The 124,923-nt window shown below is 43.2% G+C and overlaps 3 protein-coding genes and 1 pseudogene across 7 annotated transcripts in view; 2 read left to right on the top strand and 2 right to left on the bottom strand.

The window, feature by feature from the left end:
- Positions 1-18,445: 18,445 nt before the first annotated feature.
- On the top strand, positions 18,446-20,221 carry LOC139070174 (uncharacterized; annotated as a pseudogene).
- Positions 20,222-32,667: 12,446 nt separating this feature from the next.
- si:ch211-165g14.1 (transcription factor 20) lies at positions 32,668-46,433 on the top strand. Of its 2 annotated transcripts, XM_015941738.3 has the most exons (7): positions 32,668-33,045; positions 37,198-38,852; positions 38,952-39,074; positions 39,469-39,562; positions 42,189-42,238; positions 42,961-43,029; positions 45,582-46,433. In XM_015941738.3, exons 2-6 carry the CDS (start codon positions 37,200-37,202, stop codon positions 43,000-43,002), a joined length of 1,962 nt encoding a protein of 653 aa, XP_015797224.3. In that variant the 5' UTR covers positions 32,668-33,045; positions 37,198-37,199; the 3' UTR covers positions 43,003-43,029; positions 45,582-46,433. The 2 variants fall into 2 exon arrangements, with proteins under 2 accessions (XP_015797224.3, XP_015797223.3); XM_015941737.3 differs by having other exon boundaries at positions 37,198-39,074.
- An 11,843-nt stretch (positions 46,434-58,276) lies between these two features.
- On the bottom strand, positions 58,277-78,418 carry unm_sa1261 (un-named sa1261). The gene is made up of 4 exons (XM_015941740.3): positions 78,220-78,418; positions 67,329-67,561; positions 63,254-63,456; positions 58,277-61,648 (listed from the first exon to the last, which is right to left on the bottom strand). Exons 2-4 carry the CDS (start codon positions 67,492-67,494, stop codon positions 60,839-60,841), a joined length of 1,179 nt encoding a protein of 392 aa, XP_015797226.3. The 5' UTR covers positions 67,495-67,561; positions 78,220-78,418; the 3' UTR covers positions 58,277-60,838.
- Positions 78,419-107,025: 28,607 nt separating this feature from the next.
- The window catches only part of radil2a (Ras association and DIL domains 2a), a 57,242-nt gene continuing 39,344 nt past the window's right edge, over positions 107,026-124,923 (bottom strand). For 3 of the 4 annotated variants that reach the window (XM_015974354.3, XM_070551523.1, XM_070551522.1), the window contains 8 exons: positions 124,634-124,853; positions 123,981-124,153; positions 119,723-119,867; positions 118,877-119,058; positions 118,446-118,773; positions 109,046-109,152; positions 108,831-108,970; positions 107,026-108,220 (listed from right to left, as the gene is read on the bottom strand). In XM_015974354.3, coding sequence (XP_015829840.1) covers positions 108,118-108,220; positions 108,831-108,970; positions 109,046-109,152; positions 118,446-118,773; positions 118,877-119,058; positions 119,723-119,867; positions 123,981-124,153; positions 124,634-124,853 — 1,398 coding nt within the window. In that variant the 3' untranslated portion in view covers positions 107,026-108,117. Of the gene's footprint in view, positions 108,221-108,830; positions 108,971-109,045; positions 109,153-118,445; positions 118,774-118,851; positions 119,059-119,722; positions 119,868-123,980; positions 124,154-124,633; positions 124,854-124,923 lie in introns of those variants that run through there. The other variant, XM_070551525.1, reaches the window with a different exon arrangement.

Consider the following 124,923-nt stretch of genomic DNA (forward strand, 5'->3'; position numbering starts at 1 on the left):
TCTCCAGCTAACTTTATGTATGGTTTTGGTTTGTGGGATGACGCTTGAATACCTGAACATGCAGAAAGGCCTCAGATGGGATTAGAACCTGCAGCCTTACTGCTGTGAGGCAGCAGTGCTACCAACTTTGCCACAATGCTGCTCTTTAAATTTGGATTTTCGTGTAAATGAGCCTTTCTCCGTGAAGAAGAAAATCTATGACCACCTCCATTTATTCACTAGCTGTGAATAAATAAAACTTTCATTGTTGGATGTTTCTACTAAACATGCTGTTTTTATAGAGATTAATGAATGAACCCCCTGATGCCGACGGGTTGGGAGTGTGGCCCTGGGACCATTTGCTGCCCTCGGAGTTGTGTGGCCCCCAGTCGAGTCTACAGTGGACTTTCCCCTCTGCAACTGTGTTGATGTAAATAAACTATTTTTAACTTTTATGTTCATATTTTCATATTTTTGTGTTGTGGTGGCATTGTGGCTGGCCACCAGAACTGTACTCACCCAGGTCAGAATATTAATGTGCTTTGTACAGGTGCCGGTCATAAAATTAGAGTTTATTTATTTTAGTAAATCCATTCAAAAAATTAAATTGGTGTATTAAATTCATTTGTTACACACAGACTGATAGATTTCAAATGTTTTTATTTTATTTTGATTGTTATAACTGCGTAATGGAAAATAGTAGAGTAATGTGGGCTAAATAAATTGCTTTAAAAGCTGTTTATTTCTATTCTCATTACTTGTGACCGATAGCTGTAATACTCTATTATTATAGAACATCACCTTGCTTGGTCTTAGGATGATTAATTAGAAAGTTCTAGGATTCTTTTAATTATTAAGGGATCGTTCACACTTCGTTTATGATTCCAGAACCAGTCGGTGTTTGCAAACAAATAAGAATTTATTTTACAAACAATTAAAACTTTGACAAATGGTTTAAACTATCATCCTGTGAGTGGATGGAGCTAAAAGATGGGTGTCTGAAAACTGTGTGTGAATATGAGATGATGAATCGGATTCTCCGTATCTTCAGAGAGGTGCGTTCTGGATATAAAAGAATTTGGTTTGCATCTAAACTATTAAGTTGCTATTATCAGAACCACATGCAGACGCGTAGTCGTTGTGTCTACCTCACCCATTTGGAGATCCCGATTGGATCCGAGATGTCCAGGAGCTGACGACCCCACTGCACCTGGTTCGTAGAGAAACCTCAATGCGTCCAAATCAGTCCTCAGATGCCTCCGGGTCAACGCTAGATGAATGGAACCAAGCGTCTTAAAATCAACTCTGAAGGAGTTTGAGTCAGCTTTGTTCTGCAGGAAGACTATCTTGTTGTTCGCAGGTGCAAAAAGCTTTAAGTTTTTAACAGCGTGTCAAAATCTTTCTGAGCTAGAGATCTGCTAAGAGATGGCCAGTCTCCAGCTTGCTCTCATGGCTGACGAGAAAGCAGAACGGCTGATTTATACACCCGCTGTTATCTATTACCAACTTACCAAGAATCTCAGAAACACACGCTCTGAGATGCAGAGTCTCTGAGTCTAGGGACAAGGCTAGTTATGTGTCATGCGTTCTTAATTTGAACCTGACTTTTGTCTGGTGTGTGAGCAAATGGTGATGACCATCCAGTAAACATACTAAACCATTACTGAATACAGATTCCTGAACATTTCATTGCTTATAATAACAAAAGTTCATAATGACTATTTTGAATTATAAGATCTTCTTTTCTTTTGGAGAATAAAAATATTTATCTAAAACAGTTCTCTTGTGAAGGGCCTTGGGGAAAGGAATGCTACTGTTCATCTTTATTGTCTGATGAAGCTGTGCTCAGCTGATGAAGTCATCTGATTAAAATGCTGAGTTGTACAGACTCCTGACACAAGAGAAGATACAGCAAACATGTAGTAGCCAGGGTTACTTGCTCTGGCTGCATTTGACCTGTGGGATCTTTAAAATCAGTCCATTTCGTGACGTTACAACTGACAACTATTGAAAATACCGAATTCAGTATCTCAGAAAATTAGAATCTTGTGAAAAGCTTCAATATTGATGACCCCCTGCTACCACACTCTAATCCGCTTATTAACACAAAACACCTGCAAAAGCCTTTAAATGGTTTCTCAGTCTAGTTCTGTAGGCCATGGGGAGGACCATTGACACCTTGCACAAGGAGGGCAAGACACAAGGTCATTGCTAAAAAGGCTGGCTGTTCAGAGCTCTGTCAAAGCACATTAAAAGGAAAGGACAGACTAAAATGTGTACAAGCAGTCGAGATGACTGCATGCTGGAGAGGATCGTGAAACAACCCATTCAAAAATTTGGAGGAGATTCACAAAGAGTGGACTGCAGCTGGAGTCAGTGCTCATGAACAGACATGTGCAAGACATGGGTTTCAGCTGTCGCGTTACTTGTGTCAAGACACTCTTGAAACAAGAGGCAGCGTCAGTAGACCAGAGTGTGGAGGAAGAGAGGAGAGGCACAGAATCCACGTTGCTTGAGGTCCAGTGTAAAGTTTCCACAGTCAATGATGGTTTAGGGTGGTCCATTGTGTTGGTCCATTGTGTTTTCTGAGGTCCAAGTTCAAAGCAACCGTCTTTTAGATTACTTCATGTTGCCTGCTGCTGACCAAGGACTTGGCACCTGCCCACTGTGCCAAAGCTACCAGTACCTGGTTTAAGGACCATGGTATCCCTGTTCTTGATTGGCCAGCAAACTCGCCTGACCTCAGCCCCACAGCAAATCTATGGGGTATTGTGAAGAAGATAAAATACACCAGACCCAACAATTCAGAAGAGCTGGAGGCCACTATCAGAGCAGCATGGGCTCTCATAACACCTGAGCAATACCACAGACTGAACGACTCATGCCACGCCGCATTGCTGCAATAATCCAGAACAAATGAGCCCCAACTAAATACTGAGAGCTGTACATTCTCATACTTTTCATGTTCAAACTTTTCAGTTGACTAGACAAGACTTGACAAGATTCCTTTTTTTGAATTGATCTTATTTTATATTCTAATATTCTAAGAAACCGAATTTGGGGTTTTCGTTAGTTGTCAGTTATAATCATCCACATTAAAATAAATAAACTTTTGAAATATATCAGTTTGTATGTAATGAATGAATCTAATATACAAGTGTCACGTTTTGAATGGAATGACTGAAATTAATCAACTTTGTCATGATATTCAAATTTGGTACCACGTGTGTGTGTGTGTGTGTGTGTGTGTGTGAGTGTGTGTGTGTGTGTTTGTTTGTAAAAAAGCACTTAGTCAGCCTCCAATTGTGCAAGTTTTCCCACTCAAAAAAATGAGAGGCCTGTAATTGACATCATAGCTAAACTTCTACTTAAGAGACAAAATGAGTTAAAAAATCCAGAAAAAAAGTATTAATTTGCAAATTATGGTGGAAAATAAGTATTTAATTAATAACGAAAGTCCATCTCAGTACTTTGTTATAGACTCATTGATGGCAAAGAGAGAAGTCGACAGTTTTCTGTAAGTCTTCACAAAGTTTTCACACACTTCTGGTATTTTTGCCCATTCCTGCATGCAGATTTCTATCAGTGATGTTTTGGGGCTGTTGCTAGGCAACACAAACTTTCAACTCCCTCCAAAGATTGGCTATGGGGTTGAGATCTGGAGACTGGCTAGGTCACTACAGGACCCTGAAATGCTTTTTACAAAGCCACTTGTAGGAGCCATTATTGTTTTGGTTTAGATTATCTTATGGTCTAAGTTTATTTTGATAATGTTTTATGTACATTTCAGTTTATTGCACTATGGTTTGTATTTCCTTTAACCACTGGTGGCACTGCGGAGCCTATAAAGGTGTTGAGGTGGCAGTGCATTGGCGTTTTTGGGTGACGGGAGGTCACACGGTTTTTACCGCTTCGTTTGGTATCATATGCCACATCTAATTTGCCGTTATGATTTTCATCATTTACATAAACCTTGATAAGAAATAGCCATTCTGGACCCTGCATAACTGTGATCATCAACATATTCAATAAATGGGACAATAAACCCAAACCCGCTTTCTGCCGGGACAATATTGTTGAAGCGAGTCATTGCCTCCACCCGCACCCGAGGGTGACTAAAAGTGGGACTTGATAGTCACTACATCCAGTAAAAACCTGGACCTGTCTGAAATTGGAGGAAGTCGCATCATCTGGAGCTCATCAGAGAACGTTTGACTGGTGTCAAGCCAGCCTCCAGTTTGTTTTCTGTTCCCCGTCTATTCAAATTATTATGGGAATGGATGTGGAAACCGGATTTCAAAATAAAATTCAACTTCAAGTGAATTATCAGATATTTTAAGAACACAATAACAAATAATGTAGGCTTGTTCACTATTAGCGCCCTGTCAATATCAAGGCCATCTTATTTTGGATTTCAAAGTAAAAGCCCTGTGAATTTTCATTTTTGAACTACTCTTTCAATGACCTCAGAATGCTCTTAAACATCAGAATGACTTGATATTGATGTGGTATCACTGTGGAGTTGTATACTGTTGATCTAAAGTGGAATTACCCTGTGGAAACAGCAATTCTCCATTTTAGAGCATTTTGAAATCATAGAAAATTAGGTCAATTGTGGACAATTTGTAAAGGCCTTTATTTTGGAAGGCAACATCAGAATGACTTGATATTGATATGGCATCACTGTGGGGTTGTATACTGTTGATCTAAAGTGGAATAACCCTGTGGGAAAAGCAAGTTGCTATTTTAGAGCATTTTGAAATCACTGAAAGTTTGGTCGTATATGGGCAATTTAAAAAGGCCTTTATTTTGGAAGGCAACATCAGACTGAGTTGAAAATTCACAGGGCTTTTACTTTGAAATCCAAAATAAGATGGCCTTGATATTGACAGGCCGCTAATAGTGAATAAGCCTAAATTATATGTCATTATGTTCTTAAAATATCTGTTAATTCACTCGAAGTTTAGTTTTATTTTGAAATCCGGTTTCCACATCCCTTCCCGTAATACTTTGAATAGACGGGGAACCGACACTAAACTGGAGTCTGGCTTGACTGCAAGTCTCCAACTGGAGTCTGGCTTGACACCAGTACAGTTTGGCAGGTGCCACGCCTGCGGCGCTGTTTACCTGGAGGTTGGATTGAGACGCCATCACGCATCGATCCTTTGTTGTGACTCCACATCAAAGCAATCCAAAAGGTTTGAGGCACAAGCAAAACATTCAAAACATCTCCAGTGAGTGCAGTCTTCCTTTTGGGTTAAAGACGCTGGAGTGGAGTTTTGATGCGCTGCGGCCTGACAAGAGCTGATTGCCTGCATAAGAACTGTGTAACGAAATAGAGTGATGTAACTATCTAGAGTTGTATTTTAATACACTGTAAGTAGATCACTTACAGTGGAGGTCACTGTAAATCAGAGACATCGCTGTGTCGCATTATTAGACACAGGAGCGGACATCTCGCTCATCAGCGGAGCTCTTTACAGCAGCATGTGCGAACAAAGGGGGGAGAACATCTCAACCCCCACACTCTTTTCAGGCCCAGAGGATTTTGACGATTTCTATGGCGCTCCGTCGTCCGCGGCTGCGACGACTGAGGTCAACATCTCGATAGGAGGCATATCCTTTAAACACCTCGTGTACATCAGCGAGGAGATGAGGATGCCCATGCTCATAGGGTTGGACTGTCTCCAACGCCTTGACGCTAGAATCAGCTGTGCGTCCGGACAACTGTTTGCACGTGTGAGGAAGCCGAAGCCATACAAACTGTGGCCTCACACAGGCGGACGCCTTTCTGTGGCAAGTCTTTCGGGGGGGGACGCGATTTCGACCTCACCACCACTCTCGAAGCCACCGGGTAGACCCCCGGAACTTCTGTCACAGATTGAGAAGGTAATAGACCAAGCAGATGCTCTCACAAACGAGGTCGAGCGAGACAAGCTACGACAACTTTTGCTAAAGTACCAGGATTTTCTTTCACTTGACTCCTTGGACTGTGGTCTGACCACTATCCATGAAGTCCGGATTCCTACCAGGCCAGATGCACCGCCGTCCTTTTTGCGGCAATACAAGATTCCCCTGGCTTCCATAGAACCGGTCCAGGAAATCATTGACAGCCTCTTGGCTAACGGGGTCATTCGACCCTGCAACAGCACCTACTCGGCTCCGTTGTGGCCGGTACTGAAGCCTAACGGTAAGTGGCGACTTACCATTGACTACCGGCAACTCAACAAACAGGTCCCCTTGTCTAGGTGGCCTATGGCACGCCTGGAGCAGGAGCTTCCAAAAGTGAAAGATGCTAAGTACTTTTCCACCCTTGACATTGCGTCTGGATTTTGGACAATTCCCGTCCACGAATCGGACCAACACAAACTTGCTTTCTCCTTTGCCAACCGGCAGTACACCTTCACCCGGTGTCCTTTTGGTTATTCCAACTCGCCAGCTGAGTTCAACATCTTCTTGAACAAGGCCTGCCCCGATGCTCGAGAGCGTGGGACACTCATCTATGTCGACGACATTCTTATTCGTCGGCGCACGTTGGATGACCACCTGGCCGAGCTGGACCATGTCATGGGTCAGCTCGCGGCGGCGGGTGCGAAGATCTCTCTCGCCAAGGGACAGTGGTGCAGGTCGCAAGTTCAGTATGTTGGCCTCCTTGTGGGACCACAGGGAGTGCTGCCTCAGCTTGGCAGGATTCAGGGTGTTGCCACCATCACACCTCCGACGAACGTCTCCGAACTTTGCAGCTTCTTGGGGGTCTGCAACTACTCGCGTCAGTTCGTGGAACATTACGCTGAGTTGGCACGACCTCTGACTAATCTGTTGAAGAAGGATGTGGCGTTCGAGTGGGCGGAGCAGCACCAGCTGGCCATGGATGACCTGAAGGCCGCGATGTGCTCGGCTCCGTGCTTGGCGCTCCCCGACTGTGACAAGGAGTTCCACCTTGAGGTTGGTTTCTCAGCTCACTGTTTGAGTGCTGGTCTCTAGCAGATTCATGACTGCGACAGGCGTGTCGTAGCCTATGCTAGTAAGCTCTTGACTGGACCTGAGTTGAAATACTCGGACTGTGAAAAGGCTTTGCTTTCCACCATGTGGGCAGTTAAGTACTTTGCGAACTACATTGGCGGACAGAAAATCATCATTGAGACACAGCACCAGCCTGTGACCTTCCTTAACAGTCAGCGCATCAGAGATGGTGTGGTGACCAATTCGCGGATCGCGTCATGGCTGCTGGCTCTTCAAAGCTTCGACATCGAGGTGTGCTATGCCCAGAACCGATGTAGCCCTCTTGGCATGGGTTTGGCTGCGTGCCAACACTGCTCGGACGACGCCATCGCGTCAGTCCCGCCAGCCAGGCCCCCTCAGACTCTTCTAAACCACCACTACTACGACCAGAACCTGGGAACTCACCTGCTTGCAGCATTCTCGTTCGCACAGGCATCTCTGGAAAAGTCGGCTGAAGGCAGAAAAACTTATTACGATAAGAAAGCCTCACATTCCGAACTCGAGGTGGGTGATGGGGCCTGGTACTACATTTTAGCTCCCAAAACGGGTGGCGTTAAGGGGAAGCTGGCTAAGAAACTTTTGCCCAAATGGTCGGGTCCATACCTGATTACAGATAAGATATCTCCGGTCATGTATCAGATCAAGATCGCCGACAAAAACAAGGCGCCCGTCTACAAATGGGTACACAGGGACCATATCAAACTGCACAAGGGTCCCACAGATTTGGCCGATACCGACAACAACAATCCACCAACTTCAAAAGGGGGATGATAAATACGTCCCGTTGGTTCCACAGATTTCTATCTCTGATAACACAAATTTGTTTGTTTGTGAGTGTGCATGGTTGTCTTTCATGTTATACATCACGTGCAGACTTAAGGTGTGTTGAGACGGACGTGCTGTGGGCTCCTGGAGTCAGGTAAACGGCCAGGTAACAGTGAGTGGGTTAGGCCACATAGTACTGTTGTCCAAATTTTTTATTTTTTTTAATCTTTACTAATCACAATTCCTTAGTGGTACATTAACATGAACATGATTACTAACCACTGATTTACATTTTAGTACTGATTTACATTTCTGTTTTTTTATAGTACCTTTGACCAGTTGATTTTAACAGTGAATATTATGTTTGTGATTATCAATTCTTTGATTTCTCCTACGGGGCTATAACCAATTTTGCCCCTGTCCTGACAGCGTGTGTTTACAGTGAGGATTCACTGATACCAGTTAGGGTTTCTTTCATTTTTCTGCTTCTCGCATCATCCTTTTTGCACCTAACACAGACAGGGCTGCATCCATTTCTTCACTTCATGGGTAATTACACATAGAACTAACACATAGTACAAAAGGCACTCATAGAGTTAGGTTTTTATTATTTTTTTATTTCTTTGATGACATGAAATGCACTTTTGTCGTGTCTACATTGAAGTGCCTACACTGTGCTCTCTCTCCTCTGCTGAGATTGTGAGGATCCTGCTTCCTGGGGGTGGATCCGTGACTCGTCATCTGCATCGACTACTCCTGAGGGTGCTCCGGCTCGTTGGCCTTGGACGACTGTGGTTCCGGCATGGCTGCTGGGACACCTCATTTGTTGGGATTACTGTCAACTGCTCTTCCCTTTTTGTGGATTACGATAAGTACTCTTTCGAAGTTCAATTTTTATTTGGAATATTACACTACCTGCGGATACAACAATCGATTTTTAATTTGAATACTACCCTGTTCGTGGATACGTACAAGATTTGCTCCTGCTTTGCTTTATTGCCCGTGAGGATATAAAGTTGCTGTTGCTTCGTTTATGGCTTCCATGGGGAATAATTAATAACCTGCTGACTTGTGTTCTTCCTGAGGAGTATGCAAGACTGTTCTTCGGCGTGGGGTTCGTACCTCACCACAGATGGCTGTTCCCTTGGGATCGCATCCTGTTCTGTTGTCAAGATTCTTCATAACTTGGGTTTGTTCAACAACCAAGTGGTCTCTTGAAGGACCACATTGACCTTGAAAAGGGGGGATATGTAAGGTTATGAAGTTCATTATTTTCAGCTCCACACAGCTGCCCCTGTACACAGTAACACCCGTGTAGAAGACGCCACGGTCGGGTGTTCCTCAGACTGTTTACATTCCAGGAAAAGAGTCCGAAGGAGAAGAAGAACGCTTTTCAATAATCAAAGTACTTAATTTGTGATTAAAGCTATTCGAAACAGATGTTGATCAATAATAATCAAGTGAATGATCTGTGGAATAAAGATGTCATGATTTATGTGTTTAATGAAAACAGGACTACTGCACAGACAGACTGACCCTCATCTCCATAGAAACGCATGACACATTGTTCCAACCAATCAGAGCTTTCGGCTGCCGCAGGAGAATCTGGCTTGTTGACTTAAAGTGTCCAATCCGCTTTACTAAAACTTATCAACAATTCAGAGATATAAAACAAGGCAACGCCATTTTAAGCTCAGTTCCATTTTGACTTCAGTTCTATTCACCGTCATCCCAAAGAGAAGCACAGCCTGGCCAGATGTGTTTTCTTCTTCAAACTAAGAACTGTGAAGTTGGAGATTTTCGTCGTTTGACAACCAGACGAATGACAGATGACCACCTGGCCAGCTCGGCCAGGTGGTCATCCAACGTGCGCCGACGAATAAGAATGTCGTCGACATAGATGAGTGTCCCACGCTCTCGAGCATCGGGGCAGGCCTTGTTCAAGAAGATGTTGAACTCAGCTGGCGAGTTGGAATAACCAAAAGGACACCGGGTGAAGGTGTACTGCCGGTTGGCAAAGGAGAAAGCAAGTTTGTGTTGGTCCGATTCGTGGACGGGAATCGTCCAAAATCCAGACGCAATGTCAAGGGTGGAAAAGTACTTAGCATCTTTCACTTTTGGAAGCTCCTGCTCCAGGCGTGCCATAGGCCACCTAGACAAGGGGACCTGTTTGTTGAGTTGCCGGTAGTCAATGGTAAGTCGCCACTTACCGTTAGGCTTCAGTACCGGACACAACGGAGCCGAGTAGGTGCTGTTGCAGGGTCGAATGTCCCCGTTAGCCAAGAGGCTGTCAATGATTTCCTGGACCGGTTCTATGGAAGCCAGGGGAATCTTGTGCCGCACAAAGGACGGCAGTGCATCTGGCCTGGTAGGAATCCGGACTTCATGGATAGTGGTCAGACCACAGTCCAAGGAGTCAAGTGAAAGAAAATCCTGGTACTTTAGCAAAAGTTGTCGTAGCTTGTCTCGCTCGACCTCGTTTGTGAGAGCATCTGCTTGGTCTATTACCTTCTCAATCTGTGACAGAAGTTCCGGGGGTCTACCCGGTGGCTTCGAGAGTGGTGGTGAGGTCGAAATCGCGTCCCCCCCCCGAAAGACTTGCCACAGAAAGGCGTCCGCCTGTGTGAGGCCACGGTTTGTATGGCTTCGGCTTCCTCACACGTGCAAACAGTTGTCCGGATGCACAGCTGATTCTAGCGTCAAGGCGTTGGAGACAGTCCAACCCTATGAGCATGGGCATCCTCATCTCCTCGCTGATGTACACGAGGTGTTTAAAGGATATGCCTCCTATCGAGAAGTTGACCTCAGTCGTCGCAGCCGCGGACGACGGAGCGCCATAGAAATCGTCAAAATCCTCTGGGCCTGAAATGAGTGTGGGGGTTGAGATGTCCTCCCCCCTTTGTTCGCACATGCTGCTGTAAAGAGCTCCGCTGATGAGCGAGATGTCCGCTCCTGTGTCTAATAATGCGACACAGCGATGTCTCTGATTTACAGTGACCTCCACTGCGGGCCTATTAGATCCCTTTCTCACGACCAGAGGTGCAAGCAAATTTTTTTTCAGTTACGGCGGAAGCAGTAGTGGTACTGGTGTCGTCATCTGTGGGTTCATCGCCTAACATCGCCACGGATGGAACGACCGGCGAGGTGTTGTCGCTTTCCTTTGAGGTGTTGTTGTTTTCCTGTGAGTCAGAACCTGTGAAAACATCAGCCTGCAGCACTTCAGTCTCATTTTGCGGCTTCTCAGGCAAACACGGAGCTGCTGCCCGTGTCGCCTGAAAATCACGCATAAACTGTTTGACGTCCTCGCCGTCTTTCTGAAGAGCGCAGATCATGTTCATCATGTTCCTCATCTCAGTCATCATTGGTAGGAAAGCGCGTTGCATCGCCGCCTGAAGTTGTGATGGAAATTGCATTGTTTCCTCTGAGCTCATCTTCCAAAGTAGTAATGTTCTTTAATTTACTAATTTCACCAGAAACAACCTTACCTGTAGACTTATCAAAGAATTAGTTACAGGGAAGCTTGGCTGTTGAATTAATATTTTGGGCAAAATTGTTCAATAATGCCAAAAATAACATCCTCTTTTGACCTTCCCAAGATGGCGGGTCGAGCTACGTGTCGGGTTACCTAAGATGGCGGACCGCCGCGCATGCGTCGTCCGACAACCGGCTTTGATCCCCGTAGCAATTGCACGATTCTAAACACAGGAGCGTTTATTAGAACCGCCGCTAACGTTATCCAAAAGTACACTGTACCGGAAGGTTTATTGGGTTTAAGGACGCAGAATCGCTGCGTCGGAACGGCTTGAAAGCTTCGCGGGACGCGTTCCCGAGCCTCTCACCGAGAGTGGCTAGTTAGCTCTTTGGCTAGTGCTAGCGAACGCCCTGGAGCGACCAGGGTCTTAAAATTGACCGATTAACCAACGGGCATCTCGCTCCGTGGTTAAAAGGGTGTTAACAGCGTACGCAATCTGGATGCAGTATCGCTCTACGGTACATAACCCGACTTACAGCGGTTACCTAACAAGATAAGCAACGGCAGTTGCTAACGAGAATTCCGGTAAGGACAGACGCTGATCAGACGTCTATTGGACGGAAATAAATTTCCGACGGAGTCTTCTGTCTCCGATTACACAAATGGATGCACACAGTGTCACAAACACCGCGACAAACAATAAACAGACGGTTCCAACGTATTAAAACAGGAGAAATGTTTACCCTCAGATGTAGGCCCAAAATGGCCGTTAGCACACGTCAGCACTCAAGGTGTTTTGATGAAACAGCGCCTCCTGTCGGAGGGTGATGAATGTGCACCCCCCTTTCTGAGAAGCTGAATGAGGAAAATGCTCGCCTTTTCCTCTCCGAACTCACACACTAGACAAAAATCCCAAACTATGTCTCAAAATCGGCACAAAGTGTAATAAACTGTGCAGATATCATGCTAGGCTCGCCAATTGTAACGAAATAGATTGATGTAACTATCTAGAGTTGTATTTTAATACACTGTAAGTAGATCACTTGTTATAATCAGAAGATGGGCTGTTTTTATCATCAGGGAGTTTAATTAAACACTCTGTATTGACTTTGAGACAAGAAAAGAGAGAGAGTTGGAATCGTTTAAGAATCTTTAATTTCTTAATTATAAATTCTTAACAATCTACCAGGACTAACTCTGTGATGGATGAAAATGGATTTGGATGTTGTGTTGGTGCGTGTGTGTGTGTGTGTGTGTGGTTGGTTCAGACTCCTTAGGCTGACGTCATTGAATCTGGTCGTCTTTGTTATGACTAGATATCACGAGGCTTATAAAGTGATGACATGAGCTGCTATTTTGCCGTGTACGTACCCAGTGGGGGGCCTCCCAGGTAGATCAGGAAATGCCAGGTCCAAGAACCTCGGATGTGTACTGGAGCTGTTCGAAGCAGCGGTCGCAGCACGTCAAAGCCCGTCTGAAGGGTTGACCCCGGTACCAATCGGCAGCGCCAGCAGGTGCTCTTATTTTGAAAGGATGTCGTCTGGTTGTTAAACGACGAAAATCTCCAACTTCACAGTTCTTAGTTTAAAGAAGAAAACACATCTGGCCAGGCTGTGCTTCTCTTTGGGATGACGGTGAATAGAACTGAAGTCAAAATGGAACTGAGCTTAAAATGGCGTTGCCTTGTTTTATATCTCTGAATTGTTGATAAGTTTTAGTAAAGCGGATTGGACACTTTAAGTCAACAAGCCAGATTCTCCTGCGGCAGCCGAAAGCTCTGATTGGTTGGAACAATGTGTCATGCGTTTCTATGGAGATGAGGGTCAGTCTGTCTGTGCAGTAGTCCTGTTTTCATTAAACACATAAATCATGACATCTTTATTCCACAGTTCATTCACTTGATTATTATTGATCAACATCTGTTTCGAATAGCTTTAATCACAAATTAAGTACTTTGATTATTGAAAAGCGTTCTTCTTCTCCTTCGGACTCTTCTCCTGGAATGTAAACAGTCTGAGGAACACCCGACCTTGGCGTCTTCTACACGGGTGTTACTGTGTACAGGCGCAGCTGTGTGGAGCTGAAAATAATGAACTTCATAACCTTACAACTGCTAAGGATATTGATGGCTTCGACTCATTAAACTGTTCATTCATGTGCTGACGTCTGGAAAACACAAACGTGACTGTGTCAATACTCGTGCTTTGTGGCAAATTAAAGCGCAGCAGTGCGTAAAATAGTGCGAGGAAGAGCGCCACTATCATCCGTGTTTGCTGAATGGTGTTTTATGAATGAAATGGATTTGGATAATGATGAAACCAAATCTAGAGACAATGGAAATGAAAAAAGACAAAGGAAGTTTTCTGTTAAAGGTTTGGCTTTTGAGATCGAAAAACTGCAAAAGGAGAGGTCTTATCTATTTAAACAAGCCAGTAAAATAAAAGCAAAAATAAAAGACCTTTGTTCATCATCTGCCAATTGTATTGCCATTAAACAACATCTTAAAGGGTTCAGTGCATTATGTAAAAATGCATCTTCACTTCATGACACTTTATTAAAGGAGTTTTCTTTACCCGAAGATGAACAACAGAGACAAAATGCATGGTTTAAAGATAAAAGTGCTGCAAATGAAGCGTTCGTGAATGAAGTGTGCAGTTGGTTAAAAGAAAACGAAGTTTTGAATGAAAATGAAAATGCTGATGATGAGCCCGACGCGAAGGTTGGGGTGAAAGATGATGAACATTTTGACTGTGTTAAACCTGAAGATAGTGCGTCAAATGTATCCAAACAGTCGCGCAAAAGCAGCCGTGCGTCCGGATCAAGCACTTCATCCGCTTGTAAATTGGTCGTGGCAGAGAAAGCAGCATTGATTGAGAAAGCTGTTGCTCTGAAGAGGAGACACGAGCTGGAAGAGCAAGAGGAAAAACACAGACTGGAAGCGGAGAAATTAAGAAAGCAAAAGGAACAAATGGAGTTGGAAGCACAAATAGCTGCTGCATCAATAAAACTCTGTTTTGGAAGGAAGTGATGTGGGAAGACGATCCTGCTCAAATGGCATGAACTCTTATGTGAGCAAAGGACTCAGAACAAAAGCAAGCCGAGTTTAATCCTCAAGCAAAGGAATTTGTGCCAAAAGGCGCCGTCTTTCAGCTGAGCTCAACAGCGCCCCTAGTGTCTGAACCAGATGCTCGACCTAAAACTGTCTCACTCAAGTCAAGTGCACAGACTCAAAGCAAGCAACAAAAGTTAAAGATGTCCATTCAAAGTGAATCACTACAACCACAATCTTCCCAAAACCAGCAGCAGAACCCTGTGCAAAGTTTTCACCTGTGAACAACAATGCAATTTGTGCTATTATGCAAAAGCAAAATGAAATCACAGCAATGCGTGTTCAGCAGCACCAATTATCAGCTACGTTGCCCCAGCGAGAAATTCCAATTTTGATGGTAATCCACTACAATGTATTTCATTTCTTAGAGCCTTTGAACATTGTGTGGAGGGAAAAACCAGCAGCTATCAGGAGTGTTTGTACTTTCTCGAACAATACACCAGGGGACAGCCAAGAGAGCTTGTGAGGAGCTGCATGCATATGCCATCACAGCAAGGTTACCAAAAGGCAAAAGGTCTTCTAATGGAGCACTTTGGCAATGAACATAAAATAGCAACAGCATACATGGACAAAGTCATTGGTTGGCCAGCAATTAAAACTGAAGAAATTCAAGCTTTGCAAGACTTTGCTTTGTTTTTAAGAGGATGCTGTAATGCTATGTCTGACATACATTATATGGAAGAACCTAATCTACCATCCTACATGAGGCAAGTGATCCTGAAATGGCCCTACAAGCTACATGAAAAATGGAGAACCGCAGCCTGTGAACTACAGGAACGGCGAGGTTTCAGGGCAACATTTACTGACATGGTCACCTTCCTTGAGCATCAAGTAAAAATATTGTCTCATCCTTTATTTGGAGACATTTCTGAAACAAGACCAAGTCTTGCAGCAAAGGAAGTACAGAGAAACAAAGGCTCAATAAAGACCAACATCAAAGGAAGCACCTTTGTTACTGCTATAGCACCCAGTGACTGCGCTATATCTTCTCCATCTGTGCTACCAAAGCCACAAGTGCAGCCAGTAGCTACCAGAAGTCCAGCTCCAGAAGCCTGTCCATATTGTGATCAATCTCATTCCTTATTGAAATGTCCAAAGCTAACCAGGATTCCTCAAAATGATAACATTGAATTTCTGAAAGGAAAAGGAATATGTTTTGGATGTTATAAGGTTGGCCACATGACTAAGGAATGTAAAAATCGCCTCACTTGTGATAAATGCAACCGGAAGCATCCTACAATCCTACATTCTGACAAAGAACAAGCTAAAGCCCAAGAAACACCTGTCAGCAGTGCCCTCGTGTCTCATAAAGCTGATGTTTGTACTGATGGAGGAGAGGACTGTACTCTTTCAATTGTTCCCGTCAAAATAAAATCTAAGAAAGGAGATCAAGTGTTTCAAACTTATGCCTTCTTGGATCCTGGAAGCACGGCAACTTTCATTACCAACAAATTAAAGAAGAAACTAAACGTGCAAGGCCCAAAGATTAACATCTTGCTGCGTACTATGGGCCAAGAAAGGTTGGTGAGCAGCTGTTGTGCCACTGAACTGGAAATTTCGGGGCTACAAAGTAACAGCTTTGTAGAACTTCCTGAAGTTTACACACAAGAAGCCATTCCAGTCTCTCGGAACAACATTCCTCTTCAGAGAGATGTTGAAAAATGGGACTATCTCAGCACCATCAGGAATCCGGAACTGGATGCTGATGTCGAGCTTTTGATTGGAATCAATGCATCAAACCTCATGGAGCCATGGGAGATAATCAACAGTCAAGGCAACGGACCATATGCTGTCAGAACCCCACTTGGATGGGTCATTAATGGTCCCCTACGAAGCAGTGTAACTACCCAGAAGGGTTGTACAACTGTTTACGCAAACAGGATTTCTGTTGCCAAACTGGAGGAGCTGTTGATATCTCAATACAATCAAGACTTAGATGAAAAAACACTGGAAGAAAAACATGAAATGTCTATCGAGGACAAGAAATTTATGGAAATAATGGAAAATTCAGCTTGTATGCTGGATGGACATTATTGTTTGGACTTGCCCTTCAAAAAGGACGACATTATCATGCCCAACAACCAGTGTGTAGAGCCCTGCACTGAAGCCCTAGGCCCTCAGGTCGGCCCGGCCCGGCCCTACAGCCTTCGGGCCGGGCTTCGGGCCAATGACTGTGTAATTACCTCGGACACGGGCCGGGCAGGGCGCCTTTGTTTTTAATCGAATTCATAAAAAAAATTGAAACACTAAATCACTCAAAAGATTCCCATCTGAACATCTGAGCTGGACACTGCTCAGCGCAGCTCGCTGTCACCGCGTACATAAGGTCCACAGCGAGCTGAAGATGTGGAGAGGGGCTTGGAGCACGTTGCAGAACCAGAGCGCATGCAAGAAGATTCCTCCCACTGAAGCGAGTGTTTTCCAAACCCTGTCTCTCAGAGAGACTTGTCACTTAGAAAATGTTCCCTGATTATGAAACTTTGGCTGAATAGTGCTTGTTCCTGTCTCCAATGTGGCGACGCATCCAGGAGCCGTCTGAGGAGAAGCCCAGAATCTCACATCTTCTTCAGCTCAGAAAGCGCCTATGATTACGCACAAGCGTGACGCGTCAACCCGGTCTCACAGTAAGACCGGGTTGGAACTGTTCAGGTTTACGCAGACAATCTTTACATTTAGAATTGACTTACAGATATAAAATTAATGCAGTAAAATATAAAGCATTTTATTTAAATATCCATTCATTATTTTACAAGCACAGAGAGCCGCATCAGATGGATGGAAGAGCCGCATGTGGCTCCAGAGCCACGGGTTGCCGACCCCTGACTGAAACGCAGCAGTAGAGCCCTGCGCGGGACTGTTTTCTTCATCCCGCTCCTGCCCGCTCCCGCTGAATTTCTGACAATTACCGCCCGCAACCGCAACGTGTGTGTTACACTCCCGCCCGCAACCGCAAAACTCGGAGAAATTATTACCTCACAATAAAAGAGATGTATTGAGTTTGCATCCTCAATATGTCATTTTATAGGCTATACCAGGGGTCGGCAACCCGCGGCTCTTCCATCCATCTGATGCGGCTCTCTGTGCTTGTAAAATAATGAATGGATATTTAAATGAAATGCTTTATATTTTACTGAATAAATTTTATATCTGTATGCTAATTCTAAATGTAAAGATTGACTGCATAAACCTGAACAGGCCCAACCCAGTCTTACTGTGAGACCGGGTTGACGGGTCGCGCTTGTGCGTAATCATAGGCGCTTTCTGAGCTGAAGATGTGAGATTCTGGGATTCTCCTCAGACGGCTCCTGGATGTGTTGCCTCATTGGAGACAGGAACAAGCACTATTCAGCCAAAGTTTCATAATCAAGAACATTTTCTAAGTGACAAGTCTCTCTGAGAGACTCGCTTCAGTGGGAGGAACCTTCCCGCATGCGCTCTGGTTCTGCAACGCGCTCCAAGCCAATCTCCACATCTTCAGCTCGCTGTGCACCTTACGTACGCGCTGACAGCGAGCTGCGCTGAGCAGTGTCCAGCTCAGATGTTCAGCTCAGATGTTCAGATGGGAATCTTTTAGCTACATCTGCAATGTGCATAACGAACAAAATGTCAGTTCGTCTGCATGCATCGGGGTAATTCTTTCTATTCTTTCTCCGTCAAAATAAACGGTTAAATACGGGAAATGTCCGGTCAACACAACACAAGCCCTGCTTTTAACTGTTTTGTTTTCTTGTGAAAATTGTTGCAAAGAGATATAATTTAACTTGATTAACACCAGAGCCAGGCGCACTGCGCCGTCATCTCCGTGACGGTAAATGAGGGAAAAACAAATTGATCGGATCCTGCATGTCTTTTAACACATTGGTCAGGATTCACGCACTTTGTTTTCATTTAGTTGGTTAAAAAAAAGTCAGGCTCGGGTCGGGCCAGAGAATCCTGAAAACCTTTTCGGACCGGGTCGGGCTGGGGCTCCACTCCCTCGGGCCGGGCCGAACACGGGCTCAGATTTTAGGCCCGTGCAGGGCTCTACCGGTGTGTTATGGCACAACACCTTCAGACCCTCAAAAGAAAGTTTGAGAGGAACAAAGTCTACAAAAAGGAATATACAACATTCATGATGGATCTTATCGACAAAGGCTATGCAGAAAAGGTACCTCTTGACCAGATGGAACCCAAAGAAGGAAAAGTCTGGTATCTTCCACACCACGGTGTCTATCACCCAAGGAAAAAAACTTTGAGAGTGGTTTTTGACTGTGGAGGAAGCTACAAAGGCTCTTCATTGAATGGCCAGCTTCTACAGGGGCCGGACCTTACCAACTCTCTCTTCGGTGTTCTAACCAGATTCAGGCAAGAAAACATTGCTCTGATGACAGATGTCCAGGCCATGTTCCATCAAGTAATAGTGTCAGAAAAGCATCTGGACTTTCTACGCTTTCTGTGGTGGCCATTAGGAGACACGTCTGTCAGCCCAATGGAATACCGGATGACAGTTCACCTCTTCGGAGCTGTATCATCGCCAAGTTGTGCCAATTATGCTCTGAGGCAAACTGCTACGGACAACATTGGATTTCATAAAGAAGTGACTGACACTGTCTATAATAACTTTTATGTGGATGATTGTCTAAAATCTGTTGCCATGGAAGAAACTGCAGTAAAGCTGGCAGAAGATCTTACTAAATTGTGTTCTAAAGGAGGATTTAAGCTTTCAAAGTGGATAAGCACAAGTCGTGCTGTGCTATCGTCCATTCCTGAACAGAAACGTTCCAATTCAACAAGACAACTACATCTGGAATGGGATAGTCTGCCTGTAGAAAAGGCTCTTGGCCTAAGCTGGTGTGCAGAGTGACACTTTTATCTTTCAACTAGTGATGGAAGAAAGACCTCACACCAGACGTGGCATTCTCTCAATGGTCAGTTCCATCTATGATCCACTGGGTTTCCTGGCACCATTCACTTTGTTACCAAAGTTATTGCTGCAGGAGATGTGCAGGAGAAAAATGACTTGGGATGAGCCTGTCTCCCAGACAATGTCACAGCAATGGACTTCATGGCTTCAAGATCTGCAAAAAATAGAGTTTAATGTGAGTCGCTGTATTAAACCAAAAAACTTTGAAGAACCACTACAAGCTCAACTGCATCATTTTGCGGATGCCAGTGAACATGGTTATGGTACAGTGTCTTACCTACGACTGCAGGATGAGAAAGGAAATGTGCATCTGGCCTTTATGCTGGGCAAGGCTAGAGTTGCTCCATTAAAACAACAATTCCCCGCCTTGAACTTACCGCTGCTGTGCTTGCTGTGAAAGTTGACAGAATGTTAAGAAAGGAACTGTTACTTGACTTAACATACTCATACTTCTGGACGGACAGTCAGACGCTGCTGAAATACATACACAATGAGAACAAACGATTTTACACCTTCGTTGCAAATGGGGTGGCTGCAATAAGGGAAGCTACAGATGTATGGCAGTGGAGATACGTTGCTTCTCAGCTTAATCCAGCCGATGAAGCATCCAGAGGACTTACCGCACATGACTTCATGGCCTGTCAAAGGTGGATCACAGGTCCAGCCTTTCTTCAGAAGCCAGAAAAGGACTGGCCAGAGGTTTTTAACCCAAAGCTTGTTTCTTTAGAGGATCCAGAAGTCAAAGGTGAAGTCATAGTGAATGTTTTCAGCTTACAGGCCAATGATCCTACTTCAAGGTTCGTTCATTATTTTTCAAGTTGGAGAAAGCTGAAAACTTCAGTCGCTTTGTTTCTCAAGCTAAAGGCTGGATCTTAGTCAAAAAAGGAAAGAATTTGAGGCTTCACTCCCTGCTGCCGATGTATCGACTTTCACTGAGAAAGCACAAGAAAACATGAACAGAGCCAGAGAAGGTGTTCGCACACCAACATAGTCAGTGAACGATCTCTTCAAAGCTGAAAGTGCAATCATCTGGTACTGTCAATCAAAAGGGATTCAAAGAAGAAATCAGCACCTTGGACAGTGGTGCTTCTGTTGTATACCCCAGGAGCAGAAACATCCTGCTATTCTCACCAAAGACCAACATGTTTCCAAGCTTATTTTGCAGCATATACACCAGCAGCTTGGGCATGCAGGAAGAAACCACATGCTATCAGCTCTTAAAAAAGATACTGGATTACTAGTGCCAACTCAGCTTGCAGGAAGATCATCTCTGAATGTGTTATTTGTAAATGACAAAGAGCACAGCCCTCTTGGCAGAAAATGTCTTATATGCCAGAAGGACGCATCAGTCCAGATTTGCCACCATTCACTAACGTAGGTGAGGATTATTTTGGGCCCATAGAGGTGAAAAGAGGACGTGCCATGGTCAAAAGATATGGAGTAATCTTTACCTGCATGGCAAGCCGGGCTATACATCTGGAGGTGGCACACTCACTAACGACTGATTCTTGCATCAATGCCATAAGACCTTTTATATGTCGAAAAGGTCCAGTGCGCCAAATGAGATCTGACAATGGCACAAATTTTATTGCTGCAGAACGTGAACTGAGAGAGGCGTTGGCATCAGTGGAACAGAACAAGATTCATCAATTTCTGCTTTCGACAGAGATTGACTGGACATTTAATCCACCTGCTGCATCCCATCATGGAGGAGTTTGGGAGCGTCTTATTAGAATGGTTCGAAAAGTATTATTTTCTGTCCTTCAACAGCAGTCACTGGACGATGAAAATCTACAAACCTTCTCGTGTGAAGTGGAAGCCATTCTAAATGATCGCCCCATAATTACAGTCTCTGATGAGGCAAATGATCTGGAAGCTCTTACGCCAAATCACATTCTGCTGCTCAAAGGGAACCCTATTCTAGCTCCTGGTGTATTTGAAGAGAGAGACTGCTGCATCAGAAAACGCTGGAAGCAGGTTCAGTATCTGGCAGACTTGTTTTGGAAAAGGTGGACAAGAGAGTACTTACCTTTGCTACAAGCAGGGGTGTCGGACTGGGGGGGGGAAGGGTACCGTTTACCCAGGGCCCACTGCAGGGAGGGGCCCTGAGACAGCTTTGAATAAAAATGTTTTATTGTTGTTGTTTTTTCCCCCCAACTTACTTAATGTCTTAATAAACGTCCCTTTACCTGGATAAAGAGGTTAAGAAACAGAATTTCGCCTTAAAAATAATAACTGAATAATCTCTGAGGCATCTATCACCCCTTAAAAATTGTGCAAAGTGGTTTAGTCCACACCAGCGGCCAGGGGCTGCACGGCCGCATGTACAGCTATGAGACATCGCAGATGCCGACAGCCAGAGCTGGAGGCAGGAGAGTCAGTCATGTCTTTTCCCAAGAAAGGGAAATCTGGCTTCCAGAAAAGAAAAGAAAAGAAAAGAAAAGAAAAGAAGGAGAAGGAGAAAAAGTTAATTGAACAGAAGCAAGTATTGACTAGGTTCTTCAAGAAGGAAGGTGAGCAGCAGAACACAGTTTTAGCTGATATTAGCTAGCTCTCAGAAGCTGCATTCATGTTAGGTGTTCAGTGTTCATTTTTGGGAGCTTATGATAGACATTGTCCTCTAAAATATCATAAGCAAAACTTAAAAAAAAGGTCCCCACCCTGGATTGTTAGGGGATTGGAAAGGGCTTGCCAGAAAAAGAAATCACTGTATCTGGATTTTCTAAAAAATCCAACAAAGGAAAAAGAAAAAAGGTATAAGGAATATAAAAACAAATTAACTACAATAATAAGGAAGCAAAAAAAGGAATATTATGATCAGCTTTTCCTAAAACACAAAAATAATATTAAAGGTACATGGAATGTGTTAAATAAATTAATAAGAAATACAAAAGAAGCAGGTATAGATATTCACAATAAAAATGGAAAGAACATTGCAAATGAGTTTAATAAATATTTTGTGAATGTTGGCCCTAATCTAGCTAAAAAGCTGCCAGAAGTTGACATTAACCATGAAATAAATAAAAATAATAATACAATGTTTTTGAGCAGTGTAAGCCAAAGTGATGTGATCCAAGCGGTACATAGTTTCAAAAGTTAAAAGTCCTTAGATTTTCATGGGATGGATATGTCTCTCATCAAGGAGGTTATCCATTGCATTATTGAACCTTTTACTTATATTTGTAATAAATCATTTTCAAGTGGCACAGTCCCTGAACAAATGAAAATAGCCAGAGTTATTCCTATTTATAAAAGTGGTGACAAATGATTAGCTTGTAAGTATAGACCTATCTCTTTACTGCCACAGTTTTCAAAGATACTTGAGAAACTTTTTGTAATTAGATTTGAAGCATTTACCAACAAGTTTGATCTTTTAAATGACCATCAGTATGGGTTTAGGAAGAATCGTTCAACCTCATTAGCAGTTATGGATTTGGTAGAGCAGATTGCAACAGCAGTGGATCAAAAACTTAATGTAGTGGCTGTCTTGATTGACTTGAGTAAGGCATTTGATACAATTGATCACACATACCTGCTCAAGAAATGTGAATACTATGGTCTTCGTGGTAAAACCAATCAATGGCTTGAAAGTTATTTAAGCAGTAGATTTCAATATGTTAATGTTAATGATATAGATTCACAGCTTGAAAGAGTAATATGTGGTGTACCGCAAGGCTCGGTGCTCGGACCGAAATTATTCAACCTATACCTGAACGACATCTTTTCTGTATCGTCTCGGTTAAAATTTATTATGTTTGCAGATGATACAAATTTCATTTGTATGGGAAAAGATATGAGTAAATTATTACAAGAGGTTGAAAACGAATTGGATTCAATTAAAAAATGGTTTGATTACAACAAGCTATCACTAAATGAAAATAAAACCAAATTTATGATATTTTCAGGGAAAAGGGACAATGACGGTGCTAAGCTGTATTTAAATGGAGTCCCAATTGAACAAGTACATGAAACTAAATTCCTAGGTGTGATTATTGATAGTAAACTCAGTTGGAAACCACACATTGAATATATCAAACGGCAAGTGTCTAAATCTATTGCTATACTTTATAAAACTAGTGATGTACTAAATAAAAAAGCCTTGTTTTTAATTTATAGCTCTTTAGTTATGCCTTATTTGTCTTACTGTGCAGAGGCTTGGGGAAATGCAGTAAAACATGTGTTGAGACTGTATTTAAATTACAAAAAAAGGCGATTAAAATAGTTAATAAATTGGGATACCTCGAACCAACCCATTATCTATTTATTCAAACTAAAACGCTAAAATTAGGAGATATTATTAAAGTAAAAATCTTAGAGATTCTTCATAAAGTAGTTAATGATAATATCCCAAATTGCATAAAAGTTCATTTCAAACCAAGAGATGATCATTATAATCTCAGAGGTGTATTTATGTTTGAATGTGTAAAAGCCAGAACTAATGTGAAATCAAGATGTGTTTCCATTCTTGGTGTGAAATTGTGGAATGAGTTAGATGATGATTTGAAGAAATGTACTTCTTTACTAAAGTTTAAAGCAGGTGTAAAGTGTCACATATTTACAGGGTATGAAAAGTAAGTATAGACATTAATGAATTTTCATTGTGGTTATTTATATTGGGGAAAATAAAAGAAATGTATATTGGTTATGTATCTTAGGTGGAAAATAGGGTAGGCTAAAATACGCTTTGCTTCTGCCTATTCCTTTTTTGGTTTAAATTCAAATTGTTAATATTGTTTTGTTTGAAAAAAAAAATTTATGTTAATGCTATAAACCAAAATAAAGACCGAAAGAAAGAAGAAAGAAAGTGTTAAACGCCTTTAGTTTCACCATCAAGATCAAATATAAATTAATTACTGTTATCAGTGATAACACTAATAAATTTATATATATATATTAATCAGAATTATTATCGCGGGCGGCCGCCGCCAATTAATTCGCGGACCTCGCAGTAAAAACAGGTTCACTCTGTGTGGATATTTCAGCTCCTTCCCAGTCATGGACCAGGACAAACTTGGTATCGATGGATTCGTGGTAATCTCAGGAATGAGAAGCTGCCACTGTTTTTCGTATAGCATGATGACACTGGTGTTAGAGGATTGTTATTGACCTGGTTAGATATTTTAAGCCTATTTTAAATTTCTTTATATTTGATCTTGAAAACGGACAATCTTATAATTTGGCTGATAATGCAGGGATTATAAAATTTAGAGTACATTACATTCACAGAGAGAACCTGGTTTATTTCATGTCATATGTATTTAATATATCAATATATATCAGTATTAGCAAAGCTTAACATCATGAACCATGACAGACATGACTGAAGAGCAGATGAAGATATCATGCCAGGCACTGATGAGAAAATATTACAAGGATCTCACAGCTGAATTAGAGAATGAGATGCTACACCTGAGAACAATATATGGTGCCACATTTCCACACATTCAGTCTCCTCTTGAGCTGCTTAGTGCCATACAGGATGCAATTACAGAGCATTTTTGGAGAAGTTTGTATTGGACTGAGAATATTTTGCACACTACCTGTGACTGTTGCTGGGGGTGAACGGGCTTTTAGCAAACTGAAACTGGTGAAAAATTATTTGAGATCAACAATGTCCCAGGATAGACTGAACAGCCTAGCTCTTCTTTCTATTGAAAGCCAATTAGCCAAAGGATTGGACTTTAAAGATCTCATAAGTGATTTTGCTAACATGAAGACCCGTCAGTGGGCATTTACTGGAAAATAAATTCCAGGATTTTTGTTTGAACACATTGTTGGCAAATAAAAATAATTATATGTGAAGTCTGGGCTTTTCACTTTTATTATGCTGGCATTTGTATTTGCTCAATATAGAGGTTAAACTAAGATCATATTTATTGTCTTGTCTTATAGCATGACAAAAAATGTGTAAGAGAGATATTAAGTAATTGAGCATGGGGGCCCACCTAGAAGACTTGTACCTAGGGCCCAGAATTCGGTGCTACGCCCCTGGCTACAAGAAAGACAAAAATGGTCTAAGCCTCAAAGAAACTTCACAGTGGGAGACGTCGTCGTGGTGATGGATCATACTGCGCCTCGTGGATCTTGGATTCTTGGAAGAATAATCAACACTTATCCTGACAAAAATGGACTTGTTCGAGCAGTTCAGCTGAAAATGAAGACCGGACAGTTGGAGAGGCCCATCTCGAAGATCTGCCTTCTTCAAGCAGCTGTATAAGATGAGAGAAGATACTACATGGGACATTTTTTGGCTCCTTATTTTATTATTTAATTGTGCTGTCTACACAATTGGGGCCGGTGTGTAGGAGCCAATCTTGTTTTGTTTTAGATTATCTTATGGTCTAAGTTTATTTTGATAATGTTTTATGTGCATTTCAGTTTATTGCACTGTGGTTTGTATTTCATTTAACCACTGGTGGCACTGCGGAGCCTATAAAGGTGTTGAGGTGGCAGTGCATTGGCGTTTTTTGGGTGACGGGAGGTCACACGGTTTTTACCGCTTCGTTTGGTTTCATATGCCACATCTAATTTGCCGTTATGATTTTCATCATTTACATAAACCTTCTCCTCCTTGAACCGTCACCTTATCGTGGTGGAGGAGTTTGAGTGCCCTAATGATACTAGGAGCTATGTTGTCTGGGGCACTTAGTGCCCCTGGTAGGGTCTCCCATGACAAATTGGTCTTAGGTGAAGGGTGAGACAAAGAACGGTTCGAAGGATCTTTCATGGCGGTTAAAACGAAGAGTCGGAGTACCCGGCCCGGAGGGTTACCGGGGTCCCACCCTGGAGCCAAGCCTGGGGTTGGGGCCCGTGAGCGAGCGCCTGGTGGCCGGGCTTTCGCCCATGGGGCCCGGCCGGGCCCAGCCCGAACCGGATACATGGGCTCGTCCAACTGTGGACCCACCACCCGCAGGAGGAACATGAAGGGTCCGGTGCAATGCGAATCGGGTGGCAGACCAAGGCGGGAGCCTTGGCGGTCCAATCCCCGGACAAGAAAACTAGTTTTTGGGACATGGAACGTCACCTCGCTGGCGGGGAAGGAGCCGGAGCTTGTGGCAGAGGTTGAGCGGTACCGGCTAGATATAGTCGGACTCACCTCGACACATTGCATTGGCTCTGGAACCCGAGACCTGGAGAGGGGTTGGACACTCTACTTTGCTGGAGTTGCTCCGGGTGAGAGGCGGAGGGCTGGGGTTGGCTTTTTGTTAGCCCCGAGACTCTCTGCCTGTGTGTTGGGGTTTACCCCGGGGGACAAGAGGGTAGCTTCCTTGCGCCTTCGGGTCGGGGAACGGGTCCTGACTGTTGTTTGTGCTTATGGGCCAAATATCAGTTCAGAGTACCCACCCTTTTTGGAGTCCCTGGGACGAGTGCTAGATAGTGCTCCATCAGGGGACTCCATTGTCCTGCTGGGGGACTTCAATGCTCACGTGGGCAATGACAGCTTGACCTGGAGGGGTGTGATTGGGAGGAACGGCCCACCTAATCTGAACTCGAGCGGTGTTTTGTTATTGGACTTCTGTGCAAGCCGCAGTTTGGCCATAACGAACACCATGTTCGAACATAAGGATGCCCATCGGTACACTTGGTACCAGGGCAGCCTAGGTCACAGGTCGATGATAGATTTTGTAGTCGTATCATCTGACCTGCGGCCGTATGTTTTGGACACCCGAGTGAAGAGAGGGGCGGAGCTGTCAACTGATCACCACCTGGTGGTGAGTTGGATCAGATGGCAAGGGAACATGCCGCGTAGACCTGGCAGACCCAAACGCATAGTGAGGGTCTGCTGGGAACGCCTGGCAGAAGAACCTGTCAAGACGGTCTTCAACTCCCACCTCCGGCAGAGCTTTGACCACGTCCCGAGAGCAGTGGGGGACATTGAGTCCGAGTGGGCCTTGTTCCACTCTGCGATTGTCGAGGCGGCTGTTGCTAGCTGTGGTCGTATGGTGGCCGGTGCCAGTCGTGGTGGCAACCCCCGTACCCGCTGGTGGACACCAGAGGTTCGGGGAGCCGTCAGGCTGAAGAAGGAGGCCTACAGGGTGTGGCTGGTCTGTGGGTCTCCGGAGGCAGCAGACAGGTACCGGATAGCCAAGCGGGGTGCAGCAGTGGCAGTTGCCGAGGCAAAATCTCGGGCGTGGGAGGAGTTTGGTGAGGCCATGGAGAAAGACTATCGATCGGCTCCAAAGAGGTTCTGGCAAACTGTCCGGCGCCTCAGGAGAGGAAGGCAGCAACTCGCTCACACTGTTTACAGTGGGGATGGGGAGCTGCTGACGTCAACTGAGGCTATAGTCGGACGGTGGAAGGAATACTTTGAGGAGCTCCTCAATCCCACCAATGCGCATTCCGAGGAGGAACCAGAGCTGGGAGGCCTGGGGATGGACTGTCCGATCTCGGGGGCAGAAGTTGCTGAGGTAGTCAAACAACTACACAGCGGCGGAGCCCCGGGGGCGGATGAGGTTCGTCCTGGGTATCTCAAGGCTATGGATGTTGTAGGGCTGTCATGGTTGACACGTCTCTACAACATTGCGTGGTCATCGGGGGCAGTTCCTAGGGAGTGGCAGACCGGGGTGGTGGTCCCCATCTTTAAGAAGGGTGACCTGAGGGTGTGTTCCAACTATAGGGGGATCACACTCCTCAGCCTCCCTGGAAAGGTCTACGCCAAGGTACTGGAGAGGAGGGTCCGATCGATAGTTGAATCTCAGATAGAGGAGGAGCAATGTGGTTTTCGTCCTGGCCGTGGAACTGTGGACCAGCTCTATACCCTTGCAAGGGTGATAGAGGGGGCATGGGAGTTTGCCCAAGCAATCCACATGTGCTTTGTGGATTTGGAGAAGGCTTATGACCGTGTCCCCAGGGGCATCCTGTGGGGGACGCTCCAGGAGTATGGGGTGGGTGGCTTTCTGTTAAGGGCCATTCAGTCCCTTTACCAGAGGAGCGTGAGTTTTGGTCCGCATAGCCGGTAGTAAGTCGGACCTGTTCCCAGTGAGGGTTGGACTCCGCCAGGGCTGCCCTTTGTCACCGGTTCTGTTCATCACTTTTATGGACAGAATTTCTAGACGCAGCCGTGGTGTGGAGTGTGTCGAGTTTGGTGGCAGGAGAATCTCGTCTCTGCTTTTTGCGGATGATGTGGTCCTCCTAGCTTCATCCAGCTCTGACCTTCAGCTCTTGCTGGGTAGGTTCGCGGCCGAATGTGAAGCGGCTGGGATGAGGATCAGCACCTCCAAATCTGAGACCATGGTTCTCGACCGGAAAAGGGTGGCTTGCCACCTTCGGGTCGGGGGAGAGGTCCTACCTCAAGTGGAGGAGTTTAAGTATCTCGGGGTCTTGTTCACGAGTGAGGGTAGGAGGGATCGGGAGATCGACAGGCGGATTGGTTCGGCGTCTGCAGTGATGCGGACGCTGAGCCGATCTGTCGTGAGGAAGAGGGAGCTGAGCCAGAAAGCCAGGCTCTCGATTTACCGGTCGATCTACGTCCCAATCCTCACCTATGGTCATGAGCTTTGGGTAATGACCGAAAGAACGAGATCGCGGATACAAGCGGCCGAAATGAGTTTCCTCCGTAGGGTGGCCGGGCTCAGCCTTAGAGATAGGGTGAGGAGCTCGGACATTCGGGAGGGACTCGGAGTAGAACCGCTGCTCCTCCGGATCGAAAGGAGCCAGTTGAGGTGGTTTGGGCATCTGGTCAGGATGCCTCCTGGACGCCTCCCCGGGGAGGTGTTTCGGGCATGTCCTGCCGGCAGAAGGCCCCCGGGTCGACCCAGGACACGTTGGAGAGGTTACATCTCCAATCTGGTCCGGGAACGCCTTGGGGTCCTGCCGGAGGAGCTGGTGGACAAGGCCGGGGAGAGGACGGCCTGGAGCTCCCTAATTGGGTTGCTGCCCCCGCGACCCGGACCCGGATAAGCGGAGGAAGACGAAGACGAAGTACATAAACCTTGATAAGAAATAGCCATTCTGGACCCTGCATAACTGTGATCATCAACATATTCAATAAATGGGACAATAAACCCAAACCCGCTTTCTGCCGGGACAATAGTGTTGAAGCGAGTCAATGCCTCCACCCGCACCCGAGGGTGACTAAAAGTGGGACTTGATAGTCACTACACCACTCCTTCCTTACCTGGGTAGTGTGTTTTTGATTATTGTCATGCCGAAAGACTCTGCCATGTTTAATCGTCAATGCCCAGTATCCAGCAAGTTTTAGTGGTTTCTCTGCTTTAACATGCTTGGTTCATTGGTTGAAGCCTGTGCAGCAGTTCATTGTGCTCTACAGAGGCCTGTTAATTACCTGCTGATTGAAATCATGTGTGCTGAAACAGGGTTAAAACTAAAACATGCTGGATACCAGCCCTCCAGGACCAGGATTGGGCACCCCTGCTTTACATGGATCAGTCATTCTGGTCCCCTTGCAGAAAAACAGACCCAAAGACCCAACCAAAGCAATGTTTCCACCCCCATGCTTTACAGTAGGTATGGTGTTCTTTAGATGCAACTCAGCATTCTTTCTCCTCCAAACACGACCACAAAGTCCTATTTTGGTTTCATCTGACCACATGACATTCTCACAATCCTCTTCTGGATCATCCAGATGCACTCTGGCAAACTTCAGATGGGTCTGCACCATGGACGTAATTTGGGGGGTGGGGGGGGGGGGGGCATGCCCATCCCCCCCCCCCCCACACACACTTTTTCCAAAGTCAAGGTTTGACCCCTGCACTTTTTACCATCCAAAAACAACATTACGCTATATTAAACTGACACTGGTTGAGCTCTAGGGCCAAGCGGAAAACAACCGTTTGTGTTGAAGCCTGTTTCCCATTAGAGCATACTGTAAAGATCCCCCCCCACCCACCCCCCACCCCCCCACTTCTAAAGTGAAAATTACGTCCATGGTCTGCACATCTACTAGCTTAAGCAGGGGGACATGTCTGCCACCACACAATTTCAGTCTCTGGCAGCGTAGTGTGTTACTGATGGTAGTCTTTGTAACTTTGGTCCCAGCTCTCTGCAGGTCATTCACTAGGTCCCCCCATGTAGTTCTGGGATGGTTACTCACAGTTCTTGTGATCATTTTGACCCTACGGGGTGAGATCTTGCTTAGAGCCCCTGATCGAGGGAGATCATCTGTGGTCTTGTATGTCATCCATGTTCTAATAATTACTCGCACTACACCGTCTTGGCAAATTGAGTAAGGTTCTCATAGCGTTATTGTAGGCAGTCTGAATCTTTCGCACACTTGCTTCCATATGGCGAGACCACAAACACACACAAAATTATATATATATATATATATATATATATATATATATATATATAGTGGGGCAAAAAAAGTATTTAGTCAGCCACCGATTGTGCAAGTTCTCCCACTTAAAATGATGACAGAGGTCAGTAATTTACATCATAGGTACACTTCAACTGTGAGAGACAGAATGTGAAAAAAAATCCATGAATTCACATGGCAGGATTTTTAAAGAATTTATTTGTAAATCAGGGTGGAAAATAAGTATTTGGTCAATAACAAGAATTCAACTCAATACTTTGTAACATAACCTTTGTTGGCAATAACAGAGGTCAAACGATTACTATAGGTCTTTACCAGGTTTGCACACACAGTAGCTGGTATTTTGGCCCATTCCTCCATGCAGATCTTCTCGAGAGCAGTGATGTTTTGGGGCTGTCGCCGAGCAACACAGACTTTCAACTCCCTCCACAGATTTTCTATGGGGTTGAGGTCTGGAGACTGGCTAGGCCACTCCAGGACTTTCAAATGCTTCTTACGGAGCCACTCCTTTGTTGCCTGGGCGGTGTGTTTGGGATCATTGTCGTGTTGGAAGACCCAGCCACGTTTCATCTTCAAAGCTCTCACTGATGGAAGGAGGTTTTGGCTCAGAATCTCACGATACATGGCCCCATTCATTCTGTCCTCAACACGGATCAGTCGTCCTGTCCCCTTAGCAGAAAAACAGCCCAAAAGCATGATGTTCCCACCCCCATGCTTCACAGTAGGTATGGTGTTCTTGGGATGCAACTCAGTATTCTTCTTCCTCCAAACACGACGAGTTGAGTTTATACCAAAAAGTTCTACTTTGGTTTCATCTGACCACATGACATTCTCCCAATCCTCTGCTGTATCATCCATGTGCTCTTTGGCAAACTTCAGACGGGCTTGGACATGCACTGGCTTCAGCAGCGGAACACGTCTGGCACTGCAGGATTTGATTCCCTGCCGTTGTAGTGTGTTACTGATGGTGACCTTTGTTACTGTGGTCCCAGCTCTCTGCAGGTCATTCACCAGGTCCCCCCGTGTGGTTCTGGGATTCTTGCTCACCGTTCTCATGATCATTTTGACCCCACGGGATGAGATCTTGCGTGGAGCCCCAGATCGAGGGAGATTATCAGTGATCTTGTATGTCTTCCATTTTCTGATAACTGCTCCCACAGTTGATTTGTTCACACCAAGCTGCTTGCCTATTGTAGATTCACTCTTCCCAGTCTGGTGCAGGTCTACAATTCTTTTCCTGGTGTCCTTCGAAAGCTCTTTGGTCTTAGCCATAGTGGAGTTTGGAGTCTGACTGTTTAAGGCTGTGGGCAGGTGTCTTTTATACAGATAATGAGTTCAAACAGGTGCCATTAATACAGGTAACGAGTGGAGGACAGAAAAGCTTCTTAAAGAAGACATTACAGGTCTGTGAGAGCCAGAGATTTTCCTTGTTTGAAGTGACCAAATACTTATTTTCCACCCTGATTTACAAATAAATTATTTAAAAATCCTGCCATGTGAATTCATGGATTTTTTTTTTCACATTCTGTCTCTCACAGTTGAAGTGTACCTATGATGAAAATTACTGACCTCTGTCATCATTTTAAGTGGGAGAACTTGCACAATCGGTGGCTGACTAAATACTTTTTTGCCCCACTGTATATTATACGCTGTGTGTATGATTTAGTGACTGTGTATAAAAGTTTCAGCACCTTTGTCTGTCGGTAAATGTTTGATGTCTTTTAGCCCCATTGGTTGAAACTTCTGTCTCGACTCTTTCACTTGACAAATAAATAAATCACTAGTTAGAAAAACACTTTTTTAAATCAATTTTTGGTGGCCTGCAAGTACTTCTATCTTGATGATGATGACGATTTCACCTTTACTTTGAAATGTTTGGACGTGGTTCATCATGCTGTAATTATATTGTACTAGTTTTGAAAGAAACATAGCCAAACTGTACTATCTTAGAAAATTTTAACTTAAGAAATAATTTCTTATTGTTATTCTAAACAGCTGATGTGGACAAGAAAGAAATATTAAAATGACTGTCTTAACTTTTTGGGGATGCACTTGTCATAGTGGATAAACTGTGACAGAAAGGGGGAGTATGTTGTACTTTTGGATTACATACACGGAGTAATTTCCCTTCAGAGTACGTGGGCTTTTATTTTGAAGGCGCTTGCATCTTTTCCGGTGTGTCGCAGTGTTTTTCCGTCTGACTTGACCCTGTGGGAAGAAGGAGTCCATGATGACAACTTGAAAACAGTATCCTGGAGAGCTGAGACTACCTGCTGGATACTGGTCGGCAGAAAGGTTCGTGTCCTGAGTGTCGCCTCGGTTCGGGAGCGGTTCAGCGGAGGAACGTCCACCAACCGTCCGGCTAACATGAGCTCCGGCGGCTGCAACTGTTGTTTACATCCAGCCCAGATGAAGATGGGCCCGGAGAGGCGTGTTAGCTAACCCGGCTACCCGAGCTGCTTCCAGGGAAGGTGTCATTGGAAAGCCTGCTCTGTCAGGACCGGGGAGGTCCACCCGAACCGCCCGCCGCCTGAAGGGTGAGTTCAGCACCGGTCAGAGGCGTAACCGCCCGGTTAACGGCAGCTGCCATCGGACGGACTGAAGATTAGGCCTGTTTGAAATTCTGCTGACAAAATGAGACTGATCGGAACAGCAATATTATAGGAAAATGATGCATGTGTGCAGCCACTGATGTTCATTTAGTACAACGTAAAATCAATAATTATTTTTATTTAAATCTACATGTCAGAAGTAAAGCTTTAGTTTCACAAATAAATTAATATGTCTATATTAAAATGCTTTAATAAATACATCTAACACGCTTAAGTTTTACTTCTTAATTAAAAAGTTGCTTTAAATGTGTATTAAAGTTCTGACATCATAAATAGTTGTGTTAATTCAGGTTTTACATTTTGTTCTTTTGGTGACTCCAGAAATATTTCACAAACGAAGAGATAATATCAAGTAAATATAATGAATGTTACCCTGAATCAGTTTTTATTTTCATCTGTATTATAAATGAGTTTTGGTGGAAGATGCTCTGAGTCTGGGTTCAGGGGCTGACTCTTGTAAAGTTCTGATCTGCCAATTCCAATTCATCACAAACTTTTTTATTATGGAATTATTATGCACGTTGACCAAATGTGATCACCAGACAATTTCTGAGTATCTATCTTGTGGACTTTTAGATAACAAGCTTCAGGGTAATTAAAACAGGATCCAAAGATGCATAAAATACCATCTTCAGACTCAAATGAGTTATTTTAAATAACTAAAATTCAATAGAATAAAATGTGAAACACAATAAGACGGACATACTAATTGCCAAGTAGTTGACACTTCTTATATTTTAACAGACCAGATGTGAAATTAACAGATACGTGAAATTTCTTTATGTACGGGTGCTTCACACCTGTTCATGCTGGTTCCTTTGCTGTGGCTTGGTTTGTTTTCACACACAGGAAACCACAGATTAACCAAAAAGGTGTGACTGCAAACCAGGTGAGAATGTTCAGGTCGTTGATTGGTCATATTGTCTGTGGGTTTCGAGCGTTATCCGTTCTTTCATATTCCGTTGTTGAATTGTGATCGGCAGACGCTTTTCCGGTTCGCGCCTCACTTTTTTTTACAGCAGTGGCCCAAAGCGATCTCCTAACACATGGATGTTCTGCTTCCTGATCACGTGACGTGTCACGTATGTGGATGAAGGTCGGCTTTAGAGCTGAGATGTTTGTTCTCACGGTGCGGGGGCTCGTCCGACACCCACACAGTAAAAACATGGAAATGACTTTAGTCGTCATTAGGGATGGGTACCGAATTCGGTACTTTTTAAGGTACCGACCGAATTCCATAGTACCGACCGAGCACCGATTCACGTCATTTGAAATGGTGCTTCGTTTCGGTACCCGTCCATCATAACGAGAACTTGCCAAGACAGCTGCGCATGCGCAAGAGCGTGATGTCGTCGGTCGCTGCGAGCCAGTTGTAAACAGAGCAGCATGGTAGAGAGAACGCACGCTAAAGCTTGGGTCCACTTCACTAAATGTGATGGGTAACTGGGTGATGATGAAACCAGCGACAACGATCTAAGTGAGACATCCTCATCTTAATCTGCTCCGGTAGGTAAATGAAATGTTTAAGATAACGTTAGCTTGATATGTTAGCTTCCGTTTCGCTAATGGTGCGTTCGCTTTCTCCTCGGAACTCCGAATTTCCGACTAGAAGAACATGAACGCGCACTAAAGTTTGGCTTCACTTTACTAAATGTGACGGGTGATTGGGTGAAGATGAAACCAGCGACAACGATCTAAGTTAAGTTAAAGTTAAAGTCCCATTAGTTGTCACACACACTGGTGTGTGTGCGAAATTTGTTCTCCGCATTTGACCCATCCCCTGGGGGGAGCGGTGAGCTGCAGACACAGCCGCGCTCGGGAACCATTTGGTGGTTTAACCCCCCAATCCAACCCCTTAATGCTGAGTGTCAAGCAGGGAGGCATTGGGTCCCATTTTTTCAAAGTCTTTGGTATGACCCGACCAGGAGTCGAACCCCTGATCTCCCAGACTCAGGGCGGACACTCTACCACTAGGCCACTGAGGCATCATCGTTTTAATCTGCTCCAGCAGCTAAATAAACTGTTTAAGATAACGTTAGCTTGATATGTTAGCTTCCATTGCCACCGTTGTTATCAGCTAATGGTGTGTTCGTTTCTCCTCGGAAATTCTAACTTCCCAGTACGAAAAAGGACGGCAAAAGGAATGAAGATGCACAGTAAATTTAGTTCACAGCAAAGATGTTTGCTTCAGTTTAATTATCAGCTTATAAAACTACAAGGATGATGTTAAAATGAAAACTGTTGTGTGTTATTTATCGTGATATTTGTCAAATATGGTTATATATTGAGAAAAATATATATTTAATTATAAAAGAGAATTAAAAATAATAAACACTCAAAAGTATCTAAAATTGGTACCGTTAAGTACCGGTATCGATTCCTAGGTACCGGGAATTAGTACCGGATCGATTCAAATGTCAAAGGTACCCATCCCTAGTCGTCACTGGCAGTGAATGAGTTAACACCGAGATCCCCACGTAGAAGCGCTGAGCCTGGCAGGACATGGAAATGAAGCCATGCAGCAAACTGAACCGAGACCAGTGATAGGGCAGTCGGCCATGATGCTTTGTGTCTGCCTCCTGTTGTTTATAACCGTGGCTCCCAGAAGTTGCTCATGAGTAGCGCGGTGTTTCTGCTAAACAGATCCTGATGGACATTTCAGCTCTCATCCCACCAAATACTTTTGGTTGTGCATCAGAATTATGTTAAAAAGTGTTGGTACTATTTATAGAGCAGGTCAAAGGTTTGTGTGTGTGTGTGTGTGTGGGGGGGGGGGGGAAGGGGGGTGTAACCGAGTATTAACAGTTAAGGGCATCCCTTTTTGGAACCAAACTGACATTGCCTCCTACAGTTCTTTTGTCCCACACCTTAGTGACATTACTGTGTTCACACCTGCTGAAACGTACCTCACCGGGGGAGGGGAAAGAGAGCCAGGTGGGTTTACCAGACTGAGTAAACCGTTGGTTCTACAGCTGAGTGAGAATACTCTTGGGTTGAGAGGTCAGGTCTGATAGGTTCAACAGCTAAAACCTGACATCCAACATAAAAAGAAAACATTCTGTGAAACTCAGCAGACTTGTTTACGAACCACTGTTGTTTTTAATTTTAGCAGTGGTCTGGGCAGATTTTACTACGGCCTACAGGGGGCGATAATGAGCTCTGTTCTACAGACAAGGAAGATGAACATAAACAAGCCTCCTCACTCAGCATTTTCCAAAGCAAGAGTCCTTGTTGTTCTCCTTCTCCTGCTTCAGTCTTCTTTGTCCTTTCTGCCTATGGTGCCCCCCCCCCCCCCCCCCCCCCCCCCCCCGGGCTGATCCTACCAGACAGATACGACGACTACATTTACATCATCACTTACACGGATGCAGAAATTATGAACAAGTGTGTTTCTGCCCTTAAACACTTACCCCTTCTTTCCACTGGAGCCGTCAGCAGCGCGAGTCGGCCGCGTCTCAGGAGCAGCATGTCGCGGCCTTTACGTGCCGGTTCTATTTTCTATGCGCGACGCCTCTGAAACGGGTCAAGTTCAACATTTTTGGGGAAGGAAAGACAGGAAATCGGACGCAGAAACGGAGAGAAGCTCCCGAGATTTCCAGAATAAAGAAACGTACTTCCTTCCGGTTGCTTTACTTAAAAAAACAAGTTACTAACTGTGCGGCCCCGTGAGAAGTTATCACCTAGCTAGCGGTCTCCTTTGTTTTTCAGGTCCGTGTTGGCGATTATAAAATGGACAGAACATTAAACACAAACCATGTTGTAGTTTTCTCCTGCTTGTTGTTGTGTTTACTGACGAAGTCACTCGTGTGACTTCGTGCTCGGTCGGTGACAGCTGCTCCCCTGCTGATTCGCGTCTCGTGGGAAGGGCCAAGCAGCAGCTTATGCGAGCAAAACGTGCTGCTGCAGTAACGTGCTGCTGACGGCTCCCGTGGAAAGCAGGGGTTAGAGTCCTTGTGGATCTTTATATGTAGACTCGTTGTTTTCTGATGTGATGATCTGGACACCATGGCTCATACGTGGCATCCCAGAGATCGATGGATGTCCTGAAGCCTTCTGACAGTTTGTTTGTCTCTGCAGGGATGGAAGTGTCCTCCCAGGACCCACCTCTTGTGGCCATGGACCTGTCAAAGAGCTACAACCCCCGGACCTGCAACCATGCCGAGGCCATGGACCTGGCCAAGAAGCCGGAGTGGTACCACCACAGCGCAGACGGAACCTCTACATTTAGGTCCAGAGTCTCGGGGTCCTACAGCTCTTCTGGGGCACCCATCCAGCAGGGCCCTGAGTCTTTGGGGTCCTACATGAATTCAAACCTCGCATCGGGGCTGGATCTGTTTCACGACCAGGTTCACAGCAGCCTGTGGCACGCCGGATTCTACGGAACAGACCAAAGCAGTGGCCCGGTTCCTGAAAGTAGCGGTGGAGAGGAGAGCGACAGCGGTTCTGATGTCATCTTTCTGGTTTCCTCGACCAAGGAGCCACTCTTGTGTGGTTCTTTCATCCAGGATGGTGTAGGGCACATTGTTGAGCCCCTGTCCCCCACCACGTCCTCGCCAGATGAAGGGCAAGGGTGCTATTTCCTACCTCAGCCCATGAGCTCTCCTAGTCCCGACACTTCGTACTCCGAGGAATCCTCGGACAGCTCAGTGGACGTTCCCGTTCATCACAACAGGCCCATAGTCCTTCTATCGGATCTCAGGGCTGTGTACAGAAACCCCACAGAATCCGATGTGGACGTTTCAAGTGAAGACAGTGACGTGATCGAAATTTCCGTCACCAACAACAAGAAGACAAAACTCTGCTGTAAGGAGAGTCCTCCTCAGAGCGAGAGTAAGACGTCTCGACCCAGAGAGAGAAGACACAGCGCCAGGATCAGGAAGTCCGTCTCAGAGTCCCCTCAGTTGTCCAGCAGCTCGCTACGGCACAGCCTGAAGAGACGGGTCAAAAACGATGCTGTGGGCATTTACAATGAGAACTGTGACTCTGACAACCTGATGGAGCTAGCAGTGAAGTTCTCCAGCTCAGAAGACTCGGTCTCACAGCCAGCGCTAACACAGAGAGCGAGCAGCCCGTCAGAGGAGTCCGATGCGGACGTCCAGACAGACAGGAAGTCTCCTCCTAAAGATGAACAGCCTCGCTGCAAAGCATCATACTCAAAGACTGTTAATCGCAAACACCTGAAGCAGCTCACTGGTCCCAAAATGAAAAGGTTGAGTAAAACCCAGCAGAACCAAGCCCACCGAACCACGCAGCAGCAGGTGACCTTGGCCTCCAAGAGCTCAGCAGGGAAGAGAAAGGCTCGACGAAGACGGAGGAAGGTCCAACACTCTGGACCTCCTGATCTGTTCCCATCCAGAGAACCAGAAATGTTACTAAAATATTTAAATGCTAAAGAGCAAAGAAAAGAGAGGAAGCCAGAAGCTTTCTGCCCATTTGTTCACGTTGAGCAGCGGGTGTGCCGGGTGGTGAACTGTCAGGAGGAGGAGGAGGCCACGGTTCGGAGCAGCAGGGGGCAGCAGAAAGCCCCTGGGACCATCCCTGGGTTCATCCCCTCCACATCTTGCTTCCATCTGGGTCGGCCCAGCCCAGACGGCCAGCAGCAGGCTGAGCTGATGTGCTGCCTTTGTGGGCAGACAGCCAACACCATGGGTTTGGGAGACCTTCATGGGCCGTACTTTCCCAGCGGCCCACTGGGTGACAGTTTCACCTGCAGGACCGAGCAAAAGAACGAGGTACACAAACTTCCTAATGGCCATTTGCCAAATTCCTCAGGAGACGACTGCAATGCTGACAAAGGTCTGCTCAGAGCTGACGGCGTGTCTACCGCTAAGGTGCCTGTTTTTCTGGATGAGCGCTGGATCCACGAGGACTGTGGGATCTGGTCCGCGGGGGTCTTCCTGGTCCGAGGGAAGCTGTACGGTTTGGAGGAGGCAGCTCGGCTCGCTCAGGAGACGGTGAGTGAGTGACTGTTTGCTCGATTCTACAGTTAAACACCCCGATGTTAATCATCTTCATGTTTAAACAAGTTCTGATGACTGTTTACATTTCCCAGACTTACTGGTGATGATGTGATGGATGCCTCAGAGCTCAACATCAGCTGATTGGCCCAGTCAAAGATATGAAATAAACATGTTATGATGTTTATAAGCTGCTGCACTAGTGGGTTCTTGTGCTATATATATACAATAATAAACAGGCTTCTGATCTGGTTGCTGTACTTCTGCTTTACCATCGATGAACCGAAACAATCAGCTGATACTCGGCATGAGTCAGCCTTCAGACCATCTGACCTCAGAAATCTCATTTTCTCAGTTTGAGCTCAGAAATGATACAAATGATGTTTTCTAGATTTGTTCGACCTGCCATCAAGCGGGAGCAATTATGGGATGTTTCCAGAAGGGCTGCTCCAGAAATTATCACTTCACCTGTGCCATTCAGTCAGGCAAGTCCTCTCATAATAAATAGTTTTGTTTAATGTTTCTGCTAGCTGTTCATTTTTTCAGCAGTTTTAAGTTTTATCTGTTTTAAAAATGTAAAAAGTGAAAATATTTTGATTTGCATGAACAAATGTTTGTTTCTGGATCTGAGAGAAGGTGGTAGATCAGATGAAAGCTGCAGTGCAGTCTGTATGATTTTTTTTTTAGAAATTTGTAAAAGTGACAGTCTGACCCTGCTCTGTAATGTAGGCAACACAACGACACATTTATCCTATGAGCCCATCCCTCATCCAGTAGAGCCCCATGCTATTTGAAATGAGCACCGCTCAGCATTATGGGCTCCACACACGGGAGGCGACAAACGACTGCGATCAGCAAACTTTTCGCTGTCGCTTTGATAACCTGACGTGGGAAGCGACATGCGGCAGCGGCCGGCGACGCGCTCTGTTCCAGGGCGAGTAGCGAGTCTTCTGTTGTTCCGATTGGCCGTCAGATTGTTGGGTTAATAAAGCAGTTCAGAAGTGAAAAAGCAGCAGACATGAAGTCTCACAAGGTTTTGCTAAGTGAAGTCTTACTTCTGACTTTACTATATAAAAACAAAAATTACGTGAATGGGTTCATCCCATATGACAAACAGGAAATGAATTGGTGAATTTGAGACCACACCAACAACCAACTCAGCGGACATTTTCCATGATGCTGCCTATTTGTGATCTCTAAGTTCTGTAGAACTGTTTAAAGCTCAGTGCAGTCAGACGTGGCGAGTAGGGGTGCAGCCATACAGTAATTGGACGGTTCGGTTCGGTTCGATACGTTGGTGTCACGGTTCGATATTTTTTCGATACAAAAAAAATTGTATTCATGCCTTTTTTTAATTTGTCATTCATTGAAATTTATTACAAATATTTTTTTTAACTCAAGTACAATTTTGTTAATTAAATGTTGCTACAATAGCAAACTTACGTAACTAAGAAAATAATCTGTGGAAAACCAAAGTAGCTTTTTTCCAAAATAATAGCTATACTATAGCCATCCTCTGGGCTATATTCTCAGCAGCAATTAAACAAATAGGGTCCCTATAAAATGAACTAATCTTTTATGGAACTCCCCCTCACACTCATCTTCTGGAGTGCTGGCACTTAGCTGCACATACAACAAAAATAAGTACGCGCAAAGCATCCAATTTGTGGCCCCAGCCCAGCAGCTGTGACAGCATGAACTAGTTCCTGGCGTTGTCACTAGTTTCAAGTATAGTACCTTTTGCTCGCACTAACTTCCAGTCTTCCACTGCTTCTGACAGAGCTTTGGCCAAGTCGTTTGTGGCGTGACTTTCGATGAGGCGCGTCTGCAGAACACTGCTTTTCATTTGCCATTCTGGATCAATATAATGTGCGGTGACGGCCAGGAAGCTGTGTGTAGCTCTTGACGTCCAGCCGTCTGAGGTCAGAGCAACAGCGGGTGCTGCTGACACTGCCGTCTCTAATTTGGCTTTCGTCTCATTGTACAAAGCAGGAACTGCGGTCTCGGTGAAATAGGTTCGTGAAGGAAGATTGTAACGGGGCTCAAGTACTCTCAGCAGCTACCGAAACCCGGTGTTGTCTACTACAGAAAACGTTCGCATGTCGACAGCAATAAAAGTAGCTATCGCCCTGTCTATTTCTTTTGCCCTCTTGGGATCACGTGTAAACGGCTGTCTAAATGACTCGGGAAGAGCTTGTTGCATGCTTGGTTGTTGATGTTTGTTCCTGCCTCCACTTGTCTGTGCATCAGGGTGATGTCGGCGTAAATGTACAGTCATATTTGTTGTGTTCCCGCTGACGTAATTAAGCATTGTGTGGCATCTCCGACATACTGTGGTAGTTTTGTCTGTGACGCGCTTACCATCAGGGTCACGCTTCACATGAAAGCCAAAAAAGTTCCAAACTCCAGATCTGAAAGACGGAGGAGGACGTTCAACCTCTGGGACCGCTGAGGCAGCTGCCATGACTTGCAATTAGCCAACTTCTCATGTCTCGCTATCAAGCATGTGGGCGGCGCTAAGTGGATCTGCGCTCGACAATGCGACCTCAGGCGGAGTAGTCAAACGCAGATCACCCAGATCCACTGGATCTCATCGTCAGAAGAAAAATTGATAAAAATAAATAAAAAAAAATACGGTATTGTTCGGTACATATGCGTACCGAACCGAAAGCTCCGTATTGAACGGTTCAATACGGGTACATGTATTGTTGCACCCCTAGTGGCAAGTATTAACTTTTTCTTCATGTTTGACTGGAGATGTACTGAGAAGCATCCTGTCTGCTCATTGGTCATTCGGTACCGTTAGCCAATAGGGTTAGACATCTACTTACGTACAAATGTCAATCACAGAGCGTTTGCGGAAGACCCTAGACAGATTTCTAGATGGGAATAAACCGTGTAACATGAGAACAATGACTGTAAAACAATGTGTTTTACCTCTTTTGGCTGGCGTTCACAATCGAGAGGCATTTCCTCCTGCTGTAATCGTGGAAGTAGGGAGAGGGGCTTAATGTGCAATGCACTTTCCTGCCTCTGGATGGTGTCGTCTTAGATTAAGCTCTGGATTTCTGCTTTAAAGACGAGGTTGACTCACATGTTTGTGTTTTTCAGGTTGTGTCCTCAACGAAGACAACTTCTCCATGAGATGTCCCGAACACAAAGTAAACACACAACAGTAGACGCTCCCAGTTCACAAACTGTAATCAAACAGGAAATCGGTTAAATGTAAATAATCAGTCTGAATAGAAGTAAACCGTTTCAGAGTACTGGGTTTTTAACCAGAGACCAGATGTACCAAACATCATTTAGAAGGTGTGCAGTTAAATAGGTCACTGATAACTAGCTCCTGGTGTTTCATGGCATCAGGATCTACCATTAAGCCACGTTTGGTGGTCTTTTCATGCACAATTATCCAGTTTATGCTGTTAAATCAAACTCTGATGATACTTTTATTATTAGGATGGACCTATGAGCTTCTGCAGGTTTCAGTCACATTTAAGACCTTTTTAGGACTTCTATGATTCAGATTTAAGATGAATAAACAATTTTTGTACAGTTTATATATATATTTTCTAAATAAGAAGTCTAATTACATTTGAGTCTGATTAGCAAACTGTAGTTGCAACGTGTCATTTCTTCTTCCCTGGACCGTTGTTACTGCAGCAGCTTTACTTTAGTGTCTGCAGACTCCTGCGGTCTGCATTTGTCTGAGCTTTAGAGAGCTGAACACAGAAGCCAGGAGCAACCGCGTCTCTTACAGTTAATACATCATTTATGTTCACCTTTAAATACCTGGTCATGGATGACCAACGGGTTGTTGTTCTGAGAGATTTTTATTTTAGGATGTTTGTTCCTTTCTGATGTTTTTTCTTTGATCTGCTAGAATAAAACCTTCACATCTACAACCAGACAAGACAAGAGATGACACAGAAGACACGTGGGGGCCACAGAGGTTTGTTTATTCCTTTAAAATTGGTTTAGACAGATTATTTTCTGAAAATAACAAAATTATCACTATTCTGTTTTAAATAATCATTAAACCATAATAATAAAATTAGGGTGTGATGAAAATCCTCTGGATCTCAGAATGTAGTTGCTGCTTCTCCAGGGATTGTTGAGGTTGTTGTTTCTTCTTCATGATGCTCGCAGATTCTCAGGAGCCTGGTGCTTGCAGTTCCTCATACATCCATTTGGGGGCAGCATCAGCTTTGGTCCTGAGAAATTATCTCAATCCTCTTCACTGTTCAGATGAAACTTTACCAGCCTAAGCTGTGCTGCTGTATCCCTTCCTCCTTGTCAAACCAAGTGTTCAGATGTTTCCTTATCTTTCTGTTATGGCCTGTTTACCCGCTAAATCAGGGATGGAAATCTTGCTTTTGAAGGTTGACCTGTGACCTCTAGAGCCCTGCACGGGCCTAAAATCTGAGCCCGCGTCCGACCCGGCCCGAAAAGGTTTTCAGGATTCTCTGGCCCGGCCCGAGCCCAAGCCCGGCTTTTTTTTTAACCAACTAAATGAAAACAAAGTGCGTCAATCCTGACCAATGTGTTAAAAGACGTGCAGGATCCGAGCGTCGCAGAAGCGTATGCGGGAAGCTTCCACTGAAGCGAGCGTTTTCCAAACCCTGTCGCTCAGAGAGGCTTGTCACTTAGAAAATGTTCCCTGATTATGAAACTTTGGCTGAATAGTGCTTGTTCCTGTCTCCAATGTGCGACACATCCAGGAGCCGTCTGAGGAGAAGCCCAGAATCTCACATCCTCTTCAGCTCATAAGCGCCTATGATTACGCACAAGCGTGACCCAACACGGACTCACAATAAGACTGGGTTGGAACTGTTCAGGTTTACGCAGACAATCTTCACATAGAATTGACTTACAGATATAAAATTAATGCAGTAAAATATAAAGCATTTTATTTAAATATCCATTCGTTATTTTACAAGCACAGAGAGCCGCATCAGATGGATGGAAGAGCCGCGGGTTGCCGATCCCTGCTCTAGTTCAAGATATCATTAAAATTCCAAAAGTGCTGAAAAGATTAAAAATGGGGCTTTTCGTGCATATACAATACATTACGGTAGCCACCGGGATTCCCTGTCTTGAGCGCAACGAATCACAACACAGATTCAGAGACATGCTGAGTTTGTCATCCAAAATGCTCCGTTTTATAACTTTTGAATGGCTGATCAGATTCAAATAATTCCAACGGTTCCTAAAAGTACATAAAAGCAGCTTTCCAACGATCTATAGCATGAAGCAATCAGAGTTAGAGAAAATATTGCTACGAGGGGAAATCCTGCTGTACAGCCTGATTGAAACGGAGCGCAGCGCTGCGGTGAAAGCGGATAACCTATAAAATGACATGTTGAGGACGCAAACTCAATACATCTCTTTTATTGTGAGGTAATAATTTCTCCGAGTTTTGCGGTTGCGGGCGGGAGTAGACATGTACGCTGCAGGTGCGGGCGGGAGTGTAACACACACGTTGCAGTTGCAGGCTGTAATGGTCAGAAATTCAGCGGGAGCAGAGCGGGATGAAGAAAACAGTCCCACGCAGGGCTCTACTGCTGCGTTTAAGTGTTTTAATTTTTTTAAATGATTTCGATTAAAAATAAAGGCGCCCGGCCCGGCCCGTGTCGGAGGTAATTGCACAGTCGTTGGCCCGAAGCCCGGCCCGACGGCCGACCCGAGGGCCTAGGGCTTCAGTGCAGGGCTCTAGTGACCTCAGCATGACCATGGTGGGACATCCACTCTTGTTTGTTATTAACACACCAACCCACTTTAAAGTACCATAGTCATCATCACACACTGGTGAAATTACATTCTGCCACTGATCCATCCCCATGGGGAGCGGTGAGCTGCAGCAGCGGTTGTGCTCAGGAACAATCCAACCCCTTAAAGCTGAGTGTCAAGCAGGGAGGCCCCTTTCACCACAAACCACAACAAGATAAAAATAACCATTGGTTGTTTATATTGGCTCAGTTTTCCTTCTCTCAAAAATCATAACATCTATTCTAGACAACACTGTAAAACAGGCAAGAGAGCCCCGCCCCCTTTTGGAGCGCTGTAGCTCCAAAAGGGGGCGGGGCTAGAGAGTCACAGTAGAAACATTTAGAGTTTAAACAGTTCACAGAAAGTTAGACTTTTCATGACCGAACTGGTGGTTTGTCTTCTTTCGTGGTTTTTACACAATCCCAATTTAGGTAAGATCGTTCTAGATTTTCTGTTTTTTACGCTGAGCGCTCATGACGATGATGTCACTATTTAACTTCCACAACTTGGTGTTTTATTCTTCCTCCCCCTGCTGGACGGTTGATGCTTTTCTTTCAGATGCCTTACCATAGTGACCCCAATGAGTCACTGTTGACAGCTTTAACATTTCTGTTAATCTCTTATACAGTTAATCATCTGAGTGTAGTTCTGCTGGACCCAAACTGAAATATAATAAAATAAATGATTTCTGTCTGTTTTCCACTGACCTGAGCTCCCTCTTCATTTTGTTCCTAGAACGTTCCTCACTTCTCCTCAGGGTTGGACTCGAGCTGTGACTCCACCTCAGCTGTTCAGTAAAGCTGCGTCTGCGGCTCAGACAGAAGGCGGGCAGCCGTCATGACTGAAATGGGGCCCGTCTTTCCTTTGCTTTTAGAATCAACTTGTTCTGTTCTGTTAGTCTTAATGTAATGTTCCACATGTAGTTCTGGCCCGATCTGTTGCTGCTCACATGGACTCTAATATTTAAGCCTAGTAATGAACTCAGAGTTGAACTGACCTCATGTATTAGACGTGTTTAATGTTAATGACACTTTTTCTACACGTTTTTGTACGACTTTTATATTTTCCTGTTCCAGTTTCAGTCATTTCCCGTTGTCGCATGCACCATTGGTATTTGCTACTATGCACTTTATGTTTTAGTTATTATTTAAGTCTGTTCTTTCTTTTCTACTGAAGTTATTTAAATTTAACACAAAGCTGCACTAAGCTCAAGAGTTTGTCTAAATGTTAGAGATGATGGTTGTGCCCTTGTCTGAGAAAACCTGCACATTCCTCACATTCAGGGTTATTGTAGTTTATTTAATCTCTGCTTACACAATGTGCAAATCCATATTTGATTTAGTAGCAAATTTAATTTATAAACTGGAAAACGAGCTTCAGATCGACCAAACCATAAAATAATTTCTGAGAAAAAGGAGAAAAGATGATGTGTGGCTATTTTCTCCAACTGAAATACAATTCAGCTTCTTCAATGGGAAGTTTTTTGTGTATTAATTAACTTTTTGTGTAGTTTTAACTAAATACTTTGGTTTATGCTGGTGTGAAATGTTCATGATTTGAAGGATTAAATAAAACTTGAGAAAACTATTTTTGCCACTAAATGTTATTTCGGAGTTATGATCATTTCCAGCTGAATAAGCTAATGGCAGCTTCATTGTTCCCATTAAGCTAAATTAAACAATGCCCATGTTACAGTTAAATCTATGCATGCAGTAATGTGTGTGTGTGTGTGTGTGTGTGTGTGTGTGTGTGTGTGTGTGTGTGTGTGTGTGTGTGTGTGTGTGTGTGTGTGTGTGTGTGTGTGTGTGTGTGTGTGTCTGTCTGTCTGTCTGTACATTTTTAAACTAACAAACAGCTGAAAATACTTTTACAACTTCATAAATCCGCTGAAACACCTGATTCTGGATATTTGCTGTAAACTCTTCCTGCGGTGAAGACCTGGTCCTGAATATTTTTGAATTCTCTCTCCTGAATGCTAGTGGTCTTTGAGGGTTCTGCTCCATAAACACTAGCTGATCATGTTGCCTGGCAGCCACAGAGCAGTAATTAGCATCCTGTTGTTTCTGAACCTTTCAACTCCCACCTCACACTTCCCAAACTGCTGCTCACAAGTAATCTGCCTGTGAGCCGTTCTCACTCAAGTCTTCTGTAACCAGGCGGTGAAAATTTGACATCTGGGGCTGATGAAGCCTGGAAGGAGCTGGGTGAACGGGTGGTGATTTGGATGAATGATCTGTCAAAGTGGCAGCCATGGGTTCAGATTTAATCCTTATTTGTGTTTGAGTTTGGAAATGAAATCATCAGAGTTCAGATTAATGCTTGAGAATGTTTTGTTAAACGTTAAAACTGAATCTGCCTTGTGTGGAGATGTAGAAATACCCTCAGGTGTGTGCGTGTGTGTGTGCGTGCGTGCGTGCGTGTGTGTGTGTGTGTGTGCTGCAGCTCCTACACATGAACAAAGTCTTCCTGCTGCAAGGAACACTGGCAAGGCTCCAACTACCTGAACTGATTTATTCTCCACTTTTAAATGTCCAACAATTGAAAATATCAACAGGGTTAGAACATGGGAAAAGGAAACTGCTGGTGAGCCTGTTACAGGATCTACAACATAAAGAAATTTTAATTTTAAACAATTTATCTGTAAGGAAATCCTGAATAGAACAGAAAAGTCACAATAGTCAGAATATTTTGTTCAGACATAAAAGATGTTTTTTTTTTTTACCTAGGCGTGTTTTGACTGTCATCTGGTGTTGGTGCCTTCATCTCCTAGCCTGGCAGGCCAGACTAAATAAATATATTATTTAATTTTTTTTACTTTGCAAAGCAAAAATTTGGTCTAGTTTACTAGGCTATTCATCTCCTTTATCTGACCCGTAAGGCCTGACAGTTTAGCCACGCCCACCCCAGTCAGATAGTCTCTGGAGGATGGAGGCCCAGGTGGATGATCAGGTGTGTCCAGTCCTGGACCTAGAGAGCTGGTATCCAGCGTGTTTTACTTGTTTCTCTACTAAAACACACTTGTTGTCATCAAGCTCTGCAGGAGCCTGTTAATCTAGATTGTCTGATAAAAATCAGGTGTGTTGGAGCAGGGAAACAACTAAAATATGCTGGATACCAGCTCTCTAGGACCAGGATTGGATAACTTGATGAAAAGGCTCCCTACTTTACAGACCGTATGACAGGCTCGGCCAGCTAGGGGGAGGGAGGCTGCGGGCGGTCCTGTGGGCTTGCCGCCGATGTCTCCCGGGACTCTGTTGGCTGCTGGTTGTGGCCCCCCGGGGTGATCCTCTGCACCTCTCGAGGGGGGCGGGGGCCTTTCTGGTTGCAGTCTCCCTGGAGTTCCTGTGCTCTGGGGCAGCTCCTGGATCCCTGGGACTTGGAGCTTTTCCCGTCTCCTACACATCTTTGGGGGGCGGATCTGTGGTCCTTCACACTCTCTGTTGGACGCTCCTATAGAGAAACCTTACATAAACAAGCGCGTGTACACACACAGGTGCTCACATGGTGCTCTCAAAAGTATGGACATGGGCACGTTCAACACATGTCTTAAGGCTGTGGTTGGCACAAAATGCACTGTGATTTATTATTGTGTGATTGTTCAGTTAAACAATGTTGATTTTATATTTCACCATCAAGTTGACGCAGTGATAGCTTGATCTTGTTGTATTGTTGTGTGTCCCATTTTTTTGTTTTTTGTTTTTTTTTCTTCTCTCTTTCTGCAGGTCTAGAAGCAGACTCTTGTTCATTATTGTTTATTTTTGTGGAACCCCCACCACCACCACCACCTTTAGTCTCTTCCTTTTTCTTTCACCTCTGTCTCCGTGTCTGGTCGGAATTACAAAGCATTCAACAACAATAACAATAAAGTTTTAAGTATCAGGCGTGACATTAAAAGCAGACACTTTGATGCTCCACCTGAGAGTAAATCTGTAAGGCTTGTCACCAGCATTCAGACATCAACTCTGTTTGCTTCACAGCCAGACAGGACACGGGGGGGGGGGGGGTATGACAGAAGTGGGCGTGGTCAACCCACAGGTGTGACAGGTAGACAGCAGCTGGAGTCAAAGCATGTCGATGTGAAAACACTTCGCTTTTTATGTTTCTGAACAAGATCTGACCAAATATTTATAAAAGTAAGACAAAGTAAATAGATTCTTAGTTTATGAGAAAATCTAAATTTGCCTGCATAGATTTTCCTGTTTACCTTGATAACGTTCTTCATCAGCATGTTTCTCATGTTTCTAACTCAAGTTTAGATCTTCTTACCACAATTCCAACAACACAAGTTTGTGTCCATACTGCGTTCCTGTTGCTTTGTGAAAAATTTTCCCCTTTTTCATATGTTCATAACTAATTTATCAGAAAGAAAAAATAGCGGTCATGATTTGGGGAAATCCAGAATAATTTGTTTTATCGGAAGCTTTTTAGTGCCTGAAATGTTATTAAAGCCTTTGCGGCCATCAGTGGAATTGCACAAATGTTTATAAATGACAACTTTCCTACTTTCAATTATATTTTATTGTCTGTAATAAATGTTTTGCATCCTTTAATCACATTTAGCTCCTCGTGACAAAATCCATAGTTAGTTTTTAAATTCACTTGTTCTTAATTCCATCACTTTCCATCAGAACATGACCTCATTTTAAACAAAGGCGTGGAACTCTTAGAAAGCATATTTTAATTCTTATTTATGATTGTAAAAAGTGTAGCGTCACGAAGGGCCTCTAATTTGTGACACAGGTCACATTTTCACAGCTACGTCAAGCTGGGTCAACTGTAACTTTGCCTCGCAGATTAACCATGCAAGCAGCCATAATGTCTGCTGAATATCATCTTTATCTGCTGCTGTTCCGTCCCAGAAGAAGGACACTTCAAGATCACAATAATTTTAAATAACAATAGCAATAAACTCTTTGACTTTATTACTGTATATTATAATCATAAATAATCACTTGGTTCAGTATAAATGTATTTTAATTACTGAAACTTATTATGCTTTGGGTATAATAATGATTATTGTGATAATCGGTTATGTGTGTTCAGCAAACCAGAAGGTCATCTCGCACGTAACCAGCCTCATTCAGAGGGTATCCAGGGTAAAAGTAAACTGCCATCACACAACTCATGACCAAAGCTTTCTTGCTGAGAGTGGGCGTGTTCTGAGGGGTTTGTTAAAACTAAATTTCCAGCAGCAAAAGTTCAGTTCTTGAACCATACGAGGAGACGAGGGAACGGCCGCCCGAATCTCCACCTTCTATTCTGTCACGCCGATAGAATAGCTTCGAATAAACGCACCTGTAACCAGCTGATGCAAAACTCCTTCAGAGTTCAGCCAGATGCTCGATTGTGTACCCTGCGACATCTCTGGACCAGAGGATCGGTTCTACTCACGTCTTCTCTACCGGACCGAGTACCCTGAGGCTGACAACATCCTCCTTGACCTCAGGATCCACACAGAGGGTCGCCTGAATGGGTGAGGTAGCACACAGATTGTGTTTGATGCTGTTCTCTCTAAGTAACAACACAGTTAGCTGCAAAACCATCATCTCACCCAGAAGGAGTTCCTCTCTCTGGCAGAAAACTTTTGAGAATCCATTCACGCATCCAAGCTCTCATTTCATTTTAGCTTTCCATCCAGTCACAGGTAAAGCTTTTGATACCAAGTTTAATATCAAAGCTGGTAAATTGTCGTCCATGAATTGTCATTTTTAATTGTCATTTAAATTGCCGTTTCAAATTGTCAAGTTTAAAATTGTTAGTAATAAATTCTTCATTTTTAAACTCTGCCTCATCTTTGAAATGAAACACAGAAAGGTATAAATATTTCTGGTTGTTGAAAAAGCAAAGATTCCTAACTTCTGTTTAAAAAAATAAACTTTTGCTATTAAATCTAATTATCTTAAATTAAATATTAATCTTTGGATTAAAAATAGACCAAGCAGGTTGGTGTATGAACTTCTATCGATTATATAAGTGTCCTGGATATTTATACACGATATAAGCTTCACATGCTAATGTGTTTGATCATTCTCAGAATCTAACAACTGATAGCAAACAGTGTTGATTCTAGTATGTAGTAATACGCTACAAAAGTCTCTCTGAGTTTTTCATGCAGTCTAAACTTGAAAATGGTCTCCTACACCTGTCTCCTGCATTAGCTTCTGATAGAAAATAGATGTGAAACTCCAGGAATTAAAAACAGACGTCACACTGTCACTTAACATTCATGCACTCACCCATTTTGACTCACGACGGAGAAGTCTGTTGTTGGTTTAGCGTCCATGAGAGAGCTGAACATGTCTCAGCTAGTAGAAGCTAACTGTTAGCATTAGCAACTCCACCACTCAGCAGAACTCCTCCAAACTTGTGTTATTTATGCAGAAAACACATCAGCGTTGCAAGTCAGTGGTAGAGTTGCGTTGCTGTTATACAATCAGAGGCGAGATGTCCGGATATCAGGGAATAATACGTTTGTTGTGATGGCAATCACTTCTACTTCCTAGAAATGTTGCAGCACTGTTTTTGCCCTCGGTTTATGTGTCTACTGATTAAAATAAGGAAGGGTGATGTAAAAATAAAATTTGTGCTGTTTTATTCCCTAATCCAACAGCTGAAGCTGCAGTCTCCCTGGGATCAGAGCCGCTCACATCAGTGTCTATTCGTCAGAACCCTTGTGAGGAAACCATCCAGGAACCGTAGTCTATATTTGGGAGCGTATTGCACCTCCTGTTTGTCACCTCGTTGGAAGGCTCTGGTGTTGACCTGAGATGTTTCTCGCCTCCCGGTTTTCTTGCATCTCATTTGGCTCAGAATAGCAGCACATTCATGCTCCAGAGAGCATCTTCTGGGGAGCAGCTGCTGGGTTTAGTTCCAGTTTGATCAGAATCCAGCTGCAGGTTTCTTCAGACTAGCATTGTTTGAAATTATATTTATCTAAAACTACTTCCCTTTAAATGTGATCACACACACACACACACACACACACACACACACACATACACACACGCACGCACGCACACACACAGACACACACACACACACACACACACACACACACACACACACACACACACACACACACGCACGCACACACACACACACACACACACACACACACACACACACACACACACACGCACACACACACACACACACACACACACAGAGGTGTGATGCTGAAATCTTCAGCATCTGGATGCTAGACATTTCCCAGCAAGTTATATTATAGAGTTTTTGAACCGGTGAGGTTTAAAATCAGTGTTACAAACCTGTAATAACTGTATTAATAAGTTTTGTATTAGTCACACCTGGTACAATAAGCCACTGCTTTCCAGAAACCAGTTTTATGATCAGATTTGAATGTTTGAATCCAGATTTGATCTTTCATTTCATCATGATTAAGGCCCTTAATGAACACGGCATTCGAAACAAATGCATCATTCTTTTATACAGAAAACTGACACTAAATATATTCAGTTTACAGGAATTAAATCACTAAATATATTAAAAACTTTATTAAATCAAGATGAAAATGTAAACTAAGAGTGTCTGTGGTTAAGTCTGTCAGTTAGAACAGAAATATAATAAAAACAAATCTGCTTTTGTTAAGAGTCGGAGTATGAATGTATGAACTAAAAGTTTTGGTTTGTAAACAAGAGCAGATAACATGAGAGATTTCTTCTTTCTGCCTCTTCATTCACTTGTATGGCTCTTTTTTATTGTGAATGAATAAATAAAAGATAATAAACAAACAAACAAACAAACAAATAAATAAAAAATAATCCACAGGATTCAGCTTCTTGCCAAATTAACATTACAAATAATTTTTTTTTTGCTTTTGTATTTAAGGCCAGTAGAAACCCAGATTGTGTTAGCTCTGTTTGGTTTACTTTAAAAACCAACATTCGCTAACAACAAACCTCCAGTGAAAGTGAGATTAAACTGATTTAATTGAGATAAATTGGCAGTAAACTACCTCGATCTTCTCCCCACAGCTGTCAACCAAATTAAAATGTCATTTTTTCCCCTAAAATCCAACATTAATTCTGTGATGACTGATAAAGTGGTTCTCACGGCTGAGAGTCATTTCACTTGTTATTATAGATGTGTGTGTGTGTGTGTGTGTGTGTGTGCACGTGCGTGCGTGCATGAGTCACTGAAGCCTGTCTCAGCATGGGTCACTCCACTTTTAAAACGTACTCTTGTCCTCCGGTTTGGGCCGTCTATAATCTTTCTGCCTTCTCACACACATCCTGTGCAGCCTGCTCTTCCTTTCATGTCCTCCCAACTCTGTTGGCACCTAATCAGCAGTCTCAGCACACAACCACCCCAAAACGTCCACAGTGGATCAGACATAAAAACACTAAACATGCAATAAACATCAAGCTCACAAGGTAAAGTCATGCAAATTAAACAAAACTACACAAATCATTACACAGAATATACCATTTTTCCACTGTTTGACGTGTGTGTGTGCGTGCGTGCGTGTGTCTGTTTGCATTCACATCCTGGCTGTGGTAAAGACGACTGGCTGAAGCTCAGACTGAGGATCATGATGAAGCAGAGAGGAGATTCGAGGTGCTTTAGGTTTCTATTGATTTGGAGAAAGGTGAGAAAACTAAGATTGTCTGTGTTCTGAAGCCTCAGCTGGTGGTTCTGAGTGTTTTTGAGCTTCAGATCAGGAGCTTAGAGCTTGTTGGACCCTCTTGGAACCTGCCTAAGTGGGTCTAAAGGTTGGTGTTTTCAGCTCACCAGGGAATAGCTTTGTTACAAGCTTCATCTGATGCCCAAGCACATATCTTTTTTTTTTTTTTTTGTGGTTTTGTTCCAGAGTTTAAATCAACAGCTGCAGATTTTCACTGTCTCACTACTGAGGTTCTGACTTAAAGTTTGACAGAAGAAGAAGAAAATATAATTTCTATAGCGCCTCTCAAGATAAAAATCACGAGGCGCTTCACAAAAACAAAAAATGTAAAAATATAAAAAAGCATTTAGAATATGTTTAAAAGTATATTTAAAATGAGCAAAAATAGACAATTGTGATTAAAAATGTTAAGAAAGAGAGAGTGAACAGGAAAGAGGGAAATCAGTAGATCCTGAGGAAGGTGGAATAGGTGGGGAGAGCAGAATAAAGAGAGAGAGGTGAAGAAGGTCATACAAAAGCCAGCTTGAACAAGTGAGTCTTCAGCTGCTTTTTAAAGGAGACCACTGAGTCCACTGATCTCAGGCTCAGGGGGAGAGATATGGCGTCAGACCCGTGCCACAACCCGTGCACGCGGATTGGGTCCACATCGCGCGTGTGAACGGGACTCGCGAGTGAAAATATATATGGCGAGAGGTCATTTGTGCACTGAGAGGGAGCAAACTGTGTCTGTGAGCGCACAAGGACGTGCACAAGTGACAAACCTGCGTGCGCGCGTTGCCCACGAGCACACGGCAGAGGAAAACATGCACGCGCGGCAGCCTCTCTGCGCGCTCGGTTTCTGACTCCGCTCGCTCGGCTGTGAAGGGGTTTTGGCACTCTGGAGGCGTGGCCTGTAGCAGATCTTCTCTGTTCTCTGATTGGTTAGTTTTGCCCGCACTTTACTCTCTACCTCATTGGCCCATTGGCTTCCTGTCGGACCAAAATGATGAGAGTTATATCTATATAAATAAATCTGATATCCAGTAGTTGCTGTCATAGCTCAGCTGGGAGAGTGGGTGACTCTCTGCCCGGAGGATCCAGGTTCGAGTCCGGGCAAGGAAAATAGAGTAGGTGTTGTGTTATTTTTTCCTAATTCCTGTGATATTATTTTACATTTGTGACCGTTCAACGGTCATTAAACGTCCGAATGTTTGCTGGGCAGTGTTTTAAAAAGTGCACATAAGCTAGATGGTTTTAACCATATAAAATTATATTTTTTGTGATACTGGAAAAATACATACTGAAATAAAACTACTGATTGAAAACTTTATGACTGTGGTTGCACAATATATGACTCACTAATACACTGCAAACTCCCTTAGAGTGGGGCTTCCAGAGAGAGAGAGAGAGAGAGAGAGAGAGAGAGAGAGAGAGAGAGAGAGAGAGAGAGAGAGAGAGAGAGAGAGAGAGAGAGAGAGAGAGAGAGAAAGAGAGAGAGAGTTTGTATTCTGTCAAAGTTGTAGTATTACTTCAGCCACTCTTGAGAGGAGACTCCAGGTAAAAATAGACTTGTGGGTGTAGGTATGTTCAAGTTTAAAAAGTTCTTGCCTCATTAATGTATTGTTTATTTTTTTCAGCATTTAATTGACGAATTCTCCTTTCAAATAATTAATTGATGAGTTACATAATTGTCCATTTAGAAATGTTGAATGGACTGAGTCAAGTTTGGTGCACTTTATATATTTCAAAACATGTTTTTTTATTTTAATGATGCATATAAATAATTTAAATGTTAATTTAATGAAATATTTCAATTTTTTCATTACCTCACCCTTGTTTTGACAAAAACGGGACCTCATTCATCCTGCTGGAGGACGGGATCCTTTAGGTGCAGCACATGGACGTGGAGATGGGTTTTCTTCCACAAGCGCTCAATTTTTCTGCATTGGCGCTTCAGGCTGCGAAGGCTGTCATTAAACCAGGGAGTAGGGTTCACTGCAGGAACTGATCTGGTTCTGACAGGACAGATGTTGTCCAGAATGGAGAGGCAGTGCTCGTTAAACTGAGAAGTTAAGGAATCTGGGTCGTTATCAGAAGAACAGGGTGGATCAAAAGCAGCAGAAGAATTGCTAGCTGTGCTCTCATTAAGAAAACGAGAACTAACCATACGGTGAGCAGGAGGTGGGGACACAGAAACTGACAAGTTAAAGAAAATGCAATGGTGACCTGAAATATAAACGTCCTCAGGACAAACACTGTCAGCATTTAGACCCAGGGTAAAAACAAGGTCTAGAGTGTGTCCCCTGGTGTGTGTGGGGCCAGAAACATGCTGGGTAAAGCTGAAGGAGTCCATAAGGCTGGAGAAATTCATGGCAAAGAGATCGGAGGGATCATCAACGTGGATGTTAAAGTCACCAACAATCACCAGTCTGGACAGCTTCACAGTGGAGGATAGAAAGTCAATAAACTCCTGAAGGAAAGAACTGTTTGGACCAGGTGGACGATAGACCACAGCACAGTAGAACGGGTCCTTACGCCCGACTTTAATCAGCTGCAGTTCAAAGGAAGCAAAGTGACCAGAGGTTGTAGAGCTACATGGAAGATGGTCTCTGAAAACAACAGCTAGGCCTCCACCACGACCAGAACCCCGGGGCTGGCTAAGAAAAGAATAACCACTTGGGCAGAGTTCAATCAGAGCTGAATAATCAGATGTTTGCTGCCAAACTTCAGTCAGAAACAGAAAATCCTGGTTTTTAGAGAGAATTAGATCATTGAGCAGGAAGGACTTATTGTTAACAGAGAGGGTATTTAATAGAGCCATGCTGAGTGAGGTGGAGGATTCAGAAACTACAGAAACTGCTGGAGTTAGTGGATGTAAATTAGCAGGGTTAGATCCACGGTGTTTATAAAAACCACTTATGGAGGGAACAGGAGGAGAAACCACTGAGGAATGAGGATAAACCGACCTCAAAAAACTTGGACGGATGAACCGCGTCCCAACGCGGCCTGGTGGGAATGCGGAAGTGGCGCTCAGGTAACCAAACAAAGGACAAGAAGCTAGAAGATCGCGCCGATGTTTACTAGATAAACCACGCTTTAAGAGAAGTCTTATTCTCACCTGGATTCCTGCTCGTTTACCTCTTTTCCTCCGACGTTTTCCCAGGACTGGACAAACGTCGCTGGAGGTGCGCAGCTCGGGACCATCGTTTGGCTCCGGGCCGGTGCGCCACTCAGGTAAACAAACAGGATGGTACGTCCTCGGTGCGTCTTGGGCGATCGTGAACAAATGGAAGGATAAAAGTCTGGCGAACATAGGAGATGGTAGCAGGGACACTACTGAAGATGATCGCAGACTGGAGCAAGGTGGAAAAGAGGAGGTTAGTGGAGAAAAGTTTGAAAAAGTGGCCGGTGACTGCGGCTAAGCCAAGCACAGGCGCCATCTTGTTGCCGACCGGAAGCGGACAGCCCTCAGAGGCCCCCTCATGGCCCGGGGGCTCTGAGTAATTGCCTGTTGACCCAGGGGTGGATTTAGGACTGAAGAAGATCCGGGGCTTAACACACGTGCGCACACGTGACACGCACTAGTCAACATCATATATATTTGTCTTGTACCACATAATTTTTAATCTGAAGCTACATATTAAGCATATTCAGGGCAGAGTATTGTTCCTGTTAGTGTTTAGTGTGAGATGATAGTAAATATTCCCTTTCTTTCTCCATCAACTTTACCTGATAGTAAGCTAACTTTAGGCAAACCAGCAGCACAACAAATATTTTCAAATAAGACTCACAAACCTGAGTCAACACCAGTCTCATCAAAGCTGGGGTTCTGTCGTTGTACTTTTTGTCTAAAAAACGTCCTTATGTCCATCTTCACTCATGCGTTTCAGGCAGAGACTGTAGAAGAAGCCGGCTGCTGAAGGGCTTCTTCTTCAGTGGTGGAGGCTCAGGCAGGCTGTATACAAACTACTGTCAGCTGCGCCCTCTCTGTTGGACTTTGGTACTGCATGTTACTTCCGCGATTTAGATCCGGGCTTATCATGAAAGATCCGGGGCTTCAGTCCAAGTAGCCGGGCCTAACGCCGCCCCTGTGTTGACCCACACCTTGCTTACATTAGCTGTTTGCCTTTCAGTCCTGAAGGACAAAAACTTTCAGGAGTATATCTCTTTTACACTTAGAGCTCGATGAATCCCAGCAGTGTCATCTATGCTTGTATCATCTGGCAATGAAAGATCCACCAATGGAATAACTGGTCATTCAGTATATTCAGATGATGTAAGCTCATCTTATTCTTTGGGTGTGTATTTTTGCTGATCGTGGGTCAGGGTTAGGTTTACGAGTGAGGGAAAGGGTTTTCAGAACCGGCCATCTGGGCTTCTCACAGCTAAACCGAAGAAGGAACAGGATCTCTTCTACGTTTTGTAGGTTAACCCTGAACGATCGCCATGACACTGCTCGTCATGTGATGTCATGCTGCAACGGGTCTATAAACTTTGTTTCACTTCTCAAATATTACTATGGGTGTCTCCTATATGAACACCCCCCCTCCCCGTGAAAATCTTCACCAGATCAGAAGCTCAGTCTTCAGTCATACCTACGTGCCTGTTATTTTTGCCTGGTCAGGGTTAAATGGGTTTATGCGTGTAGTGGTGAAGCAGCAGCAGCTGTGAAAGAGTTGTTTTCTAACCTTTATTATGGTTTCTATTCTGCAGTCAAACAGCTGCTCAGGCACCCAGCTCTGTCCTTTGTACAGAATAAAAACCTCTTTGTCCTCAACCTTTAATCAAATAAAAACTGAGACAAGAGTCAATGTTTATTTCTCAAGTTTTAATCGGAGAGATCTTTACAACAGTTAAGTCACATCATGCATTTAACACAAAAAGATCCCTGAAGCGTTTTGCTCCGCTCATCACAAAGATTTGTTCTCTACATTCATCCAGCTGTGACCTCAGATAAAAACAGCAAAGAAAAGATCAGCTGGTTCTGCTCCTAATTAAAGATCCAATCTGGTGTCACACACGCACGCACACACACACACACACACACACACACACACACACACACACACACACACACACACACACACGCACGCACGCACGCACACACACACACACACACACACACACACACACACACACACACACACACACTTGTGCTGGATCTCTGTCAGCATGCAAACAGAAGTACGAATCCTGCTTTTTTCTCGGTGTGCTTTAGCAGATTTACCACGAAGATAACCAGAGAGCCGTTTGGTTAAATCTCGTTTCATTTGCGAAAGTTATAAAAATGTTCAGGTGTGTTGGTGCGAAGGTCCAGTTAACGGGACTAACGGACCAGTTTTGTCCTGACGTTAGACATCACAAACGGATCACATGTAGTTTATTCTGAACAACAACAGCAGCCTGGTGGAGACTAACAAGACATGATTCTCTACAGCGACATGTTCCTGTTCCCATTCAGGTCAAATAAAATCAGACAAAATGCATCATAAATAACAAAAAACAACAAGAATGAGTTAAATAAAGACACAGTACAGAAACATGAATCATACAATAAAACACAAGTCGCTTTAGACACAGGTTGGTCCATTTGTTCAGTCCAAGTCATTCTGAGTGTATTGCTCTGATGTTGTTCTCTTCCTGTTTTCTTAAGTGTTTGTGTGTAGTTGTTGTGTAATTTTGTGTTGTTTACGTGTAGTTTTACATAGTTTTTGTGCATACTTTGTGCAGTACATGTGTTGTTTTGAGTATTTTTTGTGTGTAGTTTGTGTATTTTTGTTTAAATTGTGTACTTTTGACTAGTTCATGTATATTTTTGTGTGTAGTGTTGTGTAGTTTGTGTATATTTTTGTGTGTAGTTTTTGTAATTTGTGTATTTTTTGTGTGTAGTTTTGTGTAGTTTGTGTATATTTTTGTGTGTAGTTTTTGTAGATTGTGTATACTTTTGTGTGTAGTTTGGTGTAGTTTGTGTATATTTTTGTGCATAAATTTGTGTAGTTCGTGTATAGTTTTGTGTGTAGTTTTTGTAATTTGTGTATTTTTTGTGTGTAGTTTTGTGTAGTTTGTGTATAATTGTGTGTGTAATTTTGTGTAGTTTGTGTATATTTTTGTGTGTAGTTTTTGTAGTTTGTGTATATTTTTGTGCGTAGTTTTTTAGTTTGTGTATTTTTTGCGTGTAGTTTTTTTAAGTGTGTGTATATTTTTGTGCATAGTTTTGTGTAGTTCGTGTATAGTTTTGTGTGTAGTTTTTGTAATTTGTGTATTTTTTGTGTGTAGTTTGTGTATATTTTTGTGTGTAGTTTTTGTAGTTTGTGTATAATTTTGTGTGTAGTTTTGTGTAGTTTGTGTATATTTTTGTGTGTAGTTTTTGTAGTTTGTGTATATTTTTGTGCGTAGTTTTTTAGTTTGTGTATTTTTTGTGTGTAATTTTTTTAAGTGTGTGTATATTTTTGTGCATAGTTTTGTGTAGTTCGTGTATAGTTTTGTGTGTAGTTTTTTCAATTTGTGTATTTTTTTGTGTGTAGTTTTGTGTGGTTTGTGTATATTTTTGTGTAGTTTTAGTAGTTTGTGTACATTTTTGTGTGTAGTTTTGTGTAGTTTGTGTATATTTTGTGTAGTTTTTTGTAGTTCATATAAATTTTGTGTGTAGTTTTTTGTAGTTTGTGTATATTTTTGTGTAGTTTTCTGTAGTTCATGTATATTTTTGTGTGTAGTTTTGGGTAGTCTGTGTATATTTTGTGTGTAGTTTTGTGTATTTTGTGTATATTTTTGTGTGTAGTTTTGTGTAGTTTGTGTATATTTTTGTGTGTAGTTTTAGTAGTTTGTGTATATTTTTGTGTTTAGTTTTGTGTAGTTTGTGTATATTGTGTGTAGTTTTTTTTGTAGTTCATGTAAATCTTGTGTGTAGTTTTTTGTAGTTTGTGTATATTTTGTGTAGTTTTCTGTAGTTCATGTATATTTTTGTGTGTAGTTTTGGGTAGTCTGTGTATATTTTGTGTGTAGTTTTGGGTAGTTTGTGTATGTTTTTGTGTGTATTTTTGTGTAGTTCGTGTATATTTTTGTGTGTTGTTTGTGTACTTTTGAGTAGTTTGTGTATATTTTTGTGTGTGGTCTTGTGTAGTTATGTGTAGTTTGTGCGTAGTTTGTCAGTGACTGAACTACAGACCACAAACAGGAGGCTACGGTTTGTCACACAGCAGGTTTCTTCAGATTTATCCGTCATCAGAAACGAGTGAATCTGCTGTGAAGCTACAACAGTGTTCCAAACGCTGACCTCCATTCCCAAACTTCCCACTGATTCCTCCTGATCGGAGACATTTTCCTCGTCAGCGTCAGCATGCGAGTAGGAACCCCAAAGCAGCGAGCGACTCTACACACAGATCTCGATGGGCGTGGTCACCAGGATGCGTCCCCTTTCATTGTTGTCCCTGTTGACTCGCTCATAGCCACCAGAAGAGGCTGGTGAGCTGTTACCAGAGGAGAAATGGGTGTCCATCACAAACCCGCCCTTCACTGCAGTGCAAGCAGGTGATAGGCTCTGTTGCTTCAGCCTGTCCACCAACGCGTCCTCCTCAGATGAAGAGGAGCTGATGTTCAGAGGCAGCGGTCCACCGACTAGAGCTCCACCGCTGCTGTTCCCGTTCTCTGTGTCCAACATCCAGCTCTGGTTGAAGTAGCTGAAGACCTGTTTGACTGAGCAGCGACGCTGCTGCTCGATAGACAAGAGTCGGCGGAACATCCGGAGAGCCTCATCAGTAAAGCGGCGCCACTGCGACGGCACTGTGGTGGTCCGACGACGCTGCCAACAAACAAACTCCTCGTAGAAGGAGTCGTTGGGCATGGCCTTCTCCCAGGGGAAGTTCCCAGTCATCATGCAGAACAGCAGCACGCCGAACGCCCACACGTCGGTGCTGTAGTCCACGCAGAAGCCCTCGTGCCTCGATGTGTCACACAGCTCGGGCGCCGTGTACGGGATAGTGCCGCTTACGCGTTTTACTGGAGATCCAGCACGCCGAGTCATGCCGAAGTCTGACAACTTGACCTTTCTGCACTCAGTGTCAAAGATCAGGACATTCTCAGGCTTGATGTCTCTGTGCACCAGCTTCTTACAGTGCAGGTAGTCCAGAGCGATGGCCACCTGGTGGACACAGCGCTTTGCCACCGTCTCTGGAAGTCCCACCTGAAGAAAGACAGAAGGATGTCAGGGAACACAGAAATCAGGACTGAGACACAACTACAGTTCAAAAGAGGCTACAGGGTTATTCATTGGTGTCCTCAACAGCCTCTCTTCAGATTAACTCATTCACTGCCAACCGTTTCCTGATCGCTAAAGCCAGTCGCTGCCAGCGTTTCTCGCAGTTTTTACTGTTTTTTTAAGAGTCACAGAACATTGCGCACTAGGATGATGTCAACGCTAAAACAACCAAAACAAAGTGGAGACTCACCTCTTACATCAGGAAGAATCTGCGCATTTCGAGCGTTATCCGTTCTTTCATATTCCGTTGTTGAATTGTGATCGGCAGAAGCTTTTCCGGTTCGCGCCTCTCTTTTTTTTACAGCAGCGGCCCAAAAAGATCTCCTAACACATGGATGTTCTGCTTCCTGATCACGTGACGTGTGTCGTATGCGGATGAAGATCGGCTTTGGAGCTGAGATGTTTGTTCTCTCGGTGCGGGGGCTCGTCCGACGCCCACACAGTAAAAACATGCAAATGACGATTTTAGTCGTCACTGGCAGTGAATGAGTTAATAGTTATGGCTAGCCTGAATGAAGCCCAAAGTGTGTTGCTGCCATCCTCAAGTTCAGCGCATGTGGTCCGGATTCCGTACGGCTTCTGCATCGTTCAACAATCATTGAGTCCAATCAGAGCATTTACACTGGCTGTGGTGCAGGAAGTACGGAGGCAGAGCTCTGAAAGCTTCTGCATGGAGTCTATTTTTCCGGATGCTGCATGCAGATTGAACTTAAAGAAATTACTGAACCAGACAGGAAGTGAGACATGGGGCAGCAGTAGCTCAGGATGTAGAGCAGGTTGCCTCATGATCGAAGGGTCATGGGCCCAACTCCAGCTCCCGCCAGGGGTATTCTGCTGTTGTGTCCTTGGGCAAGACACTTCAGCCAACTTGCCTGTGTTGGTGGTGGTCAGAGGGGCCAATGGCGCCAAATGGCAGCCTCGCCTCTGTCAGACCTCCCCAGGGCGGCTGTGGCTACAAAGTAGCTTACCATCACTAGCAGTGTGTGAATGTGAGAGTGTGTGAAAGCGTCTTTGAGTGTCCTAAAAAGCGCTATATGAGTTTGATTTATTATATTTATTATTATTATTATTTATTATGGAACAGCAAGGTACATCTGGGTAATTTCAAAGTAAAACTTGTGTTGCGTTATTTTTGTCAGCTTTTGTTTTATTAATGACGGGAAAATCAAGTCTGTTAGTTTGGTCTGGTGGGAGTACATTTCCAGAGACATTCAGCATGCGAACTGCAGTCGATGGGAATGGCAGTCCGTAGGAATGCCGTACAGAAACCGGGCCGCGTGTGTCCAGCACTCAGTGTGAACAGGGATAATACAGCGTCCTACAGTTCATGTCGTGATATTGGCCGAGCCTTTATTCTGCCGTCTACTTTCACATGAATGGTTATTTCAGCTGGAATGCCAGAACTTCCTGCTGAACTCGACCCCTGGATGAGGAGCTACACTTAGCTGCTAATAGCATTTGTTTGTAAAGAACAGAATTCGATGTAAACAAATAAACGTTCCTCACATGTCTGTAAAAGTCAGACCTGACCTGTGGAGGGATGATGTCAAACAGATCTCCAGCCGGAGCGTACTCCTGGGCAAAGATGTAACAGTCGTCTGTCTCAAAGGCAATGCCGTACATGTTGATGATGAAGGGGCAGGGCGACAGGTAGAGCGAGACGCTGTACTCCCTCAGGAAGCTCTTCAGCTTGGTCGTCTTCTTCCTCAGGAACTTCAGCGCCATCTTTGTGCCTGAAATAAGGGCAGGACAGTTACGTAACGTGGTTTCCCCCACTCCATTAATGGGTTAGGGGATTTATGTCACCACTGCTTAATTACTTCCTAGAAACTCAATTAAAGCCGTTTGATGAATAATTAAAATTGTCCATGCAGACATAAATCCTGATGTTGATTTGCTGGAGTTTCACACGAGGAGTGTTTAAAATCCTCTCCTCTGGACAGAAATGTGCCAGTCTGCTCTCATGTTGGGGACAACGCTGTGAGGAGACATTCACAGCCGTCCTCCAGCAGGACGAATAAGGTCAGAAAAACATCAACACGGAGTCACAGATGCAGAAAGACGGAAGTCAGCCTCATCGATCCTCCTGGTCTCTCCTCAGATGATGAGAGAAAAACCTCGGATGATAATCTGGAGAAGCCCAGCGTCTGCCTCTAGTTTGCTTCTCTGACAGCTCACAGGTCATCAGGGACGGCTCCATTACCTCTGATCAGCTCTGCAGAGCTGTTCCAGGGTTTCACACTCGCCAGGAAAGATGGGCGTTTGGTTCTTCTTACAGCCGCTGTGACAGGCGCTTCGGGGGCTCCAATAATTACACACTAACGCATCGTTTTAAGGCTTGGCAGGATTCAGGTGAGGCTGCGTTTTACACAAGTACATGTTGTTACTCCTGAGACCAGTTTGTTATGAAGATTTGAATCTATTAAAGCACACAAATAAGCTAAACTACCTGCTATAAAAGAGCATTTTTCACAGCCAGTCGTATTAAGTCCGTGTATTTGCCTGCATGTGTGTGTTTAATGGGGCAATTACAGATTTTAATGAAACTCCCAGGAAACAAACGCGCCAAAACTGAGATGTTTTTGTTTTAAACTAAATATAAAGCTGGCAGGAAAATTCTGAATGCTGTAAAAAGGAAGCAGCTTACCAAAATAAAAGCTGGTTAATGAGATTCCCTTTCTAAGACATCCCTCTCAGATCGGGTCTGTTTAATCGTGAACCCAACAGACTCCCATCCAACCATCAAACGGACTCCCACACCTTCTACAGGAGGCCTCTTTACTGTACTGCAGCCTGAATTAGCATCTCAGCTAATTATTTATTTAAAAACTGTCACATTTATACTTAAACCATCATTTCAAGCTAAACTTGGTAAAATATGATATTTGAAAGTATTTCTTCAGCAGGTACTTTGAAATAAACAAAGTTTTCTCTGAGGTTTGAACTATAACTCGATCACACTCAGATTCAGATGATCATAGCTAAAATCTCTGGCTGGCGAGAGTTAAGAATTCCTTCAAGACCATTTTAAATGAGGCCATAAATGCAAAGTGAAAGTTTGTTTGAATAAATGTAAAACTGAGGGTTACAAACAAATTAAATGCTTCAGTGGGGCAGCAGCAGCTCAGGAGGTTGAGCGGGTTGTCCAGTAATCGGAAAGTTGCAGGCATGGACGTAATTGGGGGGAGAGGGGGAACATCCCCCCCACCCCCACCCCCACCCACTTTGTCCAAAGTCAAGGTTTGACCCCTGCACTTTTTACCATCCAAAAACAATATTACGCTATATTAAATTGACACTGGTTGAGCTCTAGGGCCAAGCAGAAAACAACTATTTGTGTTGAAGCCCGTTTCCCATTAGAGCATACTGTAAAGATACCCACCCCCACCCCACCCCACCCCCATGTCCCCCCCACTTCTAAAGTGAAAATTACGTCCATGGTTGCAGGTTCGATCCCGGCTCCAGACAGAGAATTCTGCAGTTGTGTCCTTGGGCAAGAGGGCAAAGTGCTCAGAGGGACCGGTGGCGCCCGCGCTCGGCAGCCTCGCCTCTGTCAGTGTGCCCCAGGGCAGCTGTGGCTACATCGTAGCTCATTACCATCAGTGTGTGAATGGGTGAATGATATACTGTAGTGTAAAGCCCTTTGGAGTCTTACTCTGAGAGGCTCTATACATGCGGGTCATTTATCATTATTTTAAAAAATGACTACCGTAGTTTGCTAAATTAATTAAGAGAAACTTTTCAAGGCTGGTTTTGATTCAACAAAACAGGAAAATCTCAGGTTATCTAACACGGGGCATCAAAATGCAGCTTTTCAGAATAAAAGCCCTTTTGTAGAAAAACAACTCAAAGGCCAGCAGATCCGACGCTGTCGGCCCATTGATTCCTACAGTTTGTTTTCTCCTTTGACTCTGGGGAAAAGCTGATTGCCTCTGATGGCTCAGAGATGATGATGGAACACAAAACTTCTCCGTGACTCCTTCTGATCCTTCTGCAGCTGGAAAAGGTCAGTTTTGACCTTCACAGCAGAAACAAGCAGCAGAATGATGCAGCTTTGCTCCAGAAACAAGAGAATCAGACGGCGACTCTGGGGCTCGCTACAGTAAATGGCTGTTTTTGTTGCCTCCAGAAAGCTTCTCTCTTTTAACAGTTTGAAGTAATTTTTCAGAAAATTTTTCAGAATCAAAGATTAGGTTTTCCCTCCGCAGATGAAGTGAAAACCATTATGCTTGAGCAGGGGCGCCGTAAAGGCCCACGGCTGTCAGGGGCCCAAAAAAGTTTCAAAGCTGAATAAAAAAAATAAAGTTTAAAAATCACAAGTACTTTACTTTGCAGTAATTTTCTCATTTAAGACATTAAACATACAATCTTTTAGTCTTTATGAAATGTATTTATTCAGCGGTCCCTACTTTATTTTGACTAATTAATGTTTTACAAGATGCAATTTATGTTTATGCAGCTTTTAGAACACAAACCAAAAATCAGTCGTTTCCAAATAATTCACCAGAGAGCAAAACTGAAACAAAAGCTATTAATAATTGTAGTAAATAAACTTAATATAACATTGAACACAATAAAATATGAAATCTAGTATTGATCATTATCGAGCATTATTAATTACATCACTGTAAATAATAAATCTAGCTGTGTACAATCAAGGCTGAATGTATTTTTAGCTGTTTTTTTGTTGTTGAGAAAAATGGGTTTCTAGAGACTTTTATACGTATTCATGCAAAGTTATCCAACTTTAAAATTGTATGTAACCCTAACTGACTCCGGTTTGAACTGTGTGCTTATTCATTTAGTGTCTGAAGCCGTGGAGACTTAATAAAGACGTCACCTTGTGAGCAGTGAATCCTTAATTTTTGTCAGTCATACAGAAATACTTGATTTCAAGCTGAAAATGAAGTTACGTAAAGCTTTGACACAACATGGAAATTTAATTAGATATCCAAATTTGAATTTTATCATCAAATAAAATTTTAGAATAAATAAACACATTTTAAGGGAGTAAAAGGGAAAAGGAGATTAACACCTTTCAGCATTTCCTGCTTTTTCCAGCAGTGATATTGCTAATTCTGTTGAAGGAAATTCACTGTTTAATGAGAGACAGCTGGTGAAAATGATATGTAAATAAGTAAGAATGCATGTAGACCTACATAATTAAGCAAAACTGAAACACTAATATGAAGTATATATATTATATTTTTCTCCCTTCGAATCTGGGAGGGTGGAACCCCAGCTCCAGCTATGGACGAGCCCCCAGGGGGCCCAACTTGATATTTCTTCATGGGGCCCAAAATCTCTGGCAGCCCCCCTGTGCTTGAGTCTCACGTGCTGCAGCTAAATCCTCCCCACACGTCTCTAAAAAGCAGAACATAATCACTTTTTCTGCTTCTGCTGCTCAGCAGATTCTCTCCTGCTTAGGAAGAGCCAGAGAAATCAGCTCCATCGGCACCAAGACTGGATGTAGGCATGTTTTTTATTTTTAATGGACCCAATGGAAGTCTTATTTAACAAAACTGATGAAATGTTTGTGTTTGTAAAGGCTGACCGGAGCTGTGTGAAGGTCCCTCTCTGCTGACACTGAAGTCTCAGCTGTTACCTCTGATTTTGTGGATGACCAGGTCCACCTTCCCGTAGGTTCCCTTTCCCAGCTCACGGACCACTTCGTAGTATTTGTTGATGTCCAGCTTTTCCAGGTTTTGTGCAGCGATCAGCTGGAGTTCCTCCAGGATGTCCACGGAGGAGCCGTGCGCCGACGAGCTCATTGTGCTGGAGGTTTGAGACGGGTCAGGGTGAGTGGAGGGGTGGGGTGGGGCCCAGAGACGAATGTTCCTGTGGAAAAGGAGGAGCAGGAAGGAAAGGGAAGCTCACTGTGAGGAACACCAACATCTCTTCTGTTACACAGCCTCTGATGCTCGGAGACTCCGACTTCAGCTCTACAGGAATAAATAAACACTCAGGGCAGGTCACGTTTAAACGTGCTTACAATGATTTAAAATGATTTTCTTAGCTGTTGGAACAAGAATAAAGAATAAAAGCAAAATAAAAAAGTTACAAATAGATCAAAATTTGAATCTAGAGACTCTTGAAACAGTCGAAGATTTTCTATACTTGAAGAAAACGGTTTCTGTGACACGGATGCAGCTGACCCACATTTAATACGTAAAACTTGTTTTTAACCAGCAAAGAAACATTGAAGTATAAATCTATAATGTGTTGGTCCAAACAGCCTGCATCTGGATTAGTAAACAGAACTGTAAACAAACACCAAAACATGTTTGTTACATCTTGACTAAACAAAAAGCACCAGCGGACTTGTGAGGATGCACCAGTAACTTGTTATAAATCACTTGTTTGTGATCGACCTGTATGACAGCAGACTCACCTGAAAAACACTGATATTAAAAAGTTTATCTGTAATTAGTAACAACTATGATGAACACTGCTGCTTTACAGGAAAACACATTTTACTTTCAGAAGCAGACTAAAAACGCTTCCTGAGCGGTGAGGTAGCCCTGCTCGGTGTGCTAGAACACGCGGGGATTAAAACGAATCAAGAAAACGAATTAAGCAAAGCCAACCATCTCAGAAAAACATTCAGCTTTTCATCTTCTATTAATGAATATCTAAATCTGATCCCATGTGTCTCACTTCCTGCCTCCTGTCTGCTGCTCCAGGGACGAGCCAAGCAGCTCTCATCTGCTGAACCATCTCTGAATGACTGGAGGGATTTCACAGCCCCGATGGCACCGCGGATTCGTACCGTCTCTCGTTAACGAGGACGAGAGGGTGTCGGAGGAGACAGGACGCTGGCCAGGTCCAGAGTGTGTGCAGGACAGAAAACAAGTGTGCATGGGGATGGGGTGAAGCGTGTGTAAATAATGAAAGCAAACAGCAACAGGCAGTATGCTTCAGAAGGAAGAGCAGAGTAAAGCTAAAGCTGAGACTCATTTTATTCTCACAGATTTTAGATTTAATCCCAAATTACTAAACCAAGCTCTGGGATGTCCCTTTAAGCGTGTGTGGAAGGTGGGAGACGAGAGGACTCTGTCTAAAATAACATCACCTGAAGGAGTGTTACTGTAGACTTTAGAGCCATTATTATAACAAACTATAGGAATTTATTATTATTATTATTATTTATAACAAACTATAGGAATCTATTATTGTTATTATTTTTTATAACAAACTATAGGAATTTATTATTGTTATTATTTATTATAACAAACTATAGGAATTTATTATTATTATTATTGATTATAACAAACTATAGGAATTTATTATTATTATTATTAATATTTATAACAAACTATAGGAATTTTTATTATTATTATTTATTATAACAAACTATAGGAATTTATTGTTGTTATTATTTATTATAACAAACTATAGGAATTTATTATTATTATTATTTATTATAACAAACTATAGGAATTTATTATTATTATTATTATTAATATTTATAACAAACTATAGGAATTTTTATTATTATTATTTATTATAACAAACTATAGGGATTTATTATTATTATTATGTATTATAACAAACTACAGGAATTTATTATTATTATGTATTATAACAAACTATAGGAACTTATTATTATTATGTATTATAACAAACTATAGGAATTTATTATTATTATTGTAACAAACTATAGGAATGTATTATTATTATTATTATTATTATTATTTATAACAAACTGTAGGAATTTATTATTATTATTATTTATTATAACAAACTATATGAATTTATTATTATTATTATTAATATTATTATTTATAACAAACTATAGGAACTTATTATTATTATTATGTATTATAACAAACTATAGGAATTTATTATTATTATTATTTATAACAAACTATAGGAATTTATTATTATTATTATTATTATTATTATTATTATTATTATTATTTATAATTAACTATAGGAATTTATTATTATTATTATAACAAACTATAGGAATTTATTATTATTATTATTATTATTATTATTATTATTATTTATAACAAACTGTAGGAATTTATTATTATTATTATTTATTATAACAAACTATAGGAATTTATTATTATTATTATTATTATTATTATTATTATTATTATTATTTATAACAAACTAGGAATTTATTATTATTATTATTTATTATGACAAACTATAGGAATTTATTATTATTATTATTATTTATAACAAACTGTATGAATTTATTATTATTATTATTTATTATAACAAACTATAGGAATTTATTATTATTATTATTATTTATAACAAACTGTAGGAATTTATTATTATTATTATTTATTATAACAAATTATAGGAATTTACATCCCTGTTGCTATTTGTACTGATTTTTTTTTTCATTTTGTGTAAATAATCTGTTGTGACTAATCTTGCCTGTAAAGCCTCTCACGGACATTTCCCTCTCAGACGGGAAATCTCACGAGATCAAATGTGAATTCGAAGTCAAGAAACGTGGTGTAGCGGGACCATGCAGTGTGCTCTTGTCACCTTGCTTTCTGATTGGCTGGATATCATCGTTAACAGTCAGCACACCCATTTGTCTCAGAAAACCAGACCAAAGCAATCCAACATGTTTGAAAGCCCGGATTAATGATTGGAGCGGTCCCAAAGCCCTTCTGAGCAGGTCAGAGTGTTCATGACCAGTGATGGGAACAACGGCGTTTAAAATGATGGTGAAGTGAGTTTCCAGTAACGTGTAATCTAATTACATTCCTCTTTTGTCATAACGCTGCTTCTGTAACTGATAAGTAAATGCATGCGTTACTTTAACTCAGCAGCGAGGTGAGTTGAAGCTGTTTGCTGCTGTGGGCAGCCAGTTATCTGATAAGATTCCCTTTAGAGATGTTACGGTTATTGTGTGCCTCTTTAAGATCGTAGGAAGGGGCGGGAATGGTCCAAAGTCTGCATGATTGTCCTGTCGTATCAACCCAGCTTAACACGACGAACCATCTGGTGAGCAAATAATACCACAGCGATGACGGGATCCCATCCACTAGTCTCAAGAAACGGAAACCCTTTGGTGAGCATCTGGTGTGCAGAAGGAACTGGGTTCATTCCCTCCCTGGTGCTCTGTGATGTGTTTGTTTTGAATCCACTAAAAAAACGGAGCGACTGATTTTGTTTCCACGTCCGACAGAACGGACATCTCAAAGGTCTGAACTGTTTCCAGCTGAATGCGGAGGTGTTAAAACCAAATAGCAGCAGACAGTCAGCTTGATGGTGAAGGGACGAGATGGAAATGTCTTTGACCACAAACAGATTGTGCTGAGCGTCAAAGTCCAGTAAGCAAATAAAACGATGGTCAGCAGAACCCAGAGGAGCCGAGTGGCGGTCCATCAGCGGTCCACTCAGCATCCTTCAGACGAGGTCAATACAGCTCCGAGTGGGTCAGACGGGCCAGCAGAAGGTGCAAACAGGATAAGCACCTGCTCTCACACACACACGCACGCACACACACGCACACACACGCAGGCACACACACACACACGCACGCACACACGCACGCACACACACACGCACACACACACACACACACACACACACACACAGCTGTTTTAGATGCTGCGTCTGAGTGCTTTAATTTAAATTGAAGCTCTTTCATGAGTCTCGTGTCTTCATCACAGTTCAAGGTGGCCACATCACAACACTGTAAATGAAAGGGTTTGCAGCTGCATGGAGACGAATCCGGTTTCATCATCAAAGCTGATCTCTTCTGGGTGTGTCGCGGTAGTGCTGAGGTCTTTGTGTCCACACAAAGCAAGCGTTAACAAAAAGCTTTAATCCTAATGATCTAATAAATAATTCATCTCACCTCCTTGTTTGTATTTTGTGTAAAAGATAATAACCATAAATAGTGGACTAAACAGCTTGGCTAAAGATGAAAGCTAAGGGTCATTTCACAAGAGATGGTTTTACTTTGAACTGATTCAGTAAGGAGCTACGTAGCTCCTCCCTCCCTGCTGTGCTGAAGCTCTGAAGCTTGTTGCTCTGGACCGCACCTGCTGAAGACATACAATAAGGAACATGTGCTCATTTTCTGTTGGATTTTGGTTGGTTAAACACTTTAGTTTAATATGTGGCCGGGTCACAAACTACACTCTCCTGATATTTTACTACGGCTGTTTTAGGAATCAGAACATTTGTAATAGAGAGTTTATTATACGCTGCTCAATAACTACATAATGAACACACACAGAAGCACAGTGGAGTCTTTCTCCTCAGGCCATTCCTGAAATACCGTACCTTCTACATGCTTTTCAGAAAATATTATTTCCATGTTTATTCTGGACTGTGGAGTTTAGTCTCGTCCTACTTGAATTGTCCGCTGTAGAAGAACGCACTCGTACTGTCACCATGACAGCATGCTGATGATGTGTTCCTGGTCCAGACCACCTCCTGGTTTAAACTCCCGTGTTTTCGTGCTGCTTTCGTACCAAAGAGCCCGACGGTAAGCAGTCCCAGCTAGCCCTAATTAAAGCCATTCTGTGTTTGCTGCGGCTCCCAGCGCTCCCTCTCAGGGTAGCGGTACCACGACAGTGCCCCGGAGGAGTCCTAACACGGCTGTGAGGCCGTCCTGCTGTCAGCCTCATCAGTGTGACGCTGCCTGCCGTAAACAGAACAGCGGGAAGGCATCTGCAGCTCCCTGATAAAGCTACCTGTGGTGTGTGTGTTACTTCATTTCTCTTTACAGGCTTTATATCCTCTAAGTTTGGTGTTGTGATTTTTCCTCGGGGGCCTTATAAAAAATAACAGATTCAGAGATTTAGCAGCATTAAAGTCTCACGGTTCCTTAAGGGAGTCCGTCTCTGCAGCCTCTGGTTCTTACAGGTGAGGAGGAATGGTGAAGTGACCGCTGCTTTGGTCAGATCTAACGTTAGGATCAGATTTGAGATGAATATGTGTGAAACTGGATTAGACATTTTAGTGTTTGAATCTAAAACTCCATCAGCTGTAGACGGACCTCCGGAGCGTTCTGTGTGAGCTTTATTAAAGTCACACATCACGCAGCACTTGGTTTTCTTTCCCAGCAGCCAGACATTCCTCTCATCCACTAAAGTACTTCTGGATAACAGTTCTTCAGACCCTAACCCTAACCCTAACTCTGGATGTCTGAAAGAGTTTTTCTTTGGTTTTCGGCTGCTTCCTTCCCAGTTTCAGTCCTCGTATCTGAAGAAAGTTTTTAATTCCGATCTTTGAATCGTAGATCTGAAAAAGAGACGGGCCGTGCCTTGTCGTTGTCAGGATCTGCTGCATCTGGCCCTGCTGTCTTACACCTCGTCCCCTTAATGCCCTACTCAGCTGTTTCCCTGACTACCATCATGTCTTTAAACCCTCTGTTTGTGCTTCTCGTCTCATCTTCCTGTCATGTCATCCCACCTGCCATTATTCAGTAAAACAGTCCTTTTAAAAGCTGCTAAGCTGCATTTGGGTTTATTTTAATCTCCACATCATCACAGAAGGATCTGACCACCAAGAGCCCCGCAGTGAGCAGCTCATCATTTTTGTTGTTATTTTTTGTTTCTCTGGAGAGCGGTGTGCACACATGAGAAGACACAATCCGACACATCCCGTGTGTTTCCAGGTGTTGGACACGCGTCTCCACACCTCTGCTGCTCCCTCAGATTGGAGCTGATGCCGCTACACCCAGATGCCCCAGCTGTGGCGCCCTGCCCAGAGGTCCAGCCGTGTTCCAGGATCCTGCATCCCTGCCTCCGTCTTTCTACTTGCCATTATTCAATAAAAATGTTCATTTTAAACCTGCCAACCTGCATCCTGTGCCTAGTCTCTTGCTATTGGGTCCATTTTCATCTCCATGACAGCCTTGCTGAGTGTAAACTCACATAAATGAAGCCTCGCAGTGTTGATCCTGAACCCGGCGAAGCAGCAACTCTGTGTGCTTTAATGCTGCCGACTCAGCAGAACCACGATCGCTGTCAGTTAGATAAAATGACCACATGTGATCCGAGGAAACGTGACTAACGTGTTGAGTAATGGCTCCTCCATGCTGCACCAGCCACCTCTTTGTGTTCAGGACTGAACCATGGACAGCTGATAATTCACTTGTGAAGTGCGATGGACGCCTCATCCAGCAGTAAACAGTGATGCTGCCATCTTAAACCACATCTGGCTCCCTGTTAGAACCATAACAAAGCTCCAGAAAGAGACGATGTGTGCGCCCTCATCGGGTTAAAATTAGACTTCAGCTGACATTTAGGGTTTCCGCTTTCATATTCCTTCTGAATTTAAAGTTTGCTGCAGCAAATCAGCGTCTGTGAGCTGCTTTAGGATGACAGGAGATCAACCTGAAGGTCTTTGGTACCTGTGAGGGGTTTTTCCCCAACAGCAGCACCAGACAGCTTCTGTTAACAAGGTAAAAACTGCAGCGAGATCAGATGGTTGGTTTAGTCTATAAAAACCAGAAGGAAGCGTAGCCATGGGGTGACAGCGCTCAGATGTTTGTGCAGCTTTGTCTGTAATCCATAAAGTGACACTTCAGCCTCGGAGAACCTCGTTCAGGCTTTGGAAAGGAGTAAAATAACATCTGAACACACATCTTACTGTTGCTGAGTCACTTCTATAAACTCTTCAGGTGACTTAAATTCTGCGTGTTTAGGATCTACTTCCAGCTGACGTAAACCAGCGAGCACAGGTTCAGATTCCTGCCGTTTGATGAACATCCTGCTAGAACAGAGGAACTAACGGCGTCGTTCAAACCAAATTAACTCTTTAATAAACATTTATGCAGGCGTCCAGGAGGCATCCTGACCAGAAGCCCGAGCCACCTCAACTGGCTCCTGTCGATGTGGAGGAGCAGCGGGTCTACTGCAAGCCCCTCCCGGATGGCTGAGCTTCTCACCCTATCTCTAAAGCCGGGCGTACACTGTGCGACTTTTTCACTTTTTTGAGCCGATTTTCCAGTCGTGCGAGAATCCACAAGATCGGGGCGAGTTTTGCGCCGAGCGGTCGTGTAGTGTACAGGGGGTTACGAGAGGCGATTAACACCACGTGACCAGCTGCCTATCAGCAGTCGTGAGCTCGCACGGACTTCTGGCGTGTTTAATATTTCGCTCGTCCCTCGTGAGGGTATCACACTGTTGAAGCGGCGCTGCGAGCAGCTGCGACCCAAAAAGTACCAGAACCGCTCACGGCGCATGCGCAATCCTGCATCAACGCCGCTCGCTATTTCCCTAATAAGACACGCTGTTCGTTTTTGTTTCTACACGTTTTTTTAGTCACAAAGGTTGTCAAGAAAGCGTGTTTGTCGTGTTCATGTCAAATTAAACTGATCACAGAACACAGATTTACTTTCTTTATTTCATTTTCCTCATCCAACCCCATAAATCCCTGTGTGTCCTCCTGCAGCACTCCCAAAGGACAACAGGCAAAACAAGACAAAAAAGTCTGACGTGTTGAGTAAAAACTGCTATTTTTAGCACATTTTTAGGGCCGACGTGTTGCTACCAGACGTACAGTGTGAGCAGTCAGGTCGCATGCGAGAACTGGGTCGTACAGTGTGAGCGCACGACTCGTGAGATCTGCTCTGCGAGGAAGTCGTACAGTTTGAGCTGAAGCTGAGTGCTACGAGTGAAAAAGTCGCACAGTGTCCACCCGGCTTAAGGGAGAGCCCGGCCACTCTCATTTCAGCCGCTTGTATATTTTTAAGCCAATATTTGTTTTTGTGGATGTGGTGGTAAATGTCATTTATTTATTGCGTAATCCAGAAAGACATTTCCCTCCAAAAACCTTTTTTTTACTCTTTGCACTGTAAATGATTTTTTCCAAGGAATTATTCGTTAAATTGATCAATTAACAAATTAGATCATTTCTGCAGCTCATCAAGCGTAGAGATCCTAAAACAACAAAAATAAATCTGTGAAACATCAAATTACCCAACAAAATACCAAGTGCCAAAACCACAATGCACGACTGTTTCTGAGTTTTCCAAATAATCGTGGAAAGCTCATGGAGCTGAAACAAACGCCAACACAGCGAGAGGCCTGAGAATGAAACCAGCTAAACTCCTGAGGCGACCAGTGACCAACACAACTAAACCTAATGGAGCAGCTGCAGGTAAAACTCGTAAAATCAGATGTCTGGAATTTCAGCGAAGAAGAAAATTTAGTAAAAGCTGAGTCAGCAGAAGCTAGCTGGGTGGTTTCTCCTCCTGCTTAGTTATTAACACATTCAACAAAGTTATCAGTCTTTAAACCAACCAAGATCTTTCCATCAACTTAACAAAATGTTTTCGTTTCATAAACCAGGAAAAACAGATGATGCGAACATGTGTGTGTGTCTGTGTGTGTGCGTGTGTGCGCGCGTGTGTGTTTGTGTGTGTGTGTGTGTGTGTGTGTGTGTGTGTGTGTGTGTGTGTGTGTGTGTGTGTGTGTGTGTGTGTGTGTGTGTGCTCTGTGTTCTCCATCCCCAGTGAGTCGTGGAGGATGGCTGCTTATACTGAGCCAGGATCCTCTGGAGGTTTCTTCCTGTTAAAAGGGAGTTTTGCTCTCCACTGTTGCTTTATGCTTGCTTGGTATGAGGATTGCTGTATAGTTCAGTGACTTGATGCAATTTGCTGGGTTCCTTATATAGGAAACATTATTTCTGATTGGCTTAATGAACTGACCTGAATTGGAATGTTTATTATATGAAGTGTCTTGAGACAACTCTTGTCGTGATTTGGCGCTATATAAATAAAATTGAAATGAATTGAATTGAATAAGAACATGAAGATAAAACCTAAAAGTGAAACCATGAAATCCCGTTTTCAGGAGCTGCCATGTTGTTTCTGAAACCTGAGATGTGGTACTGAAAGCCCCGCCCACTCACCTGGCTGAAAGCTCCATGCATTCTGCACCTATCAGGTATTTTTAGGGATGAAATGATGATTTCCTGGTAAACAAGTTAGAAAACTGAATATTTAAACTAACAAATGCAGAATGTGAGTTGTACTGAAACAAAAGAGTCCTGAACTGAAACATCTCTAGACAGCATCTTTTATGAAACACAAAAACATCTCAGTCATTTAAGTATGACACACTACCGGCAGTCCTAATCGGTGACTGGCCAATCTAAAACTCAAAACTCTGATTATTTTTCTCAGTCTGTGAACTCACCATCACTGAGCTACATCAAAGCAGCAATAACATCCATGTGGAAACTTCATGATTGTCTAGGTTTGCATCGAGGTTGTACATTTGCTTCATGGTCAGATGAAAACGGTTAACTGACTATAGATCTAGATCTGACAGAGCCGCTCCATCGCTCTGCCTCTGCATGTGTCAGACTGGCTTCATCTGGAGGTTTTACCACATTTAATATCTGGGATTTAACTCTGGTTGAGATCCGGTTAGCTGTTTTCAAGCCTTCACAACGGTGTGTTTATTCATTTAGCCCTTTAAACACACCTTTATTTTAAATAAATCCAAATTACACCTTAATTGCATCAGATTTGGTAGATCAGAGTAGCACAAGCTGATTTCTGTCCTCAATACCAGAGTCAGTGCACCTCTACTGTGAAAATTTCTGTTGTCTCAAACTCAAAACGACAAACACAACCTCTGTTCACTTCTTTTTACTGATTAATTCAAAAAACAGAGTATTATTTATCAATATAAAGACACATTCTCCAGTATTTTAAAAATATTTTGTCTTCTTTTCGGTTAGATAATGTTAACTGCACATATCTGACTGATTTTGACTAAATGGATCTAAATATTAATCCGGGATTGGGAATATTCATTAGTTTCAGAACCTGAAAGTCTAAAACCATAGGGATTAGTCGGTTTCACCAATCAATGACTTTTAATAGGAATTATTTATCCAAATGAAAATACTGTCAGATTTCATGTGCTTGACTCAGCTTTCCTTTAAGAGCATTGCTGATGATAATAAATGATGCTGGACTTTCTGCAGAGAATTTAAATGTCTACATTTCAGCTTTTAAACAGTTATTACTAACAGTTTATTATCAAATTCCCATACATATATATATATATATATATATATATATATATATATGTGTGTGTGTGTGTGTGTGTGTGTGTGTGTGTGTGTGTGTGTGTGTGTGTGTGTGTGTGTGTGTGTGTGTGTGTCAAACTGCCATGTAAGGATTGGATTAGAGCCATTATTACAAGTGAATGAATGAACGCAGCAGATGGATCCACTGAAATGACAACATGAATTTGGTCGGGTGCTGACTGTGTTTGGACCTCCAGTCCGTCTGCAGAAGCACAAAGACCAGAACCGGGGCAGAGCCGCAGACACAAAGCCTCATCCTGCAGGTCTGTGCTGGACTCCGGGTCCAGCCGGTCCTCTAAACCCGCACAGCCTGATCCAGGACAGCATGGATGGGCTGGACCTACAGAACCTCAGTTGTTCGGAACTTTAACAGCAGAGGAATCCCTTTAAAGCAGGACATGTAAAAACCCAACCGAACCTGAGCAGAGAACCGGTCTGACAGAAGAACCAGCACCGACCTTTCACTCCGACCTGCTGCGGCTGTCCCTCACTCCGTCCGAACCAGGCTCCGGTTCAGTTCGGTTCCGCTCGGATGAGAAACGATGCCAGGCTTCAGGCTGGACCTGGTCCCGGTTCTCTGCACCGCGGAGTACCGTCACTGTCAGACAGAACATCAGTCCCCAGCAGCGGCTCTATTGTCCGCCAGAGGCCCCGCCCACCGTGTCTCTAACATCCAATCAGATCGCAGAGCGGCGGTGCGCTTCCCTGAGGCCATGCTGCCTTCGAGGACCATAGAAATTTGTCTTTTTTATCACAAAATAAAATAAAATAAAAATATAAATAAATAAAAATTACTCAAATAAATATATATAAAATATTTAAAATCATAAACAAAAGTGATGGTAGCTACTTTTTAGATCACTAATAGAATAGTGGTGATATATAAAATCTAATTGTGACATTAAAGCTACTAATAGAGGACCGTTTTATATTTACTATTATCTTGACTGCTTTAAACTGATTTATTAAAATCCCATTAATACATCTGACATTTTATAAGATCTAACACATTCCCCGACGATCACATAACCGTAATTAAAAGGTTTAGATTGTGTTCAACCCCAGGTGGGTTTTCTAAACACTCCGTCCAAAGAAGAGAACATCCTTCAGGACGGAGTATTTTTTAGATCTTTGTTTAAGCCTCACAGGTTACAAACCTCACATCCGTCACCGAGCACTCCTCATAAGAACAGAGGAAGAGAGGAAAAAGAAACACAAGAAATAAAAACACCAGAGTAGCGTACGTGTGAGTAGTACCGGTTCTGCTGAAATATCCCTGTAACATGAAACCCATGCAGGTATAAAGGTACCAACATCACCTGAGTGGCTGGGACATTTAATATAATATAACAGCTGCCTTTATTCAACAACAACAACAACAACAACAAGGTATTTACATTTAACCTCTGAGAGACTGGAGCTGTTTTAGGATGACCCCTCAGACTGGCCCGGTCTCATCAGTCCTGAAGGATGTGAACTATTTGTTCTCTGAAATGAAGCTGTTCAGGTTCTCGACAGCAGGTCAGACGCTAACTAGAACCCGTTCTGTAGTGAAACACCTTTTTCCTCTAAAATCCAGTTTTTCATTGGATTTAAAATCCAGTGTGTGTGTGTGTGTGTGTGTGTGTGTGTGTGTGTGTGTGTGTGTGTGTGTGTGTGTGTGTGTGTGTGTGTGTATGTGTGTGTGTGTGTGTGTGTTTCCAGCCAGAGTTAGTTTTCACACTAAAACCAGAGAATATAAAGTTAGAGTGTTTTTAGGAGGCTGCATGCTTCTGCCTGCTTTAATAACGCTGACGGACTGAATGATGCTTGAGAAAACGAGGGACTTGTGTGTCTCTGCAGGTCGATGCATTTCTGGATGCTGTACAGGTCTCTCCTTGTGGACCTGAAGCCGGAGATTAAAGGGCAGCAGCATCGACCTGCATCAACTTGATTATTCTGCAGACAGCCTCGCCTGCGACGTCCTCAGTAACATGAAATCAGACCACCGTTTTCACGGTCCACTGACTCATCAGCTGCGTCACCAAAGCAGATTATTATTCTGCAGACGAAGGAAAAGTCTGAGAGGAGACGAAGGACGGCTGAGGGGAAACCGAAAGCTCTGCTGATGCAAAAGCATGGATCCGTTTGGTTTGTGAGAAACTCTGAGCAACACTAAAGCCTGACTTAAGTATAAACAGGTTTGTTATCTTGTTTCAATTGGAGCTTCTTCAGAAACTGATAATCTGACACGTTATATCAGATGGATAATCCCAGAAGACAAGGAGGACAAACATGTTCTCACTGTTATGGGCATTTCAGTCTGAGAAGACACACAAAGACTGTCATGTTGTGTGGTAGAAGCCCAAAACACGACATACAGAACCAGTCCACGCGATCAGGAAGGAATTAGAACAATACTTTATTAGAAAAAGGTCGAACTAAAGGCACAGTGGGAAGTCCTGCTGGGTTCTCCAAAGCGGGGATACGGGCAGGGTGATCTAGAGACAAAGGTGTTAAATGTGGTCCTTTGAGATCCTGGTGAGTAACGGAGTTAAGGGGTTTACGGTCAGGAAGAGGAGGAGGCTCTATCCCTGGCAGGCTGGTGAGCTGATGATCTGCAGCTTGTCCCACTCCCCGACACGCCCACCTGCAGGAAGAAAGGCTCAAAGCAGACCAGTGAGGAGAAGCCACCCCAGACCGTGACAACGACAGGATTTCACAGAACCTTTCTCAGAAACAAGCAGCTTAGGTCAAAACCAATAACATTTAATAATTCACTTTAAAAATCCTTAATGGGAAACTGTAACAGATGACAAACGGTTAGCTTAAATCTTCTCAACCTCATAAACATCTCTTTCAGTCAGATCTGTTCACTTCTAACCTCCTTGGACCAGAACCGGTTCAAAAGCACAACCAGGATCAGTTTCAAGGTTCGGCTCTCTCAGCGTCTTCATGACCTCCAGCAGCACGCCGTAGGAAAGGTAAATGGCCTGATTTAGCGCCTTCCAGAGTCCTGGAACTCCCCAAGGCCTTTTACAACACAACCAGTGATTCACCCATTCACACGCTGGTGGGGATGAGCTACGATGTAGCCACAGCTGCCCTGGGGCGCACTGACAGAGGCGCCACCGGTCCCTCCGACCACCACCAGCAGCTGAGGTGAGTTAAGTGTCTTGCGACAAACTGAGCGGGTCTCGAACCTGCAACCCTCCGATTACAGGGTGAGCACTTAACTCCTGTGCCAACGTTGTATGAAGATTCGTGGTTGGCCCGGGAGTTAGCTCCTCCAGGTATGAGGTTCTGGTTCTGGTCCAGTGCAAGTGTCTTGTTCCTGAGTGCTGACAGTATGGAGGATGCATGGAGGACTTCATCCACCGTTACGAGGATACTGATCTGGTTTGTTGTGGTGAGCTGGGATTTATTCCTGATTCATCTAAACCCTCACTTAGGATCATGAGTTCTGGATCAGAACCAAAAGCATCAAGATCCCAGAGATACGGTGAAGACCTCCATCTCAGGTCTTGAAGTAGAGCTGCTGCTCGTGAGAATCTGGGTTGGTTCTTCCTGCGGGTCGGTAGGGTCAGGGTCGCGGACAATGTTGTCTGCATCAGGACCAGCAGCACCTCCAGGGTTAGCCTGCTGAGGTGTTTGCTTCCTGCAGAAGGTTTAAAAACAGATTATTATAAGGCTGTTGACTCATTATTATGACAACGTTTGATCAATTCTCCTCAGAGTAGAGATAATGAGCTCCCAGAGCAGCTGGAAGTGTCTGCTCCCCATCACCTCGGCACATGCTCACTGGGAGGGCCGCTCTGTGATCTCTCAGAGGGTTCTTGAGGAAGGCTCTGTTCTTTCCTTCCATTCTCGTTGTTTCTAGCATCGATTAACAGAGGCTGCCTATGGACATGCCGGCAGGGGACTGAATCCACCTGAGAGTCGTTCGTGGATTCGGTGAAAACGCGAGGGGAGGGGAGGGGGGGAGGGGAGGGGGTGCTTCGTCAAGCAAGGATTTATCAGGAGATCCAGATGTTCTAAACTCGCTTTCTGGAATAACCCCCTGGCAGCTGGCAAACTAGAAAAAAGTGAGCATGTCCTGTTTGCAACGTGGTGTGACAGCAGGAACGGCCAATCACACTCGAGCAAGTATTAGCAGAGCCAATAGATGAGCTTATGGATGGTTCTGAAGGAAACAGGCTTCAACTCAAGCGGTTGTGTTCCACTTGGGCCTGGTGCTCAAATACAGCGTGATATTGTTTTGGGACGGTAAAAAGTGCAGGAGACGCTGGAAAACGTGGAGAGACATTCTACTGACATCCTGTTCAGCAGGTCAAACCCGTCTTCTGAAGGTCAAAAGGTCCAAGCATCTCAAAGCATTTCACTTCCTGAGTCCAGAAACTTTTACACAAACTTCTCTGAGTTTGTTATCCAACAGCTTCATCCATCCATCACTTCTCTACGACGTAAGAGATCATTTCAGACACAAACAGAACCACACATGAACAGACACTTGGTACCACTTGTGAATCTTTTCAACATCATTTTATGCTTTTCTCTTTAAATCTGTTTGGAAACATGAAACAAAGCTGGTGAAAGATCTTTTATCTTCTGCCTCTGGGTCAAACCCTCCCATTTAATCCCCTTCCTGTCTCTGGCTGTTCACCACTCTCAGCTATGGAGAAGCAGGTTTGGATCAGCCGGAGAACATCTGCCCGTGTGCCTTTTAGCAACACAGAAAGCTGCCGCCCCCTCACAGCACTCAGCAGATTAAACCGTGCTACAGACACGATACGGATGTGCACTGAAGGAAACAAATGATCCTCCAGCAGCGGCTGGACCTTTTCTCTTCAGCGTCACGTCCCCAGAGCTCTGATCATGGACATCACACCGTCAGCTGCTGGTTTGAAACTGTAAAGTAACAAAAACATCGTGACCTCAGCGTGGAACAACCTGGTTAAACCAAAGCCGCAGCATGAGGCGGTTTCCCTCTCCGAACTCAGCCGCTCAAATAAATCTGCATCCATTGATTTTCAGGCTTTAGTGACTGAAGACTCCTGAACTCTCAGCCGACCTGTCCTCGTTACATTCTGATTCTCATCCGCTCAGGGCAGGGACTAATTATTATTACCTGTTTGTGTTGTTAGGATGGATCAATATGCAGTACTCCTCTTCATTTCAGCAGAAACATCAGGAACTTCCTGCTGGAGTTGACCTGCTGATGTTTACACAGAATCCTGCATAAACAATCTCACAACTTAGTGTTAAAGAGAAAATAACTTTTCATATTCATAAATCATTTTCTTAAACCAGCAGGAGCTAAAATGATCCTTACAGGGTGAATGAAAAGTCAGCCCCCCTGGTGGCCACCATGCAACCCTGAAGTCTCATGTCTCATGTCTCATGTCTCATGTCCCATGTCTCATGTCCCATGTCTCATGTCTCATGTCCCATGTCCCATGTCTCATGTCTCATGTCCCATGTCTCATGTCCCATGTCCCATGTCTCATATCTCATGTCTCATGTCCCATGTCTCATGTCTCATGTCCCATGTCCCATGTCTCATATCTCATGTCCCATGTCCCATGTCTCATGTCTCATATCTCATGTCTCATGTCTCATGTCTCATGTCCCATGTCTCATGTCTCATGTCCCATGTCTCATGTCTTATGTCTCATGTCTCATGTCTCATGTCCCATGTCTCATGTCTCATGTCCCATGTCTCATGTCTTATGTCTCATGTCCCATGTCTCATGTCCCATGTCTCATGTCTCATGTCCCATGTCCCATGTCTCATGTCCCATGTCTCATGTCCCATGTCCCATGTCTCATATCTCATGTCTCATGTCCCATGTCTCATGTCTCATGTCCCATGTCCCATGTCTCATATCTCATGTCCCATGTCCCATGTCTCATGTCTCATATCTCATGTCTCATGTCTCATGTCTCATGTCCCATGTCTCATGTCTCATGTCCCATGTCTCATGTCTTATGTCTCATGTCTCATGTCCCATGTCTCATGTCTCATGTCCCATGTCTCATGTCTCATATCTCATGTCTCATGTCTCATGTCTCATGTCCCATGTCTCATGTCTCATGTCCCATGTCTCATGTCTTATGTCTCATGTCCCATGTCTCATGTCTCATGTCTCATGTCCCATGTCCCATGTCTCATATCTCATGTCTCATATCTCATGTCTCATGTCCCATGTCTCATGTCTCATGTCTCATATCTCATGTCTCATATCTCATGTCTCATGTCTCATGTCCCATGTCCCATGTCTCATGTCTCATATCTCATGTCTCATATCTCATGTCTCATGTCTCATATCTCATATCTCATGTCTCATGTCCCATGTCTCATGTCTCATGTCTCATATCTCATGTCTCATATCTCATGTCTCATGTCCCATGTCTCATGTCCCATGTCTCATGTCCCATATCTCATGAGAAGCAGCAACGCTTTGCAGAACCCGCGTTCACACCTGAGAACAGACAAGCGAGCGAGCGGGTTGTGTTTATTGTAACATGTCTGTCATGGTGGAGCCTCGGAACAAGCAAAGAACATCCAACCACAACAGGAGTCAAAAAAAGAGTCAACATGGGGATTTTTCTGAATCATGAGAATAAGGATTCAAACTGGATGCAGTCTTGCCTTTACACAACTTTAAAGGTATTAGCCAGACTCGACATAACAATTGTAGAAACTGTAAAACTACACTTTACCAGCAGTAGCTCAGGTGGTAGACTGGGTTGCCTCATGATCGGAGGGTCATGGGTTCGACTCCAGCTCCCGCCAGGGGTATCCTGCTGTTGTGTCCTTGGGCAAGACACTTCACCCAACTTGCCTGTGTTAGTGGTGGTCAGAGGGGCCGACGGCGCCAAATGGCAGCCTCGCCTCTGTCAGACCCCCCCCCCCACCCCCCCACCCCCCCACGGCGGCTGTGGCTACAAGTAGCTTACCATCACTAGCAGTGTGTGAATGTGAGAGTGTGTGAAAGCGTCTTTGGGTGTCTAGAAAAGTGCTATATAAGTTCAATGCATTATTATTATTATTATTATTATTATTATTATAAATATGAACTGGGTTCTGTTTATCATGTTGTTAAGGACTTTTGTCATAACTCAGTACAGAAAATCCAATCCTCTCCTCCAGAGAGAGCAGAGCGGTGTTTCACTCACGTCACTGCAGCATAAGACAAGGAAGCTGCTGATGCTAGGATTGTGAATGACTGTATTTAGTTTACTTTTGTGTTCTTAATTATTACAGAAGACTGCGTTTACAGCTGCAGCTAAAGGTCTGAGCCACGTGTCCGTGTCCTACAAGCAGTTTTAAAAAACATCGACCTGATCTAATATAATAACCTACATCTATAGGAAACAGGCTGCAACACACGCAGTCGTTTTCCGTTTGGTCCGCGTGCTCAACCAGTGCCTGTTGAACACAGCGCCATTTTGTTTTTGGAGGGTAAAAGGTGCAAAAAGTTACTTTGGAAAAAGTGGGGGGTACACCCCCCCCCCCCCCAAACTATATCCAACGTGTGTGTGTGCGTGCGTGTGCGTGTGTGTGTGTGTGTGTGTTTACTCTGACTTCTCGATCCCCAGTGCTGCCATCAAGCAACCTAGGTGAGCAGCGACATCTAGTGGTGAAGACACAGAAACACACCGCTTTGTGAGGGCCCGTTTCTTTTGTTCGGACAGAAACAAGATCCGGTGTTGGTGTGGCTTCAGTTACAAACTCCCTGGCATTAAAACTGCAGAGCTGTTTAGATAATTCTACTTTTGTTTTATTGAATTGGAGAAACCACAGAAAAACAACTGAATGACTCCACATGATCCCGCCTGACCTTTTGACTTTTCTCTCATCAGGTCTGGATCCATAAAACTGTTTTTTTCTGCAGTAACAGAAAATAAACTAACTTAACAGACTGATTTAAAGACTCAGAGATGCATTTTAGTTTTTAATTAAATGTTTTATATCATTTGAATGAGTACAGGATACGGGAGTAGCTCCTTTAAATGTCAAATGTTCTTTATTCTAGTGTTTCATCTGTGGCATGTCATTGTTTGTCTTCTACTCTATTATGTTTTACAAATATTCTACATACTATTTATTACGAGGAACTGTACTAAATGAATCACTTTCCTCTCTTACTTTCACTCTGATGAGCTCAACTGTCTCTATAAATCCCACCTCTCAGATCTTCCTGACTATTCTTCAGTTTTTGTCTCCAGACAGGATTTCCTGTTGGTGTTTGATGGACCCCGTGGGCCTTCTTCAGATCCCAGCTCTGAGGTAGATACCGGGACAGGGACAGGTTCTGGGACAGAGGAAGCCAGGACCAGTCATGTGTTTTAACTGGTTACTGTGGTTTCTGTTTCCTGCCTTCATTGTTTAAGACGAGCAGGAAGGATGAGCCGTCATCAAACCATCCAGATGTTCTTTCCTTTAGTCACGCTGTCGCTGAATCACTTCAACAACAAATCAAGAGTCTTTGAGTAAAATCCCAGAACGCAGAAATAACAAGGAGAGGTGGACGTCCTGGTGGGTTCCTCAGAAAATATAAATACTGAATGTCTAAAAAACAATGTTAGATTTAAGGGATTAAATCAAGCTAAGCTTTGCCACAAGACAGACAGGAAGGAGAAACATCTGCTTCCTCAAGAATCCAAAACAAGAGCCAGAAGATGCGGGTCACCTATGGAAGAATAAAAAATACCACATCCAGGGTGTTCCCAGAGAGTTCTGGGTCTTCCCCAGCATCGCTGGCCTGGCCTGCCACACTCTTCCTGTGATTAATTCTGCACAGAGAAATGTGCAGGCCAGGCCAGACTACAGCAACGCTGGTTCCCAAAATTCCTCTAGGACAACACTTAGATCCAGTCCATAAAAACCCCCAAGAGGATCAGAGTTAAAGTGCCATTAGTCATCACACACTGGTAAAATTACATCTCCACATTTAACCCATCCTCGTGGGGAGCGGTGAGCTGCAGGAACATTTTGGTGGTTTACCCCCCATCCAACCCCTTAAAGCTGAGCATCAAGCAGGGAAGCATTGGCTCCCATCTTTAAAGCCCTTGGTATGACCTGACTCGTCACGTTTGGAGGGAGGTTGGACCCAAATGCAGCACACAGAATGACACGGAGGGTGAGATGTAGCAAAATAAATAATACTTTATTTTAAAGAGTGTGGCAAAAAAAAAAGGCTCAAAAATCCAAAGGAGCCAACTCAGGATCACAAAATCCCAAAGGGCCCCGACACACCTGCTGGGAAAAAACTGATATTTTACTGTTAATAATGTCTTTAATGGTTTGACATCTGGAGGTTTTAAACAAGGTTCATCATTCATCCATTTCTATTTCTCTGGGAACAGACAGGGTTTTGTAAGCTCTAACAGGGAGGACTGGCCTTGACCTCGGTACCAGAACTTGGTGCTGGTGCCCCCTTATCAGTAGTACTCTGGGTTATGGGCCAGACAGCTCTGTTGTTTTAGAAATTGCACCTGGTGTGCCTTCCTGGCTGAGAGGCTGTGAGAACCTCGAATGTTTATGTGTAAATGTGTGTGCGTTTTATCTTTCTGTGTCTGCTCAATAAATACTCTTGAAGGACTTGGTCTGACGAGAGGGAAGTGTCAGACCTCTGGTGTGGTGAGTATTTCATTCCTCCACTTTGCAAAGTCTAAATTGTTTATTGTTGGTTGATTATTGGTATATGGTTTTGATCAGCTGATTAATTTAACCCCTGCGTGTTGAACTTTCCCTAAGGTAATCCTGGATGGGAGATAAAATTACCTAACAACACCAATTTTTTAAATGTTTTGAATTTGTTTTATATTCGAAGTTCAATAAATATTAAGTGATTTATTCTCTTAAACATTGTTCACAAATCAGTCTAAATGTGATAGTGAGCACTTCTGCTTTGCTGAGATAATCCATCCCACCTCACAGGTGTGCCACATCAAGATGCTGATCCAACATCATGCACAGGTGTGCCTTATACTGCCCACAATAAAAGGCCACCCTTCTTCTTCTTCTTCTTCTTCTTGTTTAATGGCGGGTGGCAACCAACTTTCAGGTGCATTTCCGCCACCTACTGGATGGGAGTGTGAGTCGAAGTGGGGAGTATCCTACTTTATATAAAAAAAAAGAAACTAAATTGTAACAAGTAATCCACTGTCCCTTAAAAAGTCTATGACCAACTTATACTCCACCAGTCCCCCATTTAACAGAATACCCAACTCAAATTCCTTAAATCCTCTAACTTTTAATTTTTTAACCAACAGTTTCCTATTCCCCACATATTTTCTACAAGTACATAATACAGGTTCTACTGTTTCCCTATCAAGTCCACAGTCACACATACCGGTATTATGCCGTCCAAGAATAAAAAGTGTGCTGTTCAAAGCTGTATGTACCAGTCTCATCCTTGTTATCACTGCTTGATTTCTGTTACTCATTTGAATGATTTCCATTCTTCCAACCTTTCCCTTCAATTTGTATACATGTCTTCCTTTCAAGTCCCTTATCCATTGTTCTTGCCATTCATCCACAATCTGCTGTCTAATAACTGATTTCACCTCCGCAACACTGTATGGAACCTCCATCACAGTATCCAGTTTCGTTGCCTGCTTTGCATAATAATCAGCTATTTCATTACCCTCTACTCCACTGTGAGCTGGAACCCACATAAATCTAACCTCTGAATTATTCTTCATCAACCTAAACAAGCACTCGAATATCTCATACAAAATATCTGACCTCTTATCAGCTGATGTTTCGTTAATTGATAACAATACAGACATGGAGTCCGAGCAAATAATACTTTTCCTAACACCATTTTGTTCTATCCACTGTAAACTAAATGAAATAGCTAACATTTCCACCGTATAAACTGACAGATTATTAGATGTTCTGCTTTTATGATATTTACTAAATTTCGGAATCCAGAAAGAAAATCCTGTTAAATTTCCTGATTCTCTCGACCCGTCAGTATATACAGGAATGAATGATTGATGAGCAGTGTTGGACAAGTTACTTCAAAACTGTAATGCATTATTTATTACTTATTACCCTCATTTTAAAGTAATTCATTACATTACAATGTTACTGATTTTAAATTGTAAGGCATTACACTACTTTTGCATTACTTTAAGTTACTTTCACCAATACAACTTCAATATGAATCTGGTAATGTGACGCTCAGTGAGCTCATGACATATATGTGGAAAGTGATGTGGTGTCTGAGCTAGGATTGCTGTTAAAAACAGTCAGATATAATAACAGTGCTTTAAAATGATTGTTTATTAAATAAAAGCAACAACAATCTGTACTCTCAGCATGCTGCCATCTTAGATTAACTGAGCAGGGGGTGGGGTGGTGGGGGCTCTAAGCCTATATTTGCCTTGGTCCTCAAATGCCTTGATACGGCCCTGGATGTGGGACTGACTTCTGGGGTGATCTGATTCTATCACATGTATAAATATTAAATGCGTATATATTATTGCTTTTCACTGGTAAAAATGTCTATTGGGGATAAATCTACCTACTTTTTTCCTTTTTTCTTGATTTCATTTAAATGATTTCCTGCCCTTTCTCTCTCTCTAACCTTACTGCATGCTGCAGGTTTTCTCCGTCTTCCAGAAAAAACTGTTTCCTAGACTTCTTACTTTCTAACGATCAGCCAGAGGGATCTTCACATGTGCGGCGCTCCAGCAGTAATGAGTTGAAATCACCGGGGCACAGATTATGAACTCAGCTGAGGCAAAGCACGTCAGAAAAGCACAAAATACCAGAGAATATGCGCTGATATGAACAATCGCAAGTGAATTATTAGTGGAGCGATTTTGTGAATGTTACAGCGGCCGCGTGCAGGTCGCAGCTGAGCCGTTACCGCGGCGTCCTCTCTGCCCGCAAAGCTGAGTCCATAAATGACGTCATATATGCAGATACTGGATCTTTCTTCGGGTTTCCCGCAATTTGAATTTTTAAGGAACACATCTTGATTCTGGGTTTAAAAATGCTTTGTAATTACCGCGTTACTGACAATTGTACCGAGTAAATATTACCATTTTCTTTCCCTGTAATGCCTTACATTACCACATTACAGCAAAAAGCAATGCATTACAGTAATTAATTACTTTTGCACCGCATTACTCCCAACACTGTTGATGAGCGTCATTTAACCTTTCTTCCAAAGCATCATCCCAGTTTCCCACACCTTTCCGTATGTGAATTACATTGTGAACATGAAAATCTATCATTGCTTTTGGAAACAACCAAAACGGAGCAGGCAAATATAAAAATTTCTTAAGAACAACTATCATTTAATTTAAAGGCTTCCGCCAATCTACACGATTTCCAGACCATACTCTCATACTTTCCATTGAAACATTGCCCTCCTACTGCCATCTCTCCCCTAACCATATGCACATCCTCTGTACTACCTCGTACACTAGCCCAATAATTTAATTTCAGCAACTTGAATCTTAGAGTCAATGGCATCTCTCCCATTTCTACTTGTAAGGACACTATCGGTGTGGTTTTCATTGCTCCACAACAAATTCTCAAAGCCTGACTTTGAATAACTTCAATCTTCTTCAGTAATGTTTTACTTGCGGAACTATATACAATACTACCATAATCAATAACCGATCTGATCATTGCTATATATACCCGTTTTAAAGCCTTGGTACTAGTGCCCCAATCATTACCCCTTAAACACCTCATAATATTTATTACCTTTTTACATCTTTCAACTATGTTACTAATATTCTCCTTCCAAATCAACCTTTCATCAAATATAACACCCAAATATCTAAAACTACGAACTTGCTCCAAAGGTTCCCCATATAGTTTAAGCTCAATCTTAACATTTCTTTTCTTTGTAAAGACAATACTTTTTGTTTTGTCCACCGAAAACTTAAATCCCCATTCAAAAGACCAATTCTCCACTTTTATTATTGCTTCCTGAATTTTCTTCAGCAAGTATTGAATGTTCCTTCCCCTTTTCCATAATATTCCATCATCTGCAAACAATGCTTTCCCAACATCATACCCTATATCTTCAAATGCATCATTGATCATAATAGAAAATAGTACAGGACTGATCACACTTCCCTGTGGCGTCCCATTGTCAACTCTATAACCCTCTGACTATCACCTATTTTTATCTGTATCTATTAAACAAAAAGTCCTTAATCCAATCATATGTTCTTCGTTCTATCCCCAACCTTTTTAATTTAATCAGCAAGCCCTCCTTCCACACCATGTCATATGCTTTCTCAATATCAAAATAAACAATAACTAAACTCTCTTTATTGTTCTGTGCTTTCCTAATGTCATTTTCCAAACTCACTATGGCGTCCATCGTTCCTCTACCAGTCCTAAACCCATTTTGATATTTCATTAGCAAATTCCTACTTTCTAAATAATAATTTAACCTTTCCGTAATCATTCTTTCCATTACTTTACCTATATGAGACGTCAAAGCTATCGGTCTATAGTTCTCCGGAATACTTGGATCTTTCCCAGGTTTAATTATCGGAATTATTACTGCCTCTTTCCAATTTTTCGGTAATTTTCCTTTTTCCCAGACCTTATTATATAACTCCAACAGCCTTCCCTTCATCTTATCCCCCAAATGTTTAAGCATCTCATAATTAATATCATCCTTACCAGACGACGTTAGTTCTCCCCATCGCTCGCTCTAGTTCAAAAACTGTAAATGGAGCGTCAATTGTCGTCAGCCTCCGCCCACCATCATCTTCAACAATATTGGTCCTTCTGGTTTCTTCTCTTCTTCTCCATCTATCCTCCGACAAATTATCATCACTATTAATTTTTATAAAAGTTTTAGCCAACATTTCAGCTTTTTTTTTTTTGCTAATAGCAACCTCTTCACCTACCTTGAGAACCGGGTATCTAAACTCTCTATAAGCCCCCTTCATTTTCCTCATCATACCCCAAACATCACCTACAGATGTAGTCCTTCCTATTTTATCACAAAACCCTCTCCAGTTTTCCCTTTTCGCTCTCTTAACCACTCTTCTAGCTTCAGCCTGTAATCTTATATATTTCAACAAACTGTCAAAATTTTGAGACTTTCTCAAAACTTTCATACTTTTATTTCTCTCCTTAATTGCCTTTTCCCATTGTTCATTCCACCATGGAACATTCTTCTTCTTCATGGTCCCTTTACTTTTAGGAATAGTAACGTTCGCTGCTTCAATTATCACTCTCCTAAAAACCTGTTCCACCATGTCTATATCCCCTTCCATATCAATCCTTCCATTCTCTTCTTCACACATAAGTCTAAATTTATCCCAATCAGCTTTTTTAAATACCCAACGACCAACACTTTTGTCCAGATATACTGCCTTACTCCTATAAAGTTTTGTATAAATTATATAATGATCACTCCCCAGATTACATTCCCGAACTTCCCAATTACAGTTTCCCGCTAAGGCATTCGACACTATTGTTAGATCTGGAGCCGAGGTTTTACCCGTAGTCACGTTCATCCTTGTCCCTCTACCATCATTTAAACAGACTAAATTCATATCCTCCATGAACTCTTCAATGACTTCCCCATTCTGATCCTCCTTAAGTCCTCCCCACAAAGAACTATGAGAATTAAAATCTCCACACATTACCAACTGATCATAAGTCCCTTCCAGAATCAATTTAAGCTTATTAATATCCAATTTTATTGCATGGATTATAATAATTGACTATAAACAACTTCTTATTACTGACATACAATTCTATCCCTACATATTCTTCATCAGTTCCTATTTTAATTAGTCTATAATTCAGATTAACATGAATAAAAGTAGCACAACCTCCTCCAATTCCATCTTCCCTATCACATCTAATTATTGTGTACGGATATAATTTAAATTCTAAGTTTTTATTTAACCAAGTTTCTTGAACACAAATAATATCCGGTTTCTCCAACAATTCATCAATAAATCTTTTAAATTCTTGTCCGTTAGCAATCACACTCCTAGCATTCCATTGTAAAATCCCAACCATTCACTATCCCAACCCCTCTTGACTGGAACAAGCACTAAGGTTGTTCCTGACCTCCTCCCAAGACAACTCATGAACGTCCAGATGATGAACAGCTGCTTTCACAATGACTTGTATCCTTTCCGTTTTTGATTTTGTTTCCATTGTTGCATTTAATACTCCTGCAATGAAAGTCACCAATTTCTTAACATCTATGCACACTTTCCCGACCTGTCCAGATCCGTGAGCTGAATCTTGTGGCATCGTGTCATTCATTCTCACTGGAGCCTCGCCCACCAATTTAACTGCATCTGCATAAGAAATTTTACTTTGAACTCTTGTACGTTGTACCTGAGTTTCCCTCCTCATCACCAGGCAACCCGCATAAGCCGCACTATGCCCCCCCCCGCAGTTACAACACTTTGGTTTTGTTCTACTTCTGCATTCCTCAAAGCTATGTTCTTCTCCACATCTTGGGCATCTCTTCCGTCCTTTACACACATTTGCTGTATGTCCAAATCTTTGACAGTTGAAGCATCTAATCGGTTTCGGAATGTACTCCCTCACTGCGTATGACATGCAGCCTAAAAACACTCTATATGGTAGAACGTCACCCTGAAATTCAATCAGCACAGAATCCTTTTCTTTCTTTGATCCATCTCGAATTTCTGTAAACCTTTTAGCATCTTTCACTTTTGCTCCTTTTAAATTGGCTTTTATTTCCCCAACTGAAACATCCACCGGTATTCCCCAAATCACCCCTCTAGGTCCCATTCCCAGGGGCGTAGCACCGAATTCTGGGCCCTAGGTACAAGTCTTCTAGGTGGGCCCCCATGCTCAATTACTTAATATCTCTCTTACACATTTTTTGTCATGCTATAAGACAAGACAATAAATATGATCTTAGTTTAACCTCTATATTGAGCAAATACAAATGCCAGCATAATAAAAGTGAAAAGCCCAGACTTCACATATAATTATTTTTATTTGCCAACAATGTGTTCAAACAAAAATCCTGGAATTTATTTTCCAGTAAATGCCCACTGACGGGTCTTCATGTTAGCAAAATCACTTATGAGATCTTTAAAGTCCAATCCTTTGGCTAATTGGCTTTCAATAGAAAGAAGAGCTAGGCTGTTCAGTCTATCCTGGGACATTGTTGATCTCAAATAATTTTTCACCAGTTTCAGTTTGCTAAAAGCCCGTTCACCCCCAGCAACAGTCACAGGTAGTGTGCAAAATATTCTCAGTCCAATACAAACTTCTCCAAAAATGCTCTGTAATTGCATCCTGTATGGCACTAAGCAGCTCAAGAGGAGACTGAATGTGTGGAAATGTGGCACCATATATTGTTCTCAGGTGTAGCATCTCATTCTCTAATTCAGCTGTGAGATCCTTGTAATATTTTCTCATCAGTGCCTGGCATGATATCTTCATCTGCTCTTCAGTCATGTCTGTCATGGTTCATGATGTTAAGCTTTGCTAATACTGATATATATTGATATATTAAATACATATGACATGAAATAAACCAGGTTCTCTCTGTGAATGTAATGTACTCTAAATTTTATAATCCCTGCATTATCAGCCAAATTATAAGATTGTCCGTTTTCAAGATCAAATATAAAGAAATTTAAAATAGGCTTAAAATATCTAACCAGGTCAATAACAATCCTCTAACACCAGTGTCATCATGCTATACAAAAAACAGTGGCAGCTTCTCATTCCTGAGATTACCACGAATCCATCGATACCAAGTTTGTCCTGGTCCATGACTGGGAAGGAGCTGAAATATCCACACAGAGTGAACCTGTTTTTACTGCGAGGTCCGCGAATTAATTGGCGGCGGCCGCCCGCGATAATAATTCTGATTAATATATATATATAAATTTATTAGTGTTATCACTGATAACAGTAATTAATTTATATTTGATCTTGATGGTGAAACTAAAGGCGTTTAACACTTTCTTTCTTCTTTCTTTCGGTCTTTATTTTGGTTTATAGCATTAACATAAAATTTTTTTTTTCAAACAAAACAATATTAACAATTTGAATTTAAACCAAAAAAGGAATAGGCAGAAGCAAAGCTTATTTTAGCCTACCCTATTTTCCACCTAAGATACATAACCAATATACATTTCTTTTATTTTCCCCAATATAAATAACCACAATGAAAATTCATTAATGTCTATACTTACTTTTCATACCCTGTAAATATGTGACACTTTACACCTGCTTTAAACTTTAGTAAAGAAGTACATTTCTTCAAATCATCATCTAACTCATTCCACAATTTCACACCAAGAATGGAAACACATCTTGATTTCACATTAGTTCTGGCTTTTACACATTCAAACATAAATACACCTCTGAGATTATAATGATCATCTCTTGGTTTGAAATGAACTTTTATGCAATTTGGGATATTATCATTAACTACTTTATGAAGAATCTCTAAGATTTTTACTTTAATAATATCTCCTAATTTTAGCGTTTTAGTTTGAATAAATAGATAATGGGTTGGTTCGAGGTATCCCAATTTATTAACTATTTTAATCGCCTTTTTTTGTAATTTAAATACAGTCTGAACACATGTTTTACTGCATTTCCCCAAGCCTCTGCACAGTAAGACAAATAAGGCATAACTAAAGAGCTATAAATTAAAAACAAGGCTTTTTTATTTAGTACATCACTAGTTTTATAAAGTATAGCAATAGATTTAGACACTTGCCGTTTGATATATTCAATGTGTGGTTTCCAACTGAGTTTACTATCAATAATCACACCTAGGAATTTAGTTTCATGTACTTGTTCAATTGGGACTCCATTTAAATACAGCTTAGCACCGTCATTGTCCCTTTTCCCTGAAAATATCATAAATTTGGTTTTATTTTCATTTAGTGATAGCTTGTTGTAATCAAACCATTTTTTAATTGAATCCAATTCGTTTTCAACCTCTTGTAATAATTTACTCATATCTTTTCCCATACAAATGAAATTTGTATCATCTGCAAACATAATAAATTTTAACCGAGACGATACAGAAAAGATGTCGTTCAGGTATAGGTTGAATAATTTCGGTCCGAGCACCGAGCCTTGCGGTACACCACATATTACTCTTTCAAGCTGTGAATCTATATCATTAACATTAACATATTGAAATCTACTGCTTAAATAACTTTCAAGCCATTGATTGGTTTTACCACGAAGACCATAGTATTCACATTTCTTGAGCAGGTATGTGTGATCAATTGTATCAAATGCCTTACTCAAGTCAATCAAGACAGCCACTACATTAAGTTTTTGATCCACTGCTGTTGCAATCTGCTCTACCAAATCCATAACTGCTAATGAGGTTGAACGATTCTTCCTAAACCCATACTGATGGTCATTTAAAAGATCAAACTTGTTGGTAAATGCTTCAAATCTAATTACAAAAAGTTTCTCAAGTATCTTTGAAAACTGTGGCAGTAAAGAGATAGGTCTATAGTTACAAGCTAATCATTTGTCACCACTTTTATAAATAGGAATAACTCTGGCTATTTTCATTTGTTCAGGGACTGTGCCACTTGAAAATGATTTATTACAAATATAAGTAAAAGGTTCAATAATGCAATGGATAACCCCCTTGATGAGAGACATATCCAACCCATGAAAATCTAAGGACTTTTAACTTTTGAAACTATGTACCGCTTGGATCACATCACTTTGGCTTACACTGCTCAAAAACATTGTATTATTATTTTTATTTATTTCATGGTTAATGTCAACTTCTGGCAGCTTTTTAGCTAGATTAGGGCCAACATTCACAAAATATTTATTAAACTCATTTGCAATGTTCTTTCCATTTTTATTGTGAATATCTATACCTGCTTCTTTTGTATTTCTTATTAATTTATTTAACACATTCCATGTACCTTTAATATTATTTTTGTGTTTTAGGAAAAGCTGATCATAATATTCCTTTTTTTGCTTCCTTATTATTGTAGTTAATTTGTTTTTATATTCCTTATACCTTTTTTCTTTTTCCTTTGTTGGATTTTTTAGAAAATCCAGATACAGTGATTTCTTTTTCTGGCAAGCCCTTTCCAATCCCCTAACAATCCAGGGTGGGGACCTTTTTTTTAAGTTTTGCTTATGATATTTTAGAGGACAATGTCTATCATAAGCTCCCAAAAATGAACACTGAACACCTAACATGAATGCAGCTTCTGAGAGCTAGCTAATATCAGCTAAAACTGTGTTCTGCTGCTCACCTTCCTTCTTGAAGAACCTAGTCAATACTTGCTTCTGTTCAATTAACTTTTTCTCCTTCTCCTTCTTTTCTTTTCTTTTCTTTTCTGGAAGCCAGATTTCCCTTTCTTGGGAAAAGACATGACTGACTCTCCTGCCTCCAGCTCTGGCTGTCGGCATCTGCGATGTCTCATAGCTGTACATGCGGCCGTGCAGCCCCTGGCCGCTGGTGTGGACTAAACCACTTTGCACAATTTTTAAGGGGTGATAGATGCCTCAGAGATTATTCAGTTATTATTTTTAAGGCGAAATTCTGTTTCTTAACCTCTTTATCCAGGTAAAGAGACGTTTATTAAGACATTAAGTAAGTTGGGGGGAAAAAACAACAACAATAAAACATTTTTATTCAAAGCTGTCTCAGGGCCCCTCCCTGCAGTGGGCCCTGGGTAAACGGTACCCTTCCCCCCCCCCCAGTCCGACGCCCCTGCCCATTCCACTCTGCCCCACCCTACTCACACTGATTACTTTATGCTTTCCCACCTCTCTTATTTCACAGGCCTTCTCTCTCTGATCTTCAGTTTTACAAACAATAAGCAAATTTCCATCTCTCAAAACTTTAGCTAGTTTTACGTCTCCAACTTGATTTTTTAAGATAGACGTTAGCTTAACTGGGCTCACCATGTTGACTCCATTTCCCTCACCAAACCTCAGTATGACTTTGAACCCTCCACCTTCTTCATCAGCGCTGTCACTCGACACAACCCTTCTTTGTTTCCTAGCACTATCGTCAGCAGAGTTGTAACTCCTCTTTCCCTTCATCGACTCCCGCCGAAAACTCAACTCTAAATTGCTGTCCTCACTCTCACAGTCCCCCACTCTCCCCACTCCTTCTCATTCACCAAACAGCCGCGCCTACCCGCCATTGATTTCCGTTCGACCGAGTTCCACCCGGCCGGCGGGAACGTTTCACTGCCAACGTGCTCCGATGACAAAAGTCCGTTTTTCCAAGCCGTAGCCTCCAACTCTGCTGCAACCCAAAGTGATGTCAAGGCCACCCTTCCTGTAAACAAAATCCTTTAAATATCAGTATTGGCCTTAAAAAACCACATCGGTCGGCCTCTAGTTTAAATACACAGAAGGTTGATCAAGACTCAAGCAGCTGTGTGAGGACGTGAGAGCTAATGGGAGGCAGGTGAGACTAATTAACTGAGTGGCGAAGCAAAGCAGAGAGCCAGAGGAGGAAACTAACTAGACCTAGAAACCCTGTAAAACAAAAATCACTGAACAACATAAACTGGAGGGCTTGAAGATGAATCTAAGACCTGAAGATACTAACTAACCTCAAAGACACTGGAGAACTGAAGAGAAATAAACGAATAAACCTGAAAAACAAAACCACAGACAAGAAAACTTGAGGGTGAAAGATGAAACATCCAATCTAAATAAACGACAACTGAGAACACTTAAGATATAAACTAAGGAAACTAAAGGCAGGGGGAATCTAATAATCTGGGAGGGATGGACCAATAAACAAGAGACTACAGGGAACGTGGAGGAAACACGGGATGATGAATGGAGAACTGGAGAAAGGCAGCCTTCCAGAGACGAGGCGGTAGAACATCAAGTGGAGAGCCAGATGGCTTCTGCCTCGCAACAAGCTTACTCAGCTCAGAGTATGAAACAGTATTGAGGGAGCTCAGGGTGGGTGGTGATGGAGGCACTGGAACCGGGTCAACAGAGTTACCAGAAATAGCTGCTCTAATGCCTGATACTTTATCTACAAAGAATTTGTGAAAAGCTTCAGAGTTTCCAGCAGCTGTAGGAGACATGGAGCTAGGCTCCTGATACACCAGAACTGAGTTTAGTGTTTTGTAGAGAATCTTAGGATTATTGGAGTTTGTCTCAATGATGTCTGCAAAATAGGCCGTTCTGGCAGCCCTCACAGCATCCTGATAAGCAACCAGAGATGCTCTGAACAACTCACGCGAGACCTGTAGGCCATCCTTTTTCCACTTTCTCTCAGAGGATCTACACGCCCGCCTGCAAGCCCGTGTGACATCAGAGAGCCAAGGCTCACTCCTAGGCCGAGACTTGCAAAGTTTGAGAGGGGCAACCACGTCCAGGACCTGATTACAAAGTAAATCAAAGTGTTGTGAATAGTGTTCAGTGTCAGATGGATCAGGGTTAAAGGTCTCTAACCTTACAGACATACAGTCCACAAACTTTGAAATAGTGTCTGCATCCAGGGCTCTGAACCTAGTAGCTGGAGTTTCACACACAGGGACAGGACATGGCAACGTAACATCACAGAGTATAGGAGAGTGGTCAGAGAACACAGGAGGCAAAGTCACAAGGTTCATGACGGGGAGACCAAAAGAGAGAACCAGGTCCAGGGTGTGACCCCTGGCATGAGTTGGGGACGATACCCATTGAGTTAGATTGAATGAATCTAGCAAATTAAAAAAACCTTTAGCAAGCACATTGTCAGGACAGCAGATATGGATGTTAAAATCACCAAAAAATAGGACATAGTCATATTTTAGGATGCAGTCTGCCACAAGATCACTGAAATCATGAAGGAAGTTTGAGTCACACACACAAGCACAGAGGCATTGCCTTACAGAAATCAGAAGTTTGCAGCTTCATAAAACAAAAAGACAAATTGAAAAGCAGTCACATTAATATAAATGTAACGCTAAATGTTTTGACGCTTTAGGAGTGATTTACTGTTGGACGTCTTCAGCAGCTGCAGAAATTAGACGGCTGTGATCACACATGGTGGACGAGAACTGAAATGACTCTTCTGCGTTAAGATGGCTGAATTTCTAAAGTCCTGGAAGTGCAGATGATACCAATCTGAGGAATTACCTATAGTAATTATATAAGAACAAGTACTTGAACAAAATTCTGTCCTTCATAAGTTTTGTGAGTGTTGGTCTGCAGCCTGATCCTGCAGCTCTGAGCTTACATCTTCTCTGAAGTTCTTAGAGCAAAGCTTTGGTTCACGCTCAGTCTGGAGACACAAAAGGAATATTGTGCTGGTTTAGTTCCCCAGATTCAGCAGCTCTTATCTGAGGGAATGAGAGGAAATGAGGCTCCGCTCGTGTTACTGAATGTCTGATTCACCCGTAAAGACCTGACTTTTACCTGCTGGTGGCGTCCTGACTCAACTCTGACCTCCAAAGAGCTTCAGCAGAACCAAAGCATGTTCTGGAAAAGAAGAAAAGAAACTCCAATCAGGGAAATACTGGAATAGTTTCAGAGATAAGAACCAGCAGGAGAACATTTCCCATGAAGAGACCAGAGACAGATCTTCCACCTGTCTGCTGATCAGCTGGTAGATCCACCAAGCACTTCATCCAGGAGGTTCTGGGCTTCCAGCTCTACAAGCATCATCACAGGTTGGGAATATTGTTATTTATATTTTCTGTAACCCTGCTATTAAAGTGACAATGTGTCATTTTTGTTGTTAATCTCTGCAATTATCCATCAAAATGTTGTTGGAAAATATTGGCAGCTCCGTGACATGTAACCATAAACATCTGGACTAAAATACATGGGAGTGGGTCTAAGTCTCTGGACAACACCATATTAGATGCCATGTTTCCTTCTACGGGAGCCCTTGAGGACAAAACTCGTTTACGATTTGTAACAAACAGTTACAAATCTTTCACCCCTAATGAATGTTGTTTTACACAGTTACCTCTTCACTCACTGCCACTGATGGAAGAGAGTCTGATGGGCTTGTCATTTTGCTGAAGTTTGCATTCCCCGGGACTTTTTGACCCTAACGGGCATCCGTTGGTAAGGTCTTAAGCCCATTATATACTTCTCTGTCAGCTCCACGAGGGAGAGACACGCACGCACAGACGGAGACATTTAGCCCTCATACTTCTCCGTCTCCTGGGGAGTTTTTCAAAGCTATTCCCTGCCAGGACAGCAGAGGGCGTAGCGCTGTTCTGTGGTATCCTGTCATGTCTCCAGCCCATGATGGTGTGTTTTCTTTGTATTCATATATAATATTTATATATAATGTTCTTCCGGCTCTTGAAGAGTACAGATGCTTTTTTCCTCCTCTCCTCCCTATCTTGTCCCAAGGCTCTTTGTCTGTCTCTGGGTGGACGGCTGCTTCTGCATTTTTTCTGGAAACTGAAATGACTGAAATGGACCTGGTCAGTTGGTCTCTCAATGCGATTGACAACATTTTTTCAACAATGAGAACGGGAGAAGGGGCTCCCGGGTGGCGCTCTGGGACAGATCCAGCTGGGCATATCATGGACTCCTGGAAACAGTGGAACTTGATCTGCCTCTCTCAACTGTCTGCAGAGGATTCTGAAGATGTCTGGATATTCCTGGTGTTGGTGTCAGGTTTCCTGCTCTTTGGCCTGGGAGGCTTCCTGGCTTACCGGAAAATTAACAAGCTGTCGAGAAATATTGGAGCTCTCCCCGAGCTCAGGGATGGATTACACCGCGCTGTGAATGCACAGACTCATATAACTGTTGAGATGAATCGTAAGCTTGGAACTTTGGCTGAGATTCATGCGTTGGCACAAAAGATGGATGCCATCAAGGAGCGAGTGGACGAATCAGCACGGATTGGGATAGATTAATTTACGTCATTATTGGGATTTTGAGAGGTTGAGGACGAACGGAACTTTAAGACAGAGAAGAAATTATATCTGTCTGGCCCCAAAACAATTTCTAATCTGAATCTGGTGCCCTTGAGCCTGTAAGGCTGTAATGAATACCCCCCCCCCCCCCCCCCCCCCGAAGAAATGTGGAATGCTGCCATCGCTATGGCAACTCTGTCTCCTATCCTAGCCTGGGCGAGACTTCGGGCTGTGAAGGCCACCGAATCGTTCCAGGAGTCACTGTGCCCTCTAAACCCAACAACCTCCCTCCCCTGTCCAGACTGAGTTGATGAGCGCTGCTTATCGTGGCTGCATGCACTGACGTGAGGAAAGTCCCCATCCCTACCTCCCCACCTAGTGGACACTTATGTTGTGTGATGTCTGAAGTCTGTTGCATTTCTGTCTGAGGTGTTTTTTTTGCATAGCAAAGCTGCCCTCCCTGTGAAGGGTAACTCTGAAGTGCCTTTTTTTCCTCCACCTGACTCAACCCTCATATAAACCCTCTGATCTCTATTAAGGTAGCGCGACTCGGGTTGCGAATGACCACAGTCACCAATTCTTGTCCTGTGTCTTTGCCTATGTATGTATGTGTGATCTCTGAATTGTGTGTACTGAAACTCTAATTTCCCTCTGGGATTAATAAAGTATCTTTGAATTTGAATTAAGACTAGGGATGGGTACCTTTGACATTTGAATTGATTCAGTACTAATTCCCGGTACCTAGGAATCGATACCGGTACTTAACGGTACCAATTTTAGACACTTTTGAGTCTTTAATATTATAATTCTCTTTTATAGTTAAATACATATTTTTCTCAATATATAACCATATTTGATAAATATCACGGTAAATAACATACAACTGTCTGTATTTTAACATCATCCTTGTAGTTTTATAAGCTGATAATTAAACTGAAGCAAACATCTTTACTGTGAACTAAATTTACTGTGCATCTTCATTCCTTTTGCCGTCCTTTTTCATTTGATTTTTCCTACTGGGAAGTTAGAATTTCAGAGGAGAAAGCGAATGCACCATTAGATGATAACGGTGGCAATGGAAGCTAACATATCAAGCTAACGTTATCTTAAACAGTTTAGATAGCTGCTGGAGCAGATTAAAACGATGATGCCTCACACTTAGATCGTTGTCGCTGGTTTCATCTTCACCCAATCACCCGTCGCATTTAGTAAAGTGAAGCCAAACTTTAGAGCGTGTTCATGCTCTTCTAGTCGGAATTTCGGAGTTCCAAGGAGAAAGCGAACGCACCATTAGCAAAACGGAAGCTAACATATCAAGCTAACGTTATCTTAAACATTTTATTTACCTACCGGAGCAGATTAAGATGAGGATGTCTCATTTAGATCGTTGTCGCTGGTTTCATCTTCACCCAGTTACCCATCACATTTAGTGAAGTGGACCCAAGCTTTAGCGTGCGTTCTTTCTACCATGCTGCTCTGTTTACAACTGGCTCGCAGCGACCGACGACATAACGCTCTTGCGCATGCGCTGCTGTCTAGGCAAGTTCTCATTATGAAGGACGGGTACCGAAACGAGGCACCGTTTCAAATGACGTGAATCGGTGCTCAGTCGGTACTGTGGAATTTGGTCGGTACCTTAAAAAGTACCAAATTCGGTACCCATCGCTAATTAAGAGACTTTTTAACAGACAAATTTGTCACTCATCCTCCTCCACCTCTTCATGCGCTCGCCACCTCTAAACCCACGTTTCCCATCATTTCTGTCAACGAATAAAATGCTTGCTGTGTATCTTTTAACTCCTCCAGTCACGGTGGAATTAAATGTTAATATTTTACAGTTTTTTTGCGAGGAATTCTTCAAGCTGCTCTGTGTCTACCGCTAGATATCCTCGGCTCTCTTTATGTTTTCGAGGGTTCATGGGCGGCGCTGTAGATGGCAGCGGCGTGTTGACCAGTCACAAGCTGGCGTTCTTCGTCACGGATGTTTAGAAAAGAGAGCTCGACTCCATCCGTCCTTGCAAGCCTGCTGGAGAGCCCTCGCAAGGATGGATAATGGCGTCGCGTGCGTCCGTCCCGACACAGACTAAGAAGTATAAATTAGGCTTTACTTCAGCACAAAAATACTGCTTGCTTGCAACAATTTAGGTATCTACTGCCCCCTATCATCAGTAAAAATACACACTGTCACTTTAACTTTATTTTCTTTGTTTATATTCTATAGAGAAGACAACTGGTCAAACCTTCTTGTGTTTGTCCCTGTCTCCTGTCCTCTAGTATACCAGTCGGTCCAATCTGGTCCTGGTTTTGGTTCTGCTGCATGTTTATTCCTGTTCAAATGGGCTTTTCGTTCCAATGTCACCCATTGTGCAAATGGTGGTTACCATGGTGACTCTAATCAGCCACTGGCAGCAGCTTTAACATTTCTGTTGGTCCTTACTTTTCTTCTTCAGAGGTGATGTTAGAGGTTCAGACAGTAGCTTCTAAGCTAGCCTCCAGAATGTCTTCTTGAGTATGTTAGTGTTGTTTATTTAGTTGGGAATGTTTAAAGCAAACAACAGCATCTATAACCTGTTCATTGGATGCATGAAACAGAATAAGTTAATATGATATTTTAATATCACTGAACACATTTATAACAAATCGGTTTTTGAGGGGTTAAATGTTGACCTCACTGCTTTAGGTGAAACCAGCTTCATCCCAGTGTCTCTGAACTGAATCTGTTCCTGTTTGTTCTCTAAACAAAAACACAGCATGTTGCTGAGTTAATGCTGATCCAGGAACAGTGGCAGCGTCTTATTTACTGTACAACACAAGAGCGACTCTGAGCTCTCCACTGGGATAAACACTCTAGATGTTTTACCTGGAAGTTTGTGTTCTGTTGTCCTTTTTTCTGTAAAATTTTTTTTAATAAAGTTTGATTTTGTTTCTTCTGCTGTGAACTGAATCAACTCATTTTTGTGTTTAATGCAACAAGCTAGCAGGTGAATGAGGTGAAGTCTTGGCTAATGGCCAACGATCTGCATCTGGATGAGGGAAAGACAGAGCTCATTGTCTGTCACCCCAACAGCAGGGCTGTGGGTCGTTATGTTGATCTCGGCCCTCTTTCTCCCCACTCAAAACCAGTCGTCACCAGTCTGGGGGTGAAAATTGACGCTGGACTTAAATTTGATGCTCACATCAACTCTGTGATCCGGTCCAGTTTCTTTCATCTGAGACACCTTGCAAAAATCAAGCCTATGCTGTCGAGAGCCCACCTGGAGCGGGTACTGCATGCTTTTGTAATTTCTAGGCTTGATTACTGCAACTCTCTCTATGCAGGTGTTGTGCCAAAGTAGTTACCCCCGTCAAAAATTGTTTCCCCATTCACGGGAGTGCGCAAAGTAGGAGGAGCCACTTGCCCAGCTCCGTTCTGTACGCTACTTGTCACTGAAAGCTGGAAAATAGCAGGCTCGATTCAGTTAATATTAGTTTCGTGACATTGTAATGTGCCGTGTGGAATAACCTGCTGGGAATACTTTGTATAGAAAAATACTTTGATACTAAAATACTGTAAAACCAGATGTGATCATGGAAACACGTTGCTTCCGGTGAATTTACACTCGGTTTACACTTTGTTTTTGTTGGCGTTGCTATCACCAAATAGTTTATTTGCTAAATCAATCACAGTATAACCAATAACTACAGTAACGTTGCAGAGGGTTTCTTCACAGCAAACGTTAAGGAGGGATACAGATTTTATCAGGCTGTGTGGCACAAGCTGCCAAGGTGTGCCCCCCCCCCCCAATACAAAGTATTCCCAACGGAGCTGGGCAAGTGGCTCCTCCTACTTTGGGCGCTCCCGTGAATGGGGAAACAATTTTTGATGGGGGTAACTACTTTGGCACAACACCTGTCTGGGTCAGTCATCACTGCTCCGCCTACAGGTTGTGCAGAACAGCGCAGCCAGGTTCCTGACTGGGACCACATCAGTCCGGTTCTGGTCTCCCTGCACTGGCTTCCGGTCTGTTATCGTTCACACTTTAAACTCCTCGTCTTTGTTTTTAATTTCTTCCAGGGTGGTGCTCCCCCCTATCTAGCCACACTCCTGAACAGACACTCCCCATCACGCGCTCCTCTGACCAAGGCCTGCTCGCTGTCCCTCGTTCTAGGTGTCGTACTCGCGGGTGTCACGTCTGGGTACTGCTCTGTTTGTTTCTTCCCTGCAGGTCAGTGTGGCTGAGACTCCCCAGCTGTCTGGCATCATCATCAAGGTACCAGAGTATTGAAGGAGCAGCGTAGCTTGACTCTTCTCCACTTCTCCACGCTGGTTGATTACTCAGTTTGGGTAGATCTGATCACCAGTCCTGCACTTCTGTCAGCAATCTGCCTGTTTGTGTGTTAACCCGTCTGCTTCATCTACTCCTGTAACAATAACCCCGGATCTACATACCACGTCTCACTGCCCACCTCTGGTCGCCCGCTCTCAGTCCCCCACCTGCCGCTACCTCCAGGATCTTCCACTCACCCTGACCTGACTCACCTCCCCCCCGCTTCCCTTCATCCTGAAGAATGTAAGCCTCAGCGACTGTTCATATCCTCCTGCCATCTGCCCTCTCAAACTTCTCAGCATACTCACTGTTCTCCTCTCTAGATCCCGTCCCGCCGAGCACCCGTCCTCCAAATCAGCGTTATTCCTGCTTCTTTGCAGCGCCCTGAGTTCACGTTTATTCTCCCACTTATTTTAATAAATCCTATTTATCCTACCTTCCGTTGTCCTTGGTGATTCTGTATGTCATGGGTCAAACACCTGGTACCCAACATGACAGCGGGGACTGGGCTTTCCCAGCACCGTCACTATGTACCAGTTGCCACCCTCAGTTAGGCTGTCCCCATCTCTGCCAGTCTTTAAGAGTCGCCTAAAAACCCACCTCCTCCGCTTACAGCGGTGAAGTTAGCTTGAAGTTGGAACCAGACTAAACCAAACTTGTTAGGCTCTAGGACGAAGCCAGACTCTAAAGTCTCAGCTGGATGTCAACAGCTGGCTTTGTGGGACAGAACCCGGTTTCTGCAGAATCGTTTCTACAAAAGTGTTTTCAGCACAGCAGCACATCGATATGTGTTTACAGTCAGAAAGAAACTGAATTTATGAGCAGGAATTTAGCAGCGGGCCATGGAGGAAAGTCCTGAGCTGTGTCCGAATCAGTACGCTACCAGGAAGCAAATAGCAGCAACACTGGAAGAGGCAGAGGGCAGCAGAAAGTTTCTCTCAGCACCTTGAGACCAGATCGGGTTCTGGTTTTGCTCATTAAAGTCACATTGATCATGAGGATTCTGGAGAGCCTGGACAACCAGACAACAGGACTACTACCCTACTGGACCCTCTGTGTGGTTCCTGGGACCACTGCACCAGAACCGAAGGCTGAGGGAACAGAGGGAGGACAGCCAGCAGTCAAGGCTTCAAAGTCAAAGTGAGATTTATTCAACTCCAACATGCTGAACAATATAAATATTACAAAACATTCAAACTTCAACAGTTTACAAAAACTCCCAGCAGCTCCTTAAAGTTGCCAGCTCATGTTTTATTCATCAGCTGCTTCCAGATCAGCTGACAGAAAACCTTTCAGAGCAGATTTAATATATTTAACTGCTACATTAGTGTCATGAACAGCTGACACAGCGTGACGTGTTTCAGACCAGCAGCACTGCTGAGCACCCGTGTTTTGATAGCAGGCTGCGGTCGTCACTAACATGAAAACCCAAACATTTACTTCTAGAGGTGTGGCTCTTCTCTGGTTCCAGATAAGGCTCTGGGTTCCTCCAACTCAAGAACCGAACATGCAAACTTTCTTTGGTATTGAAACAAAACAAGCAATCACAACTAGCTACAGATTTTTGTGACTTTAAACCAGATTTATTTCAAAGCTGTTTGTTGTGTTTCCTGTGAAAGAAACTTTAACCTCTGATGGTTGTTTGGCCGTAGACTCTGAAGCAGAAACACACCAACACACCAGACCATTTAGCTGAAACATTTGATCAGATCTGGAGAAACAGGAAACAGCTGTTCTGGGACCAGTCAGACAAAGCTCCTGCAGTGAGATAAATCAACATTTTACATGTTGACATTAGTAATGCTCTGTAAACGACCAACTGTTTTTGGTTTTGCTTGTTTTTAAAACCGCTAAGAACAGATTAAATAATGCTGTTTCTGCACTTAAGAGGCAGGAATATCCTTTAAAGCTTTATAACTGGTGAATAAAACAACGCTTGGTGGAACGTAGTTCCACTTTTGTTTTACGGAACAGTAAATGAAAGAGTCTGTAGGTGATTGCAGCTGGAGCCAGAAGGGGCTGGTTCTCTGATGTTTTTACAGAGGCAGCACGTAAAACCGTTTCCTATGTCTGGCAGCAGAACGCCTCCTGTCTGGTTTAGTCTCAGAGGGGGGTCAGATCCTCAGAAAGCCAAAGTGACGAGCAGGAAGGTGGTTTTCTTTGGTCCTGGGTGAAATATTCCTCCAGTATTCCACTTCCTGGTCATCCACCAGCACGACTTCAGCACTTGGTTGTAGATGACATCTCGCTGCCCGCTTTCATGTCCATCTTGGCGACCAACAGCCTGAGAGAGTCACCCGATGATCGAATCAGCTCTCTACCACTGCAGAACCAAACAAGACAAGCTGTGAGATAATAATAATAATAATAATAATAATAATAATAAAAATAATAATAATGGCCTGTATTTGATATAGCGCCTTCTAGAGACCTGGAACCCCCCAAGGCGCTTTACAACACAATCAGTCATTCACCCATTCACACACACATTCACACACTGGTGGGGATGAGCTACAACGTAGCTACAGCTGCCCTGGGGCGCCCTGACAGAGGCGAGGCTGCCGAGCACTGGCGCCACCGGTCCCTCCGACCACCACCAGCAGGCAAGGTGGGATAAGTGTCTTACCCAAGGACACAACGACAGCGACAGACTGAGTGGGGCTCGAACCTGCAACCTTACGTTTAATTATTATTATTATAATAAACACTTTATGGGTACTTGAGGAGAAATGACTCCTCTGGGGAGCAGTGAGCTGTATTTGTACTAGGGCTGTACGATGCGATGTGCGATAACGGTGATTAATACTGGCGACGAACACATCGTTATCTCAAGACCAAAACATTTAAAGAAAATAAATAAAATAAAAACATGACTAAAGAATATAAAAAGATGGGAAAAGCAAAAATTGTGATCTAAAGATGTGAGGACCTACACGTTGTACTCCATCCCGACCAGGCTGACTCCGTTCACAGCCAGAATTCGGTCCCCAGTTCTGAGTTTCTGACACCGAGCAGCCGGGGAGTCTGGAACCACGGACTTCACGTAGATGCCATACATCTGCAGAGGAGTTCTCTGAACAAACAAAAACATGCTCAGACCTGGGGCAAGATGAGGAACGAGAGGAATGAAAGCTCGAAGCTGTCACACCATTCCATCTACTAGAGCCAGTCCGAGACCGTGTGGTCCTCGATGGATCTCTACTGTGAACACTTCCTCTTTGTCTTCGTCCACACTTCCTGTCCTGCTCTCACTGGCTGAACAAACAGAAAACACATCAGATCAGAGACCAGATAGATACAATTAGGTTAATACTGGACATAGCACTACCATAGACGGATATTAGAACAGCATCAACATGAATGGGTCTCTACTCTGTCCATGTTTAGGTCACATACCTCAATAGCATCTACCAGATAAAGTCAGTATGAGTTACTTTAAGTCCAACCTGAATAACTCAGAGCCCTAAACATGTTGTTTTAGAAGGAAGACATAAAGAAATTATGCCAGGGTAAATAAGAAATTTGCTCTTAATAAGTTTTTCTTGCCTGGTTAAATAAAGAAAGGAAGGAAATGTGAGTCTTATATTCACCCTGACTGGGATCAAGTATCAAACCAGCAGGCAGCTGGTACCAGAGACGATTCCTTTAAAGGTTATTTTCTATGTAATTTTTGACAGTGTTTAAGACTTTTATCCAATTGTAACACTATTTAAACTACAATGGCAAAACAAGTTCATCCCTCTGAACAACGTTAAGATAGTATAGCTATAAATATATTGTGGAGATTAAAGGGGAACTGGGCAGTTTTCGCTTGCTTTTAGCACCCCCTAGTGTCCGTTTAGTAGAACCAAAAACAAAACTCGCTGTGTGTTCGTCTTTTTAACACCTTCTAACAGCTGAAATGTCTCTCAGCCTTCCTCAGTGTCTAAAGGAGTCAGCCGTGTTCACGATCTAATGCATGTCAGCTCAATTTTTCTCAGTCCCAACAGAGCAACCCACCAGTCTGAAGTTGCAAATGCAGTATTCTGGCCAAGGGGGCGACGAGGGATTTGTGGTCATTCGTTAACCCTGTACAGGGTTATCTTAGCACTTACTGGCTCAAGAAAATGATTTAAAAATATACAAAATTTGCAAAGTATTCCTTTAAAAAATAAAACGAAATGAAGTGGTTCTCTTGCATTTGTCTAAAAAAATGAAAGAGAGAGCATCTTTGTACATCATTACCTTAGACCAAGTGATCCAGTTTAACCCCTCCCCTCATCTGCACCAATCGGGTGTTTTTAATCATCTAATAACTGATTCCTGCTAAACCCAAATATCTAATCATCCAGCAGCAAGGTGAGAACTGTGTGGATCTGCAGGAGTCAACACCTGGAAACAGGATCTGAGACAGATTTTAATATTTTAATCATTGGTTTCCATAAAGGGGGTGGAGCACTAGGGGCTTTGTCTCCTTCCACCTAAAGGTGTGGTTCACTCATTTAAAGTGGGAGTCAAGGCGTGGGTGGAGACTTATTTCATCCACACTTCCTGTCAGGAAAACGCTTCTAAAAGAGGCGTCTCCTGGCGGACCGAGAGACCGGCACTGAGGCAGTGATAGACGCCACCCCCTCACTATACAGTATCTATACAGGTTATCAGCAAAAAAAGGTTTTACTTGATTTGCAGCGGTCTCTAGTAGGAATCAATGCCTTAGAAGTCATACTCTGGGTACAAAAAGCCCTAGAGCGCGTGCTTCGGGATCTAGAAGATTACCAGATCAGAGGAGAGCTTCAAATGACAGGATTTGGAGTCTTACTTCCTGATACTTGGACATCTCACCTCTGATTGGCTAAAGGTTGGTTTATACTTGACGCATCCGTGAGGTCCGCACGGCTCCGCGCGGAAAAGTTGCGTCATTTTAACAACCACGCCCCTCCATGGCCCAAAATTTCCGCAAAGCGCACGTAGGAAATTTTCTAACCACGCGGACGGTCGGACGTGGAAAAACATGGCGGACTGGCAAGAACTAGTATGGCAGAGGTTCGTAAATACAGACATTTGTATGATTCAGCTCTCAGAGATCACCGTGATCAACATGTTGTTAATAATTCTTGGAGAGAAATAGCTCGCACTGTCGGAAAAGACGAGGACGCTGTTAAAAATGCGGAAATGCCATGTTGTAAACAGTCATTTCTACTTCTACTATGGTGTAGTGTTGGATTTCAATTCAATTCAATTCAATTCAATTCAAGTTTATTTATATAGCGCCAAATCACGACAAGAGTCGTCTCAAGGCACTTCACATAATAAACATTCCAATTCTCAGTTCATTAAGCCAATCAGAAATAATGTTTCCTATATAAGGAACCCAGCAAATTGCATCAAGTCACTGACTAGTGTCAGTGACTTTACAGCAATCCTCGTACTAAGCAAGCATAAAGCGACAGTGGAGAAGAAAACTCCCTTTTAACAGGAAGAAACCTCCAGAGAATCCTGGCTCAGTATAAGCAGCCATCCTCCACGACTCACTGGGGATGGAGAAGACAGAGCACACACACACACACACACACACACACACACACACACACACACACACACACACACACACACACACACACACACACGGACAAGTAATGTGTCTACAGTTAAATTATGATTTCTTAGTAAATATTCTATTTGGTGAGAGATAAACTTTATTGTATTTATCCTAGTGGATCTATAATTAAACGGGCAAACTAGTAGTAGCACATCCAACGTCAAGGAAACCAAAAAGTTATTATCAGGAGAAGGAGAATGTTTTAGTGGTTAGCAGCAGTGTGCTAGTCGATGGCCCCCTCCATCGACTAGCACACCACAGCTCAGCAGAACGTCATTGTCGCTTCTTCTGGGGAGAAAAACACTTAGAGAGAAAAAAAAGTTAACAGCTGAAATAGCAGGAAATAATACAGTTAAAGAGCAGACTGTAGAAGAAAGTAGTAGAGTGTGAGAAGTGGTCAGTGTGTCCTCCAGCAGTCTAACCCCGGCTTTCCACAGCAGCCGTCAGCAGCACGTTACTGCAGCAGCACGTCATAGCTGCTGATAGGAACGGCTGTGGTCAACAGAACCTTTTCCACAGGAGCCGTCAGCAGCCGTCAGCAGCGCGAGTCGGCCGAGTCTCAGGAGCAGCATGTCGCGGCCTTTACGCGCCGGTTCTATTTCCTACGCGCGACGCCTCTGAAACGGGTCAAGTTCGACATTTTTGGGGAAGGAAACACAGGAAATCGGACGCGGAAATGGAGAGAAGCTCCCGAGATTTTCAGAATAAAGAACGTACTGCCTTCCGGTCGCTTTACTTTAAAAAAGGTTACTAACTGTGCGGCCCCGTGAGAAGTTATCACCTAGCTAGCGGTCTCCTTTGTTTTTCAGGTCCGTATTGGCGATTATAAAACGGACAGAATATAAAAACACAAACATTTTGGAGCCATGTTGTAGTTTTCTCCTGCTTGTTGTTGTGTTTACTGACGAAGTCACTCGTGTGACTTCGTGCCCTGTCGGTGACAGCTGCTCCTCTGCTGCGTCGCGTCTCGTGGGAAGGGCCAAGCAGCAGCTAGACGTGCTGCTGCAGTAACGTGCTGCTGACGGCTCCCGTGGAAACCCGGGGTAAGCCTATAGCAGCATAACTACAGAGATAACTCTGGATAATCTATCCTATTTAGATGTAGGCATGCTGGAGGCAGGGCAAGGGAGAGCCGTCTTTACCGACTGTGCACTCCACCTCCCTCTACTCCCCCACTTGTCCAGATTTAGGCTAACATCAGATTTTAACCATAGGCCCTATCAAATAAAAATGTTTTAAGCCTATTCTTAAATGTAGACAAAGTGTCTGCCTCACGGACTAAAGCTGGGAGCTGGTTCCACAGGAGAGGAGCCTGATAACTAAAAGATCTGCCTCCCATCCTAATTTTAGATATTCTGGGAACCACCAGTAGACCTGCAGTCTGAGAGCGAAGTGCTCGGTTAGGAACGTATGGAACAATCAGATCACTGATGTATGATGGAGCTTGATTATTAAGAGCTTTATATGTGAGAAGAAGGATCTTAAAATCTATTCTGAATTTAACAGGTAGCCAATGTAGGGAAGCTAAGACAGGAGAGATATGATCTCTCTTTTTAATTCTCATCAGAACTCAAGCTGCAGCATTTTGGACAAGCTGAAGACTTTTAACTACATTCTGTGGACTTCCTGAGAGTAATGAATTACAGTAATCCGGTCTTGATGTAATAAATGCATGAACTAGTTTTTCAGCATCACTCCTGGAAAGGATGCTTCTAATCTTAGCAATATTCCGAAGGTGGAAAAAGGAAATCCTACAAACTTGTGAAAGCTGGGATTTGAATGACATGTCCTGGTCAAAGATAATACCAAGGATCCTTACTTTGTTCTCGGAGATTAATGTAATGCCATTAAGGTCAGGCGATTGGCTAAGCAATTTCCTTTTCTGGATTTCTGGTCCAACGATGAGAACTTCCATCTTGTCTTGATTTAAAAGCAAAAAGTTTAGAGTCATCCAATTTTTTATGTCCTCAAGACAAGCCTGTAATCTACCCAACCGATTAGGTTCATCAGGGTTAATGGATAAATATAGCTGAGTATCGTCAGCATAACAGTGGAAGTTTATCCCATGCTGTCTAATGATTTTACCAATTGGGAACATACATATAGTAAAAAGAATTGGTCCAAGCACTGAACCCTGTGGTACTCCACAAGTAACCCTGGAGTAAGAAGAAGATTTGTCATGTACGTTTACAAAATGAAATCTGTCAGACAGGTAGGATTTAAACCAGCCTAACACTGTTCCTTTGATCCCTACAACATGTTCAAGTCTTTCTAAAAGAACATTGTGATCAACTGTGTCAAAGGCAGCACTGAGATCTAACAAGACTAGAACAGACACAAGATTCTTATCTGAGGCCATGAGAATATCATTTGTAACTCTCACTAATGCAGTTTCGGTGCTGTGATACTCTCTAAAACCAGACTGAAATTCCTCAAACAGAGCATTAGTGTTTAAATGCTCACATACTTGGATGGCCACTATTTTCTCCAGGACTTTGGATAAAAATGGAAGGTTAGATATTGGTCTATAATTCATTGGGTCATCTGGATCCAGAGAAGGCTTCTTACGTGAAGGTTTGATTACAGCAACCTTAAAATCTTGTGGTACATACCCATTTACTAAGGATAGATTGATTATATCTAGAATGGGGACAGTAACCAAAGGAAATGCTTCTTTAAATAATTTGGTTGGGATTGGATCCAAAATGCAAGTGGAAGGTTTAAATGAAGCTAATATTTTTGATAACTCTGAAAGCTCAACTGGATCAAAACGGTTCAAGCACAGATGAGGTTCTACAGTCACCTCTGATGCTGCCTCACTTACTGAGGAAGAAGAAATCGCATTAGGGAGGATGCTAAAGATTTTGTTTCTAATAGAATTAATTTTACTTGTAAAAAATCCCATGAAGTCATTGCTGCTGAGGGCTAAGGGAATAGATGGCTCAGAGCTATGATTCTGTGTAAGTTTAGCAACTGTACTGAAAAGAAATTTAGGATTATTCTTATTCTCCTTAATTAATGCTTAAAAATAAGCAGTTCTAGTTTGTTGAAGCTTGTTTTTATAAAGCACAAGACTATTTTTCCAGGATAGGTAGGCCTCCTCATGGTGCGTAGAGCGCCATGTTCTCTCCAATTTCCTAGAGTTTTGTTTTAAGGCTCGTAAATGAGAATTAAACCAGGGAGCCAACTTCCTGTCCCTAATTACCTTATTTTTTAAAGGGGCAACATCATCTAATGCCACACGTAAAGAGGAATTAACATGATGAACTAAGGCATCAATTTGTGAGGGGCTAGAACTGAAAATATTGCCTTCTGCTATGTTCCTCTGAGATGCTGAGGACGGTAAAGATGGAACAGTTGATTTAAAAGATGCAACTGCGTTGTCAGATAGAGACCGACTATAGTGAAATTTACTTTCATGTCCCGAGAACTCAGTTATAAAAAAACTCAAAGGTTATCAGAAAGTGGTCAGAGAGGACTGGATTATGTGGAAAGATCGTTATTTCCTCACATTCTATGCCATAAGTCAGAACAAGGTCCAATGTATGATAGCAGGAGTGGGTGGAGCTATGTATTATTTGAGGAAAACCAATTGAGTCTAAGATATTACTAAAGGCTACATTGAGGCTATCATTTTCAATGTCCACATGTATGTTAAAATCCCCCACTACAATGACCTTATCAGTATTTAGCACCAAATCAGATAAAAAATCAGAGATCTGATCCAAAAACTCAGAGTAAGGGCCTGGTGGACGATATCAAACTACAAACAAGGGTAGTTTTACAGTTTTGCAATCTGGATTAGGAAAACTAAGGATAAGATGTTCAAACGAACTGTAACTATTAATCTGTAAGGGACTGATTAATAAGTCCGAGTGAAAAATGGTTGCCACTCCTCCTCCTCGCCCTGTACTTCGAGCAATATGATGATTTAAATAATTTGAAGGAGTCGACTCGTTTAAGCTAACATAGTCCTCTTGCTGCAGCCAGGATTCTGTGAGAGAGCAAAGAGATCTGATTATCACAAATCAAGTCAAAGTCTTAGAAAAAATGGATCTAATGTTCAACAACCCACTTTTAATTTTTCTAGTTTTCTGCTCAGTTGAATTTGTTCTAATATTTATGAGATGCATGCCGTAGAGCTCCATGCTGCCCCCTACAGTTTGGGAGAATATTGGCTCATCGCAGAGACAAGCCGCATGAACCATAAACGCTGGAAGTTGTGAAGCGCGTTCCATCCGCGAGCCGCATCACCGCGCGGAACGTAAATGCGTCAAGCATAAACCAGGCTTAACACCAGCGTGACTCTGCCAGTGGCTCCATTTACTTTGTGACATGGATTTTGTATCTCCAAGATAACAAGCCTGGAGGAGTTCTGCTGTGTGGTGGAGTTGCTATTGCTAACGGTTAGCTTCTATTAGCTGAGACTTCCTCTACGGCTTCCTGGACACTAAACCAACAACAGCCTTCTCATCGTGAGTCAAGATGGATGAGTCCATAAATGTTAAGTGATGTTTCACCATCTATGTTCTACCAGAAGCTAATGCACGATAGGTGTAGGAGACTACTTTGTGTTGCGCCTGCATGAAAAACTCAGAGTGACTGATTATAAGCGGGAAAACATTACTGAAAAATAGTTTTTCACCTTCAACATCATCTTGTGTTCCTCCACTGAATCAAACATCTTCTCTTCTGGCATCCGAGGGTCTTTTACCACGTAAACAGCACCCCTCACCCCTTCACCCATGCAGCTCCACCCTTCCTCTCACGCTTTTTTCCCAGCATGTAGCCCATCTGCCCCCCACGCAGGACCTGTCGTGAACAATGCTGCTGCCGATTAAGATTCCACGCACCAACCCAGCTGTGAATTCCCATGACAGACCGGCCGCTGCTCTTTTCTCTCCTGACATCACCACCTCGCTGTAGCTCCTCTGGACAGATTAAAGGATTACCAGACTTCAAAATACCAGTTCACTACAGTCACAGAGGTAGGGGTGGAGGCTGAGGCATGGCTTGGTGTGCTGAGACAACGATGATGATGATGATGACGGCACAAAACAAACGCAAGAAGTGCTCCACAGTTCAGCTGCGTTATTTACCTTTACTCTCTGTAAGGTTGTGCTGACACAAAAACAACGAGACACAGATTGGAAATCCATCAGCACCTCTGTCAGGATTCTAGCCTCTAACATAAACAAGTTTAGATGATTTCTTTTTCGTTATGGTAAACCAGCCAGGAAAAAGTCACTAAACTAAACCATCAACAGACAGTTCACTCGTCAGGACTTTAGCTAACTAACCAACTAACTAACTAATTACATTTCTTCTTTTTTTATTTATTGTCTTATAAAAGTTTAAGTGCCACCCCTTAATTACCTTATAGGGGCACACAGACTGGGCCAGATGGTTGTGGTTTCTGTTTAATCCTTGATGCATTTAAGCAAATTGGTTTGAATAAAAACACAAAGACAACCAGAACCAATGAGAGTAAAGACACCTGATTAAGATCAACTAAATCCTGCAGCTTAAACTCCTACATGGGGGTCGGGTGAACCAGAAACACATGACAGACTTAGAGCTTGTTTCAATCACAACTAAAATCTACATCAAGTCGTCAAACTCCTAAAATCTCTGCAGACTAAATGTTCAGAAAAAGTTTCATTTCTTTCTGTGGTTAGAGGTCTGCTTGCTGCTAACAGCTAATGCTAACAGAAGCCTGGTCAGTCAGAACCTCCCACACCAGCTCAGACAGCAAGATATCGACTCATTTAGCTTGTTCAGCATCAGCAGGGTGGAGAACTTCTGCGGAGGGTTAGTCAGCCTGTAAGAGGACAGAAATCTTTACCTAAAACACGTCACCACCACTATGTGCTGTTTACAAAGATAACTTGTTTTTGAAGACGAGTGACACCGGAGACGGCCACTAGGAGGCATCATTACAACACCTGTGGCTCCAGGTTACAACTAGCCTCTTCAGTAGAACAAGCAGATGGAATATAACAGACCTAAAAAATTTAATGAACAGCTGGCAGCAGACTGTAGATGTAACCTAAACTAAACCAGTGAATAAAATGTGTGACTAACATTAGAAACTTCAACTAATGCAACAAACATGGTTGCTAGTATCCCTATGTCTACGCATAACTGGAAGTTAAGAGTTTATCCAGCTTTTATTTCATCCTGTAGGATAAAAAACTCAAAGTGACGAATCTTTGACCTGTTTTTAGAACATTAGTCTCTGTGGGTTTTAGACTGCTGGCTGCACTAACAGTTGGGTACTGTAACTGACCACTAGGGGGCGACTGGCATATCTCAGCCTTTTCTGATAAAAGTTGACAAACATTTTTTTCTAACGAAGCTGGGCATTACAGCAGCCATCGGGCTAGTCAGACGCTGACCGGAGGAAACAGAAAGGTCTGTGTTTCAGCTCCTTTACCTGACCCAACGGCCGTTCGGATTCCAATTAAAAACTATGACTTTCCTTAGACTCCCACAGATGACCTCATGATGGAGGCGGCCATAAACAATAGGGGTGGGAGAGGAAGCAGTCCTTCCTTTGTACGGAGAACCCACCCTGCAGCCTTCCACTCCACATTCCTGACCTCCACATGAAGGGAGGGGGGCTCTTTCATGTCTGGACACCTTTATGTGGACATGGAACCTCAGATGGTCCACAGGGTCAGGTCCTTTTACTCTTTATTGGCTTCTGCTGTTAAAGCGGTTTAAGGAGCAATGGTTCCAGAACCAGGTGTGATCTGTATGTCATTAGAAAAATGCCGTTAGCAGGTCTCTCAGATGGTCGTTATCACAGGGTTTAGTCTTAGTTTCACGTTTCTGAGAACGTTCTTCTGCTTCTTCAGACTTTAGATTCTACCGGGACTTTAGAAGGGAGTTCAGCCCCAAACCTGAAACCTTAAGAACTTTAAACGAACCATGGAAGACAACGCATCAAGATGGTTTTAGGTGCTACCTTTCCTCAGCTGTCGGGCGCCCTCCTGTAGATCAGCTTCCAGCTCAGAGAGGTCCATCCCTTGGGGGGTGTTGGGCGGGGTGAGCAGGCAGGACGGGTCCAGAGCCAGGCTCTTGTGGTAGCCCGTGTCAGCCCGTCTAGGAAGCGTGTTCTGAAGCTCCAGGTTCTTCAGCTTCTGGGTAAGCACAGCTTCAGAGCTGCTCAGGTCACCATGAGATCCTCGGGCCTGAGCTGGTTCTGCAGGAGGGGCCCGGTCCTGCTCTCCCTCAGGGCAGGGGCCAGCAGAAGGCCCAGAGACCACCTGGTGGGCCGACAGACCATTAGGAACCTGGGTTTGGGGAACATAAAGTTAATCAATAACAGAAGTAGAACTTTCAAAGCATCTCATTCCCCGACTTCTCATTACAATGTCGGGTTATGGTTCTCGTTACATGTTTGCCTCCATCCTGTCCGGCTAGAGTTTCACTGCGATGCAGCCGACCCACGAAGTCCTGCAGACGAGCGAGCTGTTGAAACAGAGCCGGCTCCACGGTGGGTTTACTGAGCTCCAGGTGGAAGGTGCTGCTGGGCAGGATGAGTGGCGGGTGGTTGTCAAAACTCTCCAGGATGTCTCCTTTAGGAAGGAAGAAACATTACCGTCCGCTACAGTTAGCAGAACTCCTGAATGACTCGCTAACCAAACGCCATCGTTTAACTTTGGCTTTACAGCTAATTAGGAGCAGAACACCAAGTCCTGCTGGGTCCTGATCAGATGACTCGGTGAGTGAGGGCTGATGTGGTGGCCATCTTAGAAAAGCTTTAGGTCAGAGAACATCTTCATGAAGAAGTTCCATCTAGAAACAGGTTTTTCTGTTTTAGCTTCAGGTCCAATTCAAACAGGAACCCAAACAGAACAGACTTGGCTGTCGTCATGACTGAACTCGGACCTGTCATCTGATTTCATTGTGTCATTAAACGTCTTCCTGTCCTTGCTGTTGTTCACCGGGTCTTGTGCGGTCGGACATTCCAGCTGTCAAGTTTGAAAATGTGAACTTGATTTTCCCCACCAGGAGTCTGGTTGTTCCAGTTTACTGTAAACAACGTCCTCCTGAGGAAGAACCAACCTACACACACAGAGACTCCACCAGCGTGCACGTGATCTGTGGATACTCCACTCCTGTTGTGTTTCTGTTGAATGAGTGAACACTTGAAACATGAAGATCTCGTTTTAAAAGCATTTTTAACAGAAACCCGCAGTAGCTGATAAATCCTTCCTGTCCACGGGGTTTCTATCTCACCTGTCCTGAGGGTGTCCTCTGTGTCCTCTGGAGACGGACTCCACTCAGCGGGACAGGCCTTACCGGCGCTGTACTCCCTCAGCATGTGGTGAAGCTGGGGCGGGCTCAGAGCGGCGAACTCCATCCTGAGAGAGGTCCAGGACGCCTGCGTCAAAACAAAACAACAAAGAAAGGCTTTTCTCAGCCTGTCATGATCTCCACCGACGGTTTATTTTAAGAGCAGACCACACAACCTCCTCATTACTCTGAGAGAAAGGCAGAGTAGAGGATTCTCCTCTACTCTGGTCTATGATGATCTCTCATTTGTGTAAAAATATATCAACATGTCTGCCTCATGGGAGAATCCCCCTGATGATTCCATTTACACCACTAGTTGAAGCTGCTGCGGCTCCTGACTACCCGTGCCGTTTAGGCGCTGAGTGATAGTTATTTTTGTTTTGATCGTGGTGAAAAGCGCCGCTGTCAGAGTCCTCTTCCGCAGGAATGGTTATCATCACACAGCAGCTCAACAAGTTGGAAAGTGACATTTGACCTCTTAGTGACCTGTGGGTCACTGAGCAGAAGTGTGTTTCTGCATCAGACAAACATCATTCTGACTGGAGGGAGGAACCGTCAGCTGAATGCCACTGGGTCGCTCTCACAGCAGACTCCACCCTGACGTCCACCTCTGCAGGGAAACAACAGAAACCCTAAAGTGTTTCTGTTTACGTCTGAGATTTATGTTTGTCGGTGATTTCTCTTCACTAAACAAGCAGAAACCCGTCGCTCTGCTTCAGTTTACAACTAGAAAACCACAACAGTTCTACACGCAGAGCTATGGATGGAAAATTGAAGCCTGCTGAGGGTGTGGGCCTTTTGCAGCAGCCACAAAGTGAGCTCATGCCAGAACAGGGTTCTATATAAAACCAGCAGCCGACTGGTGAGTGAGCAGCACTGTGAGGAGACCAGACGGAGCCTTCAGCAGCCGGAACGGGAGTTTAAATGCTGAGTCACTCATGGAAAACAGGCCTCCAGCTCTCAGGGTAAAACGAGGGCCTGGAAAGCCCTCTGATGCAGCACCAGCTCACGTTGTCTTTATTCAGCTGCAGCGAGAAACCGAGCATTTTCTCTCCACTTCAACGTTCCCAACCTCAGCCAAATGTAGGCACAAGCAATCGGAACGAATGCCCCATCAGATCAGCATTCTTCACGTAAACATGTCAACCGGAATTTTCTGATCCGATACGGCCTGATTGGAATGAAATTCCATTTCGATTGAGAGAGGTAGTTTTGTCCGATCATCATTCCAGTTGACGTCCATGTACACATCCAATCGGACTGTTGGAGTACTGTGCATGTGTGCATCTTCAGCATGACGTCGTTCTGCTTTTGCAGACGCTCAGGACAAGTCGGAGGAGCTGTAGTGAGCAGGTGATCACCTCCTGTGGGGGAGGAGCAGCAGCGTTATGAACTGCTGAGCCTGTAGCTTAGTTAAAGCCATCAGTAAAACAAAAGCATACAGGTAAAAGAGCTGAGAAGGTCCATAATGGGGGTAAAACGGGGGTGGGGAGGTGGGGTGTTGTCGCTGTAAATGAATATGTAAATTATTTCTCCTCTTCATGTGAAAACACACCAGGGATGCGTTTGCGTGGCTCACCAAAATAAGAGCATCATGATCGGTCCTCATTTCACCAGCCTTATAGTTTATTTTTAATAAATAACTTCAGATTTATAAACTTTTATCATAAACAAGTTTTGTCTTCAGGCCTATTTAGGATCAAACATTCAGATGTTTATTTAAACACCTGAACAACCCAACCAACCAATCAAAATAAGATCCTTCTAACGAAGCAGAACGTGATTTAAACAAGCTATTTTGTTTTTGTGATCCTTTGGAGTAAAACCCAATCATAAATGTGGTTTATGGCACAGCGCCAACACGGATTAAAGCTGAAAATAAAACTTTTGACACTAAATAAAAACATTAAGCTACAAATTGAGAACACGGAAATGAAAAAATGCAATAAATAAATAAGAATAAAAGTCTCTCTCCTAACAATTCTGAACCCTCTGATGCCTCCATCTGCACCTAAGTAAACTGCTTTTCTGCCTTCAGGTAAATCACTTCTGATGTACATGAATCCCTCTGAGCTTTAAGTCCCACAACAACGAGCTCAACACATTAGCCTAAGCCCATTTGTCTTTATAGGCTTTGATCTAAAATGAATGAGAGGTTGCAGAAAGCAGGATGAACATAGAAACAAGAGGCTAAACACCACCACTAAAGCATCAGCGTGTCTTCATGTTCAGCTGCAATAAAGCCTGACAGAGGCTTGTATGTTTATGGGTGTGAGAGAGTCCTAGCATGCCAACATACCCGCGTCGTTTTACTCATTTTCTTTTTTGTCTCAGTATTTAAGAAGAAGCCCAACGGAGCTCGTCTCGTCTCAGTTACACACAAGATCGGTAGATGGGTAGCTGAGAGAGAGCAACGTGCTTAAGGAGGGATTAGGTCAGAATAAACAGTTTGTTCTTTCACACACCGTGTAGTTTCTGTACACACACACACACACACACACACACACACACACACACACACACACACACACACACACACACACCGTGTAGTTTCTGTACACACACACACACACCGTGTAGTTTCTGTACACACACACACACACACCGTGTAGTTTCTGTACACACACACACACACACACACACACACACACACACACACACACACACACACACACACACCGTGTAGTTTCTGTACACACACACACACACCGTGTAGTTTCTGTACACACACACACACACACCGTGTAGTTTCTGTACATACACACACACACACACCGTGTAGTTTCTGTACACACACACACACACACACACACACACACACACACACACACACACACACACACCGTGTAGTTTCTGTACACACACACACACACACACACACACACACACACACACACACACACACACACCGTGTAGTTTCTGTACACACACACACACACCGTGTAGTTTCTGTACACACACACACACACCGTGTAGTTTCTGTACACACACACACACACACACACACACACACACACACACACACACACACACACACCGTGTAGTTTCTGTACACACACACACACACCGTGTAGTTTCTGTACACACACACACACACACCGTGTAGTTTCTGTACATACACACACACACACACCGTGTAGTTTCTGTACACACACACACACACACACACACACACACACACACACACACACACACACACACACACACACACACACACACACCGTGTAGTTTCTGTACACACACACACACACACACACACACACACACACACACACACACACACACACACACACACACACACACACACCGTGTAGTTTCTGTACACACACACACACACACACCGTGTAGTTTCTGTACACACACACACACACACACACCGTGTAGTTTCTGTACACACACACACACACACACACACACACACACACACACACCGTGTAGTTTCTGTACACACACACACACACACACACACACACACACACACCGTGTAGTTTCTGTACACACACACACACACACACACACACACACACACACACACACACACACACACACCGTGTAGTTTCTGTACACACACACACACACACACACACACACACACACACACACACACACACACACACACACACACACCGTGTAGTTTCTGTACACACACACACACACACACCGTGTAGTTTCTGTACACACACACACACACACACACCGTGTAGTTTCTGTACACACACACACACACACACACACACACACACACACACACACACACACACACACACACACACACACACACACACACGCACACACACACCTGTTATCATTTGTTTTGAACCTGGAAATGCTGTTCAGGCTGTTAAACAGAAATAAAGAAGTCTGAACAGCTGAAGCATTAATATTAGTCCAGGTAACAGGATGTGATGTCATCCCCACCTGCACCAGTGCTATGATGTCATCATTGAAACATTCGTAAGTAGTTACTGTTTCCTACGGGAGCCGTGCGTCCCATGAGTGACCATTAAACCATCACTGTGAATTATTAATAGGTTGATCTAAAATGATATGTATGTATTAATAATGATATCTGACCAGTAAAGACAACAGGTAGCAGTCCTTCTGACACCTCTGAATGAAGGAAACTCTCTAGCAGACATAAACGTGAGCGAGCTCTTGTGGCTGCAGACAGACAGGAAAAGAGCGACAGGCGCCTGCTGACCTGCAGAAGGGTCTCTTTGGGTGTGGCCAGCAGGTTGACAGCAGCAGAGAACTTCTGGAGGAACTCCGAGGCTAAATCTCCCAGGCCGATGCTCTGACTCCAGTCCATCAGCATGTCAAGGTTGGCTCGGATCTGCACACCACGGGACCACTGGTAGAACCCGGCCACAGAACCTGAACAAACAGGAAGTCTTCTTTTAGCAAAGCATCTCACATGCTGGATATTTACCTTCACCGTTACTTCCTGCTAGAACTCTGGATTCTTGTACTAAATATTGTACACTTATAATTATTTATGGTAACTGGAATTTAGTAAAATATTTTATTTATTTAAAGATAATTTCAACCATTTTATTTTTTATCTGAACTATTAGAAGTCCTGCTTGTTTTGGATTAAAAACGTTTTTGTACAACTGAAGACTTTTCTTTGAGCCTCTGGTTGGGGCTCACATACCGATGATGTGACGATGATGCTTGGTCAACATGCAAATATCACCTAAGTAACACATCACACACACTTTAACAGGTGTACACAGTTTCACTGAAGCTAAATGTTCAGAACTCAAACAACCAAAGGACCAGTATCTGTGTTCAGGAAGCAGGAAATGAGGTAAAAACTTGGCGTTGATGCTGATTGGTCAGCTGAGCCTGTACCTCTTTCCATCAGGGTGTTGAACAGCGATGCGTTGATGAAGAAGAACAGGTAGGCGCAGAGCTGTAAGGAGATGTCTGGGTGCACCTGGAAGGTGGTGAGGAGCTTCAGCGCCTCCTTTAGCACCTCCAAGATGCTGCTGAGCCCCTCTGGAACTCGTAGCTGACCTCGCTCTGAGAAGGGATTCCCATCCAGCAGACCGGACAGGGCTGAGTACATACTCTGTGTGGGGGAGATGGGTCACATCACCATCACACACAAGCTTCTGTTCTGAGTCACAGATCCAGAAACA

Source organism: Nothobranchius furzeri, chromosome 5 (genome assembly GCF_043380555.1).
Source record: "Nothobranchius furzeri strain GRZ-AD chromosome 5, NfurGRZ-RIMD1, whole genome shotgun sequence".
Classification (NCBI taxonomy): domain Eukaryota; kingdom Metazoa; phylum Chordata; class Actinopteri; order Cyprinodontiformes; family Nothobranchiidae; genus Nothobranchius; species Nothobranchius furzeri.

Coding starts and splice junctions, on each gene's coding strand:
- si:ch211-165g14.1 (XM_015941737.3), top strand. CDS start 37,200: ATGGAAGTGTCCTCCCAGGACCCACCTCTTGTGGCCATGGACCTGTCA. Junction 39,075..39,468: donor CTCGGCTCGCTCAGGAGACG/GTGAGTGAGTGA, acceptor GATGTTTTCTAG/ATTTGTTCGACCTGCCATCA. Junction 39,563..42,188: donor CACCTGTGCCATTCAGTCAG/GCAAGTCCTCTC, acceptor TGTGTTTTTCAG/GTTGTGTCCTCAACGAAGAC.
- unm_sa1261 (XM_015941740.3), bottom strand. CDS start 67,494: ATGAGCTCGTCGGCGCACGGCTCCTCCGTGGACATCCTGGAGGAACTC. Junction 63,457..67,328: donor GGTCATCCACAAAATCAGAG/GTAACAGCTGAG, acceptor CCCTTATTTCAG/GCACAAAGATGGCGCTGAAG. Junction 61,649..63,253: donor TTGACATCATCCCTCCACAG/GTCAGGTCTGAC, acceptor GTCTTTCTTCAG/GTGGGACTTCCAGAGACGGT.